This window comes from Camellia sinensis, chromosome 1 (genome assembly GCF_055761805.1).
Source record: "Camellia sinensis isolate YWXY chromosome 1, ASM5576180v1, whole genome shotgun sequence".
Classification (NCBI taxonomy): domain Eukaryota; kingdom Viridiplantae; phylum Streptophyta; class Magnoliopsida; order Ericales; family Theaceae; genus Camellia; species Camellia sinensis.
Window position 1 is genome coordinate 27,369,719 of NC_138961.1, and position 123,842 is coordinate 27,493,560.

General features: G+C 36.7%; 3 protein-coding genes, 3 non-coding genes and 1 pseudogene across 17 annotated transcripts; 4 read left to right on the forward strand and 3 right to left on the reverse strand.

Moving 5' to 3' along the window:
• The first annotated feature begins 1,128 nt into the window (after positions 1-1,128).
• On the forward strand, positions 1,129-9,835 carry LOC145789019 (plasma membrane ATPase 2-like; annotated as a pseudogene). The gene is made up of 12 exons (XR_014365959.1): positions 1,129-1,221; positions 2,447-2,653; positions 4,072-4,137; positions 4,257-4,401; positions 4,784-4,948; positions 5,266-5,504; positions 5,817-5,849; positions 6,003-6,083; positions 6,225-6,385; positions 7,254-7,479; positions 8,912-9,039; positions 9,632-9,835. The product of XR_014365959.1 is annotated as a plasma membrane ATPase 2-like (transcript).
• Positions 9,836-14,108: 4,273 nt separating this feature from the next.
• On the forward strand, positions 14,109-23,045 carry LOC114292240 (protein SUPPRESSOR OF PPI1 LOCUS 2, chloroplastic-like). The gene is made up of 7 exons (XM_082874966.1): positions 14,109-14,660; positions 17,077-17,135; positions 17,331-17,421; positions 17,659-17,729; positions 17,812-17,890; positions 17,998-18,113; positions 22,711-23,045. Exons 2-7 carry the CDS (start codon positions 17,077-17,079, stop codon positions 22,751-22,753), a joined length of 459 nt encoding a protein of 152 aa, XP_082731092.1. The 5' UTR covers positions 14,109-14,660; the 3' UTR covers positions 22,754-23,045.
• Positions 23,046-24,062: 1,017 nt separating this feature from the next.
• On the reverse strand, positions 24,063-32,891 carry LOC145789395 (sucrose nonfermenting 4-like protein). 11 transcript variants are annotated; one of them, XM_082874992.1, is made up of 7 exons: positions 32,428-32,695; positions 31,807-31,895; positions 27,704-27,901; positions 26,457-26,546; positions 25,987-26,124; positions 24,582-24,662; positions 24,063-24,333 (listed from the first exon to the last, which is right to left on the reverse strand). In XM_082874992.1, exons 4-7 carry the CDS (start codon positions 26,493-26,495, stop codon positions 24,295-24,297), a joined length of 297 nt encoding a protein of 98 aa, XP_082731118.1. In that variant the 5' UTR covers positions 26,496-26,546; positions 27,704-27,901; positions 31,807-31,895; positions 32,428-32,695; the 3' UTR covers positions 24,063-24,294. The 11 variants fall into 11 exon arrangements, with proteins under 11 accessions (XP_082731118.1, XP_082731125.1, XP_082731135.1 ...); XM_082874999.1 differs by having other exon boundaries at positions 27,704-27,897; positions 32,428-32,691; XM_082874973.1 differs by lacking the exons at positions 24,063-24,333; positions 24,582-24,662 and adding exons at positions 25,168-25,469; positions 25,572-25,713.
• Positions 32,892-44,296: 11,405 nt separating this feature from the next.
• Positions 44,297-44,368, forward strand: TRNAH-GUG (transfer RNA histidin (anticodon GUG)). The gene has a single exon. It is a non-coding gene; the product is annotated as a tRNA-His (tRNA).
• A 419-nt stretch (positions 44,369-44,787) lies between these two features.
• LOC114262194 (uncharacterized) lies at positions 44,788-47,038 on the forward strand. The gene is made up of 2 exons (XR_014333272.1): positions 44,788-44,988; positions 46,644-47,038. It is a non-coding gene; the product is annotated as an uncharacterized LOC114262194 (transcript).
• A 773-nt stretch (positions 47,039-47,811) lies between these two features.
• Positions 47,812-58,774, reverse strand: LOC114262195 (uncharacterized). Its single transcript, XR_014333271.1, has 7 exons — positions 58,571-58,774; positions 57,560-58,030; positions 56,953-57,107; positions 56,001-56,096; positions 55,472-55,728; positions 49,474-49,694; positions 47,812-48,383 (listed from the first exon to the last, which is right to left on the reverse strand). It is a non-coding gene; the product is annotated as an uncharacterized LOC114262195 (transcript).
• A 4,202-nt stretch (positions 58,775-62,976) lies between these two features.
• LOC114262196 (CASP-like protein 4C1) lies at positions 62,977-64,934 on the reverse strand. Its single transcript, XM_028202552.2, has 3 exons — positions 64,016-64,934; positions 63,667-63,802; positions 62,977-63,557 (listed from the first exon to the last, which is right to left on the reverse strand). Exons 1-3 carry the CDS (start codon positions 64,255-64,257, stop codon positions 63,336-63,338), a joined length of 600 nt encoding a protein of 199 aa, XP_028058353.1. The 5' UTR covers positions 64,258-64,934; the 3' UTR covers positions 62,977-63,335.
• Positions 64,935-123,842: the final 58,908 nt, after the last annotated feature.

Genomic DNA, 123,842 nt, shown 5'->3' on the forward strand with positions numbered 1-123,842 from the left:
GCTCAAAATGTAAAGTCTTTGGGCATATGGAAGATAAATACATCAAAACTCGAGTGGAGAATTTGTCCAAAGAAAGTATTTCACTAAAGGTGTAAACTTTTGGTGACTAAAAAAAGTTAGTCATTTTATGTTCAATTTTTGCCGACGGCAAAAAAAATTAGTAGCGAAATTATGCTTTTGACTACAAAAGATTAGTCATTATTAATTAATATTTGTTGACAAATAATAATTTAGTCGCTAAAGGGTGAGAAATTTTATTACCGCGTGCCCCTCTTCTCTGTTTCACACAAACACTTTCTTCTCTGTTCTCTCTTACACACATAGAACAATCACCACCAAACCTCACCTCAAGCCGCTGTGCTCGATTATCCGCTTTTACAAAGTAGAAGTCATATAGCGCAATGTCCTCAACTTGCTATCTCAAAAACTCTTTCTTCCATGTAGCCAGAATGCCTCTTGGCAACACCACTAGTGGTCTAGCATGGGGATACTTGGCCAGAAAACTCTGCATAAAACTAATTGTCATGAAAGCTTTACCAGAGCTTGGAGCGTGGGCCATGATGTAGCCACCTGGATTCTCTGTAACCAAGTTACTCAGTAGAAAATTGAAGCCCTCAACTTGATGGGGTTTCATCTGCTTTTTGTGCCTGGGATGAGTAGCAATTTCAGTGACATCAAAATCCTGTCCACATAATTTAACCCCATCATGAAATATTTCAGTTGCTTCCTTGTCCTTATAGTCCAGCCTCCATAAAAGTATGTACATGTAGACCTTGTGCCCTAAATCAAAAAGAAAATGAAGCAAATTAGTCAAAGAAAATCCAATAGGGAGAAAATCAGTAGCTTCATACCTACAAAAAAAAAGTTACGAAGAAAATTAAGAAACTAGTAAATTAGCAACATTGTAAAGCTACTAAACATATAAAGAAAATTGGTAGCTCCATACCTACTTTACTTATTCTGTCCTATGCACTACAAGTTTCTCTTTCAGTTGTATGATTTATTTTCTTGGAGCTGTTTGCTTAATCAAGAGTTCTTGTTTGCATGGTAGGATTTACAGCTACGCTAGGGCTTATGTTGTATTTGTTGTCACTGTATAGGTCCAAACTTACTCAGAATGGGTAATAGATGGAGAGTATGATTGGCCTCCTAAATGCTGCCTATGTCATCCTGCGATTGAAGAGGGGACCAATCCTCAAACTATTTGATTTGGTTGCTTGCGTATGTGATCCTGCACATTGTTAAACCTCATGCATGCAATTTTTATCTTGAATGAGAGCTGGATGAATTATACCAAATTACTTACATTTTTTTGGGTTCATATTAGATATTATACATACAAGTTGCTTGGATTCACATATTAAGGTTTTTCCTCCACACACTACTCCAGCTGGATATACTTGTCCTGCCTGTCCCAACCCGGCATGACTTTTTATTTTTATTTTTATGGAAGCTGACCAAAGTTTTATTTATTTCCATTCATTTCTTTTGTTTTTTAATGAACTTATCATGGTTGCATTCCTTTATTACTCTCTTGTCATGTACCTTCAAACAGTTAGGTTCATTACTACTTTTTGTTGAAATTTCCTAAGACAAGTATGCATGTATCGTATTTGTGTTTTGTTTTTATTGTATCAGAAGCTTCAGATAAGAAGGGATTCATGCTAGTAGTGAACCAGTGATACTTGTTGATTTACATGTAAGAAAGTATAATCACTGTGAATCTTGAAAAATTGACAATCATATCTGAAAGTAATCACGAGGGAGTATACAATTGTAGATTAACTATGCTCCAGAATCTAAAAAGCCTTGTCTGAGGCAACCCAAGGTATCAGCCCCAAGCCTCATTTTGAGGCTGAATTTAAACCACTCACTGCAATAAATAGTAGCAGATAATCAGATCAATTGTGATGGCTCCATTGCTGTCAATTATTTTTTCATTTACTACGAAGTTTTGAGTTTTTTTGATATATATGACTCAAAATACTTCTTTTTTATGTCTATTTTTTCCCTTTTATTGCTTTAGATTCATACAATTGATGAAAATCAATTTTCATCGTAGATTTCCTTCTTAAATTTATCATATAGCTTTAATTGAGTTGTGAATATTTTTTTAAGCTTTTTACAAAATTTCAGAAAAGTAAAAGATGAGGAATGCCAATTTTCTGTTGACCAAAGTTGATCTGTTGAATAGAAGATGATGCCTTTATTTATGTTTTGGGCAAAAACTTTAAAGCCAGCTCCACCACCCCCTAGTTTTATATAACAGTCTATATTAGAGAATGTGTACAACACTCAGCAAATGGTTGTTACACTTATTTGACATATTTCACTCTGATTAATATCTCAAATATGTAGTAGATATCTGAATGAGACAGTTTTGTGTGTCTTTGATGGTTATGCCTCTTACTTAATGGCTCATATGCTTATTTCTTGAGCTCAACAGGTGCAAGAGAAGAAAGTGAAGAAAATTTCTGACATGAACATTGACCCTTTTAAGGCTGTTGGAAATGGCGGTGTTACCAGTTCAAGTGGCTCTTCTACCCCTACACCATATCTTGCAAATGGAGAAAACGCAGATAAATCTTACCATTCTTTGAGCAATGACTTCTCATTCCCACCAAGGGGCATTTCGTCGCTATATTTACCTGCGGTAGTTGTACTCATCTTTTTTTGGTTATTTTCCTGCAATAATAATAGTTTTCAAAATAAATAACGTAGTATCAGTGTCTTAGATTATGCCGTCATTTCAATATTTTTTTTTTGGGGTGAATAAGACATAAATAAAATTAGAAAATATACAAATTTACAAGGGGTATGCCCCAGGCCCTACCATAACTATACAAAGCCACACATCAAGGAACTACTCCTCACTTAAAGCCCTCAAAAAAAAACAAACGTGCCTACAGCCATACATAGTTCATATATATCTAAGATGTTCAACAGCAACCATATCCTAATAGAATAGGGGTCCTGTACATCTTTAGACCAAAAATGGGAAGCATCATATGGGATATAAAGAAATCGCCCCCCCTGAAAACAAGAGCTATAGTGATTAGGCATGGAGAGCTCCACAGTAGTCACCGTAGCTTCATCTAGTAAGACTATACCAAGATGGCAGCAGTTTAACCATAATGTAAATACATTCAGCACACACAAGCTGCTAGCTAATTCCCAAAATATAATAATTCTCCTACACAACCGGTAGGAGTAGGCCACAAACCTCAAAATATGATAGTCTATACCAGTCAACAAAGGTTTATATAAAACATAATTACAACTGTAGAATAAACTAAAACTAAAAGCATGACTAGGCGCAAGCTGCTGCCACCACCAAGCTTTAGTTCCTTTGGATAGGCACAGATTGCAGCCACCTCCAATCCACCAGACCAGGACTTCAGTTATCCAAAAGGTCTCCATATAACTAGCAAAACACAGCTGCAGGATTACATGGAAGAAGTACCCATCTCCTGGATGCATATGTAATATGGAATCAATCAACATAACCTGCCAGTAATGAAGAATGAAATAATTATTAGCAAAAATGGGGTAGTATAGATTACATAATAGCATTAGGCTACAACACACAATATATGGTCTCACAACACTCAACCCACACTTTAGAATCTCAGTACTCTCTGTGATAGCTTCCTTAACCTGCAAATAAAGATGTACTTGATAAATAGAGATTAGTGAACCACTCATATATTGGCTGACTGCACTCAATCCACAGTATATACACTCAAATCTTTGGAGATATTTCATTTTAAGTATGTTTCTTACAACACTCAACCCTCAAAATCTGCTATAGAGCTCCTCAAGCTGCTGCACAAGTTAGCAAACAATTAGAATAACACACATTTTTGCTGACCTTCACTCAACTCTCATTTAGAAAATTCACATCACTCGACAGTCTCCATAACTGATCATATGGGCTTTAAAACAGTCACAGGTTGGTTCTAATGAGCAAGAAACCAGCCATCACCTGTGGATCTAGGCAGATTGTTAATAGACAAAAGTCTCCCTCTTATCATATGAATAATAGATTTAATGACCAGGTACTAGATTTAAAGAGTTCATGCTGTGATTGATAAGTTTGCAGAGCGAGGGTTACGATCTCTTGCAGTAGCTTACCAGGTACTATACTATTGTCATTATTTGCTGGCCATTCTCTCTACTACTCTACTCAACACAGATGTCTTTTTGAATTAGCTATTACTCAGTAGGTAATGGGCTATTTTTAACATTTTCAACAGGAAGTTCCTGATGGATGGAAGGAGAGTTCAGGAAGTGCATGGCAATTCATAGGCCTCATGCCTCTCTTTGGCCCACCTCGACATGACAGTGCAGAGACAATTACAAGGGCTTTGAATGTGGGGGTAAATGTTAAAATGATCACTGGTGTGTATATTCTTTTTCTTTTTCATTCTTTTTGATAAATATTTCTTTCTGTTTTGCTGTTGAATAGTCCCGGTCAGTGCTTTTAATCGGATCTGTTTAATCATTACAAAAAAAAAAAATTATGAGATGAAAAGATAGATATTACTCCTACCAGATATTTGTGGCTGCAGAGTTCAAGTTATTGTTAGTGTGGGCGCTTATTATTTTAGTTCATGGCATTATGCCATTAAAAAAGTCTTGTTGCATCTTTTTCTTTTTTTTTTCCAGAATTCTGTTTCTTAAAAATTTCATCTCTTTCTCACTATCTCCAATTATGGGAAATTGGCCTTTTTCATTTATTTTGTTTTTCCCCATTGGCATTGCCCTTTTCAATCTCCACTAGGTGATCAACTGGCAATAGCAAAGGAAACAGGACGGCGATTGGGAATGGGAACCAATATGTATCCTTCATCTGCCTTGTTAGGACAGCACAAGGATGAGTCAATTGCAGCTTTGCCAGTTGACGAGCTGATTGAAAAAGCTGATGGTTTTGCTGGTGTTTTCCCTGGTAATGTTTATTTAATTTTTTTTATCTTTCATTCCTCCTGTAAGTCAAAGATATTTTTTCTACTTTTTGGTTAACTATATCTAAACCTAGACCCTAGGCATAGCTTCCAAGTGAGAAAGGTTTGATACCTTAACTCCTTTAAGGAGGAAGCTAGACCACTTGGCCTAAAGACCAATCTGTTGGTAGTTTTTTTTTTTATGTAATACGTTTCAATTGTTGCATACACAACAGAATACTGAATTACCAGCACTGAATGTTCACCGAGATCTTCTTCTGTGATTCTTGTTTGATTGGCCATGTTTTATTTGTTGGTATAGAGCACAAATATGAGATTGTAAAACGTCTGCAAGCTAGAAAACATATATGCGGAATGACCGGTGATGGAGTTAATGATGCTCCTGCCCTTAAAAAGGCTGACATTGGCATAGCTGTTGCTGATGCAACTGATGCTGCTCGCAGTGCTTCTGACATAGTCCTGACTGAACCTGGACTTAGTGTTATCATCAGCGCCGTACTAACTAGTCGAGCTATCTTCCAGAGGATGAAAAATTACACGGTAAGTAGAGCTGGCTCTAGGCCTAGACAAGGAGGCAGCCATTTGAGAGTCCTGTACATTTTCAAATGGTGAAATGGTAGAGCTTTTATTATCTAGGAGATGTGTGTCTTATTTGTTAACTTTATTTTCTTTTGAAAAAAAAGGAAAAGAAGGGAAATGTTATTCCTACTCCATTTCTTTATAAACGCACTCTAAAATTTGTCTTTTAGTGTGCATTGAGCCATAGGTATCAAACATATCTTTGTTAGCCAACTGTTGCTCGGACTATTCAAGTTACTAATTTTATTTATATCTTGGGTGTTATTGGTACAGATATATGTTGTTTCTATTACAATCCGTATTGTGGTAAGTATTTTAATTTGGGATGACCATTGAAAAACCTCTTTTAAATTTTAATTTTCACTTTAATATTATTATTATGAAGTATTTGATGGATCCTCTTGTTCATGGCTTGTAGTTTTCCTTTTACTTACTTCCCTTTTATCTTTGCTTTGACAGCTTGGTTTTATGTTACTCACCCTCATATGGAAGTTCGATTTCCCACCCTTATGGTGCTGATCATTGCCATTCTTAATGATGGTTTGTATTTTGTTACACTAAATACACATTCCCTTTTCCAGTTACCACATGCATGCATATTTCTTCTCATTTTCTTCATTATCTTGAAATACTGCTTTTGTGTGTGGTTCTCAATACTTAACTCCCTTTATGGCATGCCAGGTACCATTATGACAATATCAAAAGATAGGGTGAAACCGTCTCCTCAGCCAGACAGCTGGAAGCTGTTAGAGATTTTTGCTACTGGAATCATTCTTGGCAGTTACTTGGCCATGATGACTGTCATTTTCTTTTGGGCGGCATACGATACAGACATTTTTCCTGTAAGATAAACTTATAACTAGATTAGATATCAAATGAATTTCACATTTTTTCTTCCTTCTAATTCATAATAAGTAAGCCCATTTCTAGTTCCTTTGTTTTTTGTCATCATCATACAATTGGTTTTGTGATCTGCCATTGTGGGATCATCTGCATTGGTTTGCCCTGAGGTGTTTTCTCCACAATTCACTATTAAGTTTGTTGTTTCTTTATGTTAGAAGCCCATATCATGTTTACCTAGGCAGATTATGTTGATTGATATAATCCTTTCCTGGTTGGAGAAAAATCTCCGTAGGAATTTATCTAGTTTACTTGATTTAAGGTGATTTTACCTTTTTGGTTGATTGATAAAGAAGTTGGTTGAACTCTTTAATTTGCCTATGTGGTTAGAAGGTAGTACTTGGTCTTTTGCATGCTTCTATATCCCAACTCTGGAGGTCATGTCGTTAAATTCTTCCAAACCATTATGAAGGAAATTTGTACGACAATGTTTACTGCTATCATGCTTTGCGGACTTATTAATCTGGCCTGACAAAGTTACCTTATTTTATTGAACCAATGTGATTTTTTTGGGTAGCTGTAACCCTTGGTTTTCGTCCTTCTATTCTGTCCGAGTCTCTTAATTTTTTAATTTTTTTTTGTGAATCATTGACATGTTTGATTATCTCAGTTTGTATTTTATCATGATTAGCTGACATGTTGTGTTTTGTGAGGTTTAGATACGAGAGAAGAAATTCAGCTCGGCATATATGCACTTTAAAGAGTTTTTGATTTCCTTCCTTCTGTAGATACATGCTTTGTAAGTTATAATTGTATTTTTGTCTCATATGTTCTGGCAAACTTATTGTGAGTCCTTGGGTGATACTGCAGGTATATTGAATTTTATGATGCAATGTCCATGCCAATGCCTATAGCTCTCTCTGGCCACCTACTTTTCGGACAACCTGTAATGGTTAAACCATCAAAAGCTGAAAAGAACCTTGTTCAAACTAATGCTTCTGGTGGTGGTTCAGTCGTGGGATCCTATGGTGCAGTTGATAGAAAACTGTATGTGGGAAATTTACACTTCAGCATTACAGTATTTCAGCTTAAACAGGTAATATGACTTCCACTACTGAATGTTTTCCATTTTAGCTTGTTTAAATATTACCATTGCTGTTAAAGGAGGAAGAAGGTGTAAGATTTGCTGGAAAATGCCATGTGTGGTGGATGGGAAATTAAATAAATAAACCTCAAAAATGAAAGAAAAAAATGAGCTCTTAGAAGCATCACTAATGGTGAGTGCTTATTAACAGATGATGTAAAAATATAGTAATATGCTGTATTTCCGCGGTAAAACAGAGTATCTTCAAAGACCAGGGGAATACCATCTATGTTCTCGAAGACAACAATAGTCAAGCAAGCTGCTTTATAAAGATAACACAGGTTGAGTTGTGATGGTTGTACTAGATGATGTGTGATGTCTCAGAGGGAGCTGTAGATGGGTCAGTGTTCCAGACATTCTGGTGGCCTGTAATGGACAGCAGATGCATCATTTGTCGAAACCTTGTCAGTAATGTTAGGAAAATATTTGGAAGTGGCCATTTATTGAGAAAGGGAGGTAGAGTTTGCTTAAGAATCCAGAGATGTAGGTGGAGGTGGTTGGCTTGTGGTGGGGGAAATGCTCAAGGAGTTCAGTGGGGAGGTTAGAAGCTGAAGGATGGGCTGCCAAAAATCTTTTTGGGAGGGTGAAGAAAGGGCAGCAAAGGACAGAATATGAGTGAAGGTGGATGAGGGATCTTGTAGGTGTACAATGTCTTTCATATGGAATGGTCAAGTGGGTAGGTTTGGCAGAATGGGTTTGCCGTTGCTGAAGAAGGTAGAGCTTTAAAAATGGGTAAATAATGTATGGAGGGTACCATAAGGAGCTAGGGCAACGATGCTCAGTGCTGCATGCCTTTTTTTTGAGTTACCATCACTGTTAGCTAAGAAGCATGAGCATGAACATGGACATGGGCCATATTATAATATTTAATGAGTTTTTTGGTTTGGGTTGACACTGCCCCTACCAGCCCCTTTGTCGGTCCATTTCTGCCCACCACCAAGGTGAGAGGTCTTTTGTCCTCTATGATGCTTGCTTGGTACTATTTGGCCTCCAATTTCCCTAGCCATAGAAGGCAAGTTTCCATGCCTCGGTTTCATGCAGACTTGACACATAGAATGATTGAACAAAACTATTCTCGAAGGTAAATTGAGCTTGTCATGCTGAGGGTGATAGGAGTACTTGCCAAGTGCTGGTAATAAATCAATGGCGTTGGTGGCTGGGGAGAGAACTGCCATCTGTCTATGATGTGCATGAGATACTGCAGGATTGGTAGGAAACCGTTGTCGGAGTTGTAGTATGCTTGTGGGGAACTGTCTGGGTAGTATGATACCAGTATGGTACTGCCCTTATAATACATGCTCTTTGCTTGGTACTTTATAAACCCTATTTACTTGGTACTTATTCTGGATCTTATTATATACTTGTTTGGCCATGTGAGATGCAGGTTCTTGGAGGTTCATACATTTCACAAATAGCTCCTCTAGGTTTCCAGATTTCAAGAAATCCAATGGAAATTCCATCTTTGAGTTAGTTACTACACCAACAAAAATTAATGGTGTACATTATCTTTAGGTGAGTCATTCCACTGGTTGTTTATTGCCATGTAAGCCTTTTTTTTTAATTATTATTTTTATAATAATATGTCACATGAATAATATTTTAAGTGAAGAAAATATCTTAATACTACCACTACTAGAAAAAGGAGCTTTAGACACGGAATTTTTTGTGACAGTTTAAAAATCGTCGTAAAAACCAAGTATAACTTTTTGCGACACCTTGATTTTCGTCGCAAAAGCTACACATTTGAGATGGATAAAATAATTCATCGCTAATAGTATTTGTTGGGACAGAAAATGACTGTTGCTATAAATGAGCAAAAAGGCGTTATCATTAGCAACATAAACAAATTATCCGTCGCAAAAGGATCCATCAGTTGTAACAAATACTAAACCGTGGCCAAAATTGCCTTAAACTTAACTGAAAAATTGCATTTCGGGAGGGGAAAACTTGGTAGAAACTTTTTTGGACATGCAACATATGATTACGGCTATAATTATATAATTTTGAAAAGATAATATACATTCGAGTTTTATATAATTTTCTTTTATAATTTGAAATGATGATGTTATCCAATCAATACTAATGGTTAATTTTATTTTTACAGATGGTTTTTGGCGTGAAAAAGTGGATATTCTTTATTTTTGTACAGAGGACATTGTTTTTTTTATAATCCGTTATTATGTTGTCCTTTGTTTTTTTTTTTTTGGATTACTATTGTTCATACAGATAACTATTGGCATGGTACAAATTGCTTTTGGCATAGAATATATTACTTTTGGCATGGTATAGATTATCATTTGACATGGTATTGTGGATTTTTTTTTTTTTTTTGTGTACGGTAGATATGATTTTTGTATGATCCTCTGTTTTGTATAAAATTATTATTTTAGGTTGGATTATGCTTGATTCGTATGGAATTTCTATTATATTTCGAATTTGATGCTAAAAGTTAAATTTTCTTGGATTGTTATTATTTTCTTTATATACAAGGTACAAGTTGCACAAAATAAATACAGGTTGTGGCGAAATAAATATATATATGTGTATAAAGATAAAAATAAAAATAAAAAAAGTAAAGAAAGTTTTTGATGAATAAACATTTAGTAGCTAAAAAGAAGTGAAGTTGGTGACTAACCAATTCGTAGCCAAAAAGAAATAAAGGCTTTTTCACGATTAAATATTTGGTAGCCAAAAGAAAGAAAATATTTTTAGTGTCTAAATAATTTGTAGTAAAAAAAAGAAAAAGACGAAAAATAAATTTCTTTTTGTGACTAAATATTTAGTAGCCCAAAAAATTTGAAGTTTTTGCCTACTAAAAATTTAGTCGTAAAAAAATTGTCGATATTTTTTATGACTAAAAATTTAGTCACCAAAAAAGTTACAATTTTGTTGCCTACACAAAAGCTTGGTTGCTAGCTAAAGGAGTCAATTAGATGTTTGGCTACAAAATTAATTTGTCGCTGATAATGGAAAAAAGAATTGGCGACTATATATTTTAATCACTAAATAAAACATAGTAGTGATAAAATTTATCTACGACTAACAATTTAGTCGATTAAAGTTCAAATTAAATTTATAAAAAAAATTATGGCGACTAAATTATTAGTCGACGAATGGTATTCTTTGGCTACTAAAATAATTTTAGTCACCAATATTTTTCCCGACAATTAGTCAATGACCAATTGGGTGATAATTTAATTGGGAATTACATTCGTCAACTAAAAATGATTTTTAACAATTAAAAAATTAATTTTCAAATGTGCAATTTCTTATAGTGTGTAACTACTTTGAAGATAATTCATAGTGTCAAGAAAATTCTAAATGATAATTTTTATATTTTTTTGTAAAGTATATATTATTTAAAATTTATTATCATAACTTTGCGGTGTTGGCGTAAGAGGCGGTACCCTTTGTCCAATCCATTTGAATCCAATTATAATTGAGTTTGTAAGATAAAAGTCATTTAAATTATGACAAATTTCTCACATAAAATTACATAATTATTTAATGCTAATTGAATTTGTAAATATTTATACACAAGCATCAACGTACGTCATTAGAACCTCACAATTGCTACAATCATCACTAATGTTGCTGCAACCATCATCAGCATCACTGTCACTGTTAGCACCACCACCACCACCACCACCACCACCATTATGAAGCCACCATTGTTATTTTTATTTATTTATGTATTTTGATTCATAAGAAAAAGAGATAACAGACAAAACAGAGAAATAGGCAAAGCTGCCTTACATAGTAGAAGGAGAAGAAGAAGCCCCAATGACGTCTGCAACAAGCAGATTTGCAATCTCAGTTGGGGGGATCATTAAGAAACACAAAAGGGACTTGGTGATTTACACCCATATTTGCCAAACCATCCGCACTCTTGATTCCCACTCTACGTATATGAGCTATTGTGCAGTTGCATCTTTGTATTAGAAACTTAGCATCTTCAAGCAGAGCCCTATACTGAAAGTGCTGAGATGGTGAATCCTTGATGAGTTTAACAACTTGTTTTGAGTCTGTCTCAATGCATGTGTCCTTCATTCCCTTCTCAAGCATTATTGTGAGGCCTCGATAAACTGCCCAGAGCTCAACCTCCATGCTAGTTGCTTCCTCCAATTTTCCATGATATCCATGAAGCCAAGCTCCTCTTTCATCCCTGAAAAGGCCTCCATATCCAGCTGGCCCCGGATGGCCTTTTGAACAACCGTCAACGTTGAGTTTAATTTCCCCTGCAAAAAGCAAAACCCAATTAGTTATGTGATTTAGAGGTTGGTCTGTAAAGTGATCAGTTTGGAATGCCTCATATGTCTCTGTGGCTCGGTGTTGAATGGATCTAATAATTTCGTAGACATTTTCATCCTCTTGTCTGAAGACCACATTGTTTCTATATTTCTAGATTGCCCAAATAGTGTATAAGAACACAATGCTCCAAGGCATGTGGTAGGTCTTCCTTTCCTGATTCTTCAAATTTAGTTGTAGCCATTAAGCCACCATTGTTATTACCACTACCTTTATAATCCTTGTCATCGTTATCGTAAAACATACCGTCATTTCAAGTAATGAAATTTCATTATCTTTAAATAGTGAAATTTAACCTTATTATTTAGGTGAAATTATTGAAAAAGTGAAATTTCTACTAAAGAAATAAAAATTACAAAATTAAAGGTAAAGATGAACTAGTGAGTAAATGGAAAACTTATGAGTTAAAGAGAGATGTCATCAATGGATTCGTTGGAAAACAAGTGATTGTCACTATCATTTAAATTAGCTAATGATAATTTAATTTTCTTAATTAATTTGTTGTCTAATTAATCCTATAATGTGTGTAATTACCAAAATTTTACTTTAATTTGAAATTCCCTTTCAAAATTTAAGACCCTCCAAGTTTTGCCCCTAAGCCCTCCTACGTTTCTCATGTCTCTTTCTCTTCCTCTCTCACACACGACTACTTCTTCTCATTCTTCCTCCCTCACGGACGATTTTGTTGCTCCCATTCCACCGTTGTACCGCCCGAAATCCAAAGTCGACACTGCCGATTCACGAACTCAGAGTATTTTATTCTGACCAGGTAAGTTGATTTATGTTTCTTTCTTTAGATCATATTATTTGCCCATAATTTCTCACAAATCAACTCCCTCTCTGACCAATCTCTACCTCACACACCTTCATCGCCCTGTAATCACTACGGCACCATGCCACCGTTGGCACCGTCTCTCTGAATACAGCGGAACCCCCTCAATCGCCACAATCCCCACATTCGCACGACCCATCATTACCACCAGACAATCCTACCAGTAAGCCCGTTTTCCATTGCTTTTGTTGTCCCTCTTCATCCTCTCTTGCTTCCTGCCATCGTGCTGTAATATATTTCTCTCTCTCTCTTAGCCACCATATTTCGTTCTGGGCATATGTTAATTTCCAGATTTGGTAATTCGAATAGTATTTTGTGTTGGTACTTCATATTTATGTTTGTTTGATCAATTGCAAATATATGTTCGTTTATTCGCCTTGCTCACTTTCTTCCTTCATTCTTTAAGGTTTTTACCAAGCTCCCTCTGGACTTATCTATCCAATACAAGAAAATGCACTTTTAGCGACCACTTTGTCTCTCTCGCTTATCACTCTGTCTCTGTCTCTGTCTCTTTCTCTGTTTATCTTCTCTATCTGTCTCTCATTTATCTCTCTCTCTCACCACACATCTCGTCTACCACTTTCACCACTACTGCAAATGTCATTCCACTACCACCACTACTACCACTGTTGCCACTCCACCTCTACGACTATCATTACTACCACAATCACCACCACTCCACCGCCACCACCGCCACTACTGCCACTACTACTACCATTACCTCTCCTCCACTATCGCTACTCCATCTCCTCTACCACTACCACAACTTCTATTTACATATCACAAATTTGTCAACGGAGGACTTCATCGAAGGACTAGTGATCGGAGGAACAACAATGAGGACTAGTGCTCTACTTCATATAAATCTTGCTGTATAAAGCACTATCAGGAATCTTCATATAAATCGATGATCTTCATCGGCAAAGCTTTATAAATGTTGCTTATGCGAATTCCTCCATCGTAGTCAATGCTAATGAAGCTCTGAACAATGTTGTGAACGAAGAGTAAAGAGAGAGGAGTTGTTTGGTGCAAGAAAAGATAGGAGAGGGAATGAGAGAGTGTGTTATATATATGGGTGTGAGTGAGGGACCTTAGACTACAAAAAAAAAAATATATATTGTGGACCTCTCCCATTACTAAAAGTTAGAGAGGGATGTTAGATCAAATTTTCCTATAAAAAAATCTATGAATACAAAAAATTAAAAAATAAATGTTTTCTTTTTATATTTTTATATTTGGTGTAATTTTATTTTTTTAATGAGATTTATACTTTTAAATGTATCTAAATTTTATACTTTTAAATGTATCTAGATTTATACTTTTACCCCTACTTCTACCAAATAAAAAAAATAATAAATTTTTTTAAGTAAAATAAAAATGAAACAAATAAATTTTCAACCTTAGTAACCTAAAAAAAATTAAAATAAAAATCATTAACCACAAAAATAAAATAAAATAAAATAACAAAAAAAATTTGTTTTTGTTTTCCCGCGCATGAATTCTTCCCCCCCCCCTCTTTGTTTGTCACCATCCCAAATCCCCAATCCCTAACCTAACACTCCCTCTCACTCTCCTCTCTCTTTTATCTCTTCCGCCTCCTACGTCGTCGCCTCTGGTACCGCCACTGGCGACCACCACCGCCGCCGCCACACCTCCTCCCTCACCGCCCTCTCTCTCTTCTCCTATTCTCTTCACCGGTCGTCTACTTCGTCTTCTCCACTCTCGTCGTCGGATCCAAAACCCTAACCCTACCTTCGATCTTCTCCAATCCCTCCACAAGCCATATGTTCAAATCCAGACCCTACACTCCCCTCAACTGTCTTAGAACCTTTGTCACAAAGGACTATCGTCGGACTCGTCAGAACGGCGATCTCAAACGGGCTGATTGAGATGAGAAAGACCAGGTGGCGAGGCACATTAACGCGTCAGAAACGAAATCAGAAGATGGACAGTTCATCTTTGCCCTAAATTTTCTCTCCATTTCTGCTCAAATGTAAGTATGATATAGTCGTCCTCAATGTCGGTTTCTTGGGTTACTGGTACTAGTCTTGACTGTGCACTTTATGTGTTTGTTTAATTGACTGAATAGTGTGTTTGTTGGAATTACAAAATAAATTTGTCATGTACTGGTTTAAATGTATTATAATATATATTTAGCAAGAAATGCCTGCTTAAAATTAATTATCCAATGCATTGCATAGTCCAACACTAGTTTTTAAGGCTCTGCAAAATGTTTTGTTGATAAAATCTTTTGGCGTGTTCCATAGATTTGTGATCAAATTAGGGGAAAAAGAACATCTTTACACGTTTGTTTTGCATTTCTTAGTGGACCACCATGTGCAGCAGCATAACAATATTTGACCATAGCCGAAGATACTATAACCTCTCTATATGCAGCAGCATAATAATTTTCAGCATAGTACAATGAATTTGAAAAGCATATACTACATGCCACATTATCTGCCGACATACCTTCCTAAAAAAAACATTGTTTATTTTAATTGTTGTTAAAATTATTATAATTTTATTTGGTAAGGTGATTGTTTTGTTGGAAACAACATGCCTATGAGTTCTGCTCACATGGAACCCAACTTGCCTTTTTCTCCAGTTTTTGAGGCCTACGGGATTTCATACTAATTATGTGATACAAAGAATGCTCCAAGCTTTTGCAATGTGAATACGAAAAGAAAAAAGAAAGTCCTTTGCATGGAACTTAAAAACTATAGAAAAGTAATAAATAATAATAATCATAGAAAACACAAACAGAGAAAAAAAACTTGGGTTTTGGTTAAAGGCAAAAGAGGCTTTTGGAACATATTATCGAATTTAACTTGAATTGAAATGGATGCACATGGCTGATATTAGATAATGATATCCCTAACATTTCCACCCCAGTAATTACAAGGCCCCCTTTTCGCTCCTCCTCTCTATTCCTTTTATAATTTTCATTATCTATATAATTTTGAGTTCAAAATGGAACAGTTTGTTAATATCATTTGGTCGTAATCGTTCCCATCTGCTAGCCATTCAGATATTAATTTTAATTTCTTCATTCGTGTATGAACAATTTCTTCAAGTACTTGTAGTTGTGAATATGCATGACACATAAACCTCAAACAATTGAAAGTTATATGATTTACATTCACCCACAAATTCATCGTTTTCTGACTACTATTACTTTTAATAAAATTCCCCACAATTACTTCTGCATCTATGGACCATTAGTAACAACTTTTCCCATAGGACTGGGCCACATTTGTTGTGTACAAGGTTGGGAATTGGCATCCTGTTGAATTTCCCACAGGACTGGGCCACATTTGTTGTGTACAAAGATGGTAATCCTTTTCTTAGGGAATAGGATAGAAAAACATTCAAGAAATTTCTATCCCAACCAGTTTTTTCTTGGTTTTTTATTTTTTATTTTTAGGGAGGGGGGGGGGGAGCATGGCATGGGGTTAATTTCAAAAGTGTTGTTCTCTCTGTAACTTTGCGGGATTACCATGAAGTGATTTGTTATAGACCTATAAAGGATGATCATTTCCATATATTATTCCCTACCTTGCCGTGGTTCCATTGGTGGTAATAGTTCCACATTAGACTCTTATATTGCTGCTATTGTGAGTTGAGAAAAGTTCACATCTATGTTTGAGATTTACAGGCGTGGTGTGAGCACTTTGAGGTTGATGAATGAGTTATAGCTATAAAAGGCAAATTTATTAGTTGACTATGGCTGCATTTTTTTATTTTGTTTTTACGAACCAGTAACTAAGTTTAGTGATAACATCTTTTATGGTACGAACTAGTAACTAAGTTTTGTCATAACATCTTTTATGGTATTGATTTTTTGATTTAAAAAAAAAAAGGAGTTTGACTATAACTTTTGTTTTTTCTCTATAAAGGAGTGCCTGTGCATGACTACATTGCCGGGGCAGCCTCCTTATGGTCAGCTGGTGCCATAGCACCATTATGTATTGTGAAGAAGTCACACTAATGTGATTGTTCCAATGTTAAAAGTCTGACGTATGAATTTGAGTATTTTGTTCGGACAAAAAAAAGCAGTCTTTTGCTAAAGTCTTTGAATTTTGAATACTTTGTTTGTTTGAAAACTCTAACTACTAACGTTTATGTTGCTGAAAGAAAGGTCACAATATTACTATATATGTTGGTTGGCACATGCTATTGTGTTGGTTATATGATACTTTTTGTAGTTTCTTCTTCCTTTTTATTTTTTTTCTAGCTCAATCTTTGATAATATGTAATGGGCATTCTGGTTGAGACCACACAGCCCCCCCCCCTCACACACACACACACACACACACACACACCAAAAGAAAGATACACATTTTGTTGCCTTCTTTTCTTCTATTAGTAAACCTTGATCTAATGTGTTCTGATTTTGTTATTTGCAGATGCTGGAAGGGCTTCTTAAATTGCCAGAGAACAGGGAGTGCGCTGACTGCAAATGCAAGTATGTTATCTGGAAATTGTCAATGTTGATGACATTGATTGAAATTGTGAAAAAATAATGACATGGATAGAGTCACAGAACCAGATTCGAAAGCAATGGATCTTTGTGCATTATACCATAAAGTAGCTACATGTTATTAGTTATTAATAATTTTTATTTATTTAAGTTGCTGGTAGTGACTCATTTTTCATGCAGAGGTCCTCGATGGGCTAGTGTGAATCTGGGCATCTTTATATGCATGCAATGTTCTGGAATCCACAGAAGTCTTGGAGTGCACATATCAAAGGTGATATTTTGTTCATTGGTTATTGTAAATCAACAATAGAAATTGAAATATACATGATGTATTTATTTATTTTATAAATGTTTCAAAACATATTTAAAGTGCATAAGTTGTATTTCGAATAATGCATAACATTGATACTACGAAGAGATTCTTCGCATGGTCTGTTTACATGTTTTCAGATCCAGACCTGACTTAGAAATTGGATTAGGAGAGAAATTAATTATTGTCTTCATGCAGCATGTTCGTACAATTAATGATGATGGCCGCTCTATAAGCAGAGACCTTGACGGGTTTCCAGTGACCTGCAGGTAATTGAGGCTTTTAGTGATCCTATCTTCAAATTAACTGACAAACTGATTCAAACTTCTCTGTGAATTACCTGTTGTACAGTGGCAGTTATGAGGACAATATGGTAGTACTGAAGCAGGAGTCTCAATTTGCAAAGGCAAATGATTGTAGTTTCAGTCGAGTAATATATCTTTAATTACCAAACTAAATCTAAATATTGTTATTGCCAATGTGATTCAAAAACTTAAAAGTGCTATATTTTTTACTTTGAATTTGTTTTATTTGCAGTTTAGTCTGCAAATAGAACAACGAATTCCCGTTCTATCCAGGTGGCTGATCTTCAACCGATTCAAATTTACTGCATCACAGGGAGTTAAACTTGGGCCAGCATTTCTCTTGACAAGGTGAGCATAATAAGAAGAATCATGCAGGAAGTAAGGAAGCATAAAAAACACTCTTTAGAATTCTTTTGATTAAACTTTATAACCGAGGTATACTAGCTACTAGCTACTAGCTAGGGACTTGGAAGTTAAGAAGTAAAAGAAAAGAAAGGATTATGCCATGAGAAACACAACTAAAGTGGAAGATATTGTTATTCTCAAAATAGGATTCAATATCAAACTAAACAATTTTCTTTTGCAATAGATAAATTTGCTAAAAAGAGAAAGCACAAGTTAACTGCTGGGGTATGCTTTTGAAGGGTGATTCCTGACCCTTTTTCGAACTTCACTGAGCCCGTTATGAAACATAGTGCTTTACTTGCATTTCCAATATGTTTCCTGTAATTAGTAAATGATCTGAAAAGTGTTTTTTTTTTTTGGTGCAAAATTTACATCTTTTCCTTTGACAGCTTGACAGGTGGCTTAATGATGAAGCAAACAAAATCTCCACCTTTTCCTTCTATTTACTTTATTGTTTTGGGTGATCTAAGAAGCACAAATACATCTAAAAAAGTGCTGTGCCTGTGTTGAATACATGTTGGACACGTGTCCAAACATGTTATATTATTATTATTATTTAAATTTTTTTAGATACAGATAGTTGGACACGCTTTCGACACTTGGGGAACACGCTCATCCATCACTATGAAACACCTTACAAGTTTGATGAAAGTAACTTGGGATTTAATGATAAAGAAAAACAACAGAGATTTATACATATTAATCCTTACTCCTTTAGATTTTAAGAAGTGATGTTAAATCTCTGAATGAAATATTCATATATAACATATGATAAATATATAAAACTATATATTTTTTGGGCTTGCCCGTGTCATGTCGTGTCGTGTCGTGTCGTGTCGTGTGTCTATGCTTCTTAGTGGCTAATAATGAGGCTTTTCTTCACGGAACAAGGAGAAAGGACAATTTCCTGTGCAGCATCCTTGGTGGGTGCATGCTTTACTTTGTTTCTAGTTGAAATTTATGCTGAAAATCTTCTTACATGGATTAGATTTCTGACAAGAATTTTCGATGTCTTCGTTTGGGCATTACTGCACCTCCTTCAGTGAGAAAGCGACATTCTTTATTTGTTAAAGTCCTCTATGAACTAAAAAAAATCAATGTTAAATAGTTTCTTGTAGAATGTATGCTAAATTTTGTTTCTTCTTGTTTGTGATGTGTAATTTTAAATTTTGAATGAGGCAAGTTGAAGTGAATGTATGTGGATGCATGTGGCTGTTATTACCAAAAATATAATTACAAAATAGTTAGGAACACTCTTATAAAATTTCACGTCACTCAACTCTTAACTTTTGTTTAATTGGTTGTTGAGTTTTTGAATATGGGTTAAATTTATCTAGCGAATATTGCTCCAATAGTGTACTAACATGCCATCTCAACTTAATGTTTCTTGGATGATTTCTTACCAAGAATGTCAACCCCTTGGAACATATATTTAAATTTCTCTTCAGGTGAGTTGTGTTCCTTTTATACGATGACTTTGAGAAGCCTTTGAATCTTTGAACCTAATCCTGACATGTGCAAGGTATATGAGTTTAATTGACAAAAATAGAATGATTGTTGCTATATGATAATTCAGCACATCAACTGGTATTTATTTTCTATATATTTTTTTGTAGCTGTTGAAGCCAGCTCATCTATGGCTATATATTGTATATTGTATAAGATTCAAAGTGTTGTGATTGCTGTCAATATGTAGTTGAAAAATAGTTTAATGTAGTTTTATTTCTGTTGGGAGCTCTTCAAATGGCTCGTGTGTGTTGCTTACCATTGTCTGATTAGTTTGTATGCTGATACATCCAATTTAGACGAGGTCCATCGAGTTTGGAACTCCCTGAAGTCGGGTTTTCCAAAGACGACTAATGTGAGTTATCATGTTATGCTTCATGCTCTTGACAGATTGAACGATATCGATGGCCCAAAGAGATGCTTTGAGGAATGGGAGTCGAGTTACTCCAGCTATGATATCAGGTTAGCAAATACCTAAAAAATGACATGATCGTAGAAGCTGAATCGGTCCTTGATGAGGCCATCAAGAGATCAGAAGGACCTTTTTTTAAGGCTTGGGATATGTTCATGATGTTTTTCTTGAAGCAACATGGATTCCGCTTTGAAGTACATGGAGGCAGCTTTGGGGCATCCAAAATCTGAAAGTGTTGATAAAGTTCTGAAGTATTTTGAGGAAGAGAAAAATGTTGATGGTGCTGAAGAGTTATGCAAGATGTTGAAGAAGGTTAATCGTCTTGATTCCAAGGCCTATGATTCTTTGCTTCGAACATATATTGCTGCTGGAAAACCAGCACCTGATATGCGGATGAGGATAAAGGCAGATGGTATTGAAGTGAACAGCGAGTTTGAGAATTTGCTTGAAACGGTTTGCCCCAAATGAGTTGGGGAGTCCTCTAGTATCCTTGACAAAGCAAACAGTTTTTAGTAGTTTCATTCAATGCGGATGCTAAAAGTTTCTGTCATGTATAACAGTTACATTGTGATACATTATTTTTTCAAAAATGCTTCGGACCCTAGAGCAGCAGCTCTAGAGCGGCACTAATGACGTGGCTCAGAGCTGGCAACCACGTTCGCTAACTCGCTTTTCTCTCTTTCTCATTCTTGATTTCAAAATTTCAAACTTATTTTCCAAATTTCTCTCTCTATATTCAAAACCTATTCTTATCTCTCTCTGTATTTGCGATCTTCCCCGACGGAGCACGGCTCTACTCCAACCCTCGCTGGACGATCGACTCTGTCCCTCAATCCCAAAGGCGACCGACTGCGTCTCTGTCTCCCTCGATTCTCTCGTTTCTCGCTGTCTTCGACTTCTCACTCCTCGACGGAGCGTAGTTCCACTCTAACCCCGCCAATGATCGACTCGCACAGCGAGGAGTTTCTGTCTTCTGTGGACTCTCTGTCAGTCTGTCTTCTCTCGACTCTCTGTTTGATCAGCGACTCCAATCTACAGGTATATAACTTACAAATTGGTTTAGGGTTAGGGCATGTATATATAACAGTATAACTTAGAGGTTTGATTTAGGATTTGTAATATAGAAATTAATTAGGGTTTGTATATATAACAGTATAACTTATATGTAATTTAGAAATCGATTTAGGGTTTGTGTGTATATATGACTTAGAGATTGATTTAGGGATTCTATTTAATTTTCTTTTGAAGCAAAAATAATAATAATAATAATAATAATATGTTGTTGTTGTTGTTGTTGTTGATATATATTGAAAAGGGTATGAGCATTCTGAAAACCTTCTTCTTCTTGTTGAGGTTGAGGTCCAGTCTAAGCATTATTAATAGTACAAATGAAAATCAGTTTCGGATCAAACTGTAGTTAGGTTATATAAGCTACTTCATTAAAGATGGAAACAAAATGTTACTTTTTTGAACTCCTGAGCCCACCTGATCCATAACATAGAAGTGCTGAAAAAGAAATTGTAATCCAGCTGATCCATAACATATGCCATTGCAAGAGACCGAGAAATGTTTATGGCATTTAATCTCTTCTCAGCAGTGAACCTGTACATGTCCAATTGGTTATCCTTGAATGCTTGAACTTCCCATGATTTCATATCCATATATGGAGGCAAAGCATAAGATTCCTCAGGCAAAGGGCAGTGTTTTATATCATGCTCTTCTCTTTCAAATTCCATCTTTGGAAGTTCAGCAACCAAAAAACCACCACAAATGGATGTTTCACCATAGGAAAAACCACGGCTCTGCACTCGGGAATAAATTCTGCCTACAATTCAAATCAACATCGTCCCTAAATTTAAATTAATGAAGAGTGATCAGGAACGACAAAGAATGGAGGTTCAACTTATATAGGCACAGAGTCAGAAAAATATCATGCTTGTTGATTTGAAATGGCAGCTTCTGCCACTCTTAACCCTGTTGGAACACTAAAATTACTGATTAATATCACAATATCAGTTGCATTAACTCTTTCCGTAGACAATCTTTGGCCTCCCATGAGAATTGAACTTAGTCCATTTCATATATTTCCTTCTCTTAGTATTGTTCCAATTCCAAGCTGCTAGTTCTACTAATTTATTTATTAGAGCTCAGTAATTGCTTAGATATTTGTAAAATATTTGTAAACAAAAGTCTACGTGTCTGTATGTATATTAGATACAGAAAGAACTTCACCATGGTGAAACCTTAGACAATTGAGTGTCCCTATGCTTTAGGTGCCTTTTCCTGGATTAGAGTTGTACACTGTTTTTTTTTTTTTTTTTGATAGAATTATATGGCCGTGCTTTTTAGACTGGGTATGCTTGTTCAAACTTCATTAGTCAGGCTGCTAGTTATCATGATGGTATAATATCAGATGTTCAATATTCTGCTATTTGAACTGAGTTATTTTGCTTTTGTTGATGTTGGTATAATATCATAAACCATTTGTTGTTCATGTTGGGATGGTATAATACCAAAGTGTAGCTCTTGTTTGCTTCCATTTAATTCATACCTTTCCTACTTTTTAAACAGTTTTGAGACTAATACACTAACTGATTGAGATTTGACTTCATATTTTTGTAGATGTCAACTTCAAATGCTAGCGGCAGTACCTCAGATCATTTGAAGAACAAAGTGTAAATGGAAAACATACCAACCGTCACCGAACAACTTCGAAGTATGGGTGAACACTTGTAATTTCAAAGCGAACAACTTCAAATTCAAAGCACGCAGATGCAAAAATTTTAGACAGACTTAAGTCGAAGTTGGTGTTGCATTTATGAGATCTTTTTCTTCCTTGTAATTATTGTTGTATTAGTTACGAATATGTAATAATTTAAATAACAGTTACAAGTTGAAATAGATGATATGTATGAAAATTTATGATATATGACAGTTATTTTGGAGGAGTATAAACATGTAATCTGTTATCTGTTTGTTTGTTTGAAGAATGTTTGAACACAGGTTGTTAAAATTATGTTTGTTTGTTTGTTTGAGGAATGCTTGAACACGGGTTGTTATATGTTTGTTTGTTTGAGGAATGCTTCAACACAGGTTGTTACATGTTTAATGAATGCTTGTTTGTTTGAAAAATATTTTGACACAGGTTGTTATACGTGTGTTTGTTTGAAGAATGATTGCATAGGTTTTTTGTTTGAAGAATGATTGCACAGGTTTTCTAACACAGTTTTCTGCACAGATATTTTAAACACAGAATTTGAACACTAGTTTTTCAACACAGATTTTGAAGAGATATTTTGAACATAGCTTGTTCAAGACAGATTTTTTCACACAGGTTTTTGAAGACAGATTTTTTCACACAGGTTTTTTAGCACAGTTTTGAAGACAGATTTTTTTACACAGGTTTTTAGAGACAGATTTGAAGACTGATTTTTTTAACACAATTTTGAAGACAGATTTTTTCACACAGGTTTTTGAAGACTGATTTTTTTTCACAGGTTTTTGATAACAGTTTTGAAGACAGATTTTATGACACAGGTTTTTGCAGACGGATTTGAAGACAGATTTTTTCAACACAGTTTTGAAGATAGATTTTTTCAGAGAGGTTTTTTAACACAGTTTTTTGCAACAGGTGTTTTGACACAGGTTTTGAAGACAGATTTTTTTGCACAGGTTTTTGAAGACTGGTATTTTTGCACAGGTTTTGAACACAGTTTTTATCACAGGTTTTTGCAGACAGATTTTTTCACACAGGTTTTTTAACACAATTTTCTGCAGCAGATTTTTTCACAGGTTTTTGCAGACAGATTTAAAGACAGATTTTTTGAACACAGTTTTGAGGACAGTTTTTTTAACACAGATTTTTCAACACAGCTTTTTGAAGACAGATTTTTTCACACAGATATTGAAAAAGTTTTTGGAGCACAGATTTTGTAACACATTAAATCCATTTCTGTATAGAGCAAGATAGCATATAACAACAAAACAATATCAAATTTTTATAAATTTCATAAATTATGCTCCATCAAATATAACAACAAAGCAACATTAAATTACTCCAACCACAAAATAAACTCCAACTTAAAATTACAAGTTTCCAACTAATGAAAACGAGACTCATTTCCGTCCATTTGTACATTGAAGTCAACAAAAGAAGACGGTTGCACTCCATAAATTTGATTCAAACCAATCTCCATTTCTGCTCATTCAAAAAGAAGTCACCACTATTCGAACCAATCTCCATTTCTGCTCATTCAAAAATACCATATGAAATCAATGATTTAATAGATTAATAGAATAACCTGTTTCATTACAATAGAATAACCTGTTTAATAGAATAATAGAATAAAAGAATAACCTATTTCATTACCAGTTACCCTTTCAATGATGCAAGCTCTTGTATGTTTCATTACAATAGATTATTCAAAAATTAACAATAGATTATAACATATGCCATTGAAAGAAGCTTTAAACTGATAAAACCTCCTTCAAACCTTCTCTTTCAGAGTCACGTTGATGATTCCTATTGGAGATTTAGGTCGATAATGTTCATCCGTATCCACCTCTTCAATTTCCTGGTAAGCACATTGCAGGACATGCGTTCAAACATCAATAAGGAATATGATTTAATGACTTGAAAACTAAAAGCATGACATATCTTTTCCCCCATTAACTTAACATGATCCAACTGGCTTGATATAGTGCCATTTGACTATATTAACGACGAATGCAAGCATCTTCTTTTTTTTTTTTTTTTTTGGCCCAATGTAATGGGCTAAGACGATTGGGGAGCCACCACCACACCACCAAAAAAAACTTTACTAGTTTATCGAGATAACCCATCTAGATATAATGTTTGACTAATTAGCAGTCAAACTAATAGATGGTAACACCAATTCAACTGAAGAATGATGATATTGGATCATTAAATGTTTTTAAAATATGACAATGCATAAAGTAGCAGCCTAAAAGGAACATTTTGCAGAACCAGCAATTTCATGTAAAAAAAATGAATTGAGTGAAAAAATGTGTTCGTTCAATAACAGAAATCGATTATACTGCAATGTCACACTAAGAGAGAGAGAGAGAGAGAGAGAGAGAGAGCATGCAGGCACTTTTTTTATTATAGGAATTGTTCGTGTGTGGGGTGCAAGTCAGGTATACATAAAGGTAAAACTTTAGGCTGAAATATTAGAAAAGTTGATGAGCACCTTCTATCAATATATTAAGAGCATAACTAAGAGTTTTACTGGGACGTAATGCTAACAAATGACCATGTGCTTCTCCAACTTCACTTTTCCATGTACCTAAAGGGAGGCTACCGACCGGTTGTCGTAGAATAGGTAGACAACCAGGATGGTTTTTAAAGTGCCTGCATATATCTAAGTTTTACGAGAAAAAGAGAGAAGAGAAGGTAAGCTATTAACAACATACACAATATTACTAGAGAATGGATCTTTAAATAACTTGACAAAGCCACCCACATTTTAGTATTCCACCGAGGCATGCTATGTGTAACAACAGTGGGCAAGATTCCTCTATTGTTGAGTATATAATGGGAACAGTTGATATCTTATTTTGCAAAATCATCAGAGCCATATCTTTTAGAGACTCATCGGGACCAGCCTGTGGGTTACAGTAAAAGGGCAAAGAACTACAATATTAAAATCTATGAAACGCTACCATATGAGAATATAACCATATATCTCATCAATCGAAAAAATGAAAAATTGAAACATTTATTAAGAAATCTACCACCAAGAAATTCAAGTTTCCTTTACGAAGTTTCATGTGTGTGTTTTGCAAAAAGATGGGGGGAGGGGAGATTAGATGATGGGAACATGAATAAAAGCAAAAAGGCCCAAATCCCCTGAATATTCTGTGGGCAAGAGCACTCACCCATATTAAAGGCCTACCAAACATCAGCTGTGCAGCCCTAAACGCTTCTCCATATTGTTGGGATTTCCCTTCTTTGCAGGCAGATATTGTATGCACTTCCAGTTGTTCATCAGTCAGTGTTGCACGATTTCTATGAAGCTGCAGAAATTAACAAGCAAACATAAATTGATTATCCAAAAAACAAATATCTCAAGAAGAGAGCATGACATACATTGAATTACAAGGGATGCAAACAACAACATAATAATGAAGTCATATCTCCAAAAGATAAGCAATGAGTTGCTAGTAACTGATTGTAGAAGTCAAATTGTCAAAATTGAACTATTGACCAGCTAACCAAATGCATGCACCATCAAGAAAGATGGGAGCCCACAGAAAGAATGTGCAGTGTAAAAGCTGTCTGCAACTTACAGGTTTATGCTAGAATAAGCACCTAATTCTGGCTAGCAGATAAGAACATGCATTAATACCTCCATCAATATCAAAATGAAATCAGAAGCAGTCAGCATCCCCGAAATTTGTCTACGATTGCTATCCTAGATTGGCACAACAGCAAGTCCCTGGGAAAAAAAGAAAAAAAAAAAAAGAAAGAAGAAATAATCAACATGGTTAACATAAAAGAAAAATGAAAGCATTGATGCAAACAAGTTGAATTCCTTGAGGGAGAAGAAAAAAGAAAAGGAAAGAGAGCATATATATAACCTTATATACCCTATAGTTGGGTCAAATATTGTTGGGTCAAATATTGTACTAAATTCAGTAACTGCCAAACATATTTCAAATCGAGGATAATGAGCATTCTGACACCTCCGGGTGGATTTGCTTGCCAGTGGCCATCCATCGATTACTAGAACATAGATAATTATAGACACGTTGCATGTACAATATCTCATTAGCTGTTTGGTGACTCCTCTTGTATTAAATGCCTCTATTCTTGGATTAAGTTGGGTGTTGCAGAGATCAGCAGATAATTTCGAAAGGATAGTAGTTGAAGGTCTGTAATCGTCCCTTTTCACAAGCTTCAGAAGCAATACTTTTTTTCTTTTCTAATGTACCTGAGGAGAAGAATCTAAAAACTTTGAAGACAACAAGATCTGTACAGTCTTAAAATTGCATTTTCCAGATATCGTCTCTCTTAGATCTAAGTCCTTTGTCTGTGATTTTGAATCAATTTGGTAATGGTATGGGTGGAACCATGAAGCGAGAGGCATGCCTAGCTTGATCTCTAGCCAATCCAGTGTTGTTTCTTTCTAATCAATACATTTTCCACCATAAATTATCAAATGATCAAGTTCTCTACATTTTGGACAACACAAACTTCATCTAAATAACAATGGTCTCCTGCTTAGATTCTTGAAGTAGCTAATTTTGATCCCTTCCTTTGTGGTTGGTGTGAAGACTAAATAAAAGGTATGCCGAAGAGAAAAACCATTTTCCACTGCACAGATCTAACATACAGGGGCATGCTGGGTACAGAGTGTCAGGACCTTCAAGTCGTATGTATTCAAGATATACAAAATTCAAAAGCAACAGACTTCTAGGACAAAGTAGGCATGCTCAAAGAAGATCAACAAGCTTCCACATAATATGGCCCCCAAAATGATATCTTAGAATCTACTAAATGGGATTGGGAAAAAAATAATGATTCATATTGGTAGCAAAAGAAATATGTAACCATATTATAGAGTAACTAGCAATAACTATTTTAAATACCCACCTAAGAAGGAGCGGATAACAAGACAGCTTCCAATGAGGCATTTCCCTTCTTTACACTGCTCAAATCATGCATAAAACCCCTAGCGATGCCTATGCAAATTCTGATATTTGAGAATGAATCCTCGGGTATTCTGAAAGAGATGTAATCAACAAGCCTTTGTTCACGTGTTTTATAAGTTGTGACAGCCTCAGAAGCTTCCTATAGAGGAAAAGAAAACTGTTAAGAGTAATTTACTTGTAGGGGCTAAACATAAATTACTAGGCAGGCATCACCAAGGCACAATTATGATAAAATCTAATCTCGTACCATATCGCAAATTGAACATATGGACATGCCTCTGTCATTCGAAAACTATTCATCATCACACAAAAAAAGGGTATTGGACCAAAAGTTTCTTCTCAGATAGCATAAACAGGCAGTAACACAATTTCAATGAATTTGCACTCTTATTAGTTATTAGTGTTTGTGCAGAGAACATATGAAAGACTCATAAAACATATCGAGAAACCATCATAAAAAATGAACCAAAGATGTAAATTAGCAACCAATCCAAATATGGTTCCCCTTTCTCCAAGTTAATATCCTGTCCTTCAGAGAAAATGTTCCAGTTATGAGATTCTCCTGTATTAAGTGGTGGTCAACTAAAATGTGCTTGAAGCTGCTACAATTGCGATAATAAAGAAGCCGGATCATCACGCTCTATATTAATGATTTAAATTTACTAATCGTCATGCCAATCAACATCTCATAAACATAAATGGCAAAATGGGTGGATTGGGGCCCACACCAATTGAGGATGTGAGCCCCACTCCCATTGTTATGCATTAATCTCTACATTAATGTGACCAGGCCAGGAGTTCTCCAATGGACTTAACTCCATATTTGCTAAAAAAGACCAGTGCCTTTTAGTTGTCAATAGCCAGTACTACCTATGAAGAAGGGTTCGACCAACTAACCTCTTCTAAACAACAAGAAGTCGACCAATTATTCCTACTGCTTAGCCATTTTTTTGAAGATCTTGCCCTCACCAGGGTTGAAGAATTTTCTGGCAGCTTTCAAAGTTTTCTACCACTAGCAGCAAGAATTTTAGATCTTGACCAGCTTCAAATCCTCCAAGACTTCATGGGTCAACTTCTCCAATACCTTTCTTTCATGACATAATTTAAAGTTCAGATTGAGGTTGCTAATGCACAAATGGCCTTTGTAAGGCAAGTTTCTCACACATTGGCCAGTGCTGCTGCTTTGCAAAGAAAGTGCCTTCATCAATGAGAAGAAGGCTTCCAATATTGTACAAATACAACAGTTGCAAGCAGAACTTACTGTAGCTGATACCTAGCAAACTCTCTTAATGAAGGAGCAGAGTAATATTAATCAACAAATGGACCAGTTGTTGGCAAAAGATGGCCCCATTGCCCTTAGAGATGTCCAAGTGAAGGCCAAAAGAAGGGCTAGCTTTGTAATTGTTCTTCAAAGGGACTGAGATTTTTGTATTTATTTTTTCTCTTTTTTAGAATAGACATTAGAACTTTTTTTGTGTTTAAATTTTATAACGAAAAGAAAAAATTTTTATGCATGTCTTCTTACTTTATGCTTGTCTAACATTTTCCTACATGGTTGGTTAATATTTATTTAAATATTTACTATTTATAACTTTCCTATGTGGGACCCCTTCCAAGGATGCAAGGTGATAGGCTCCTCCTCTAAGGACCTTAAACACCTTAAATGGTCTTTCCCAATTTGGGGACCACTTTCCAAATTTTGGATCCTTACTGCCTATAGGTAAGATAGTCTTCCACACCAAATCCCCCTCTGAAAGTATCTTAACTTTTATCCTCATATTGTAGACTCTCTCCACTCTTCTTTTTTGGGCAACAAGATAGCTATAAGCCATAACTCTTTTTCCTCTAAATCTTGTAACTCAACCATCATGGCCTCAGTATATTCATCAATTGGAATATCATAGTGTAAGGCCACTCAACTAGATTGGACAATCACCTCTCAAGGCAACATTGCATCATGGCCATATACCAATTCATAAGGTGTAGTACCAGTACTGTTTCTCTTGGAATTTCAATAGGCCCACAATACATTAGACAATAAATTGTGCCAATATCTAGGGTTCTCCTCAATCACCCTTTCCAAATTATTCTTTATTATTCTATTACTCAGCTTGCCCATTAGGCTGAGCATAATAAGGTGATGAATTGAGGATTGAAATGTCATATTCCTTGGCAGATTCACTAATCTCTTCCCCATTAAACATAGTTTCCTGATCAACAGTAATCGATTGGAGTAGACCAAATGTATGGATTATATGCTTTTTCACCAAGTCAATTACATGCCCTTGGGTTGCTACCATCAACGGCACTGCTTCCACCTACTTGGTGAAGTAATTAGCTACCACCAAAAGGTAAGAATGCTGTTTTGAAGAAGGAGAAAAAATTTGCCCAATCAAGTCCATTGCCCATCCTTTGAAAGGCTATGGCTTTATCACTGAATGCAAACCAATTGCAAGGACTCTTTGAAGGCTATCATGCTTTTGGCATGCCTGACATCTCTTAGCATAGGCCATACAACCCTTCCTTACTGTAGGCCAAAATAAACCGTACCTGTTGATCATTCACCTCATTTTTTCTCTAGCTTGATAGGCACCACATATGCTTTCATACACTTCATCCATTACTTTCATCTGTTCATTTTGGCTAATGTATAATAAGGTCATACCATCATGGGCTCTATTGAATAAGTCATATCCCATGATGACATAATTCAAGGTTTGATACTTAATCTGCCTACTAACCTTCTCATTGGCATTTATAAAATATTTGATCAAAGGATGTCTCCAATCCTCTTTTGCCACTTCCAAATTCATTACTGTCACGAAATTTCTCTTTTGGATCCTAATTATTCTTTATTGGAATCCTTTAGGAATCTTTAAACAAGAAGCCACTTGAGCCATTTCATTAGCCTCATTATTCTCCAATCGAAACATGTGCTAAAATGTCACATGGCTGAAGAAACTCACCAACCATTTAACCTCAACTAAATACTCTTCTAAGGCCTTGTTAGTGCACTTGTATTCACCTTTAACTTGCTTGATAACCAAATGTGAATCACCAAAAACTTGCAAACTAGTGATTATGAATTCTATAGCCAATTCTAAACCTATAATCAAGGCCTCATACCTAGCTTGATTATTTGATAAGACATGTCGTTCATCTAACTAGTAAGAAAATTGATGTACTTGCTCATTAGTGGCAACAAACACAACACCAGCTCCAACCCCTTCCTTAGTTCTAGAGTCATCAAACATTAGTCTACAAGGGGTGTTTTCTATACAATTAATTTCAAATAAGTCCTCATTCATAGATGAACAAGGGTGTTTAGCTAAGAAATCAACCAAAGTTTGGCCTTTTACGACTTTTTGAGGGACATACTTGAAACAATACTCTATTAGAGCCAACAACCATTTGTCTTGTCTTCCCCTCATTATGGGTTTAGACAACATGTACTTGATCACATTAGTTTGTGCCACCACAAATACTTCTAAGGGGAACATGTAATGCCTTAACTTAATGGCAGCAAAGTATAATGGCAAGCATAATTTCTCCATTGACTTGCTAATTCAAATGATAGAGCAAGCAACAACGAGGTGGAAAAAAGGCATGATTCCAATCATATGCAAAGAAAAATACTGCAAATGGCTACCAGTTATGCTCTTGTCTCTTAGAAACATCAACAAATTATAGAGAAGGAAACAAGGAAAGTAAAAAAGAAAAAATGTTAGTGGTAAATTCTACTTACAATTTTTTTTTTTTTTTCTTTTCAAACTTGTTCCAGTTTTTCTTTTTAAATTTTTAGGATGTAGACCTAGAAAGCAAACTATTTTTACTCAAAATTGGAAAAAATTTAAAATAAAATAACGTATTCAGGGTTGGTTTGAGTAAAGTGTAGAAAATTCATATTTGAGAAAACAAAAAGAGAACAAGAGCATAGCTGCGAAGCAAAGAACAAGAGAGAAGGGCATTGAAATTGATTTCTGTCCGACTGTCTCTGTATCAATAGAATTTGGGTAAAGTAGATAGAGAGATAGAGAGAGATACCCAGCGAGAACATCGAAGTTGTTAGCAACGACCTTGAGGAAGCTTCCAGCTCCAGATCCCATCTCCACCACTCCACGATCTCACTCTTTCTGAATCAGAAGAAGACGATAGAAACTGTTAAGAGTGAGTGAGGGTTTCGATCGTCGGTTTGTGAAAGTGGTTCTTTTCTGATTAATTATGAGAAAAGAAAATGATCTTCCAGGAATTTTAACATTTGGATTGGCGAAATGTTAGTGGTAAATTGCTATAAGATTTTAGGGGTTTGTAATGGCAGTAAGACAGCCTTGGATTAACCAATCCAAGTCCAAATCCAACCAGGTATCACAAGGTAAAAGAGGACCTGTTTTTAATATAGAGGAAGGGAGAGAGAGAGACCGAGATCGACAGAGACGGAGAGACCGAGATAGACGGATCGACAGAGAGATCGGCAGAGAGAGAGAGACCGAAATCGACGGAGATCGACAGAGAGAGACCGAGGTCGACGGAGATCGACAGAGAGACACCGAGATCGACAGAGAAGAGACAGATCGACAGAGATAGACCGAGATCGACGGAGATCGACAGAGAAGTGACACAGATCGACAGAGAGAGACCAAGATCGAGAGAGAGAGAGAAAAAAACCTGCAACAGCGGCAGTGGTGATTTGCGGCGGTGGCGTGCGACGGTGGCCAGCGATGGTTGGGTGGTGAGCGGGAGTGAGGTTTGGTGGTAACTGTTCTGTGTGTGTGGGTGAGAGACAGAACAGAGAAACCGTTGGTGGTAACTGTTAAGTGGTTGTCCAAAATGTTTACTCCTTCTGTGTTTATGAACCTTGAAACGAAGGCTTACTCCTTTTTATGGTTATGTTGTTCAGTGGTTGTTCCAAAATATTTACTCCTTTTGTGTTTATGAACCTTGAAATGAAGACTTACTTTTTTTTATGGTTATGTTGGTGGTAACTGTTCAGTGGTTGTCCCAAAATGTTTACTCTTTTTGTGTTTATGAACCTTGAAATGAAGACTTACTCCTTTTATGGTTATGTTGGTGGTAACTGTTCAGTGGTTGTCCCAAAATGTTTACTCCTTTTGTGTTTATGAATCTTGAAATAAAGACTTACTCCTTTTATGGTTAGTGAAATTTATACGTTTTATAAAAATAAAACTTACACATTTTGTGAAGTTATTTACATCTTTTTTGAAATAACTTACACTATTTTTGAAAAGTTACTCATTTTGTATAAGAATTTTTGACATAACATTTATACTTTTTCTTCGAACTTACACCTTTTATGGAAGCCCAACTTAAAACTTTTTCGGAAGTCACTTATACCTTTTGTGAAAAAATAAATTCATCAAATTTATACCTTTTGCTTAAGCTTATACATTTTCGTGGAAGTGCTTATATTTTTTTTGAAAAGTTACTCCTTTTGTGTAAGAATTTTTGGCATAACATTTATACTTTTTCTTCGAACTTACACCTTTTGTGGAAGCTCAACTTAAAACTTTTTCGGAAGTCACTTATACCTTTTGTGAAAAAATAAATTCATCAAATTTATACCTTTTGCTTAAGCTTATACATTTTCGTGGAAGTGCTTATATTTTTTTTGAAAAGTTACTCCTTTTGTGTAAGAATTTTTGGCATAACATTTATACTTTTTCTTCGAACTTATACCTTTTGTGGAAGCCCAACTTAAAACTTTTTCGGAAGTCACTTATACCTTTTGTGAAAAAATAAATTCATCAAATTTATACATTTTTCTTAAGCTTATACATTTTCGTGGAAGTGCTTATATTTTTTTTTGAAAAGTTACTCCTTTTGTGTAAGAATTTTTGGCATAACATTTATACTTTTTCTTTGAACTTACACCTTTTGTGGAAGCCCAACTTAAAACTTTTTCGGAAGTCACTTATACCTTTTGTGAAAAAATAAATTTATCAAATTTACACCTTTTGCTTAAGCTTATACCTTTTCGTGAAAGTACTTATATTTTTTTTGAAAAGTTACTCCTTTTGTGTAAGAATTTTTGGCATAACATTTATACTTTTTCTTTGAACTTACACCTTTTGTGGAAGCCCAACTTAAAACTTTTTCGGAAGTCACTTATACCTTTTGTGAAAAAATAAATTCATCAAATTTATATCTTTTGCTTAAGCTTATACCTTTTTGTGGAAGTGCTTATATTTTTTTTGAAAAGTTACTCCTTTTGTGTAAGAATTTTTGGCATAACATTTATATTTTTTCTTTGAACTTACACCTTTTGTGGAAGCCCAACTTCCGAAAAAACTTTAAGTTGAGCTTCCACAAAAGGTGTAAGTTCGAAGAAAAAGTATAAATGTTATGCCAAAAATTCTTACACAAAATGAATAACTTTTCAAAAAAAATATAAGCACTTCCACGAAAAGGTATAAGCTTAAGCAAAAGGTGTAAATTTGATGAATTTATTTTTTCACAAAAGGTATAAGTGACTTCCGAAAAAGTTTTAAGTTGGGCTTCCACAAAAGGTGTAAATTTGAAGAAAAAGTATAAATGTTATGCCAAAAATTCTTACACAAAAGGAGTAATTTTTCAAAAAAAATATAAGCACTTCCACGAAAAGGTATAAGCTTAACCAAAAGGTGTAAATTTGATGAATTTATTTTTTCACAAAAGGTATAAGTGACTTCCGAAAAAGCTTTAAGTTGGGCTTCCACAAAAGGTGTAAGTTCGAAAAAAAAGTATAAATGTTATGCCAAAAATTCTTACACAAAAGAAGTAACTTTTCAAAAATGGTGTAAGTATTTTCACGAAAAGGTGTAAGCTTAAGCAAAATGTGTAAGTTTTCGTTTGTTTACACCTTTGGTAAGTCAACTCACAAAAGGAGTAAGTGTTCATAAAAGGTGTAAATAATTTCACAGAAGGCGTAAGTTTTCAGAAAAAGGTGTAAGTTTTCAGAAAAGGTATAAGTTTTTACAAAAGGCGTAAGTTTTCACAAAAAATGTAAGTTTTCATAAATCAGTTACGCCTTTTTCTGAAATTACTTATGCCTTTCGTGAAAATATATGCCTTTTGTGAAAATTTATACATTTTTTGTGACCATCTACACCTTTAGTTATATAATATATTATTTTATTAATTTACCTGGAAAGTGACCTGCTTAGCAGGTCACCAATGTGTAAGTTTTCAAATATTTTGATATAACCTAATACATATAAATGTGTAAATATAAAATAAAAGAGTGTAAGTGCCTTGCATACCATATGCAAGGCACACATGAGAAAAGTCCTTGTGTTTATCATGATTTAAATAATGTCATTGAGACTTCATTTGTCAACTATATATTTTAGTCAAAAAATTAAAAAAAATTATTATAAATTATCATATCACTCCCTCTATTTTTCTATATGTATTTTCATAAAAAATTAAAAAATTATTAAAATAACATATTTATAAATTAGGCTAGAGTTAAATCCATTGAAAGAGGGAAAAAAAAGAGAATGAGGCCCCGTTTGTTTTGGGGTATGAGAGGAGGATTGTGATTAGGATAGCTGTGCGCCCCATTTAATGTGTTGTTTGTTTACAGAGTTGAGGAAGAGACTAATAAGCCGAAGGGCTTAAGATAGGCCTTGCAGATGGGATTCGGATGGGTCTCCAGGACTTGGTATTAGAAAAATAGTCCGGCGGACCAGAAATTTTTTATTTTTATTTATTTTTTATATTATTTTTTACATGTCGGACATTTTTTTTAACATTAATGTTAAATTTTTTATATTTGTTGTTAAGTAAAAATTATTATTTTATTTATTTTGTTTTTTTCTGAATTTTTTTTATTTTATTTTTATTTTTTTAAATTTTTTTACATATTGGGGATTTTTTTTAAAACATTAATATTTAATATTTTTTTATTTATTTTATTATTTTATATAAAAATAATTTAACAATTATCATTAAAATAAATACAATTTTACTTAATTTATTCACTATCAATCCCTTCACTATTAATCCTCTTACTATCAATCTCCACTATTCTAGGTAGGAAAACAAACGGAAGGGAAAGAAGAGAGGGGTCAGTCGGAGTGGAGGGCACACCAATTTATAGGGTCCTTGAGAAGTTATTAAATGCTGCAAGGACACAACTATGTTGTGTATCAACTCGAATATATGTTGGAAATTAGCCGAAAAACAGGAAGTTTGGCAATTTGTGATTGGCTAGTGATATGATTTCGGGGTGTCCACAGAGCACCAAATAATTTTCCTGTCTGATCTGTCGTTTTCTCAAGCCGGAAGATGATGAGCGGGGGTGTGGCTCACGTGGTCAGTCAATGGCACATTTTGAAAAGATGATAAAAAATAATTTTTTGACTTTTAATTAAACTTTAGATTTTTTTAGATAAATAATTTGGGAAGTTGATATAAAATGACTTTTGGCTATTTTCATTAATAATTGTTTATAATGTCAAATCATAATAAAATGATCAAATTATCTCATTTAGTTTAAAATATTTATAACTTCACCCATATAACACATTTTAATCCATGATGAGTAGAATTGTAATTTTATAATTGGCTAAAAATCAACTTCTCAAATGAAAAAAAATCAAAAAAACTAATTTTTAACTTTTATTACAAACCAAAAAAACAATTAAAAGTCAACTTTCCAAAATAAGCCAATGTACTGAATCCGGCTCACCAAACCGGAAGGAAAAACCAAAGCAAAAATGCTTAGAGACCTAAAAAAATCTACTAAAAGGTATACCAAATATCTGTGACCCATATTGTGCGGATGTTATACCCATACGAAACCTTCGGTAAAATTTTAAAATTTTTTAGCATTATTCAAACCAAAAAGGTACGGTGTGTGGACCAAGGATTCTCTAGAGTAAAATTTTTCTAAAGTTTTTACATTGTGCGGTTGAGATTTACTGGCAAGTCTCATCAAATTTTTTTTTATGTGACTTACCAGTAAATCTTAACCGCACAATGTAACACTCTAGGAAACTTTAGGAAAATTTCACTCTAGAGGATCTTTGGTGCGGTGTGTGAGGTTTTCTTCAGCCACGTCAGATACAACTCACGGGGAGGTAGGGAACAGTGGAATTAATGGGAAAGTTATGTGGCGTTTTAAAAAGTTGGTAAAAAATAATTTTTTTTTTGATTTTTTTTGTGTGTAAAAATTAAAAAGTTAAAAAGTTAGTTTTTTTTAATAAGTTTTCAAATTGTCCCTATATATTGGCTTATTTTAGCAATTAGAAAAAAAAAATTATTTTTTTAATTTTTTCTTTTTTTTAAAATATATATAAAAAAAGAAAAATGATGTGATTTAAATAAATCAATAAAATGATTTTTTTCTTAGTTGCCAAAATAGTGGGGGGTGTAGAATTTTTTATTTTTTTTATTTTTACAAAAGAGTAAAAAAGTTCATGATTTTAATTATTAATTAGTAGGTAACCCATGCGATACATGGGAATTTATTTTTAAATTAATTTTGATTCTTGATACTTTATGTTTAGAAAATTTTAATAATTGAAAGTCAAATACAAACAAATTTATTGACGACTAATGAATTTGTTTGTATGTGACTCTATGTAAAAAACTCATAAAAATAATTTATTTCAAAATTATTAAAAAAGAATGTACTCTCAACCTGAAATCAAATTTACCAAAAACTCGTGAATTTCACTCGTATCAAAATATTTAAAAATAAAAATTAAGAAAAATTTTATAATATATAAATTATGACTTAGTTATAACTCATAGTGTATTATATTATGATATGTGTTACAGAAGAATAATATTAATTTTAATTTAAAATAAAATAAAATTTAATTTTAATTATTTATTTTAATAATCTTAACCTTATCATTCTATAAAAGTATTACTTGAATACTTATATATAATAAATTTAGTTAAATTATTTATTTATTTTGATAATTTTAGTTCTATTATGCTATAAGAGTGTAATTATTATATAATTATTTTATATGATTTATATTAAATTATAAGATAATAAAATAAATACCCATTTTGATATTAAAAATAATATTTAAATTAGAAAGATAATTAGTAATATAAAACTAAAGGTGATTCTAATTATTTATTTTAATTTCTTTTATATTTATTTGAAAAATAAAATATATAGAAATAGAACTATACAAAATTTATTTATTTGTATATTGAGACAGTTTTTATTTCAAATATCATAATAATAATATCAACTATATAAAAAATATTTGATGAAATATATGAAAAATAAGAATTTCTCAAATAGAATCCATATAAAATTAGTTATTATAATTGAAATTGAATTTGTATAGAACTTTGTATATAAATAGAAAATGCATATTGATGTGACTTTTTTTAAAAAAAGTAAGCCTTTAGAATGTGCCACATAAGAAAGTGAAAAACACTAAAGAAAATTAGTAATATAAAATTGAAGGTGATTCTAATTATTTAATTTTATTTTTATTTGAAAAATAAAAATATTTAGAAATAAAACTACACAAAATTTATTTAAAAGATTAAATATAAATATTTGTGATTGGACAAAATACATAAATTAATTATGTAGAGAATTGATTTTTTCTTTAATATTTTTTTGAATTATTCATATATATTGTACATAGGTATATAAAATTTAAATTAAATATAAATATTTTGTAATAAATAATTTCATGTTAAATAAAAAATTAAATATAAATTAATATTAAGATATCAATAAGCACATTATGTCTTATTTATTTGTTTATTTGTATATCATGATAATTTTTTTTTTCAAATGTCATAATAATAATATCAACTATATAAAAAGAAGTCTAATGAAAAATATATAAAAAATAAGTATTTCTAAAATAGAATCCATATAAATTTGATTGTTATAATTGAAATTGAGTTTGTGTAGAATTTTATATGTAAATAGAAAATGCATGTTGTTGTGATTTTTTTAGAAAAAAAAAAAAAACTTTTAGAATATGCCACACAAGAAAGGAAAAACACTATAAAATTGGTTATTATAATTGAAATTGAGTTTGTGTAAGACTTTATATGTAAATAGAAAAAACGTGTTGATGTGATTTTTTTAGGGAAAAATAAGTATAGAATGTGCCACATAAGAAAATGAAAAATACAACTTATATATATATATATATTTATTTATTTATTTATTTGTAAGAAAAATTTAAGGTAAAGTACCAATAAATTCCAAATTTAGATGTGTTAAACCATTTAGTCATGCCTTTTATTTTGTAGACTTAAAACTCTCATTCCAATATTAATTACATAGAACCCCATGAAATCAGCACGCGAGATGTATGTGTGAGGGGGATAAATGTAGTTTTTTAGTGATGTTGTAGTTACGAAAATGTTCAAAAGCATATTATAGCATTTTTTTGCTTTTTCTCCATCTCGAACAAAATGGATGATCAATAATGGAAACTTCTGGGTTTCTATCCCAGTGTTACAACGTTAATCCTCATCTTGTTTGATTGCAAGACATGATTTGGCAACGTTAAACCTAGAATCTACATTCCCTAATTAACATTATACATCCCCTCAAATCCGCAGAAAATCAAAAATCCCCTTGTAGGTTTCCATCCCAATGTTCTAACGTTGATCCTCATCCTGTTTGAGTGCAAGGCCTACTTTGGTAATGTTAGACCTAGATTCTACATTGCCTAATTAACATTGTACATCCCCTCAAACCCTAGCAAAGATGAAAACCCCGTTGCGGCACATTTATAGAGTCGAATCAACATGGACACTAAGACATCTGGATTTACGATTAACGGTGAGGACGTAACGTCGGTGAGAAACACCCTAATTAAAATTTACCAAAAAAATAGGAATAATTAATCCATAAGAAAACACTTAAGACTGATTTAACTCCATATAAGATTTATGAGTAATTTTTTCAAAATTTAAGCACCACACTGATGTGTAATTTCTCTTCGAAATTTAGAGATTGTTTGAAATGATCTAAAACTTATTTTGAGAAATAGACAAAAAAAAGAGTCAATTTTTAAGGTATTTTTTTAAAAAAATATATGTAAAAAAAGTAGAGAGGTGATATGACTCAAATAAGTTAATAAATTGACTTTTTTTCTAGTTGCTAAAATAGATTTACATAAGTATATATTTTGATTTTTTATAAAATGATATGAAAAAATAAAAATAATTTTATTCAAAAAATAAAAAAATAAAAAATATACTATTTTAAGAGATGCCAAATAATTCCCAATTCATAGCCAGCGAGGAAGTGTTTTGAAATTTTGCGACACTACTATTGATTAAACCTATCTGCCACGTCATATACACATACACTCTATTCAATTTCAATCCTAAATATTTGAAATTTTAGGACACTACTATTGACGAAACTTATCTACCACGTCATGTACACCTACACTATATTCAATTTCAATCCTAAATATTTATGAAAAATTATTAAGTATTTTTAGAATATTAGGTGATCATACTTTCTTATTAATCACCATTCATTATATCCCCTCATATTTATTACTTTTTTTTTTTTAGAGAGACTCATATTTATTACTTACTCAACATAAAAATTAATATTTTACATTTTCCACCAATCATACTATCATGAAACACTACGTGACCACACTCCCAAATTATCAAATAATCATCAATTATTTATTTGTCCTTCTCACTCTTACCCAAAAATCTCAACCATATTTCGGTTTCATTTTTTTAGTTAAAAAAATAATTTATTAAATATAAATAAAATTACAAAAAAAAAAATGTTAATTTGATTGGTACATGCTTTTCTATCCGATGAGCTGGTGTGGCGTTCCTTTTCCTGATCTGACGTCTATCATAGATTTGTATAATTTTTTACCATGGCTGTCTATGTTGTAACTCTTAATTCGAGTTTAATATTTTTCTACTCACTTCAATAAACTAGGTCAACTTTGAAACAATAATGTTAGATACACCACATGAGTGTAAATTTTGCATTTATGTGAATAATTTGATAAATTTATTGATAATTTTGTTAGTACCATTTTACATTTTGAAATATCTCATTTTTATAAGTTAGTGGGTCTTTTCATCATATTATGGGCGTGTTTGATTGGGGGATTGGAGGGGGACTATCCACTATTTGGATTACAATCCAAATAGTGTTCTTTATCCGCCGTTTGATTTTTTTTTAGTCCGCCGGACATGGAGTCCGCCCGGACTCCATGTCCCTCATATGGGGGACTATTGTGTCCTAGGGGGGGTGGGATAGAATGTGGGGACTATTCATTGTTGGGATTAGATGCGAACATGACCATTTTGACCCTCTATTATTTAATTATGTATTATATTTAATAAAATTCAATAAAATTTAAATGTCTCAATTTAAAAATAAAATAATTTTATTTAACTTTTTATTGATGCTTTATTTATTTAAAATTTTAAAATAATTTTTTATAGATATATTATTGATGTTTTATTTTAAAATTTTGTTTATAATTTATTTAATTTCATTATTTAAATTTTAATATGTGTTTTATTTAAAATTTATTTAAAATTTTAATTAAAAAAATAATATAAATTTTTTATACAGGTTATACAGTATTTTATTAAATCAAATTTAGTGGTTATTTATTTATTTAATTGTGTAAAAAAATAAATTTATTTAATTGTGTAAATAAACAAACACAGTAAAGTTTTGCATGTAAAAAAAATAATAATTTGTTATACAGTAATGATTTAAAACAAATTTTATTGATATTTTATTTATTTATTTATTTAATTTAAAAAAAACGAATTTATTTAATTAAAAATAATTAAAATATTAAAGATATGTTTAATATTGCTATTACTTAGTAAACAATTGAAAAAGGGTAAAATAGTCTTTTGTTCATTTATCCTATCCAGTCCGTCCAACCAAACGTTGGATTCACATAGTCCTATCCAGACATCTAATCCCATGAAAAAACAAACACAGGATACATATCCAATCCGACCAAATAGTCCGGGGGATTCACAGTCCCAGGACTCAAGTCCGATGGATTCTAATCCCCCATTTTCCAATCCGTCCAATCAAACACACCCTATATATTTCTTTGAACATACGTTTTGAGTATTATTATACTCCTTTTATTTATTTATTTATTATTACTGGGAAAATAAACGCTGAAAAAAACAATAAAAAACTTCTTAAAGAGTGACGATGATGAAACTGCACTCACGAATACCAATTTTAGCTTCTTGCTTGGGATGACGATTATTGGAGTAATTAAAATAGTCAACAAAAATATCAAAAATTTAAATAATTAATAAAATAAAATAAAATATCACATTTAAATTATAATTATTTTATTTTTTTCTTTTACAATAACTAATTTAACTATAAAAAAAAAAAAAAAAATTATCCCAAACAACATTTTTTCCGTCATGTTAAAATAACTAAAAATACCCATCTTAAACTAGCACTTCTATAATTTAGTTGAGAAATATGGTATCAAAGATTTGATGACATTTTAAGAATTCAATCATAGCGGTCTCAGTACTTTTAATTTTCAGAAAAATAGCTTTTTCTATTGAACTATCAACATTTATTTTTTTGGATAAATTACACTGACACCTTCTGAGATTTATATTTATTACATTTTTTCCCTCATCTTTTGAAAATTATATTTTTTTCTTGAGATTTAAAGTTTCATTACAGATTCCTCACTCAGCAATTTAATTTTTTTAAATACCAATTTTGTCCTCATTGGGTAAATTACATTGACATTCCTCACATTTTTAAAATTACAATCCCCTCCCTAAGGTTTAAAGTAGCATTACCAATTACCCAATTTGTTAGTATTAGTTGGAAAAAAATTCATTGAAAAAAAAAATTAGTTGGAAAAAAAATTAATTGAAATTTTTTTGTTGTTAATAAAATTTTTAAAACTTTGTTTAAAAACCAACGTAAACTCATTTTTTAAATTTACGTTTTTTCTTCAAATTTATAAACTGAGACAATAATTTATAAACCAAAAAAATTATCAAACAAGTTTTTATAACAGTTTTTAAAATTTTTGTAAATATAAATTGAAAACTGAAAACGAAATGGTTTACCAAACAGGTCTTAAATGGTAAAAATGTCGTAAAATTAACAAATAACTAAATAAGTTACCAACGTAAGAAATGACTTATCAAAAAATTCCTAGGCCATGTATGGTTTGATTTTTAGAATTTTTTTTTAAAATTAAAAATTAATTTGGTTAAAAAATAAAAAATAAAAATAATTATCATTTAAGGGTAAAAAATAATTATCATTTTAACTTTTGGGTATGTTATATACATACGTGTGGCTGTTTCAATTTAATTTGTAGAAAATTATTTCTAACCACTCGAAAGATAAAAATTATATAAAAATGATAATTATTTTTTTATTTTTTATTTCTTAACCAAATAAATTTTTAATTTAAAAAAAAATTCTAAAAATCAAACCATACATAGCTTAAGAATCTTTTGATAAATCATTTTTTATGTTGGTAACTTATTTAATTATTTGTTAATTTTACGACATTTTTACCATCTGAAGCCTGTTTGGTAACCATTTCGTTTTCAGTTTTTAATTTATATTTACAAAAATTTTAAAAACTTCCATAAAAACTTGTTTGATAATTTTTTTGGTTTATAAATGGTTGTCTCAGTTTGTAAATTTGAGAAAAAAACGTAAATTCAAAAAATGAGCTTATGCTGGTTTTTAAACAAAAATTTAAAAATTTTACTAACAAAATTTTTTTTCAATGAATTTTTTTTCTCAACTAATACTAACCGAGGAGGCGCAATTGGTAACGCTACTTTAAACCTTAGGAAGGGGATTGTAATCTCTAAAATGTGAGGGGTGTTAATGTAATTTACGTAGTGAGAGCAAAATTGATATTTAAAAAAATTAAATTGTTGAGGGGGGAATCTGTAATGAAACTTTAAACCTCAGGGGGAGATGTAATTTTCAAAAGGTGAGGAAGGAACTGTAATAAATATAAATCTCAAGAGGTGGCAGTGTAATTTACCCTTATTTTTTTTTACCAACGTGACTATAGGTATGGATTTATCTTGTTAATAAAAAATTGGGTCATTTGTTTCGTATATATAACAAAGTTGATTGATTTTGGGTAATATGTATATATATGTACATATATTATATAAAACATACAAATTCAACAAATTATTTTTACTCATATGTATATGCAATAATAAAAATTGAAAATAAATTTTATTACAATAATTTGATAGCTAGCATCAACTTATTTATTTTTTGATATAAAAAAAATATATATATACTCCATATATCTGTTAGAGAGTATTGTTTCTCAACATCACATAGCAATTTACTAGAGACCTCACCATACATTTGTTAAGGTCGAAACTAAGGTGTCACCGTGTGCTCTGGACGGTGAAGAGTTATAGTAGCTAAATAATTAGGAGATTTGAACCCAAGAATTGAGCAAGGAGATCTGAGTATTTATCCTCTAAACCAACCACATTATTAAGTCAAATAAATTTTAAATTTAAGAATGAGAAACAAGAAGTGGCTGTAGTTTAGTGGTAAGAATTCCACGTTGTGGCCGTGGAGACCTGGGCTCGAATCCCAGCAGCCACAGCGGATTATACTTTTTCAATATTTTTTTGGCATATTTTCTTTTGGGTAAATTATACTTACACCCCTTAAAGTTTGAGTTTAATACATATCACTCCTAACGTTTGGAAAATTATACTAACTCCTATCATTGTAATTATTTACATGAAATAAAGATATTGAACTTATGCATTTTTTTTTAATTTTTTTTATTTTGCTATATTTTCTTTTTTTTTTCCTTTCCTTTATTTTGTTTTTTTTAATGTAATTTTTTTTGTTTTTTTATTGAGTTGTTACCTTTTATATAAACAAATGTTTGTGAAATTAGACTGTTAACTGCAGGGGTGAAAATGTAATTTTCAAAACGTTAGGAGTGGGTAGTAATTGAACCAAACCTCAAGGGGTGTCAATGTAATTTATCCTTTTCTTTTTAAATTTTGTTTGCAGAGTTGCCCTTATTGTTTTCTTTATTACATTGGTATCCTTTGCCATAAAAGCCCTTCAAACCCTAATCCCCTGGATCTGAAAACAACTCGATGCGCTACGGTACAGAAGAGTTTGATCGCAATCCGCATCAACTTTCACTTTCTCTTGGATCGCCATCTTCATTGATCTCTCGTATCTGAGATTTGATCAGCAAAAAGGTACGTAATTCTCTTTCTTTCTCTGTTTCTTACCATGTAATGTGTCCTTAATATGCTCTAGAGAAGAGCAAAAAATGAAATAAAATGGAGAAGTGGAGGAGAAGATTTTGTTGCATAAATCACTCTGATAAGCTTGAATTTTTGACTTGAATAAAGGAACAAAAATTTAATACTACTTTGTTGGATTTCAAGTTGTTTTAGTGCCAGTGTTCTAACTATCTCAAGGTTTGATCACTCTACTTGGTAATCTTTTAAGCACTGATATTATATGTTGGTATTGAATCAATTGAGGAACATTGTTTCTAGTATGCTTTTGCATTTGGGTAATGCAGTGCTTGTACTCTATTCAACTTGAAGAAAAAGGAAACTGTTTGAAACCAACGAGATTAGGATGAAAGGGCTTTCTTTCATTAACATTTAGTTTAGTGAAGGTGCATAGCTTCTTTGAATTCCCCATTGATTGACTATTACATTTAGGGATGGGACTGATCCCAAAAGAAAGATCTTTCTTTTTGGTTATGAAATTGCTTAGATTGAAAAGCAAAGCAAGTCAATGATGTATTGATGCCTCATTGAGTCGAGGATATTAGCATCTTAATTTGTATGTTAGAAATTGGTCATACATAACTAGCAGAATCGATACACTTTGACACTTCATACTTGGTTGTTATGGTGATTATTGACTCATATACTTTTGTGGCGATCGTCTTTATTTGATCTCATGAAATTGTTTGGAGAACATGGAGGTCTTAGGAAAGAAAATTTATTTTGCAAAATTAGTTAATAAGAGAAGCTTGTATCTAGGTAGAAAGGAGGAACAAGTTACATGAGTTTATTTGTATGGGTTTTTATTTTCCTTGTCTGGCAATTTTTTTTTTTTTTTAAATTGCACTGTCGAAATATGTCTGTACTGATTGAATATGAATCCTGGAGCATTGAGTAACAGAGATAAAAGTGCTTCTGACATTATCAATTCTAGACATTGAGGATTTTCTTAGGTTGGGGAAACTTGCAAGGTGAAGAGTGCCACCGTCAAGTAGAATTTTTTAATGCATCTACTATGGGAAATCGAAAATGTCAGCTTCAAGAGTTACTGATTCTGTAGGGGGAGGGTTATGTGTTGTCCTGCTTGAATGAGATTTAAGGTGTTGCTGATATGTGAGGATAAAAAATGGGTGATTTGAGCCGATGTTATAGCGGAAAAAATTCAGAATATGAAGGAAGCTGCTGGTTGTCCCTCATTTTATGAGGGATGAATAAGTAATCTGTAGTAAGATGCTAAATCCACCGTCTGTCAAGGACCATCAGTTGAACAAAATCCACCTTCACTGAGTCGGGTATCGATCAATTTGTGCAGGAATGGAACTTAAGTATCCCTGTGGAAGACAATTTTTTACCATATATTCCTATGTTAAATTTCCAATTGCTAATCTTGTTAGATCCTTTGTTTTTGCTGTGGAAAGTACAATTCCTGCAAGCCTTTGTTTTGTTCCTCTTCTATCTCTTGTTACAGTTGCTATAATTTTAGTTAATCTGATAATTTTACTTTTGGTATTTGATAGAGTTATTTTGGACCATGGTATTTTCCTTCCTTTTTTTTTTTTTTTGGGTGATAATTGGGTGCTTAATATGACGAATTCTTTGTGCTTTGACAGATGATTGATGATCAAGACTTGGGATTCTTTGCCAACTTTCTTGGCATATTCATATTTGTCTTGGTGATTGCTTACCACTATGTGATGGCTGATCCCAAATATGAAGGGAACTGAAAAGGGCTCGCAGTGTTCCCAATACTTTTTCATTTCATGTGAACATTCTTATGTTAGAATTTTAATACAGTGATGACCTCTGATTTGGAATTTCACATTTGCAGCTGTCTTCGATCCCCCGATCTCCTTTATTTTTAATTATTTTTAATTTACTTATAATGTCAGGGAGCTTAGTGGGTTGTGGATGAAGCCACATGTGTTCCTTTCTTATTATGAATAAAGTTATTACAAACCAAAAAAAAAGAAGAAAAAGAAAAGAAAAAGAAGATACGTTTCCCTAATTATTCTGTTGCGGCTCCATTTATGCAGCTTTTGAAAATCATTCCTAGGTCAGTGCTGTGAAGCGAGAGCAAGTATTTGGTGTAACTGGTATTATCACAGTGATGTAACCTTTATCTCACATATTTATAGGCCCGTTTGTTTTCCGCTATTACGGCCCACTCCGGACTGTGACCGTCTATTACGGCCCACTCCGGACTGTGACTGATGAGCAGTGAAGATGGCTCATGTTTGTTTTGGTTTTGGAACTCTGAATTCGTAATCTCTTCGGACTACGATAGGCCTTAGTGAGGGGTATTAGTAGTCTGAGCTGAGAGATGGTATTAGCAAAATAATCCGTTCGGATTGGGTGTTACCGGACATCCGTCCGAAGTCCAGCCAGTCAACTGTAATTTTTTTTTTACTTGTTGGGCATTTTTTTGTTCAAACATTTTCTTGTATTTTTTGTTAAGTAAAAATTATAATTTTATTTTTATTTTTTTATTTTATATAAAAATAATTTAACAATTTTCACCCTAACAACTATCATCAAAACAAATACAATTTTATTAATTCTCTCATTAACAATTTTTTCACTATTAATTCTACCTCTCAAACCAAACGGGGCATAATGTAAGCTCTACTATTATAATAAGTTCCTCTTTATAGGAGAATGGTGTGTTTGCCGATTGAATTAAATATCACCTCATGAGGCTAAGAAGATGTTTTGAAATTCTCACCGCAAATGCATCCAGGATCACATGGTGCAGTTAAAAATAACCACAAAATATAAAGCTGATGCTATCACCATTAAACCTTTTATTCTTCTCTCCGTGATCATGAAAAAGACCACAATTTGTTTCAGTTGTCAACAGAAAAAAGTTAAAACAGGCTTACTGGAGGAAAGACCCAAACCGATTCAGCTATACAAAGTCAACCACCAGTCTGGGTCGCGAACAACTAGCCTCCACATAAACAAAGAGAACTCGCTCATGGACCACTGTGCCATTTCAACAAAGAGAGATAATCTGGGTATTGCTTTGCCAAAACAAAAGCGATAAATATCCACATCATGAGGATGCTGATAATCACAATCCTCATTATTTGATCGCTGCCCTGATTCACCCTGTTCCCAGTAAGATGACGTGATGCCGGTGAAGGCACATTCTCATTATTTGCAAGACACCCACTTGCTCTCATCAGAACGATCTCTTCATTCATATTGTGCGCGGCAACTTGGTCTGAACATTTTAGGCAATAATACTTACAGCCAAGAAAGGAAGGGAGTGACTGAAGGTACTCCGAGAGAACCTTCCGGTAGTTTTCTCCAACAACCCAAAATTTTTGCTGTGTGGTGGGTCACATAACCTGCACGATCCATATTTCAAAAAGTAAGTCCTCATAGTCCCAGTAAGGTTCCTATTGCGTCCCCTATGGAAGAATGGTGTGAAATTTCTAATTCTTGTTGTACTAGGTTTTTTCTTCTATAGAGAGCGATGGAATTCTTGAAAGATTATGAGCCAGAGTTAGCAAGTCACCACCCAACAGGCAAAGACCTATGGCTATGTTTGGATGACAAGACTGGAACAGCAGGAATGCAAATTCTATTACCAGGAATTCCATTACTAGTAACAATATATACGTATCAATGCAATTCTAGTGTTTAGTTTGGTTAGGAATCTTCTATAATGAATAAGATATAATTTAAATTTTGTGGGCCTATTTATTGTTTTATTCTTAAATGAGTCACATTCCTGTTCCCACGGGTGGAATTGGATTCCCACAAGTGTGGTAATCTCATTCTGCCTTGGGAATTGAACTAAAAATCACATTTTCATTCTTGGATGTATCCAAACAACGAAATGAAAGACACTTGGAATGCAATTCCCACTACGCCTCTCTATTCCTGCCATCCAAACATGTTAGGAGTCCACTGAGGGAGGGTGTGATATCATGATATCACCACATGCACTCGTGTGTTCTTTTTTCTCCCTCTAATTTTTGCCATTGTTTGGTTTCATCTCATGATTGAAGGGAAGGACGATACCTCTAGTGTTAAATGTAAAGAAAGATGGCCAGCTTGTTAAGCTAAGTAACAGTCTAATAGAAATCATAAGATTACGATAAATTTTTGCCATTGTTTGGTTTCATCTCATGATTGAAGGGAAGGACGATACCTCTAGTGTTAAATGTAAAGAAAGATGGCCAGCTTGTTAAGCTAAGTAACAGTCTAATTGAAATCATAAGATTACGATACAAACACTATAAAGAGGAGTGATATTTGTCTTTTTCTAGAGTAGGTTACTTGTTGGATAAAGCTGCCAAAATCAAATATGATGATGATTTCTTCATTCAAACATCATCTTTTCAACGTCAAGGTGCAGCAGAAATTGGAAAGTCACACAACATAACAAGTCCTTCAAAAAAAAAAACTGAGGCTTGAAGAGATGGAGCTTACTTGAAACAAAGTTTGTGTAATCACTTGGGCAACTGTAGGAAGCTGTATGACAATCAAATAGCCAAGACGGTTTGGGTAATGATCTTGCAAAAGGAGAGCACAAGATCTCAACATTTGCATGGGGAATCCAGAAGGAGATAATCCTTCACAATCCATCAAAACTGTAATTTGAGGATTTTCGACATTAACCAAGTGCATTACCCCATGCTCTACCTGGGAAACTGAAGAAGAAACATATAGCGATGTCAACAATTGTGTCAGAATAATCAAACAATGAAAGTGAGAAACAAATTAACTAATGACAGAGAAGCAGCATTGGTATAGAAGTATGGAGACAATCAAGGTTTATATAAACATACAAGTATTAGTGTATTCAATCAGCTTAGTGAATACACTAACAATGGTGAAGGATGATTCCATTTGCAATGTATTTTTCATCATTTTTTAGTGAACCAAATGTGAGATTGGAAATTCTAATGGAATGATCATTCCATTCCACCTTCATTCCAATGAACCAAACACTACCTAAAATTTAACCTTTTTTTTTTTGGCCTCGTATCCAAAATGAAATTTCATATTAAAGACAAACAAAATGTAACTGCCTTCAGTCACCATCTGCAAGTACTACCTCTCCAATTGGGCCTTTGTGCATTGGTACCTATACTGATAGTAACAAAACTTATTGTTGGAAATTTGTGTTAATGTATATAATATGATAGTGGTGTTGGTGAAGGATAGTGGCATGTATAGAATATGATAGTGGTGTTGGTGGTAGATAGTGGCATGTATATAATATGATAGTGGTAGATAGTGGTAATATATAATATGTAAGTGGCATATAATGGGTTATAATGATGTTTGTAATATCTCCTATATAAGGAGTGTCATTTGGTCTTGTAAGATAAGAAGTTTTGAATATAACAAAAAATATATTCCTTCTTCCTCATATTTTCGGAGTTCTTCTTCCTCATATTTTCTAAGTTGGTATCAGAGCAACAAAAAACACAGCAGCCCTAAAACCGTCATAGCCATGTCGGAAGTCACGTCCGAAACCACTTCAACCCCTGCCGCTGCCATTCCGGTGAAAACGTCCAACTCTCACTCTGTCCAAATCACCACCATCCGCCTAAATGGTGATAATTTTCTTCGTTGGTCACAATCTGTCCGGATGTATATCCGTGGGCAAGGAAAGATCGGTTACATCACTGGTGACAAGAAGGCTCCTGCTGTTAATGATCCGCTGTTCGACAGTTGGGACGCTGAAAACTCCATGGTTATGACATGGTTGGTCAATTCCATGGAGGAGGATATAAGCTCTAATTACATGTGCTATACTACTGCACAAGAATTGTGGAATAATGTTAGTCAGATGTATTCTGACCTAGGAAATCAATCTCAAGTCTTCGAATTAACTTTGAAGTTGGGAGAGATTCGTCAAGGAGATGATTCCGTCACCAAATATTTCAATTCGTTGAAAAGGTTGTGGCAGGATCTTGACATCTTCAACACATACGAATGGAAATCGGTTGACGACTGCAACCACCACAAGAAAACTGTGGAAGACAGCCGTATTTACAAGTTTCTTGCCGGCCTCAACATTGAGTTCGATGAAGTGCGAGGAAGAATTATTGGCAGACCTCCTCTCCCATCCATTGGCGAAGTATTTGCCGAAGTCAGAAGGGAAGAGAGCCGAAGGAGCGTCATGCTTAAGAAAAAAGGTACTGGTGAATCAATTGAAATTTCTGCTTTAATTAGCGATGCTGCGGCCAACAAGGCTGCAAATTACCAGCGCAGGTTTGATGATAAGCCACGGGTCTGGTGTGATTTTTGCAACAAGCCTCGCCATACACGCGAAACGTGTTGGAAGATCCATGGCAAACCTGTCAACTGGAAAAGCAGCAAACAAGGAGAGAAGAATCGTGGCTTTCCTACCACTAATGAAGCCGATTCAGGTCCCTTCAACAAAGAGCAGATTGATCAACTCTTAAAGCTGATAAAATCCAACTCCTCATCTGGTACTCCTAGTGTTTTGTTGGCACAAACAGGTAGAAATCCTAAAGCCTTCTCTTGCCTAAACTTCTCTCTGTGGATCATAGATTCCGGTGCCTCTGATCACATGACTAGTTTTTCTCATTTATTTAGTACCTATTTCCCTTGTTCTGGTCATGACAAAATCAGAATAGCCGATGGTAGTTTTTCACCTATTGCAGGAAAAGGATTTATTAAACTAACTGAGAAAATTAATCTCAATGCTGTTCTTCACGTCCCCAACTTAGCCTGTAACCTTTTGTCTGTCAGTAAACTATCTAAGGATTCTAATTGTCGTGTTACATTTTTTGAATCCCATTGTGAATTTCAGGACCAGAACTCGGGGATGATGATTGGGCGTGCTAGGATGCTTGAAGGTCTTTACTACTTTGATGAAGTACCTGTTAGTAATAAAAAAGCTCAGAGCTTTAATAGTACTAGTTCAATCTCTGTTCAAGAAAAAATAATGCTATGGCACTATAGGCTAGGACATCCTAGTTTTCTTTATCTGAAACATTTATTTCCAGAATTATTTAAAGGGATTGATTGTTCTTCTTTTCATTGTGAAAGTTGCATTTTTGCAAAATTTCATCGCTCTACTTATTTGCCAAAACCTTACCAGGCTTCCAAACCTTTTTATTTGATTCATAGTGATGTTTGGGGCCCTTCTAAAATCCCTACTCTTTCTGGTAAAAAATGGTTTGTTACATTTATTGATGACCATACCCGCTTATGTTGGATTTATTTGATGAATAAAAAATCTGACGTGAAAAATTTATTCACAAATTTTTACAATATGATTGAAAACCAATTTCAAACCAAAATTGGTATTTTACATTCTGATAATGGAACAGAATATTTCAATGAGCAGTTGGGTGAGTTTTTAGAAAAAAAGGGAATTTTTTATCAATCTACATGTCGGGATACCCCTCAACAAAATGGCATTGCAGAACGAAAAAATAAACATCTACTTGAAGTAGCACGTGCTATAATGTTTTACATGCATGTTCCTAAATATTTATGGGGTGAAGCAATTTTAACAGCCTCGTATTTGATAAACAGGATGCCTACAAAGGTGTTAACATACAAAACACCTTTTGATTGTCTCAAGACTTTTTTTCCTGACACGAGGTTGGTTTCTGATTTACCCGCCAAAGTTTTTGGATGTACTGCCTATGTTCATGTTCCCAGTCAATTTCGTTCAAAACTTGACCCCCGTGCTATAAAATGTGTTTTTTTGGGTTATTCCTCAAACAAAAAGGGGTATAAGTGTTTCGATCCTCAAACCAAGAAATTTCATGTGAGTATGGATGTATCATTTGTGGAAACAAAATCCTATTTCCCCAACACTTCTCTTCAGGGGGAGACAAGTGGAGTAGAAGACCGTTTTTGGGATATTTCTATCCCGCTCCCCAATGTCATTTATCCTACACAAAAACCACATCTGTCTGATAATGATCACTTAGGAGAACCAAGTTCTATGGTGCCTAGTCAAGAAGATTCTTGTTTAGGGGGAGAAGTACTACAAAATGATCTAAATCCTGAGCTTCAGGTTTATACTAGGAAGCGATTTCATCTGAGGAATAATGACCCGAATGTCCATCCTAATGACCCGAATGTCCACCCGAGTTCTGACATCGAAATTTTAGGTAATCCTATTCCTTCTATTTCCGACCTTGATGTTCCTATAGCAATTAGGAAAGGTGTCCGAAATTGCATTAAACATCCTATTGCAAATTACCTCTCCTATCAAAGACTGTCTAAAAACCATAGAGCTTTCACATCTAGGATTTCACACTTGTTTGTTCCAAGGAATATACAGGAAGCATTGGATGATCCGAATTGGAAATTAGCAGTCATGGAGGAGATGAATGCTTTAAGGAGAAGTGGTACTTGGGAGATAGTTGATCTACCCAAAGACAAGAAAACAGTTGGGTGTAAATGGGTGTTTACGATAAAATGTAACGCAGACGGAAGCGTTGAGAGATACAAGGCGAGACTGGTGGCTAAAGGCTTCACTCAAACTTATGGGATCGACTATCAGGAGACGTTTGCTCCTGTTGCTAAAATAAATTCCATCAGAGTACTGTTATCTCTTGCAGTAAATTCAGATTGGCCTCTACATCAACTTGACATTAAAAATGCATTTCTCAATGGTGATCTTGAAGAGGAGGTGTTCATGAGCCTACCGCCGGGATTTGAGCGGAGACTTGGAAGCGACAGAGTATGCAGATTGAACAAGTCATTATACGGACTCAAACAATCACCAAGAGCGTGGTTTGAACGCTTTGGGAAGGCAGTTATCAGTTGTGGCTTCTCGCAGAGTTAAGCAGATCACACAATATTTTATAAACATTCAAAAAACAGTAAAATTGCAATTTTGATTGTTTATGTTGATGACATCATTTTAACTGGTAATGATGAAGCAGAGTTAGCAGCCCTCAAAGAGAAACTCGCAAAAGAATTTCACATTAAGGATCTGGGAGCCCTCAAGTATTTCCTCGGAATGGAATTTGCAAGATCCAAGGAAGGTATATTCGTTAATCAGAGAAAATATGTTCTTGATCTCCTTGGAGAAACAGGTATGCTTGGTTGTAAGATGATGGAGACTCCGATCGAGCCTAACTTGAAGTTACAAGCTGCTAAGGCTGAAGAAGTCAAAGAGAGGGAACAATATCAGCGACTTGTAGGGAAATTGATTTACTTGTCTCATACGCGGCCTGATATTGCCTTTGCAGTCAGCATGGTAAGTCAGTTCATGCACTCACCAGGGGCAGAGCACTTTGAGGCCGTTTATAAGATCTTAAGATATTTGAAAGGAACTCCAGGGAGAGGCTTACTGTTCAAGAAACATGGGCATCTTCAAGTTGAAGTATACACAGATGCAGACTGGGCAGGAAGTGTTACAGACAGGAGATCAACATCCGGATACTGCTCCTTTGTAGGTGGGAACCTAGTTACATGGCGGAGTAAAAAACAGAATGTGGTAGCTAGAAGTAGTGCAGAAGCAGAGTTCAGAGCTGTTGCCCATGGAATCTGTGAAGTAATGTGGATTAAAAGAATTCTTGAAGAATTAAAGCTTTCTCACCCGACACCTATGAAGGTCTATTGTGACAACAAAGCAGCTATATCTATAGCTCATAATCCAGTTCTACATGATCGCACAAAACATATAGAAGTGGATAAACATTTCATCAAGGAGAAAATCAATGCTGGCATAATCTGTATGACCTACCTTCCAACAGGTGAACAATTAGCTGATGTGCTAACGAAGGGACTACACAAGAAGCAATTTGATAAGCTGACTAGCAAGCTGGCTATGGAAGATATCTTCAAACCAGCTTGAGGGGGAGTGCTGGAAATTTGTGTTAATGTATATAATATGATAGTGGTGTTGGTGAAGGATAGTGGCATGTATAGAATATGATAGTGGTGTTGGTGGTAGATAGTGGCATGTATATAATATGATAGTGGTAGATAGTGGTAATATATAATATGTAAGTGGCATATAATGGGTTATAATGATGTTTGTAATATCTCCTATATAAGGAGTGTCATTTGGTCTTGTAAGATAAGAAGTTTTGAATATAACAAAAAATATATTCCTTCTTCCTCATATTTTCGGAGTTCTTCTTCCTCATATTTTCTAAGTCTTATATTACCTCTAGATTGGAGAAGTGATGGAGAGGTAACCCAAATCAAATCAAATCAAACCAAAATTAAGCCTCGTGTCTCAATCAAGTGACTAAGAATAAAAAAAAAAAACTACACCCAATTTAGTCATTTGATGGAGCTTCTGTAGGGATAGATTGGGTATAGATCTAACCTTTGGCTTAATTTTCACAAAGTGGTTTGCCTTCAGGTTTGAACCCACAACCTCAAAGTTAGTAGGCCAAGTTTTAACAACTGAACTAGTGCCCCCTTGTTTAAGAGGTACATAGACATAAATTTAACAGAAACAAATGTGAACCAACTGCTTTAGCGAAGATAGGTCTGTTGTTGGATCTCAAGCTAGAGCAAGCAAGACCTAGTCGAATAATGAGGCAAGGCCGTAGCTGCACGTCATATCCATGCCAAAAGACCAAATGCGACCAAGACTCAAGCTCTTTTGGTGGAAGAAAAGTAAAAGTCTGCCTCCAATGAATTGTCTTCTTGATTGATGATAGCAACCTTGAAAACTCACCATTTGCAGCAGTGTAAAATCTATGAAGCTCATCATCATTAAGCCTGTAGAGATATTTCAATATCATATTTCACTAAATTTACCTCAAAGGCAAGATAAAATTTCCAATTAAATGAGGATTCAGTAATTACAAAAATGAGTATCCTGAGACCTTGATTTTTTTTGTTGTTGTTTACTATTAGAATTATATAGGCATACATAAAGAACTAGTACAACAGAATTCCTAAGAATAAAGATGTACAAATGTGAAGAAAATAAAAAAAAGTTCTGATTCAAATTTTCCAGGAAGGCATGGCCAGAACATGGTAATGGTTACCTTTCTGGTAAAGTAACACCCAGCTTCTCAAGCTCTTTGTGGAGTTGTTGCAACCAATTTTCGGTAGATAAACTTTCAGGGACTGCATCACAAGACCTGAAAATAAAAATAATTGAATTATGACTTAAGCATAAAAGAATAAGCACAAGGCTAACCAGGACAAAATGGCAACGCAAGATAAGAAATGGAGCATTAACAAAAATGTTAAACCCATATTTATACGATCATAATGGTAATCAGTAAAGTGGGCTGTAAAGATGCCTAGCAAACCTGAAACATAAGCTACAGGATGTTTGTGTTAACCAAATAAGTGGATTAGTACCGGTTCATTCCACTGTAACAAGTTAGCAAAATATGAAGTACCCAAAAAAAAAAAAAAGTAATAAAATGAAAGTTTCATAGATTGACACAATTTGCAATTTCCAACCTGGCTCACACTAACCATTATACTATTTCAGAAGGAAGAAACATTAGCCTGTCCCTGGCACCATCTTCCAGCGTTCTTTATTGGACAGCATTTTATATGTGAGGACTGCCATGACTTTAGATAAAAATAAAAATGTGGCTGGTATGTAGGGAAATTCCATGAAAATATAAATTGCCAGTCTCTAACAACTAGGCAGAAGGAGAAAGGCAGATGATTTTTTACAGAATAAAATTTAAGGGCTAACATGTTGGTTGAAATGGGTTAAGAACCTTCTGGACCAATGTCTAACCATTGACGTTAAGTCAAGTCTTGGACAGAGTCACACAGCAATACGAAAGATTTTTTACAGCTGAAATTATTAACTCGATGAACATTAAATATCTATGTTGGATATGCATATAATACAGATTAGCTTCATAAAACAATGAACCCAAATGTTAAGTCTGTAATAGTAATGCTTTCCATAATTAAACATAAGAAAACTTGTATAAATCAATGAACAGAAAAGAAGCAACTAAGAATCACCTTGAGTCTGAAGTTGGCAATTGTGAAGATGTCTCCTGTTGTGATTCAGAATATGCTTGAGAATCATGTGAACTATCCATTTTTTTTGTCGTACACGCCGATTGATCAGAGAAAACTGTTGCAATTGTGAGGACTAGTAATGGCTTCGACAAACTCTAGCGGGAATAAACAAATTATCAATACTATGAAAATCCCATGACTAAACATTGTTAAATGGGAAACAGAAGAAAGAGAAAAACCCAAAGAAAAGAAGAAGAAGAAGAAAGAATATGACTAAATGACTAACACAATGCTGTATATCATGAACAAGCCAAGGATCTTTAAATCTTGAAAGCAGTTAAGAATTAGCATTTCTCTCACATACTTCTATGACAAAAAAAAGAGGTTTTGCAGTGTTAATAATGCTTGATGTGTGTTCATGTCACATTTTGTGGGGCCAAGTGTGCGTAGATCCTCACATTTTAGAGTTTTTCATGTCTGAATTAGGCAATGATTCCCAGATCAGTTTCCTTGCCATATAGTCTAAATTAAAATTACATGGAAATCACAAGATATAATAACACATCCAACATAGATATGTTCATATAAATGTGTCTATAAAACCAACCTGCATGTATTTAACCAAAGCTTTAAAGGGTGTCCATCTTTCGATCCACTTAAATGGTGGATAGCAGAGAACTTGCAATGCCTGAAGGCGACGCCAAACAACAGGACACTTGGCGCTTGTGTACCTCCGTACAATCTCAAGGGCTGCAGTTTTTACTATAAAGAGTCCTATATCACCAACAACCCCATTTCCAATTATCCCATGTTTCATTGAAGTCACACATTGTAAAGTCTTGTGAGAGAAACCCTTTGATAAAGAATCCGCAGGCTGATTTTTAGTAGTGATAATGACCTTTGGCTCCAACTTCTTTCTTGAACAAAATAGACATAAGGAGTCTCCCATTGGGGCTGATTGGAAAGCTTTCAATCAGTCAATAACGTATGTAGCAGTGTATCACATCATTCCAACATTGAATTTTTCATTCTGAATTACACTAAACAAAAACCTGTGATTTTACTGAAATTGCTCAACCTGCAAAGACCATTCGAAAAACACAAGCACAAGGCCAACTTCAGTGTAACATTCCAGTTAAAAAGGAAAATTTATTCAAAATTTGAAATGCATAAGCAATGTGTAAAAGAAAATTACTTAGATACTCCCGGAATACCACGTGTCATTGTCTATATAGTACTTGAAAAATTGCAACATACATGTCTCATCCATTAAATTTTTCGCTATGTGATTGGTTGGTTTGACTACTGAATAATTATTCTCTGAAAAATTATGTTAAAAAAAAAAAAAAAAAAACCTAACGAAAGACAGAAATTGCTTGGCTTAAGCTTTGGTTATATGAATATACATACAAAACCAAAACCAAAAATAAAAATAAAAAATCAAAATACGAGCTCCAAAAGATCGAAAAAATCAATTAACAAATTGGCATTTATTTGAAGCTAAATCAAAAGGTTAAACAAAATTCCATATTCAACACGAAATTATGACATTGATTTGAGCTGTTCAAAATCAAAATTTCAAATCAATAAAACGAACGCAGTAAATGCGAGTTATTACCTTAATTGCGGCATAAAATCTGCAAAAACATTTGACCAATTTCAATGTTTAAACTTCAACGCCATCGTTTCCTACAGGATGAATCGAGAACGAGGGTGGAGGGTTAGGGTTAAAGATTGAGGTTGACAAGAGAACACTCTCCAACAGAGTCTCCGTTTGGAGAGAGAGAAAAACAGAGACAGAAAGAGAAACAGTTGTGAGAGGGACAGGAAGAGGAGGGAACTGCCACGTAACAAAACCATCCTCCTGTCACTCTGAAACGGGCCAATCCGTTAAATATTTCGGGTCGGATCTCCCAACCCGCTTCATTAGTATACGTCTATATTTTTTTTTATAAGTTGAAGATTAATTCCACCGTTCACTTACAAAGTCTTGAGTAAAATCAAGACAAAAATACCGTATAACTTGATATCCGGCCCGTTTTATTTATATATACTTACAAAATGTTGATTAAAATCAAGACAAAAATACCGTATAACTTGATATCCAACCCGTTTCATTTATATATGTTGTGGAATTAGACAAAAAAATAAAATATTAAACTCTCTAAATTTGTTTTTGATGATATATTAGAAATAATGCCATGGAAATATGGACGTAATTTATTAGTTTTAAGATACATGTATAAAAAAGGGGAGTGAAAATAAAAATGCTTTAAGAAAAAGGTAAGAGAGATAGGACAAAAAAGAAAAGAAAAGAAAAGAAAAGCAAAGAAAAGAAAAGAAATGAGTGTGACATATTTTATTTTTGAATTTTTTCATTATTAGATAGCTGAAGATAAGTAATTTTCTGAATTTTATTAAAAATTATAAAAATAAACATATATATTTTTATGTTAGACAACTTCATCGTATTCTTTCATCCTCATATTAAAATAATAGCGTTAAATTGTATAGTTTAAGTTTTGAAATGACACTTCTACTCATTAAATTAAATTTTAACAAATAATGATTTGGCACATCATTTTTAAGTAGACCACATTCATTGAAATTGAAAATTTTAGTGACTAAATCAATAAATTTGACAAATATGACATTAATTGAAGGCATAAAAGTGAAATTAACTCTAAGAAATATGGTTACTAGCTTTTCTATTCTTATTTATCATCTTCATCCTATTTTTTCTTTTATTTACTTTTCAATTTTATGAAAATGAATTTTTAAACAAGTTTATCACAATCAAAATGGTTCGCTACCTTGATATTCAAACATGTTATTGGCCTTGTTTTGGTATAACTTATTGAGGTTCTTTTGTTTGTTTTTAACATTTTTTTTCAAATTGTACAAGTGTGTTTGGTGTAACTTTTAATTATAATTACGAAATATAAATAATTTAAAAAAATTATAAAAAAATGAATTATCAAAACGACAGAACTTGAGAAAAAATATTTTTAATTTATATTTTTTATTATTAATTTTTAACTTTAAAAAAATTAAAATATTAAAAATTAAAAATAATTATAAAAAATTTTACACAACACTAAAAATTTAAGGATACAACCAGGGCCCATTGTTCTAAAAAAAAAAAAAATAGGGCCCATAAATCCAGTGTCATACTAATTTCTTGAGCTATGACTCTTTTTGAATACCCAAAATGATTAAAAAAAAAAAATGATTTTTTTTCATCATGCTTACGTGCTTATTAATCATTAAGATAGAAGAGTGAGTATTAATATTACGAATTGATGTATTTCAGTTAAAAGACCAGCTTTAAACTTTTTCAATTGTCGTTATGATTAATATTTTAACATGATATCCAGACATGTCACGTGAAGCATATGAAGTCTCAAGTCCAATGGCAAAGAAATTTAATGCAAGACTAATGCCATCCCATCCCATCCCATCCCACCAGGGAAGGGAGGTGAAAGAAGAAAGTCGGCACAATAAAGTCAATAAAAACCAAAGAAAATTTATTATCCATTCCACCAATGTGATTCATACAAGTGTGCCTTTTCGAATTAGACTATCCAATAAAAAGTGAGTCCAATTCCAAAGAAAATCAGAATCCGCAAGTCAAATTTATAATTTATACATTTTAATTAAAAAAAATTAAAAAATCATTATAAATTATCGTATTACTCTTTTTTATTTTTTTATATATTTTTTCGTAAAAAATTAAAAAATTATTAAAATAATATATTCTTAAACGAGACCTAAAGATTGTTTTGATAAATAAGTTAAAAGTTAAATTTTTGACTTCTTTTATTATTTTTTTTAAAAAAAAAATGTAAAAAAATAAAAAAAATAATATGATCCAAAAAAAATTAAAAATCAAAAATCAAAAAAATAACTTTTAATCTTTTTGCTAAAAGGGGCCTAAGCTATCTTAATCGTGCGCATATCAAGTTTAATAATCTTTGACACAATTTGAAAGTTTCACTCCAGTAAAGACATCTCCAATGGTGCATTACTTTTTTCATCAAATTTGAATAAAAAATTGAGTAAAAACTTTGTTTTATATTGCCTGCTCCAACGAAGGGATTTGACTTTTCATCAAACCATCGATCAACCGGCATCCCTCAGCCCAGGCCTGCAGATCTTGACCTCATCAACCAAAGTGGTCATCAAGTAAATCAATGAAAAGGAACCTAATCCTCACCACCACAAACACACACACACACACACACACACACACCCCAAAAAAAAAAAACCAAACAAGTTTAGAATTGGCATTTTTCTTGATTTTTTTTTCTTGATTTGGTGATGTTGATTTCTTTGAAATAATATTTTTTGTTTTTTTGGTTAATTTGGGAGGTAATAAGCATGAAATAGCTTATGTTGAAGGAGACAAGTACTATGGAGCAAAAACAACCTTAAATGTGTGGGAACCCAACCCAAAATACAACAGTCTAATGAGTTCAACTTGTCTCAAATTTGGATATTGGGTGGTTCTTTTGGTGAAGATCTTAACAACATTGAAGCTGGTTGGCAGGTGTATTTTTCTAACTCAAATTCTGAATTTACTTACCACCTTAAAATGAAAATGCATTCTTTTGATTTGATTGCATTTTTTGTTCCCCAATTGAATTAGAGTCTGATTGTAGAGTAAATATGATTTCAGGTCAGCCCAGATCTTTATGGTGATAACAACACAAGATTGTTCACTTACTGGATTGTAAGCTTTCAAAAAATTCCCACTATGGTTTTGGGTTTTTGTCACAAATTCCCTCATCTGTCACTTTTAATTTTAGTGTAAATTCCCTCATCAGCTCTACGTAATGTGAAATCTTTTATTACTATATATTGTTGTTTCATATAATTGAATCTTCATTAGAATACTTTGGAGTTTGTAGACGAAACTAGAGACGAATTGAATTTGAATTCGTTCAACTATCGTATTGTCGAAGCCTTTTTCGGAGTCAATTTTGCATTCACTCGAAAAATGGTTTGAATAACTAATAGGAGTGTAAAAATGGCCCGTGGCCTATGGGCTGCTCGGGATGGGCTTGGGCTTGAGCCTGAGCCCGAGCCCGAGCCCGAGCCATCATTTTAAAGCCCGGCCCAACCCATGGCCCGACCCATCGGCCCACGTAAGGCCTGGCTCGACTCGAGGCCAAGTGTCTTTTTTAGTGAAAAATAATAAAATTTTGGTAAAAAAAATTTTAAAAACAAAAAAAATTGGTTAGACCCACCTAAGCTGGCCAAAGCTCGAGGCCTGAATACCCTTGGGCTTGGGCCTAATTTTTCGATGGTGGGAGCCAGTGAGGCCCGACATGGGCCCAGTTCAGCCCGAGCCCAAATGGGCCGGGCCAGGCTGGGTCAGATTTACACCCCTAATAACCAAATATACGAAGTGAATCACCACTCGACAAAGAACGCGTTTCTACCCGGACACACCTCAATCGATGTCTGGAGCCCATTTGAATTTAGGGCTATTTTAAGAAGATGGTTATAATCAATTTTTTGTAAAAGAGAAAAGTGGGTTATAGTCTGGGAAGTGAATTATAACTCACTTCCCAAAACACCCCTTAGCCTCAAAGTTAGCCAAAAGTCATGGTTGCATAAACCATTTTTCCAACACTCTATGTTACCTATTTCTGTGAGAATTGTTCACTGAAGAGGATGATCAGGGAACATTTGGCCGAATGTCTCGTCCGGTGGATCCCATCCTCAACGATTATACATAGTAAAATGGTAAAAAGTAGTCTAGATGTTCAGTTTGGTGAAACATTTGCTATATTCTTAATTTGATATAAATTTAATAAAACTACTGACGTATAAAAATAAAGATTTTTTTATTAAATTTAAATTTAATAATAAATTTAATGTAGCGTTAAAAATGACCTATTAGTCACTTTAGAACCAATATGGAGTAAATGACAAATACTCCATCACCAAATAGTGCAAATCCTCTATCACCGAATAGTTGTAACAATTAGTTCAAAAATTAAAAAAAATAAAAAAAAATTGTAACAATCTCTTTGATTTATTCATCAAAAAAGAAAAAAAACAATCTTTTTGATCAGGGGAAAAAACCAAGAAAAAAAATTACACGAAAAAATCAGTCTTGGTCACAGCTCTCCCAATAGCATATGCACAACATTAAAGTGAAGACAACACAACAGCCTGGAATGAACTTACTTTTAACAAACCCAACCCAACCCAAATCAAATCAAATCAATCAAGCTTACACAGTACGGTGCACAGCCAAAAACGAATACTCTCACACATCCAAATAAATACTCTCCCTCTCTCAAACAAATCAAAACCGTTCATTATAAATAAATAAAGGGCTCAGATTCACTGATTGTCTAGTCTAGTCTAGTCTAGAGATGAAAACGAGTTCCGTTGATAATGAAACAGACGACCCGAAATCCCGAAAGCAGCGAGGAAAGCCCCAAAAACAGAAAGCCGGCGTATCCCAAGGCGATGGATATGTCGGACTGTACGCAAAACGCGTTGCTGGCCGTACACGTGTCCCCCGCCTTCAGCGTCCGAGCAAACTCCGTCCCCGCTGAGCTCGCCGACAGTAACAGGTACGCGAAAACCTAGGAGAGACATTCATTCCATTCAGACCATAAAAGCAAAGAATGATCCAGAGAGAGAGAGGGAAATTGTTTCAAAATTTGAATGAAAGACGGAGAGAGAGAGAGTGACCTGATCATGGCCGTAGTCGAACCAGACCTGAAGGATCTCAGGGAGCAAAGTGACGCCTCTGGAAATCTCCCAAACAGAAGCTCCCATTTCGAACAATGAATACACAGCGACTATGGCATTGGCAGCCAAAACGAATCTGCAAAGATATCCTACTTCAATCTGATTTCCCCCATATTACGATGCCAAACCTAGCCCTCTGTTTGGTCACCGAGAAAATAAACCAAAATAAAAAGAAATTCCTTTCTGATCCTTCAAATTAGAAACCAATTTTAGCTCAAATTTAAACATTTTCTCGGCAACCAAACACGGTTAAATAAAATTACAGCAACATGAAGATATTTATGTGTACCTGAAGGCGGAGAAATTGTACCAGCGAGGCGAATCGGAGCTTCTAGGGTTAACGAGCATGAAAACGGAAGCAGCGGTGGAGAAGCAAAAAGTGCAAAATCGGAAGACGAAAATGAGGGTGTTGAGGCGGCGGAGCTTCTGTACGGAGACGGTGGAGTGGAAGTGAGGAGATTGGGCTTGGATTCGAGGGCGAGGAGAGGGAGTCTCGCCGCCGCCGTTGATGAGCGGCTGAGGGGACCGCATCTTCCGCCGCCGAAGTCAGAGAGAGAGAAAGTGATTGCGAGGAGGAGAGAGAAAGTGAGGAGAAGCCATGGGTGAAGAAGAAAGTAAGAAAGTTAGGAATTTAGGATATCTTTATTGTGGAAAATTCGATTTGATTTTGGTTTGAGTTTGGAGTACGGGACTTGGGATGAATTCCACGAGAGACAGAGATAAGTCTGTGTCCGTATATATACATACATATATATATATAGACAGATACACAGGAGAGAGAGAGAGAGAGAGAGAGAGAGAGAGAGAGAAAAGGGTTTTAGAGAGAGGGAGAGTGAGGGGGAGAGAAATTAGATGGAAGGTAAGAAAAGGGTTTTAGACGCCTTGTTTGGCCATGGCTATTTTTTTTTTGTTTTTTGAACTAAAATTTATAAAAATAAAATATATTAAAATAGTTAATAAAGTAAAATATCATATTAAATCTATTATTATTTTATTATTTTTCTCATAAATATCATATATAATTATAAAAAAATTTAATTATCTTTTTAAATATAAATATTTTAATTTATTAAAACCGTCAAAAATTAAAATAACTTACGAAAATAAATCCCTTTCAAAACGAGGCGAGAGACATAAACAAGTAAGAATAGTAAACAGCAGCCAGACAAGAGAGAGAGAGAGAGAGAGAGGGGCTTTATTTTGCTTTTCTTTGTTCTTTGCAATCTCTTTACCATTTTATTTGTTTATTTTTTTGTCAAAAGATAGAATCTTACATGTTAAAGTTAATTTATAACTAAAAAGAGTTGTTACTGTTATATTAATTTAAATTCTAAATTTTTCATTCACTGTCACTTAAGGCGCAACTATATGTCACTCGACTGTCGTAAAAATTATGTAATTAATTAAATTAAATAGATTTATATTTAAGAATTTGAATTTCAAAACAAGAAACATGCTGAAATTACAAGTAGATTGAATAGGAATACTCAATAAATTAAAATGGCAAAAGGAAAGTAAACCGAAACCTGCATTAGATAATTTCTTTAAAACAGATTCGCCGCCTCACTAGTTGGGTGCTGGAGGTTCTTCGATATCTGTCTCCCAAGATACGACAATTAAACCAGCTACAATAATGCACTTACTGTGTAGATTTGGTGAACAGAATTACGGCAACATTCTCTCACTAGGAATAATATAAAATTGGAGGAAAACTTTGGAACAAAAAAGCAAATTTTCTTAGTAGAAAATTGAAGGAAAATGGTCTCTTTTTATACACATGGAAGGGGACAGAGGAAAAGCTTCCTGCAACAAATGCAAAAATAAATCTCTGCAAAACTACCCAACAAATGTAGCAAAACTGATGGGATTTTAAGTGTGTGAGTTTTACACTTCATATCTGCAACCTTCAACCTGGCTTGGCCCAAAAAGATTAGGTTGGTGGCCCACCAACTCGGCTCAGCCCAAACCTAACCTATTCCAACAAGCCTGAAGCCTAAGATCCCAGATCCACGATCCACGACCCACGGACCCAAACCAGGCCCGATTTGGTCCGAACGGGTGGGCGACGAGCACGCGTGACAATTTTTGCATAACCAATTTGGACCATAGTTTTGGTCTAAGTCAATCCTTGAAGCATCTATAACTCTCTTCTTCAAAAAATTTGGATGCTCCAAAGGGCTCACACCCTTAGGCAAAAAATGGGATTTAAATACCCATCAATGCACTCATCTACAATTAATGTGGGATAGAAGGTTACACACCTTTCCCAACACCTCTTTCATGAGGAACTTAATGAGTCAATTTCTCATTCAAATCTTAATGATTTTTTGTCATTCTTTTTGTGATGTAAAGATCTCATTACAAAGAATCTAAACATACTCTAATCCACCTCAATTGAGAATTGACACTCATTTTAATATCGCATTAAAGTCACCAAAAAATCATTATTTTCCAACAATCTCCCACATGAATAACAAAGACTCGAAGAGAGAGTGCAACGAAATAACCCCTGCATCGGAAAAAGGTAGCTTTTGACTTTGAACCCCTCCTAGTGAAATCTATCAGATTTACTGGCTGCCCAATGAACAAGAAGTCTTGAACTGTTCTCCCGTTTATGTAAACCAAGACAATAGACCTCACACAGGTATTACTTCAACCATTGTTCTGTTCTCATTGTTATGTCCGGTTTGGTCCTGAAACACTAGCCTGGTTCAATGAGTGGTTTAAAGAATTCGGCCTTCTCAATTCTTATAGAAGCGACCCTACTTCATATTCACATAGGTGACTCTGCTTGAGTATCCTGCTATACTTAGCTCAATAGCTTAACATGCTAGAGTCATTAAAAGCTCAGCTTAACTTCTATACTTGCAGGTATCACCGATAAAAGGAATGGCTGGAGGTTTAACCTCCTCAATGACATGCCACCGTTACACGCAATTAGGTTATCCCATTGAACCTAAATCTTGGAATCTCCAGTTAACTAGGTTAGGTTTCTATTTCGGTAACACCTTACACTAAAGGCCTTAAACCCATTCCTTCTTATGACTTCTCTACTAACAATCAATTTAACCCTTTGGTTAGCGAATTCGTAATGTTGTCTTTATACTTCACATAGTTTAAAGTGACAACTCCGTTAGAGAGTAGTTGTCTTATAGAATTATGTCTACGACAGATATGTCTAGGCTTTCTATTATACATATTACTCTGTGCCCGTACAATAACTGACTGGCTATCACAATGAATACAAATGGCTGGCATAGGTTTTGACCAATGTGGAATATCTTCAACGAAATGGTGAAGCCATTCTGCCTTTTCTGTTGCTTTATCCAATGCTATAAACTCTAATTCATCATTGATCGTGAGATACACTTCTGCTTGGAAGATTTTCAAGGCATGACTGCCCCTCCAAGGGTGAACACATAACCACTAGTGGATTTCGAATTCCTAACATCAGATATCCAATTCGTATCGCTATAGCCTTCTATTGTTGTTGGATATCTGGTGTAATGCAGCCCATAATCTTAGGTGAAACAAAGATACCTTAACACCCGAACGATACCCTTCTAGTGAGTGGCATCAGGATTGCTCGTGTATCTACTAAGCGTGCTAACTGAGTAGGCTATATTCGGCCTTGTACAACTCATCAAAAACATCCAACTCCCAATGATTCGAGAATATTCTAGCTGAGATACACTCTCACCATTGTTCTTGGTCAAATGTAGACTCAAGTCTACTGGTATCATAGACACACTTGTATCTGATTTACTAAAATTCTCAAGTATCTTCTCAACAAAGTGAGATTGAAAAAGTACAATGCCATCAGATGTTTTGGTAATCTTAGCACCCAAAATTATATCTGCAAGGCCTATATTTTTCATGTCAAACTCAGAGTTTAATAATCTTGTAGTAGTTCTAATCACCTTATCATTACTACTAACAATGAGTACGTCATCAATGCATAGACACAAAATGACATAATCTTTTTCAGTGTGTTTGACATATACGCATTTGTCACACTCATTAATTTTGAACCCAGTTGATAACATAGTGTTATCAAACTTCTCATACCATTGTTTAGGAGCTTGCTTCAAATTATACAATGATTTGATAAGCTTACAGACTTTCTTATTTTGTCCTGGAACTGAAAACCCCTCGGGTTGCTCCATGTAGATTTCTTCCTCTAAATCTCCATTTAAGAAAGTTGTATTTACATTTATCTGATATATCTCTAGACCACGTAAAGCTGCTATTGCAATCACCATATGAATGGATGTAATTCTTGTCACAGGTGAATACGTATTAACGTAATCTAAGCCTTCTCACTACCTGCCTAGCTGTATACTTATCAATTGATCCATCCGCTTTCATCTTCCTTCTAAAGATCAACTTACTCCTCAAGGCCTTACTGCCTGGGGGTAGATCAACCAACCCCTATAAGATGGAGTCAATTTCACTCTTAATTGTTTCTTTCCACAAAGAACTTTCAGGTGAAATCACAGCTTCATAGAAAGTTCGAGGTTCTCCCTTTAACATATAAGCCAAGAAGTCTGGACCAGAGGACTTAGCAGTTCTAGCCCTTTCACTACTTCTTGACTCGTTTACTTCCTCAGCTTGATTATCGACTTGATCATCTATGTGATCATTGTCACTTTCAACTTCTTTCATGGAACTCAAGAATCCCTTCTTGGAAACGACAAGGAAATACATCTTCAAAGAAAGATGCATTTATTGATTCCATGATAGTATTATTGTATATATCTGGAATAGCAGACCTATACACAAGAAATCGATATGTACTGCTATTATGTGCATAGCGAATAAATATACAATCCATTGACTTCGGGCCTATTCGATCTGCTTAGGTGTAGGCACCGCCACTTTTACAAGTGTAATAACTCGATCCATAATTAGCCACTAATCGGTAGTTAAGGATGTTAATTAAGTGAATAAAATAAATTATGGGCTTATTATGTGATTTGCATGATATTTGGCTTACTATCTGTTACTTGTAGAAATATCTGTCTGGAATTCTGCTTTAATATGTGAATTGAAAGCCTTATCGGCATCTGAAACTGAAATTGACTCCACCAATATGTTATTTGGAATTTTTAGAACCATATAGCAGGTTTTATTAAAAATTGATTCAGAACGATTCATTAAGTTGCGTTTGGCAAGCCTTATGTTTTAATTAATGTATTTTAGCATCATAACTATTTATATGAGCCTTTAAGCTCATTTGTGCTCATTCCTCTCATTCTTGAGTGCAAAATTCGGAGATTCATCTTGGAGAGAGAGAGGGAGTGCAATTCTAGAGAGAGAAAGGGAGAGATTAAAGAGAAATTGAAGGCTATAGCTTGAATTGATCAAAGATTGTGCAAGTATAGCTAATTGAAGACTCTAGGTAAGATTACAACCTCTAGATTGTGCAACTAAGTCATTTAACATGAAATTTCTTCAAGATTATGAGTTTGAATGTGTATATTGAGCTTAGAATAAGATTTGAGTTGCAATTCATGCATGCATGTACATTTTCTTACAATTGAGCATAATTTCCATGAATCTTCTCTTGCATGTTTGAAATTTATCTTCATTTGGGGAAATCATCAAGTTTCAAGTTGTTTTGTGGTGCTTGATCATGTTTTGAGAAGTTTGATACAAGAAAAATTCATGCATGTTGTGTTCATGAACATTCATCATGTTTTAAGTTGAAATTGTGAGTTTTTAACAAATCCTTGGGCCATGATTTTATGAAATGATCCTAAATTCTTTATGTTTTACAAGTTTACTATGTTATCTCAAGTTTTGGGGCCCAAGAGATGTGTTTTGAAGGTTGGAATTCGAGTTTTGAGCTTGAAGGTGCAATCTAGAAATTCCAGAATTTGTATCTATGCTCGAGCGTGGGAGTTCACGCTTGAGCGACCAATCTGAGTGGGTGCACTCCGCTCGAGCGACCAAAAGTCTGCTCGAGCGTGAATTGCAAGCTCCTAGAAGTTTCATGTCTTTTACAGATCGCTCGAGCGAAGGAATGTGCGCTCGAGCAACCATTCACATTTTGCATGTCTGCTTGAGCGAGGAAAGCTACGCTCGAGTGTGGACCTTATTTTCAGAAAATTTAACTAAGTGTTCCACGACATGTTTTGGCATCCTCATTGCATCTTAGGCATTCCTAAGCCTTAATTAAGCCATAGTAATGAGATTATGGATTAGAAACACACTAAGACAAGAATGTACTAAGTCAAGGAATTGCAAGTGTGTGTGTGTTAGACAATGTGATAAGAAAGAACAAGAACCAACGTAACAAAAGTTAAGCCGTGTTGGCCACATGAATGTGTAATAATAAGACATGCTTGTGTTATGTATTTTGTGATTGTAGGTCAAGACTCGAGGATTGATTGACCATTTATGGGAACCACTGTGAGTAACATTTCTGTAAAGATATGTTGATATGAATTATGTTCCAAATGAAACATGATAAGCTATGATTTCTGAAATGATATCTGTTTACGTGAACGAACATCCCAAGTTTGAAATTTATTATGGCATCCATAGATAGTCCTAAGTCATGGGGGACGGTATGAAAATGCGGGTCCATGACATATAAGTTTACGAGATCTCGTTAGTCACTTCATTGTGGTGATATGTGTTTAATCGGTATTCGGAACTGATTACTCTAGTCGGAAGACGTTCTGTGATGTATTCTATGGGATGTACCATTATTATGTTCTGATATGACGATGATTATGTTATGATATTTTTTCCGCTTATGATATGTTCGGATTTCGTTCACTAACCCCTTTACGTTAATGTTATTCATTTGGTTTTAGCTCATTGTGTGTATATATATGTATAGGTGAGCATTCTGGAGCTTGAGTCTGAAGGCTTTTGTCTGGATCTGTGTTCTGTTGTTAGCCAACCATTGTGCCTCACGTGGAGGTTCCCGAAGCGTCTTGTGTTTAAGTTCTGTGGTTTCTGTTTATTTAAGACTTGATTTGATGCCGTTGGCTGTACCTTAAATACTACAATGTGTGTGGGTATAATGTATGGTTAACTACCGGTTATGTATATAAAGTTTTAAATATTTTATTTCATGTAAGTCAGCACAGCTCATTCGACAACTATATTTATGTATTTGTTTCTGTTAGCCCCTTAATCTTGTTAATCTGTTCAGAGGCCTTCGGTAATCCAAGGATTACTGGCCGGTTATGATGTTAAACCTATAGGGACGGGTTTGGGTCGTGACAGCAAGACACCCTCACATTCGTAGGTATTTATATGAAGGCTTGTGGCCTTTCCACAACTCATATGGAGTCTTGTCCACTTTCTTCTGAGGTATTCTATTAAGAATGTAATTCGCGAAGAGAATTGCTTCCTCACAAGTTCTGTGGCAACCTAGAACTTATTAACATTGCATTCATCATTTATTTTAACGTCCTATTTTTTCGCTCAGCAACACCATTTGATTGAGAGAAATAAGGAGCTGTGGTTTGGTGGATAATCCCAAATTAAGTACAAATCTCAGCAAATGGGGATTCATACTCACCACCATGATCACTTCTTAAAGCCTTGATCTTACGGCTTAGTTGATTCTCAATTTCATTCTTAAAAATAAAAATTTTATCAATTGCTCCATCTTTGCTTTTAAGAAAATATACATAACAATATCTAGTGCAATCAGCAATAAAAGTGATCAACTACTTGTTGCCACCACATGATTGTATGACTTTCAAGTAACACATATTGCTATGCACTAAATCTAAAGGTTCGTTACTTCTTTCAATAGAATGAAACGAAATCCTTGTCAATTTTGCTTTTACACAAGTTTCACACTTGTGATTTGGATTAATCTTGAAAGATGATATGTGATCTAACTTGATTGATTTACGCAAAGAGTCAAAATTTACATGATCTAGTCTACTATGCCATAAATAAGGGGACTCAAGCATATAAGTAGAAGAAGAAGCTTTCTCATTAATTTTAGGAATAATAGTCATTACATTTAGCTTAAACATACCACCCGACATATACCCTTTCCCCACATAGACCCCCACTCTTGGTCAACACAACCTTATTAGACTCAAATACCATGCAGAAGCCATGCTTACTTAAGAACGACCCCAAGACAACATTCTTACGAATGTCCTACACATATAGGACATCATTCAGAGTTAACTCTTTTCCTGAAGTCATCTTCAGGACAACTTTGCCTTTACTCTCAACAGTTAAGGTCGCAGAATTTCCCATGAACAACTTCTCACCATTTGAAATCGGTTCGAAAGTTGTGAGCATCTTCTTCTCAGCACAGATGTAGCGAGTAAACTCGGTGTCCATCCACCATTCCTTCCAGTTGGACCCTATCATGTTTACTTCAGAGACGAAAACCAATGTTTTAAAAACCAGACCGGTAAGCGAACCGGAAAAGGGATTAGGTGGATGGGTCACCGGTTCAACCGGAAAAGGGATCATGTTTACTTCAGAGACAAAAACCAATGTTTTAAAAACTAGACCGGTAAACGAACCGGAAAAGGGATTAGGTGGATGGGTCACCGGTTGAACCGGAATCGAACCGTGGCGCAATAAATATATTAAAATTATATTTAAATAAAAATATAAGTAACAAAATTAAAAATTAAAAATATTAAATTATCTTAAATATTTGCCCTAATATTTTTTTACTGAAAAATATAATAATATATTTTAAAATATTATTAATTTTAATTTTAGAAGAGGAAATCAAATATTTAATATTCCCTCCATATGATTTAATTCAAATAATTTGATTGAAAGAAGAGCAAAAATTTTGGAGGGATATCAAAATTTCAAAATTCCTTTCAATACATTTGATTGAATCCCACATGAATTTCTAGAGTTTTTTTGAAAGAATTTTTTTCTTATAAATAGGTGGAGACTTTCACAATAATTTCAAGCTCCTAATGGGATTCCTCACAAGAGGAGACCCTTGAAAGAGAGTTTCTAATTAAAATTTTCTTATATTCTTATTTTATATATATATATATATATATGTTGTCTTCTGTTACTCACTGAATAATTATTTATGTGTCTACTCATTCTCCTGTATTGAAATTGTTTACTGTTTACTGTTTACTGTTTACTGTTTACCGTCTTAATCTGTCTAATTTATCTCCGTGTCTTTCCACGTTACTATTAGCCACCCATCCTTCGTCCCAAGTCCTAGGTAAGTCCTTTGGTTAGGCAGTGTTGGATTTTAGGGGTTCTCTAAACTGGGTATGTGTGAAAACATGATAAAAATTAGACAATGAATTGAGCTCACCGTAAACTATTTCAAGATAAAATGAGTCGATTATTTAGAAGTAATTCTTTGGTTAGTTCTAGGTCAACAACTTTGCCTTCTATACTTAATCAAGGTTTAGTAATCAATGAAGAAGATGTCGAAATACAAAATGATAAAATTGATTTAAGTTGGAATATATCACGTTTACCAATTAAAGAAATTTATAAAACTACTTTTATACAAAATACATTTAATGTTAATCTTCATGTTAAAACTTTAGAACAAGTCTATGCTTTAGAAAAACCTAGAGAAACATGTCAATTATTTGATGCTAATACTATTAAACGTTATTTAAAAACTGGTCACAATTTTATTTATTTGGGATTAATTCAGGCTGGAATCAAACCATTAACACAACAAGGTAAAAATACTTCTGTTTTACTATGCTTAAGAGATACTCGTTTTCTTGATTATAATTTACCTAGTTAATCTTTAGATCAACATTCAAGATTGCTTAAATTAAGCAAAGGTTGATCTAAAGATTGTTTAGTAGCAGTATGATTAACTAATTAATCATCTAAATTAGTTTCTATCTCATCTAATTGTTTACCAAAAGGTTTTAAATATTGATTAGTATAATTATTTTGTTCAATAACTTTTTTGATTTCAGGGTCAGTGCCGGCTAACTTAAAAGGAGAGGCCCAGACTTCAGATCCTTGATGTTCAATAATTATAATAGATAAATGAGGATGACTAGAGCTTACAGTAGTATTGAGTGAAGTTTTCCATTTATGTTTTATAATTGTTTGAACCTTTGTATGATGGTCTTCTAAATATTCAAAGAAAGGAATTTCAATTTTATGTTCAATCATATATTTGTACCATTGACGAGTAATTTTAGATTGTTAAGTCAAATCCTTTTCAGTACAATATGCATAACGTTTAGTCTTATTATCTTTAGATTTAAATTCAATATGTAATTTATCAAGATCAGGAGTAAAGAGTTTACTAATAGTCATTAACTGAGGATTTATTGGAGGTATAACCTCGAAATCAGTTTGAGTTGGAGAGTCTTGAGACTCAGTATCTTCTTCATGTAAATGTGTGCGAGTTGAATAAACAGGTTTACTAATTTGGAAAGTTGTTGAATTATCAATTCCTTTCATTTTACTATGGGAAAATTGACCTAGATAAATTTGACTATTTTTTCTGAATAAAGGTGTATTAAATATTTCATCTTCAGTTTCAACATCAGTAGGTATACTAGAAGTACTATGACGAGAAGATTGAGATTGATTAAATTTAATCCTAATAGATCCATCAATAAATTGTTGAATATCTTGAAAAGTAGATTGTCGTTGATTACGTTTGTAATTTTCATTAACTGTAATCCATTGGTTGGGGAGAGTAATATTTTTCCATTCAATCATTTGAGGAATATTTATATTAGTATCATTATTACTACTTTGGATTAATAAGGTTTTGTTTTTAGAACTTTTATGTAAGGCTTGAACATTCAAATTGGTTTTTATACATTTGTAATGAACACGATAAATTAAAGCAATATTATGAACCTTTTCTTTCATGTTTGTAAATGAGCCATGTAATTGAATATTTAGAGTTAAAGCATCTAATATATGGGGATCTCTAAGACTAAGAGTAAAATCAGGAAAATAATTAAAATGGATGGGTCCTTTGTGAAGACTAGTTTCCATTATACCCATTAAGCTATCATTATAATCAAGAAAACGAGTATCTCTTAAGTATAGTAAAACAGAAGTATTTTTACCTTGTTGTGTTAATGGTTTGATTCCAACCTGAATTAATCCCAAATGAATAAAATTGTGACCAGTTTTTAAATGACGTTTAATAGTATTAGCATCAAATAATTGACATGTTTCTCTAGGTTTTTCTAAAGCATAAACTTGTTCTAAAGTTTTAACATGAAGATTAACATTATTTTGCATAAAACTAGTTTTATAAATTTCTTTAATTGGTAAACGTGATATATTCCAACTTAAATCAATTTTATCATTTTGTATTTCGATATCTTCTTTATTGATTACTAAACCTTGATTGGGTATAGAAGGCAAAGTTGTTGACCTAGAACTAACCGAAAAATTACTTCTAAATAATCGACTCATTTTATCTTGAAATAGTTTACAGTGAGCTCAATTCATTGTCTAATTTTTATCATGTTTTCACATACGATGTTTTCACACATACCCCAGTTTGGAGAACCCCTAAAATCCAACACTGCTTAACTAAAGGACTTACCTAGGACTTGGGACGAAGGATGGGTGGCTAATAGCAACGTAGAAAGACACAGAGATAAATTAGATAGATTAAGACGGTAAACAGTAAACAATTTCAATACAGGAGAATGAGTAGACACATAAATAATTATTCAGTGAGTAACAGAAGACAACATAACTGGCTCTAATACCAAAAGGGACGGAAGCAAGGAAGGAGGAAACAACACTAAAAGGGACGGAAGCAAGGAAAGAGGAAACAACACTAAAATAACAATATTCAATTGAAGCAAGGAAGAAGAAAACAACACTAAAATAACAACATTCAATATTAATAATAATAGAATAAAACAGTTTAAATAAACATAAATAATAAAACTTACAATTGTTTATTGGAATGAAACAAACAATTCTTCAAAATACATAACTTGAAAACGAACTTGAAAATAAAATTACAGAGCTATTTTTCTTGAGGAATAAGCACTCTCATTTTTTTCTAACTCTACCTTATTCTTGACTGAAGATGTTCTTTTATAATCAAAAGAGACTACTGTTAGCCTTGTGAGCGAATACTGTTAACCTTGTGAGTGAATAATCTTGACTTGAAAGGAGCATCAGGAGCACATGGGAGCTGTCTGCTGCTTTCGGTGAGTGACTAAAGTTGATGGCTGCTTTTTACTGTGTTGAATTTGTCAGTTGGATGAATCATGATGAATGAGGAATAGTAATGTTGACTTTTTGATGAATAGTGAATAGTAAAGTTGACTTTTTTCACTATTCATTGCTTGGAGGCATGTGAATGAGAAAATCAATATAGATATATATATCAGCAGCTTTTCTAAAAAATGAGTATTAATTGAAGCTGATAATTATAGTTATATAGAATCCAATGACTGAATTAGGCACTCATATTGGAGATCTGGGGAAGTCGGTCGTGAATACCAATTTTTGGTAAGAGTAGTAGGAGTAGGTTTAGGATAATGAATTTTATTAAGAGTAGAGGATTGAAATTATTAGGCTAATTGATTAATTTCATTATCAGTTGTATTAGCTTCTGTTTGAATAGAGACTGACTCATGGGTAGGTTGTTGGTTTAATACAGTAAGACCTTTTTCACTAGATGGAGAAGCTTTTTCAGAAGTGATTAACTTATTAAATAATTGTTCTATAGCTTTAACAGTGATTTTCTTAATAATCAATTTTCTGTATCTGCTAAAAAGTTATACGAATGGAATATTGATGGTCTTAGTGAAGATCAAATCCTTCAAAAATTAAATCATTTATCCATGGTTGCAAATGGCTATCTTAGTAACTACCTTGATTATATTCAACCTGAAATTGTGTCCTTAATTACTTCTGGCTTTACTGGTATGCTCAAATCTTGGTGGGAAAAATATCTTAATGAAGATTAAAGAGAATCAATTTTACATGCAAATCAAAAAGATGAACATGATTTATCTATCTTTGATGAAACTATTAGCTATTATAAACCTGATGGTATAAATACATTAATCTACACCATAGTCAGACATTTTATAGGTACCCTACTAATATATATTCTCGCATACATGATCAACTTAGTAACCTTACTTGCCCTGCATTAAGTAATTTTAGATGGTATAAAGATGTATTTACCTCTAGAGTTATGCTTAGGGAAGACTTTACTAAATCTTTTTGGAAAGAAAAATTTATTAATGGATTACCCAGTATTTTTGCTCATAAGATTAGAGATGTACTTAGTCACCCTACTGGTGCAATTGAATATGATAAATTAACTTATGGTGATATAATTAGCACTATTAAAAAAGAAGGATTAAGAATGTGTATTGATCTTAAACTTAGTCAAAAAGCTGCTAAAGATAAACATATGGCTAAATATGAATTAGGTAACTTCTATGAACAATATGATTTACCTCCTGTAGCACCCTCTCGCCGCAAAAAACATAAATACACTAAACATAAGTCATCCTACAAATATTCTAATAAATATAAAAAGAATTATACACCTTCTAAATCCATTGATAAAATCTATACTAAACCCAAAAAGAAATATTATAAGAAATCACATCCAAAATTTAAATCTAATAAAGATGTTACCTGTTATAATTGTGGTCAAAAAGGTCATTATTCTAATAAATGTAAAGAAAAATAAAAATTAAAAGATAAAGTTAATCAACTTCAAATTAATGATGGCTGCAAAAATCAATTATTTGAAAGCTTCCAATTAAATCAATCTGTTAGTAATTCCTCTTCGGATAATCCTAATACTTCATCTAATTACCATTCACCTAGTGATGATTCTGATAATAATATTGAATTAGGATGTAATGATATTTGTTGTAAAGCAGTTAAACAAATCACTATTCTTACTAAACAAAATCAAGAAGAAACTGCCCTAATTGAATTAATTAGCAAATTAGAAGATCCAGAATTAAAACACAAATATACTGATAAATTGAAATCTTTATTAACCAATCATGACAAGAAACCTAGGTTTGATAAACCTATTATTAGTCTATCCAAAACTTTAGAAAGATTTAAAAATAAACAAAAAGAAATTACATTACAGGATTTACAACATGAAATTAATCAGATTAAACAAACCATTAAAGATTTACAAAGTAAAGATAGGGCTTTAGAAGATGAAATTATTACATTAAAACTTAATAAAAGTTTAGATAATTTTCAAACCAATGATGAATCACCTAATGAATCAGAACATGAATCTGAACATACTAATCCTGATAATCTTTTGTTTGATAATCGATCACACCAATCCAATCATGAAGATAAAAGATTAAATCTTATTAATAAAATTCATATCCAAAAATGGTATTCAAAAGTCAAAATAGTAATCAATGGTTTTGAATTAAATATTATTGCTTTAATTGATACTGATGCTGATCTTAATTGTATTCAAGAAAGCTTATTACCTACAAAATATTATGAGAAAACTAGTGAACAATTAACTTCTGTGAATGGTAGTAAAATGCATATTAAATATAAATTACTCAAAGTTTATATTTGTCAAAATAATATTTGTTTTAAAACCTCATTTGTTTTAGTTAGAAATATGACCGATAAAGTTATTTTAGGAACACCATTTATATTCTTATTATATCCATTTACTACATCTAGTGAAGGAATAACAACTCAAGTTTTTGGACAAACAGTTACTTTTAAATTCTTATCACCACCTGAAGTATTGGAATTAAATCAATTAAAAGACTGTTCTATTTCTCAATATATTAATTGATTAACTCGTCAATTACGTTTTCTCAAAAAAGAAGTCAATTATAAACGCATTGAACAACAATTAACTGATCCTGTTGTTATATCTCAAATTGACGAATTTAAATTAAAATTAGAAACAACTGTTTGTTCTACTTTACCAACTGCCTTTTGGAATAGGAAAAAACATGAAGTCACATTACCATATATTAAGAATTTTAATGAAAGGCAAATTCCTATTAAATCTCGACCAATTCAGATGAATCATGAATCACTTGAAATGTGTAAAAAAGAAATTAATGAATTATTAAAAAATAGAATTATTAGTCCTAATAAATCACCTTAGTCATGTCCTGCTTTTTATGCTAATAAAAATGCTGAATTAGAAAGAGGTGTCCCTCGCTTAGTTATTAATTATAAACCATTAAATAAAGTTTTAGAATGGATTCGATATCCTATTCCTAATAAAAAAGACTTAATCAAAAGATTTAGCCAAGCTACTATTTTTAGTAAATTTGATTTAAAAAGTGATTTTTGGCAAATACAAATTCATCCTAAAGATAGATATAAAACTGCATTCACTACACCTTTTGGCCACTATGAATGGAATGTCATGCCGTTTGGATTAAAAAATACTTCTAGTGAATTTCAAATATAATGAATGATATTTTTAATCCATTTAGTCATTTTTCCATAGTTTGTATTGATGATATACTTATTTTTTCTAAATCCATTAATGAACACTGGAAACATCTTACTGCATTCTTTTATACCATTAAGAGTCATGGTCTAGTCATTTATGCTCCTAAGATTAAATTGTTTCAAACCAAAGTCAGATTTTTAGGTTATGATATTCACCAGAATACTATTTTACCTATTAGTCGTTCCATTGAGTTTGCGTCTAAATTTCCTGATGAAATCTACCTTGTCATTGGATTCTATATAGCTAGGAAGTAGATTATCCAATATGCCATTAGATTGTTGAGTCAAATCATATTTGGTACGATATGCATAACGTTTAGTCCTATTATCTTTAGATTTAAATTCAATATGTAATTTATCAAGATCAGGAGTAAAGAGTTTACTAATAGTCATTAACTAAGGATTTATTGGAGGTATAACCTCGAAATCAGTTTGAGTTGGAGAGTCTTGAGATATATATATAAAATAAGAAAGAAAGAAAGAAAAGAAAGTAAAAAAAAAGTTAGCAAAAATCAAACAAATTTTTTTTTTCCAAATCAATGGTGAATCGGCTCCGGGTCGATCGGTTTGCCGGTTCAACCGCCGATTTTCCCAGTTCTCTTTAAATAGGTCGGTTTTTAACTTCGAACAGTTTAGAGGGTATATCTGGACCGGAACCCCCACTGGTTGATGGTTCAACCGATCGGTCCGGTCCGATTTTTAAAACCTTGACGACAACTGACAGATGCATGTCGTCCACATCTTGTGATAGATCCTCTATCTCTGTCATATAAGCTCGACTTTTGTTTTGTGGCAGGTTTCTCTTGTAGGGTTTCTTCTTCTTGCGGCAATCAACCACTCGATGCCCATCACTTCCACAGTTGAAGCACTTTCCATTAAACCTAAAGGTAGGTTCATGCGGCTTGTAGACTAGCCTTTTGGAGACACCGCCTCTAGCCCCCACCTTCGAGATTTTGCCTGTCGGTGGCTTCTTCTTCACCCCCGAAGACTGGCCATGCTCAACCACATTTACTTTCACAGTGGAGGTACTCCCTTTTTTCTTTCTGTTGTCTTCCTCAATATGGAGCTTGGCAATGAGCTCTTCGACCGTCATCTCCTTTCACATGTGCTTCAAGTAGTTCTTGAAGTCTTTCCAGCCATTAGGCAACTTCTCAATTAGAGTAGCGACTTGGAATGATTCACTTAGAAACATTCCCTCTACATGAATCTCGTATAAAATTACTTGGAACTCTTGGACTTTACTAATGACGATTTTTGAGTCCACCATTTTGAAATCCAAAAACCGGCCAAAAAAAATTTCTTTGTCCCAGCATCTTCGGTCTTGTACTTCTTGTCCAAAGCGTCCCATAGCTCCTTTGCCGACTTCTTGGCATGAAACCCATTGAAAATTGACTCTGTCAAGTCATTCAGAACATAGTTCCGACAAAGAAAGTCTGACTACTTCCAAGCATCTAGAGCTATGAGCTCCTGCTTGTCTTGCTCATTCTCTTTCATGGCTGGTGGATCTTCACTCAAAAACCTCGCAAGGTTTAGAGTAGTCAGGTAGAATAGTATCTTCTGCTGCCACCTCTTGAAATTCACTCCCGTGAACTTCTCTGGCCGCTTATGATGGTTGAGCGGGCCTTCCGAAACAGTAGGAGTGACAACAGGGTTGATCACAGAGGTCACAGCAACCGGGTTGACCACATAGGTCACAACAACAGGGATTGGCAAGCCAGTTGCCCCGGGTTCTGATCCCCACCAACATTAGAAGCAATATCAGTGATAGTTGCCATTCCTGAAAAATACAACAAAATTTCACTATTCTGTATTTCTAAAAATTAAACTTAACACTAGAAAATTCCACAGTTGGAAATTTAATTCAAAACTAGTCTCATCATTTAACCTAGAATCGAACATGGTCGGGAAAGTTCCCTGGAAGATTGGAGGGGTCACACCAGTCTCACTTAAAACTCAGTTTACGTTGGACATAACTCTCAAGAGTATGTTGACTCCTAGTCTATGGGAAACAATTTTTAGAATTAAGTTTTCCAGAGGATGAACTAGGTTAAAACAAACCAAGTTCCAGACTTACATGCAATTTAAAAATTGCTACCCAAAATTACAAGCAATTAAAACATTGCTACAATAATTAAAAGCAAATACAATGCTACAACATATTGGTAAATAACAACAGTTAAAATTCAAGCAAACAATTGCTTCAAATTTAGTCCAAAAAATTCGTTTGCACGCTTAGGTATTCCTATTCAACACAAAGGTTAGTAGTCCAAAATTTTTGTTTTTACATCCCAAATACTATTCATTTGGTTTGGTATTTGTTTTTCCTATCCCTTTCGCATAGGTATTCCTCTAAAGAAAGTTAGCAAAAAAATACAAGAAGATACAAACCAAACAATCTAAAGAAACTATAAATATAATAAATTACTTAAAACCATCTAGCAAACTATTTAATAATAAAATTAACTAATGAATTAAGATGCTAGATGAGTAATAAAAAATAAACCTACAACTCTAAAAATTATCAAAATTTCAATAGCCATAAGTTATGTATGATAATATTACCCAATAAACATGTACATAAATATAGATAATTAACATACACTTACTTCTAGGCAATTAACATGTAAATAAATCATGTAAATAATTCTAGAAATAATAAGCATGTAACAAAAGATTAAAATCTAATGAACATGCAAATTATCCTACAATTCTAGAATCTAAAACACATGTGAATTAGACTAGGAAAATTGAACACATGTAGCATGTCAATTTTAACTAAACAACTAGAGACTCATAAGTATACAAATTATATTATGAAATTATAAAATAAAATAAAAAAAACATACAAACCATGGTGGGAAATAGAAAACCATGCTCATAAATTAAACTTCACGGAAAAACACTACTAGGACCAAACATCTTAAGACAAATATTTAATTTCTTAAACAAAATTAGAACATAACCCTTTGTTTTATTTGATAAAATAGTGGTCTTTTCGAAAAAAATAGTACCAGGTTTTCCGGACATAACCGTAGCAATTTTTCCCTTAATAAACTAAATTGTATATCATGTATTCTAGAAACCCACGGCAGCCTGCATATCATATTAATTTACAATCATGTACAGTGATATAAAAGAAGCAGTAACGTTAGGCCCCGTTTGTTTGTTTGGGTTATAGGGAGGGGATTGCGTTCGGTAGTGAGGAAGGGATTGAGAATGGGGTGTTTGTTTTGAGAGGTAGAGAAGGGATTAATAAGGAAGAGGAAAGGGAATTGGTAAGGAGGAAGTAGAGATGATATTAGAAAAATAGTGAGGGGATTAAATTTATATTTATTTTTTTATATATTAGGAATTTTTTTTAAATATAATGTTTAATTTTTTATATTTATTTATTTATTTTATATAAAAATAATTTAACAATTCCTCACTATTAATCTCCTCATTATCAATCCCTTTACTATAAATCCCTCTCATTCTATCTTTGAAAACAAACGGACCTTAATAAATAAATCAAAATGAATCTGTGCAAGTTAAGAGTAGCAGATTATTGGGACAGTGCACTGTTTAGTTACTGCTCACACGAAGAGACGCACTTAAGGACAATTAGAATTTCTACGCATAAATTACATATTTGTCTAATTACATATGAATTCATTTAATCAATTTTATAAAAAAGTATATATAATTTACGGCCAATTACACTAACAGTTCTTATAGTTTGAGACTTGTGTCACTTTAGTCCCTGACTTTTCAATTGTGACATATTAGACCTTGAATTTTGAATTTTGTTCCAAATAAGGACAATTGAAAATAGCATTACTCAATTTCAAGGGCAAAGTCGCCAATTTGATAAAATATCAACTAATTTGACAAAAATAAATGTCAAAAAAATATTTTTGAATTTTTAAAAATAATTTTTACCCACCAAAGATAAAATTATGTAAAATTGATAAATCTTTAGACATCTATTTATTTATTTATTTTACCAAATTAATTTTTATTATATGTATGGATGATGATTATGTAATATGTGGTTGTTAAATTTTTAATGTATAATCGATATATTTAATATATGAAATATTTTTAGTTTTAGATTTTTTGATTTAATAGGTTGGTTTAATAATGATATCAAAGTTATTGACACATTTGACTTTTGAAAAAAATAGAAACTAATTTGATGAAATAAAAACCACCATCAACGACATTTGAGTGTTGATTCTGAAGCATACATAATATAAGAACTTTAAACTTTAAACTCTGATCATGTACCATGTAAATTATCAAGAAATCAAAACAAAACATAAGTACCCGAATCCATTGTTATAGTTGAACGGAAGCGTGATTGTCAATACATCATTTGATTTTGCCTTTGTTATTGCCTTCCAATCCTTTCCTTATTAGTGCCTTAAATTTCTTCTTGAGAGGATATAGAAGGAATTGCCAGTTATTCCCTTTAGGCAGGATTAAGGACCATAACAACTTAAGGTTAAATAGGTTTTTAAAAGAACAAACCGTGTGGCAGTTTCTTAAGAGAATGAAAACCAACTTAACCAATTTTGTTTTAATTTCTATTTCTGCCCCTCATAAAAATAGAAATTACTCAACTAGTATTTACACATTAGGTCCATGACACATATACCCTTAAGCCTATTAACTAAATTGAATCACTTAAATTGTAGGCTTCTTATAAATAATAACACCACATTTAAATATGTGGTCCCATTGAGACATTATCTAACAATCTCCCATTGGACCACATATGTAACCTGACAAATGTGCTTAACTTTAGTGAGCTCAGAAATTTGTTATCATGACCTGAGGGTATCCAAACAATCTTGTCCATTAACTATATTAATATAGGATCAAAGCGGTCTTCGTTACATTAATCGGAACTCGACCCACCAATGGTCACGTATACCAATACCGCGAAATGACATAGATCAATCATGGATGCGTAGCATGGAAATTACATGTAATGTGATCCATACATGCCTATTTCCAACTGGTCCTACTTAACTTTATTGAGATCAATACTTCACAATACGTAACAGAGTGTAATAAACTGAATACTTCATTTCTGCAGAAATTAATCTAATTACATAGATAAAACTCAAGGCTGACATAAAGCAGTAATATAAATACAAACTCCCACTAAACCAAAATGTTCTCAAATAGAACAACACCTATATGAGCAGTGTGCTCATGAAAGACCTTGGGTGGTAGTCCCTTCGTAAGTGGATCCGCTATCATGGAGTTTGTCCCAATGTGCTCTATGGAAATCTGTCCACTCTGCACTCTTTCTTTTACAACTAGGAACTTGATATCAATATGCTTTGATTTTGTCGAGCTCCTGTTGTTATTGGAATATAAAACTGCAAACTTATTGTCACAGTATAACTTAAGTGGTCTTTCAATGCCTTCCAAAATACGCAACCCTGTGACAAAATTCCGCAGCCATATCCCTTGGTTTGATGCCTCATAACATGCTACAAACTCTGCGGCCATGGTGGATGAAGCTATGAGCGTCTGCTTTGCAGACCTCCAAGAAATTGCTCCGCCAGCTAACAGATAAATATAGCCTGATGTGGATTTCCTACTGTCTTGGCATCCAGCAAAATCAGAGTCGGAATATCCAATGATCTCTAACTTATCCGATCTCCTATATGTGAGCATATATTCCTTTGTTCTCTATAAATATCGCATAACACGCTTGACTGCTTTCCAATGATCCATGCCAGGATTACTTAAATATCTGCCTAACATGCCAACTATGAACGCAATATCCGGACGCGTACATACTTGGGCATACATTAGACTCCCTACAGCCGAGGCATAAGGAATCTTTTGCATTTCTTGAATTTCAAGACTGTTCTTCGGGCATTGGCTGAGACTAAACTTGTCTCCCTTAGCAACCGGGGTTTCACCTGATTTACAATTTTGCATGCCAAATCTATTGAGTACTTTTTCGATATAGCTCCTTTGTGATAATCCCAGAAAACCCCAAGAACGATCTCGGTGTATTTCGATTCCTAATACAAAGGAAGCATCACCAAGATCTTTCATTTCAAAATTCTTTGATAGAAATCTCTTAGTGTCATGCAACAAGTTTATATTGTTTGTGGCAAGCAATATATCATCAACATATAAAACCAAAAATATGTGTTTACTCCTACTGAACTTGTGATACACACATTCATCAACAACATTAGTTTCAAAACCATACGAAGTGAGAACTTGATGAAATTTGAAGTACCACTGACGAGAAGCTTGTTTGAGTCCATAAATGGATTTAGTCAATTTGCAAACCATATTCTTTGGGTCTCCCGACACAAAGTTTTCTGGCTGCACCATATAAATTGTTTCTTTAATGTCACCATTAAAAAATGCTGTTTTAACATCCATCTGATGCAACTCAAGATCAAAATATGCAACAAGCGTCATGATTGTCCTAAAAGAATCTTTTGTAGAAACCGGAGAAAAAGTTTCTTTAATGTCAATTCCTTCCTTTTGAGTAAAGCCTTTGGCTACAAGACGTGCCTTATACCTCTCCACATTACCATTTGAATCCCTTTTGGTTTTAAATATCCATTTACAACCTACGGGCTTTGCACCAACTGGTAATGGGACAAGTTCCCAAACTTTATTGTCTTGCATAGACTTATATTCTTCTTTCATGGCTTCTATCCATTTATGAGAGTTGGAACTTTCCATGGCTTGACGAAAGTTGATTGGATCATCTTTCGACATTCCATTTTCTACCTCATGTTCCTGGAGATATATAAGATAATCATCCGAAATTGCAAATCTCCTTTCTCTTGTGGATCGCCTTAGTGGCACAGGTTCTTGAGGTTGAGGTTGTAGAGTTTGTTCCTCAGGAATAATTACCTCATCTTGAATGAGGGTTTGAACTATATTGTCTTGAACAACATTGTCTGGTTGAGGATCCGAAGTTACTTCTCGAGCAATGACAGGTATAGGAACCTGTAATTGGTCAAAAGTAGTAATAGGAAGTGGGATTACTCCTGCTTCCTCCTCAAAGACAATGTCTCTTATTGGATTTCTCCCCTTAAACTCAACATCCTCGAAAAATGTTGCAATTTCCGTCTCAAATATTGACCTATTTGTGGGATCATAAAACTTGTAACCCCGTGATCGTTCGGCATAGCCAATAAAGTAGCTGCTAACAGTTTTAGAGTCCAATTTTCTTTCATGAGGTTTATAAGGCCTCGCCTCAGCAAGACACCCCCACACATGCAAGTGTTTTAGACTAGGCTTTTGCCCAACCCAAAGCTCATAAGGTGTTTTTGCAGCTGCTTTAGTTGGCACCCGATTTAAGATATAAGTTGCTGTCTTTAGAGCCTCACCCCAGAGGGACTCTGGTAAAGTAGAATGACTAATCATACTTCTTACCATATCCTTAAGAGTCCGGTTTCGTCTCTCAGATACACCATTCATGCTAGGTGATCCTGGCATGGTGTATTATGGGACGATTCCACATTCCTCCAGGTATTTTGCAAACGGTCCTAAACGTTGTTCACCTGATCCATCATATCTGCCATAGTATTCACCACCACGGTCAGACCTGACACTTTTTATCCGTTTGTTGAGTTGTAACTCAACTTCGGCCTTAAATTTTTTGAATACGTCCAAAGACTATGATTTCTCATGGATAAGAAATATATACCCATATCTGGAATAGTCGTCTATGAATGTGATAAAATATTGTTGACCATTCCAAGACGCCATAGGGAATGGCCCACAGATGTCCGTATGAGTTAATTGTAAGACATCTGTAGTCCTATGGGCACCATATTTCTTCATTTTGGTCTGTTTTCCCTTGATACACTCAACACAGACATCAAAATCTGAAAAATCAAGAGATTCCAAAATTCCATCAGACACAAGGCGCTCAACTCTAGATTTAGAGATGTGACCTAGGCGTTTGTGCCATAATGAGGCTGAATTTTCCTTAGTTATTTTGTACCTCGTGATTCCACGTGCAAGGTTTCATTATAAGATGCAATAATTTCTAGCAAATATAGATTATCAATCACATTAAGTAAACCAGTACCAACAACATTTGAATTAATAGACATACTAAACTTCATATTTCCAAAAGAACAACAATATCCCAATTTGTCCAATACAGAAACAGAAATTAAATTTCGTCTAAAGGACGGTACAACAAAAGTGTCTATTAAATCCAAACAATAACCAGTTTTTAGCAGTAATCTAAAGTGCCCTATTGCCTGCACTTCTATTGGCTTGCTATCACCCACAAAGATGTGTTTTTCAGCATCAGTTGGCTTTCGGTAGTTCAGGCAACCCTGCATAGAAACACATATGTGAGTAGTAGCACCAGAATCTACCCACCATGTGTTTCTTGGTACTGAAGCTAAATTTATTTCAGAACAGACCAAAACATAAAATGTACCTTTCTTTACACGCCAGGCGACGTATTTGGCACAATCTTTCTTTCTGTGTCCGGGCTTGCCACAAAAGAAACAAGCATCCTGCACTTTCTGTTTTTTTGGTTCCGGACCCTTAGGAGCAGCAACTTCCGTTCCCTTATGCTTTCTTTTGCCCATATGCTTGGAGGTGCTTGCCAGATGAGCACTCTCAGTCCTTTCTTGCTTCAATCGCTCTTCCTCTTGCACACAAAATGAGCTCATTGAGAGTCCATTTCTCCTTCTGGCAGTTATAACTGACCATAAATTGGTTAAATTGTGCAGGAAGAGAGATGAGAACTAAATGCACAAGCAAATCATCAGATAGGTCGAGCTTTAGTGCCTTAAGTTTTGAAGCGAGATGAGACATCTCCATGATGTACTCTCGAACATTACCTTTGCCCTTATACTTCATTGAAATCAAGCTTGCTAGAAGCGTACTTGTTTCAGCCTTATCATTTTTAGCAAAACGTTTCTAAATTTCCAAAAGAAATTAACTAGCAATGGTAACATCCTCTGTTATTGCACCCCGAAACACTTCTGGAATCCCGCGCTTCATGATCATAAGACTTAGCCTGTTAGAACGATCCCATTTTTCAAAATACGCAATTTCCTCAGAAGTACTTTGTTCAATGAGATCATTCAGTTTCGGCATTCTTAATACTAAGTCTATGTCCATGCAGCCAAGAACAATCAATATGTTCTCTTTCCAGTTCTTAAAGTTTGTTCCATTTAACATTGGAACATTGTTCATGTTGGCAGATATTGAAGTAGTAGACATTAAAGCTGAATTAAGAATAAAATAAAACGAATAAATAATCATGCTCACATCAAATAATCAAATACATAATCTCTAAATCAAATAATTTTAAGACAACATCTCAAGATACCTAGCACAACATTAATACCAAGCCTTTAGGCAGTGAGATTAATTGTAAGCGGTAATCTTGATGTAATGATCTAACACTGACAATAAGTTATGTCAAATAACAAATCTATCTTTTGATTGATTTATTATGCACCATTAGAGCATCTGCATAATTGTCACATGTTGACCACCACAAATGTGGGTGCAAATCTGCTAAGTATTAACCCTGTCTTTGGACCGTTTAATACCTGCATGATGTACACAGACATTAACATCCAAACATTCCATAAAAATTAATCCAAACAAGATAGGTCACTTTGGTGACATCTTGTTTTAATCGATTTATATTCCGAATGTTAGACAATTGCATAACCGTATAGACTATGTATATATAATTGTAATCAAAATGTTGCCGTTACAATATCTCTAAAAACAAGTAATTTTATGCAGGTCGCTTGTGCGCCCAATTGGGCTGCACCGTTAGCAAATCTTCACTGTGCTGTGTGAAATTTTCAGCGCTGTGTAACAGTTTCCAACACTGTTTACAAGATGTCCAACACTGTTCTAGGCATCAAAAAGTTCTTAAAACCAGTGTTTAAAAAATTTCAAGATTCAAAACTGTTAACTGAACTATAAATTAAATTTTCCAGAATGAAACAGTGCCGACAAATTGTAACAGTTTAACAGAAACAAGAAATAAAACTGATTTAAAACCAAAATAAAACAAACTTTAAAGGCACAAAACATGAATTTTCTAGAAACGTTTTCATGTAAACCCATTAAAACCAAAATCAATATTCTTTCATGCAACTTGTAATAAAGTTTGGCAAACACAAGCACTAATTTAAACAACTATAGAAGAACACGATGATAGGTTGCAATCCGAAATACATACCGTTAACCAGAAAACAGTTTAACACAATATATATATATATATATTTTAAGAACCTCAGTGTGTTAAAAACAGAGCATGTTCCAGCCGTATACAATGTTTCATAAAGAAATAATCCGTAAATAAACCAACAATGTCCAGAACCCAAACCAAAGAAAAAAAATATATATATATATATATATATTTAAAAACACAATGACACATAATTGCATGATTTCTAATAATGAACATGATACAACCATGCTCTGATACCAACTGAAGCATACATAATATAAGAACTTTAAACTCTGATCATGTATCATGTAAATTATCAAGAAATCAAAACAAAACATAAGTACCCGAATCCATTGTTATAGTTGAACGGAAGCGTGATTGTCAATACATCTTTTGATTTTGCCTTTGTTATTGCCTTCCAATCCTTTCCTTATTAGTGCCTTAAATTTCTTCTTGAGAGGATATAGAAGAAATTGGCAGTTATTCCCTTTAGGTAGGATTAGGGACCATAACAACTTAGGGTTAAATAGGTTTTCAAAAGAAAAAACCGTGTGGCAGTTTCTTAAGAGAATGAAAACCAACTTAACAAATTTTGTTTTAATTTCTATTTCTGCCCCTCATAGAAATAGAAACTACTCAACTAATATCTACACATTAGGTCCATGACACATATACCCTTAAGCCTATTAACTAAATTGAATCACTTAAATTGTAGGCTTCTTATAAATGATAACACCACATTTAAATATGTGGTCCCATTGAGACATTATCTAACAGATTCATCCTGTCGTATTTGTCTACACCATGTTGAGACTACACATCATGCACTTCGAGATTGCCAACGATCGAAACGTTTTTGGTCTGAGCTTATCCCTCCTTCTCATTGGTTGCAGTTCTTTTCTCTTCTGTTAGCTGTTTGGATTGATGTGAATATGGGCAAACCCCCTTGGACTGATGTTACCAGCCGTAATTGGGCCCTAATTTTCATGGCTGCTATCTCATCCCTATGGTTTTGGCGTAACCAACAACTTCATGATCGTGATTTTCAGGAGCCCTGTCAACCAGTGGAACTTATCCATGGCCGGGTTCAGGAATTTCAGCTTTATTTTGATAAGACTTTGCACAGGAAGGATGCAACTACCATCCACGTGGTATGGCAGCACCCCCCGTTGGGATGGGTAAAGCTCAACGTTGATGGTGCAGTCTGTCGGCGCACTGGTAAGGCTGCGTGTGGTGGTATGCTTCGCAATGCTCAAGGACAGTGGTTATGTGGTTTTAAGCAGCGAGTGGGCCACTCCTCAATTGCGTCTGCTGAATTATGGGATATCTGGCACGGTTTGCAGTTAGCTTGGCACGAAGGACATCATCGGGTCATCCTTGAGTCGGACTCAGCGGAAGTAGTTTCGGCCTTGAGAAAAACCAACCCACTGCACCCTCAGTTTAATTTATTACATGAAATTTGGGAGCTTATGGTAAGGAGTTGGGAGTGCGACCTCTAACAAATTTGGCTGGAAGCTAATGTCTGTGCTGATTTGCTTGGGAAAGGGCCCTCAGTATGGCTGTTACCAGGGAAGATTTATTAGATGAGCCCCCTGTTTTGGCTCCTGCTTTAGATAGAGATATATGGGGGCTTGGTTCCTCTCGTAGTGTTCTTCCTTAGTTTTGGCTTCGGCCCGGAGCTTACCGAAAAAAAAAAAGAAATAAAAACCACCATCTATTATATGATTATCATCTAAATACATAATAAAAATTAATTTGGTAAAAAAATAAATAAATGCCTAAAAAATTTATCAATTTTACATAATTTTATCTTTGGTGGGTAGAAATAAATTTTAAAAATTCAAAAATATTTTATTGACATTTATTTTTGTCAAATTAGTTGATATTTTATCAAATTGACGACTTTGCCCTTGAAATTGAGCAATGATATCTTCAATTATCTTTATTTGAAACAAGATTCAAAATTCAGGGTCAAATGTGTTACAATTGAAAAGTTAGGAACCAAAGTGACACAAGACCCAAATTATAGGGACCATTAGCGTAATTCGCCCTACAATCTATATTAAGATTGTCATAAAAATTGTGTGATTAATTAAAACAAATAGATTCATATTTAACAAATTGAATTTTAAAATAAGAAACAAGTTAAAATTATAAGTAGATTGAATAGAAATATACAATAAATTAAAATGACAAAAAGAAAACAAACCGAAACATACACTAGACAGTTTCCTTAAAACAGATTCGCCGCCTCACCGGTTAGGTGTTGGAGGTTCTTCGACATCTGTCTCCCAGAATACGACGGTTAGGTTAGTTACAGTAATGCACCTACTGTGAACTACGACAACACTCTCTCACTAGGAAGAATATAAAACTGAAGGAAAACTTTGGAACACAAAGAGAGCAAATTTTCTGGATAGAAAACTGAAGGAGAGAGGTCTCCTTTTATACACATGGAGGGGGAGAGAAGAAGAGCTTCCTGCAACAAATGCAGAAATAAATCTCTACAAAATTGATGGGACTTTTAAGTGTATGAGTTATACACTTCATGTCTGCAGCCACCAACTTGGTTTGGCCCAAAAAGATTAGGTTGGTGAACCACCAACTCGGCCTATACCAAACCTAACCTACTCAAGCCTCAGCCCAAACCCAAGATGCACGACCTACGGACCCGGCCCCGGCCTAGGCATGGGGCGTGCACGCCTGTGGCAATTTTTGCATAACCAACTTGGATCATAATTTTGGCCTAAACCCATCATTGAAACATCCATAAACTTCATTTCTTCGGAAAATTTGGATGTCCCAAAGGGTTCACACCCTTAGAAAAAAAATCAGATTTAAATACCCATCAATGTTCTCCTCTACAATCAATGTGGGATAGAAGGTTACACACTTTTCCCAACAACTCTTTCATGAGGCCAACTTAGTGAGTCAATTTCTCATTTAAATCTTAATAGTTTTTGTCATTTTTTTGGAGTGTAAATATCTCATTATAAAGAATCTAAATACACTTTAATCCACCTCAATTGTGGATTGACACTCACTTTAATATCGCATTAAAATTTTCAAAAAACTATTATTTTCCAACATCGGCTACAAGGTCCTCAACCCTTCATACCATTTCAAAATATAAATTTTTAAAAATTATTAAATATTTTTGAAAAAAATTCATTTAAAAGAGAGCAAGATGATTATGTACGAGTTTTGATATTCTTGTAAAAGTATAGCTCGACAATTTATGAGAAACACTGTGATACACACTTATGCATATTGTAATTGAAAATGAAAGTGTGAATCATAATTTAAAAAAATATAAAAAAATTATAATTAAATATAATATGAGGTATTACCAAAGATCTCATAAGTTATAATTAAAATAATATTATAATTAAAAAAAAAATAATTATAACTAAAAAAATAACATAATTAAAAATGTATATAATAAACAACCAGAGATGTATACATCAGAATTTTTCATAATTTAGATTTGTTTGACAGATAGTTTCAGTTGGAAGAAGCTAAAGTCAGTAACATATGTTTAATTTTTTAAAATGAAGTAATAATTTGTTTTGATGTTAAAATTACTCAAATTTACCTCCGTCTTTTCTATTGTTTTAGTTGTGTGTCATTATTTACACGTTGTCTCTCATAAAATATTTTTTAAAAAATGATTTAGCTATTATTTTGGAGTTTGCAGATCTCTGTGTTCAGCGACATGACAAGTGTTTTACTGATCTCGTCATACTTCATCATACCCCCAATACATTTGGCCTGTTTGATTAACAGGATTAGAATATAAATTTGAGATTATTAATCTGTAAATTTAATAATTTTATGTTTGTTTTGAAATTTTATTTTAAGATTATTAATTTAATGAATAATTAATCTAATAAATTTGTAAAATTACTAGTAATACGGTAGAGGCGGGATTATATATCCTGCGGTGGGAAATAAAATAAAAAGATTCTTTCGCCCATAATTAAAAATTAAAACATTTACTATTTTTATATAATTTTATATTTCAAAATGCTAAAAATAATTTTTTAAAATTTAAAATATTTTTTGATATTTATTTTATCAAATAAGTTGTTTATTTTGCTTTTATTAATTTATTTATAATTTTTTTCAAAACCACGTTTTTGAAAAATTTTGATAAAGTAAAGATTGTGAAAAAATATTGATAGAAAGTAAGATTAGAAAAGAAGATAAATCTAGTTATAATTCTACATTCATATGTTTTCTTATTCAATGCAAATCAAATAATAGATAAGGAGATAATTTATCATACTAATCTAATTAAATAGTGAATACCATACTAATTTAATAAAATTATTAATACTTTTTGATAATACAGTTTGTCCCAGTGGATGGACCGGACTGGTCTAAGCTCCTCAAGCCCAAGTCCAAATGATCAAGCCCACCAGATAACCTGCAAGCAAGTTCAACGGGGAACGGGGTAGTCTCCCAGTGAACCCTCCGATGAGCAAGTTAGAAAGAGAAGTAGAGTATAGAGGGAGAGATTAGAGATAGAAAACTTAACCTCCTTCTTGTCTTCAACGTTTGCTTATATCCTTTGGTAATCATTTCGCTGTCCCTTCCGACCTGCCCTCCTCACCGAAAGCCTATGCTGTAGCTTACCTTGTTCAGGGTAAGGGGGTCCTGTTCTGACGGAGAGGTGTTGTCGTAATAAATGCTGTGATGGGCTGCATTAATGGTGATGTGCAGTGGCAATAACTTTGCAGATCTTTTGTCTGCTGATGTGGCTCGTCCTTCTTTTGCCGTGTGTCTGAATGTCATTGGCTCTTTATGCCATGTTGGACTCCAGCTGTCCTGGACCTCACTAGCTGGGTTATGCATTGGGCTCCAAGTGATGGGCTTGGGTTCTCTATAATGATTCATGGCCTTTGTGGACTTGTACACGTCAGTAGTCCTCCATTCCTGAGTGCAGCTTTAGTCTAGCGAAGGGAATAGTAATGAAGAAGGTGAGGGTGTTAGGGAGTGGTAGTATGGAGGTCGACCGATGGGGGTAACCGAGCGGGTGAACCGGCCGGGAGGTGGTCCGACCGTGCAGGGCGACCGAATGGGAGGGCCGACTGCGAAGGGGGTCGACCGTGAAGGTTGGCCGAGTGGGAAGGTCGACCACGAGGAGGGGCGACCATGAAGGTTGGTCGAGCGGGAGGGCCGACCATTGGGAAGGGCCGACTGCGAAGGGTGAGGTGGAGGGGCGTGGGGTTCAAGAGGCGGCGTGTCACGTGGTAATTTGAAGTGGAAAAGATAGGGTAAGGGGAGGAGACAGTGGATCGTGGTTGTACACGTGGCAACATCCCGTAGCGGGGAAAGATTAGGCGTTGGATCAAAAATGAAACGTTAGGTCATTATGGGTGTTGAAGAGACAGTTTTGGCGGATGATTTTGAAAAGTTTTCCAACTGGGGAAAACGAGTTGGGATCCTTAGAATACGGGCAAACCGTGGGCTTTTGACATTATTCGATTCACCTACTTGTTTACGAAAAATCAAAATATTCCAAGTGTGAATTCCTTTGTTGTGCACGATACACCTCTGCAACACTTTTTCGATTTCCTTGCTCCTACCTCCGAAGCGATACGCAGACATACCACAGAAATGGCCCAAGAAGGAACTGCGATTGTCAGGGTGGACCCACTTGCAGATGATGATGCGGTGGAGTTAGCGCAGCAATACAGGATAGAGAGAGTGGGGGAGTCGATTGTACGATCCCACGGTTCCACCATGATAGCAGCTCCAAAGCCAATCAACCAGGCAGAACCTGATCACTGGCACACAAAGGCAGATAAATCAACGGTCACTACAGCGGATTTGGAGGCTATTCGCGAAAAATACCAGGTGCCTGCCGAAATAGAGTTGTCATTGCCGACGTCGACGGAGAGGCCATCCGATGCCAGGCTAGGGCAATTTGCCCTTTATGAGGAGGCATTGAAAGGAGGACTGAGGCTGCCCCTGCCGCAGGTGGTAGTAGATGTCCTAAAGCGTTTGGAGGTGGCACCGAGTCAACTAATGCCCAACATGTGGAAGATCTTGCTGTCCTGTGCAAGTGCCTGGCCGAAGGCGAACGAAGGGGTGGCCATGACAGTGGACGAATTCTTCGCGTGCTACAAGGTCTCAGGTCAGCAAGAGACTTGGGTCACTCTGCAGGCAGCAGTAGGGAAAGGCTGGTGGTGGGCTTGCCCGATCAAGGGGTGGAGACCACGGTGGTTTTATGTGTCTGCCAGTGGAGGAGTTGGAGTGCGTACCATTTGGAAGGTGCCCACCAAGTCGATGGAGCCAAAGTTGGGGGCAGCAGCAGAGGAGAGGGTGAAGAGGGTAAAGGAGTGGAGGGAGAAAGAAGGGGCCAAATGGGACGAGCTCGTTCAGCAGTCTGCATTGTTTGAGGCAAGGTTGGGTCCACAGCCGAGCGGTGGGTACCTCGACCGAGCGGAGTTGGAAGCGAGGAGGAGGGCTCAAGAAGCAGAGGATCAGAGCATCCTTGCGAAAGCTCAAAAATTCAAAGAGTCCCAGGCCGACCGACCAGCAAAACCGGCTGCAAGGGAGCGGATTCGACCTCACCCCAAACCCTTAGGAGAGAAAGACTTAGGCGAATTTGTGCCGCGACCACCCCCAATAGACCCTTTGAAGGAGAGATCTTTGAAGGAGATGGAGGTGTTGGGCATGGTGAAGAAGAAGAAGAGGGTGAGGCGGAGTGAATAGGAGCCTGTCCAGAAGAGGAGGAGGGAGACGAGGGTAAAGGAGACCAGTGTTGCCAAGGAGGCAGAGGGAGGGGAAGTGAGGGGGACCCTAGGGAGAGTGATTGCCTCAGAAGTGGTGGACATCGCCTCAGAGGGCATGGAGGTGGTACCAGTGGTGGCGGCGATCGTCGCAGGGGTCACAAGGGCCGTCCCTGAAGGGCAAGTAGAAGATGGGGCAACTGGCCCTGGGCCAAGGAGAGAAGAACAACCCCGGGGGGGCCTACACCTCAAGGAGGGGGAGTCAGTCTGACCACAGCGATCTATCATGCACGTGCGGTGGCGGAGCGGCTGGAGGGAGAAGAAGGCCCAGCCAGGGCAGGGGCAGACCGCCTGGTAGGGATTGTAGAAGAGGCAGCCTTGCGCTCGGCATCTAGATTCAACGACGCTGAATTGCTAAGGGGGTTATGCTCCGCTCAAATGGAGGTAACCACCTTAGCAGGGGCTCTGCTGAGGAAGGTGGGGGCTGCCAAACTCAAGGCAGATGAGGCCAAGGCTCAGCTTGCCAAGTTGAAGAAGAAGAGTGCAAGTTGGGAGAGTGCCCACACTGATCTACAAGCGGTTAGGGTGGAGAGTGCCCACACTGATCTGCAAGCGGTTAGGGTGGAGCTGGAGAACACACGCCACCAGGTTGTGTCGCTCGAGTTCCAACTGGCTGGCGAGCAGAAGAAGTTAGATGAGGCCCAAAAAGCTTGCGCAGTCGCGGTCGAACGCCATGAAGAGGCAATGAGCAGTAATGAAGAGCTGGTCAGGTAGAAAGATGAGACAGATGTAAGGATTGGCGATCTGTAGAAGGAGCTGGAGAGCGAGCGGGCTAAGGCAGTGGAGGAGAGGAGGAGCCTTCAAAAGGAGTTGGAAGCAGAGAGAGCCAAGGCGACGGCGGAAAGGGAGAGCCTGAAAAGGGAGTTGGAGAAGGAGAGGGCTAAGGCTGCGTCTGATAGGGCGACCCTGCAGAAGGAGCTGGACGAAGAGAGGGCGAAGGCAGCCTCTGAGAGGGCGGCCTACCCCGACTTGTGCGTCGCAGCGGTGGAGCAATTCAAAAGGTCTGCTGAATTTCAGATGGCAGTTGATGCCGCAGTCGCCAGCAGCTTGGCTAGGCAAGAATCTGGGGGGGCGGGCCCATCAAGAACGACTGTGGGAGGCAGAACCGAAGCAGAAGTTATTGAGAGCTTCCAGCAGTCGGATTTCTATAAACACGAAATGACTGAGTTCTGGGACAGTGACTGGAAGATGTTCAAACGCAGGGTTAAAGAACTGTTCCCAGACTTAGACCTCAGAAGTGTAACAATTGGTGAAGATGATGTGGCCCAGACCCCCTTGGATGAGGGTATTGAAGAAGAAGACCTTATGTCCAGCGAAGAGGAGTGATTGAAGAAGAAGAAGAAGACGTTGCCCAGACATTGTGTGGTTGTTTTTGTTGTTGTTGTTGTTGTTGTTGTTTTTTTTTTTTTTTTTTGAATTGCTGTAATAAACTTATGTACACAGTTGTGAATAAATAAAATTTCAGTTGTGTTTGGCATTTGATTGTTTTTACTTGTGTATCTGAAATGAATGAGGCGTGGGTGAAGCGGGTGTATGACTCATTGTGAAGTGCAAAGTGAAGTTAAACTTGTAATAAGAACTAAATTTAAGAACTCCTCAGTGTAGAGTGAAATTGAAGTTGTAATGAAAACTCAATGCAGAGTAAAGTTAGGAACTCCTCAATGCAGAGTGAAATTTAAAATGTAATAAAGACTCAATGCAGAGTAAAGTTAGGAACTCCTCAATGCAGAGTAAGATTTAAAATGTAATAAAGACTCAATGCAGAGTAAAGTTAGGAACTCCTCAATGCGGAGTAAAATTTAAAATGTAATAAAGACTCAATGCAGAGTAAAGTTAGGAACTCCTCAATGTAGAGTAAGATTTAAAATGTAATAAGATTATAAGTTTGTGTTTGCCACACTGCTGAAGTAGATTAGTGGTTTATTGGAGTGAGGCTTGGCTTGTGAGTTTGATTGAGAAAAGAATAACCTGACTTTTGTAAGAACGGCTTTGGAATTCGACTGAGCGAAGAGTGCTGTAGAGATTCAGAGCTGGAATTTGCATGGGTGGCCTTGACCGAGTCCTGCATACGTGCTCATTTGGGGCAAGACATTGTAGGTAACTGAGTCTGACCCTGAAACTGTGGCACTCGGTCTGTCTGAGACTTGTCAGGCAAGCCGAGTGCTTCATGTTCGGTCTGGCAGAGGCTGTTAGTGCTCGGTTTGGCCGAGGCTTTTTAGTGCTCAGTCTGGCTGAGGCTTTTGGTGCTCAGTCTGGCTGAGGCTTTTGGTGTTCAGTCTGGCCGAGGCTTTTTAGTGCTCAGTCTGGCTGAGGCTTTTGGTGCTTAGTCTGGCTGAGGCTTTTAGTGCTCAGTCTGGCTGAAGCTTTGTCGTGCTCAGTCTGGCTGAGGCTTTTAATGCTCAGTCTGGCTGAGGCTTTATTGTGCTCAGTCTGGCTGAGGCTTTTGGTGCTCAGTCTGGCTGAGGCTTTTTTAGTGCTCAGTTTGGCTGAGGCTGTTGACGGTCGGACTGGCCGAGGCTTATGGTGTGATGCTCGGTCTGGCTGAGACTTGTAATAAGTGCTGCAAATGAGAATGTTATTGAGACAACACATAGATAGCCAAGGTATAGAATTGTTGTCATGATCAGTGTAATCCAGTCGATACAAGTTTACATTAGGTAACAAAACAAAAAGAAAATACAACAATTGAGCAATACAACAGTAGGAACTTATTGAAAGTAGCGTTTTAGGTGTTCAGCGTTCCATGGGTGGGGGAGGTCTCGACCTTTCATGTCCTGAAGTCGGTAGGTGCCCAGACGTGGTCGGGCTTTCACAACATAAGGTCCTGTAGACACCCCATTTTTGACCGGCCTTAAGACTCAGACGTCACCAATTGAGTGCTTGGTGATGTTGCATATCGCGCTCGTTTAGAAGTCTCAGAGTCGCGGCCATGAGCCCTGCCTCCGGATTTCCGAACCCTCTTCTGTGCCTTGCCTCGGTTTGTGAACCAGGCTCGGTTTTCTCTGTTTCTTTTCCTGAGGGGAGGGAGAGGTCCCGTGGACCATCTCTCAGTGGCCGTGGTCTACGTTTTATGGTCGTAGGCCATTTTGCCCATTTCGGAGCTCGGTTCCCGGTTTTTAGAGCCGTCAGGCCATGTTCCTCGGTTCGGGACCACTCAACCATCTCCATTCGCTCTGAATTTTGGCATACTTCCTTTTTACTCCCTTTTGAGGGACACTGAGGTCTGAGAGACCCACTTCGGGGTCGAATGCCACTTTCGGTGTTTAACAGGCAATTTTCGGGACCCCGAACTGCGTGTTTTGGCCCCCGAGCATTCGTTTTGCATCGGTTTTCGTTCATTTTTGGCAGGTACCTCTGTTTTATCACCGGGAAGGTCACTGGAGGGTGGGAGGCCAGCAATTATCTTAGCAACCAGTTATATTCCATTTTCGCCCTCCGACGCCCGTTTTTCTCACTTCCGAGCCAATGTTGAACACCTTGGGGCCACTTTCTTCAACCCCAAACCACATATTTGTGTTGTACACACATGGGAGGACCCTAAAAGTTTATGGCCGGCCAGAAACTCCAATTGAACCTTTTGAACCCCTCCTAGAAATGGCTTGTTCTCTCTCCTGTTTTAGAGTTTCCAAATTCGAACCACAGGGTTGTGATGAGGGGACCTGGGAGGCCATCTTTTTGTGGTGGCCGGCCACTATTTCAACTTGACCTTTTTGACCCCTAGCCGGCCGGCTAGGGGAGGTGGCCGGCCGGCCACCTGCAAGTCCAAAAGGTGGCCGGCCATGATCCTCTCAATTGGCACTTTACAGCTGTATAGCTGTTGTTCCCCAGAAACATCTGTATCCGGGGGATATTTTGTGGGGGAAAGCCTTGATCCTTTTCCCCCACCCTTTCCTTCCATGCTCCCCCTCCTTTTGGTCCTTATGACCAGCTGCAAGCATTGGTATTGGAGGTTAGAAAAATTGGTCTTCAAGCCTTGATACACAAACTCCCTCCATCTCTCTTATTTCCTTGAAAAACCTCCAAATCCTACACCACCATTTCTTCTACACCACCAACCCCCACCCTTCCATCCTCCATTCCAGAAGTTTGAAGGTGTTCTCCAAGGCCTAAGGAGCCACAAACTCAAGCCAAGAGGCAACCAAAGTCAAGCCTTCAAGGGTAAGTAGTATTTTTCCCTTTTTGAGCTTATTTTGGTATCTTTTCTTAGCCATACGTGCTTACTGATTTGAGCTCCGACCAAAACTGAAAAGGTTTTTTGAGCTCATTTTCTTGTTTCATTAAGGGCTCAACCCTGTTTGAGCCCCCCATCTTGCACTTGCTTCAATATCTTCCTTGAATACTATTTTCTTGCATGCTTTGGCAGCCCATTATGCTTCCATTTTTGGTCATTTTTCAGAACTGAATATAGTCTTATTTTGGCCCATTATTCATGTTTCATTAAGGGCCTTTGGCTGTTTGATGGATATTTAGCATACTTTGTGCTTTGGCCATCTTTTGGCCCATTTCTTGCGTAAGAGCTTAGCCATATCTTTGGTTGTTTTTGAGGTTTTTACAGTTCTGTAAAGTGGCTTATTTTTGGTCCCTCTTCAATATTGTTGAAGGGCCCTAACCTATTTGGAGTCAGCAGCTGTGAGTTGCTTCATAATCTCATATTTAGGGCCATTTTTGCATACTAGTTTTGCCCTATTTATGCTTGCTGTTTGGCCATGATTTGTACTGGTAAAATGCTTATTTTGGGGCTGCCTTGCTTCTGTCTTTTCATTCCATGTACCAATTATGCATGCTTTGTATAGCTGTAGTTCATTCTATGTGCCTAATGTTGCATTTCGGGAGAGATTCCATGCATCGGGTGTACTTTCGCCTCATTTCGGGGCTGTTTTCCCCCACATTTCACTGCTGAAATTCCATTAGCATGTTTGCATATCATATTTTCATGTCATTTGCATTGCGTATGCCATTGCCTCGGTTTGCGTGCCCGTGTGCACGCACTTCGAGGCACTTCATTTTCATCCATCGGCATCCTATGTGAGTGTGGCTGAGGCTCTCTCATGTTGGTATAAGCCCATATCATATTTTCATGTTATTTGCATTGCGTATGCCGTTGCCTCGGTTTGCGTGCCCGTGTGCACGCACTTTGAGGCATTTCATTTTCATCTATCGGCATCCTATGTGAGTGTGGCTGAGGCTTTCTCATGTTAGTATAAGTCCATGTTGCATTCTATATGCCATTTTAGCCATATTGCATTGCATATGCCATTGCCTCGGTTTGCGTGCCCGTGTGCACGCATTTCGAGGCACTTCATTTTCATCCATCGGCCTCTTATGTGAGTGTGGCTGAGGCTCTCTCATGTTAGTATAAGTCCATGTTGCATTCTATATGCCATTTTAGCCATATTGCATTGCATATGCCATTGCCTCGGTTTGCGTGCCCGTGTGCACGCATTTCGAGGCACTTCATTTTCATCCATCGGCTTTTTATGTGAGTGCGGCTGAGGCTCTCTCATGTTAGTGTAAGTCCATGTTGCATTCTATATGCCATTTTAGCCATATTGCATTGCATATGCCATTGCCTCGGTTTGCGTGCCCGTGTGCACGCATTTTGAGGCACTTCATTTTTTATCCATCGGCATCCTATGTGAGTGGGGCTGAGGCTCTCTCATGTTAGTGTAAGCCCATATCACATTTCCATGTCATTTGCATTGCGTCTGTCATTTTCTCAGTTTGCGTGCCCGTGTGCACGCATTTCGAGACATCTCATATTCATAGCATTGTGCATACTAGGCTGTATCTTAGTTGCATTCATGCATATCATGCATATTGCATCGTGTTCGGAATAGGAGTTAGCCCGGGCACGGGAAACGAGGTGCATTTCGTACTCCGAGTGACGGAATGTGTCTCAATTCCCCAGTCACCGACACTCCGGATCATCTATGATGGAGTTAGGTCTTGTTGTGTTTTCATGTGCATTCATTCTATATTGAGTTGTGCAATTCGACTCCTCGGCCATCATGCCTCGGTATGCGTGATTGGTGGCACGAGGATCGAGGCATGCATATATTTGTGAAAATACATTGCTATGCCCCTTTCCTGCTCTCTGTTGTAGCAAAATGAAGAATCAGCAACTTTTCGGGACTTGGCATGCGTTTCAAGAATAACTACTAAACAGACGCTAATTGGGGCATCCCGGTGGATTTCCGCGCAAGACAACCCGGACATGCATCATCCATCAGAAGCAAGGCAGTCCCTGGCTTGCATGCCAGTTTTATTTATTTTCTTAGTTGATTTGTTAATTAATTAGGAATTTGTATATTATTTGGACTGTATTATTTGGACTGTAATATTCTTTTATTCGGGACTGTATTATTCGGACCCTCTGCGCGAGGGCACAACTGTAATAAGTGTGCGTGTGTGTGTTGTATGTCTTCCAACCCCACGTCTTTCTCCCTTTTATTTATCCGCTTATGATGGTTAGATTAGGGCATTTTTTCAATTAGCATACAGTATGATAGCATGTTTGCATTCATTCATCTGTTTTGCATGCACCGGGCTCGGCACATCATACTAACTGCATTGTATTTTCAATTCCAAATTGAATACATGATAGTTGTAGCATCTCATATACCATGTTTTGAATAGCCGAGCCTGCTATAGTTTGCATTTTTGCATGTGTTGCATTAGGCATTTCTGTATACTTAGGGTCATGCATGATTTCTAATACAGTTTTTGTTTTGGCTTGGAGTACTCGGTAAGTTTTATGCTTTATCATCCTTGCATGCGTGTGAGTGACTGCCATGAATAGCATGCTTACCATGAGGCTATGCGCTTATATGATATAACTGCCTGAATGCCTGTGGGTGAAGGTTGGGTTACTTGAATTGGAATAAATCATCAACTATTTGTTTTAAGCCCACTAGATAGTGGCAAAACCATCTTTTCTAAGCCCACCCGAGGGTGGCAAAATCTGCATTTTTAGCCTACTTGCGAGTAGCAAACCACCTTTCAAACAAGCAAACATGAGATGTTTTGTTCCAATCTAGGCGACCTAGTCTATACTTGTATGCTGTGCGCATCACATAGTAACCTAGGCTAATAACCGGAATAAGAACATACAATGTTTTCAAAAATAGATATCATGGTTAGTAGAGGCCGGTCTATGACCGGGCGAGCGGGGGTGCTCACGAAGTGACCTTCCCCAATCGTACCCAAGTTTCTAAGCCGAGGCAACTTTGGTGATGACGGACACGTGGCCTTTGGCAACGAGTCAGGGTTTCCTAAATTTTCCAAAATAAAATATTTAGGTGGCGACTCTGTATCTGGCAAAGCAGTCCATGTTTGGCACTTCTTTCAAAAATCTGTTTTCTCAAAACGATTTGTCGGATTTGGACTCTTTGGTTCAGATTTAGAATCGTGACTACAAATCGAGTCCGAGCTGTAGCGAGGTCCCCCGCGGGCTTGTTACAGGTCCCTCCCATTTGGCTGCCAGTTTACCCTCAGTCGGATTTTTGGTGGCAAGAGTTGCTTCTCTTAAGACAAGGTCCCCTACGGCGAACTCCCTTGGTCGGACCTTCCGGTTATAGTGTGTTCTCATTTTCTGTTGGTATGAGGCCAGTCTGACCGCGGTGGTCTCTTTGAGTTCTTCGATTAGGTCCAGGTCTGCCTGACGGAGCTCTTCCGTTTGTGCTGGATCCGGATGCAAAACCCTGGGAGTAGGCAGACCGACTTCTACTGGAATAACCGCCTCAACGCCGTATGTTAAGCGAAAAGGGGTTTCTCCAGTGGGAGTCTGAGCTGTAGTTCGGTAAGCCCAGAGTACATTTGGTAGTTCCTCAGCCCAAAGCCCCTTTGCAGCCTCGAGCTTAGTTCTGATGATCTTTAGGAGAGAACGGTTGGTGACCTCGACTTGGCTATTGGCCTGGGGATGACCGGGGGAAGAGAAACATGGTTGAATCTGGAGGTCGGTGCAGAATTTCCTGTACTTAGCGTTGTCAAATTGTTTGCCATTGTCGGAGACGATGGCCTGAGGGATGCCAAATCTACAAACGATCGACTGCCAGATGAACTTGGTTGTGTTCCGTTCGGTAATGGTGGCAAGGGGTTCTGCCTCTACCCACTTGGTGAAGTAATCAATGGCGACGATCGCGAACTTGGTCTGACCTCGGCTGGTGAAAAGTGGACCGACCAAGTCGATCCCCCATTTGGCGAACGGATAAGGGCTGCAAAGTATGATCAACTCTGAAGGAGGAGCATGGGGGATGTTGGCAAAACGCTGACACTTATCACATTTGAGCATGAAGTCAGTCGCGTCTTGGTTGAGGGTAGGCCAGAAATATCCAGTGCGAAGTATCTTGTGGGCCAAGGACCTGCCGCCCGAGTGATTGCCGCAGATACCCTCATGAATTTCTTGCATCACATAAGTTGCTTGAGTCAGATTGAGGCATCGCAGATAAGGGCGTGAGAAGCCACGTTTGTACAAAATGCCGTTGACGAGGATGTAATTGGATGACCGGGCTCTGACTTTGGCGGCTTGCTATTGGTCGTCTAGAAGTTCCCCCGTTGTCAGAAATAGAAAGATGTTCGATGCCCAAGGGATGGGCTCATTTTGGAGGAATTGTATTTCATGCTGGTCGGGGGAAATGCAGGGGTGGGATAGGTATTCGAGGCAGACACCACTACTGAGGTCGGACTGGTCTGCGGAAGCCAACTGGGCCATCTCATCTGCCTTAGAGTTCTCCGCCCGAGGAATGTGCTTGATGTGGAAGGTATTGAAAAGGCGAACAAGGGGAAGTGCAAGATTCCTGTAAGCCCGCATTGTGTCCTCCTTGGCATCGAATTCTCCCATGATCTGTCCGACGATGAGCTGGGAGTCGCTGAGCACTCGGATGTGGCTGACACCAATGTCCCTGGCTAGGCGAAGGCCTGCTATCAGTGCCTCATATTCGACCTCATTGTTACTGGCCTCAAACAAGAAACGGAGTGCACATTTGAAATAACCACCCTCAGGGGCGGTGAGGATGAGGCCAGCCCCACTACCTTGCCTGCGGGATGATCCGTCGACATTGAGAGTCCAAGAGTGAGGGTTTTCTGGCTCGACGGGAGCTGGTGGGGGTGGAGAGGCAATGGTTGGGGTAGGATTAGTGAATTTCAAGATGAAGTCGGCGATAGCCTGCCTCTTAATTGCTGTTCGAGGCCGGTAAAAGATGTCAAACTGGCTGAGTTCCACTGACCACTGCATGAGTCTGTCGGAAAGTTTTGGTTGCTGCATGACTTTCTTCAAGGGTTGGTCGGTGAGGACCACTATGAAATGGGCCTGGAAGTAAGGACGGAGTCGTTTGGAGGCGGTGACCAAGGCCAAGGACAATTTTTCTAATAGTGGGTAGTTCTGCTCCGTTCCCCTGAGGGCCCGACTGATGTAGTAGACTAGTCGTTGGACAGAGCCGTCTTCCCTGATAAGTACTACACTGACAGCGGTGCTTGATACGGCTAAGTAGAGGAAGAGGGGCTCGCCCGTGATTGCCTATGAAAGGAGGGGAGGGTTAGCCATGCACTGTTTCAACTGTTGAAAAGCCTCTTCGGATTCAGCCGTCCATTCAAAAGTTTGCTAAAGAACTTTGAAGAACGGTAGGCACTTGTCTGTTGCGTGGGAAATGAAGCGGTTGAGGGCTGCAACTCGGCTAATGAGTATTTGGACCTCCTTAACCATTCTGGGTGACTGCATCTCGACCAAGGCCTTGATCTTTTCAGGGTTAGCTTTAATGCCCCGCTAACTGACCATAAAACCCAGAAACTTCCCAGATCCTACGCCGAAGGCGCACTTCTCTGGATTGAGCTTCATTTGGTACTTGCGTAGGGTGGCGAAGGTCTCCCGCAGGTCGGTCAGATGATCAGTGGCGAGTTTGTACTTGACTAGCATGTCGTCGACATATACTTCCATATTCCGACCTATCTGGTGTTGGAAGACGGCATTGACTAATCGTTGGTAGGTGGCTCCAGCGTTCTTCAATCCGAATGGCATTACCCGGTAATGGTAGGTACCTCGGTCGATGATGAAGGATGTATGTTCCTGATTGGACGGGTGCATCAGGATTTGGTTGTAACCAGAGAAAGCATCCATGAAGCTGAGCATTTGATGGCCGGCCGTAGCGTCGACCAGCAGATCTATGCGGGGAAGAAGATAGCTGTCTTTGGGGCAAGCTCGGTTCAGGTCAGAGTAATCGATACAGAGTCGCCATTTGCCATTGTTCTTGCGGACTAGGACCACGTTTGACAACCATTTAGGGTAGTCGACGTTTTTGATGAATTGGGCCTCAAGGAGCTTGTCGACCTCTGCGGCTATGAGAGTATTGCGCTCCGGATAACAGATGCACTGCTTCTGGCTGTAAGGTCGAAAATGAGGTTCAATACTGAGGCGGTGAGTTATGAAAGAAGGGTCAATGCCTGGCATATCTGAATGAGTCCAAGCGAATACATCATTGTGCTCGGTTAGAAGGGCAGTAAGGTCGGCCTTAGCTTGGGGGGGATAGTTGGCTACCGATCTTGGCAGTTTTCATTGGGTTGGTGGGATCGATGAGAATCTCAATGAGCTCCTCCACCGGTTCGCCTCTAACCAGCTCATCCTTATCTCGAGCGTCAAGTCCTTTAATGATCATGGTCTACTTCAGCTTGACTTCCTTGAGTGAGGTGACATAATATTCCCTGGCTATGGTCTGCTCTCCCCGTACTATCCTGACCCCCTGGTCGGTAGAAAACTTTATGGCGAGGTGGTAGGTTAAAGTGATAGCTTGGAAAGCGTTGAGGGCAGTGCGACCCAGGATGATGTTGTAAGCGGAGGGACAGTCGACCACAAGGAAGGTGAGCAACTTGGTGGTCTGCCGTGGGTATTCGCCAATGGTAATGGGGAGATTGATGGAGCCGATGGAGGTCACCCGGTCGCCAGTGAAACCGACCAAAAGGTTTTGGAAGGGAGACAGGCTTTCCTTCCCAATTTTGAGCTGGTGGAAGCAGCTGAGGAATATGATGTTTGAAGAACTGCCGTTGTCGATGAGAACCCGTCTGACCTTACAGTTGGCGAGGAGGGCAGAAATGACGAGAGGGTCATCATGAGGATAACGGATGCTAGTACAGTCGGCGTCCGTGACGGTGATGGGCTCTGTCCACTGCCTTGGCTGTTTGGAGGGTCGGTCTACCATGGCAACCACTTTGTCTGAGCCTTGCCTTATCTTTCTGAGTTCTGCCCTCTGAGCCGAGTGGGATGGTCCCCCACAAGCAGGGCCACCTGAAATGACTCGGATTTCACCGACTGGCGGAGGGGGATTGCCTGGCGGCCGAGGATGTTGTAGAGGGCGATCATGGCCTTAGTTAGGTTGGGCTGGCGGCCGGGGTGGGGTGCGCCGGCGGTTGTTTTTGAGGGGCTCGGTTCTTTACCTCTGCTGTGGGCGGGTGTCGGTGAACCAGCTGAGACGCCCTTGACGTATTAGGGTCTCGACCTGATCTTTGAGGTTGATGCAGTCATCAATGTTGTGGCCATGGTCCTGGTGGAAACGGCAATATTTGGACTGGTCTTTCTGGTTGGAAGGGATCCATGAGGGTAGGGGCCATTTGACGGGGTAGTCCCGTTGGATCTGGTGGAGGACTTGTTTCATGGGAGAATTAAGAGGCGTGTACCGCTCGAACCGACCGGACGGTCAGGCTGGTGCCGACCGGTCAGCGCGAGGAGGTCAGTCGGTATAGTGGGGTGTTTGGCTGTTATACTGGGTGTTTCTGGGTTCTGAGTCTGTTCTCTTTTCTCTGGGGGTCAGGTTTTTAGATATTGGATCCTGCTAAGCGGCTAGTGAATCTTCGGCATTCATGTATTTCTGGGCTTTGGAGAGTAGGGCTACCATGGAGGTCGGGGGGTTTTTGGAGAGGGAGAAGAGGAAATCGGACGATCGTAGCTCGGCCATGAAAGCCGTGAGGATGACCTTGTCGTCATTCTCCGCTACTTGCAGGGCTTTGGTGTTGAAGCGAGTAATAAAGCTGCGCAGCGACTCCCCATCGGTCTGACGGATGTTGAGGAGTTGGGTTGCAGGGCGGTGTTGGCGCTGGGCTCTAATAAAATGGCTGAGGAAAGAGTCGCTGAGATGTTGGAAAGTGGAGACAGAGTCCGCTAGTAACTGGTTGAACCACAGTCGAGTTGACCCCTTCAGTGTCACGGGAAAAGCCCGACGCACGATCTCGTCAGGGAAGGCATAGAGGATCATGAGGGTACGGTAGGTCTCCAGATGGTCGACTGGGTCCGCTATACCGTCAAAAGAGTCAATGGTGGGCATTTTGAACTTGGCGGGCAGAGGTTTGTCCCGGATGGAGGCAACAAATGGTGAGTTTGCCGTGGTAGAGGGTTTATGCTGAATGTTCTGCGTGACACCTTGGAGCTGGAGTTTCATTGCTCGGAGTTCAGCGTCCTAGAGGGGAATGTGGTCACCATGGTCAGTCAATGGGAGCTGGACGCTGCTAGCCTCCCCTTCAGGGGCTGATGCCACGACTGAAGAGTATGGGGGTGGAGGTGGTAGATTTACATGGGAAGGGGAGGTTGCAAACCTTCCAAGTTGGGTGGATAGGGTTGCGGAACAGTATGACTTGGGGCTCTTTCTTGGTTGGGTGGGATATCTGGAGGTGGTGGAGGGGGCATTGGAGGGTTTCTTTGGAGTAAAGCATTTATCAGGGCCTGATTTTGTTCGGCCATGCGGTTAATGCTGTTGGTAAGCTCAATGATATACTGTGGTGGGTTGTTTGGATTGGGAGGGTCGGTTTGATGGTCGGCTGCATTATGGTGAGAAGCCATGGATCTAGTCGTGACCATGCACTTGGATGGGTAAGATGAAAAGGTTGGTAGGACAGGGTCTCCGGCGACAATGAGCACAACTAGCGTCCGGATAAGAACCAGTTCCCACAGACGGCGCCAACTGATAATACAGTTTGTCCCAGTGGATGGATCGGACTGGTCCAAGCTCCTCAAGCCCAAGTCCAAATGATCAAGCCCACCAGATAACCTGCAAGCAAGTTCAACGGGGAACGGGGTAGTCCCCCAGTGAACCCTCCGATGAGCAAGTTAGGAAGAGAAGTAGAGTATAGAGGGAGAGATTAGAGATAGAAAGCTTAACCTCCTTCTTGTCTTCAACGTTTGCTTATATCCTTTAGTAATCATTTCGTTGTCCCTTCCGACCTGCCCTCCTCGCCGAAAGCCTATGCTGTAGCTTACCTTGTTCAGGGTAAGGGGGTCATGTTCTGACGGAGAGGTGTTGTAGTAATAAATGCTGTGATGGGCTGCATTAATGGTGATGTGCAGTGGCAATAACTTTGCAGATCTTTTGTCTGCTGATGTGGCTCGTCCTTCTCTTGCCGTGTGTCTGAATGTCATTGGCTCTTTATGCCATGTTGGACTCCAGCTGTCCTGGACCTCACCAGCTGGGTTATGCATTGGGCTCCAAGTGATGGGCTTGGGTAGTCTATAATGATTCATGGCCTTTGTGGACTTGTACACGTCACTTTTATTATTAATCTTGTAAACCAAACATTACTCTAAGTTTTGTTATTCTTACCGCCAACCAATTTAGTTGGCACATTCTTCTCAAAAATCAATTTGTTCCACTTGGCTTGTTTATCAGCTGGCTCCTGTCATGGTTTTGCCCATTACTTTTCATAAAAAAAATAAAGACCTGATATTTTTTACAAATAAAAACTCACAATACAAAAATAAATGAGGCATTTGTTATCTCTCAATTACAGAATAAAGATAACCTAATCTGTAATAACTCACAATATAAAAACTTTCATTGATATTATTATAATTATATTTGACTAGTAGTTGACCAGTGCGATGCACAAGTTAATTTTTTTAGATAATATTTTATAAACTTAAGTTAAATTATTTATGTATGTTTATATATAAATTATTTTTAGAAATATTTTACAATCTATGCATTACAAAAGAATATTAGTTTTATCATAATATAAAATATAACATTAATAAATATATATAATAATTTTAGTTAATTATTTATATATATATATATATGTGTGTGTGTGTGTGTGTATATGTATATAACTATTAATATGTAGTGCAATTTTCGCTTGGTTGGACTATGAAAGTGTATTTTAAATATATATATATATATATGTACGAGCACGAAATAATGTTCTCATATAATCCTGTTGATTAAGTCTGCGCTCCTCCAAACGTTGTCACTTTACTCCCTGAAAACACAAACGTGAGCTAGCCGGCGGGTGTGTGCCGGATACCTCTCCGATGTCTAAGTCAGCAAAATAGACAACTAGACAAAAGCTCTGTGTATTCGAGAATCAAAGTTGTGTTACCTGTACATAGCTTATGTTGTGAGCTTTTGTAGGTTCCGCGTGGCACAATCCTAGTATGATTCTTATTCCTCCATGTAGAGTCCTCCTAGGAATCACACTCCTGAAAGATAATGTTTATCCTTCAACACCCCCCTCACTGCTTAAACCAAGTAAGATGGTTTTACCACGGTTGGATGACAGTATGACCGAGCTAACACTAGCCCTTTCTCATACTTAATCCAATGTCTTCACATGCAACACATAGCTCGGCTCTCCTTTCACTTGTACCTCGATTTTGGCCTGTTGAGACCGAGCTAACTGTACCAAGCTTCAACCGAGCTATTAAGAGCAAGGTCCTCCGTAGGAAGCCTAAATACCTCATCTCCGAATACTATGACTGAGCTAATCACCACTCCGACCGTGGTGACTGTAACCATATTGGGACCGAGCTAACTACAAGGTCCTTTCACTCAGCCCTTTTTACCGCGGCCCACAGAGCGGCCCATTATCACGCCTTGGCCTAGCTCGGCCCTAATGCACATAAAAACTCTCTTTCAATTGCCCCTTAATTCCATCTGCGTAGCATGATTGGGATTACCTGTGACCAACCGAGCTAAAACTTTAGACTTTCAACCGAGCTAAATTGTCACCGGGTTACCGATTGGTTCAGTTAAAAAACGTCTTTTCAGTCGCTGCAAAACTAAATTGCTTACTATTCCCAAAGACACGTGGCTGGCCCCTATTGGTTGAGTACAACTGTCAACGCCGACTTCGTACCTCGCGAATTTTGAACTGTCCCGCCTTTTTCACACGCTTTATACAAAAAACCCTACGTTTTGAATCAACCATTTCTACGAATCTCTTCCTTGCGATCTTCATCTTCATCTTCTCGTCTTCAAACTGTAAGTAACTCAACCCCATTTCCTTTTTGTTCGTCTAGTTTTTGTAGTATGTAGCATACTATTCATATGTTTCTCAAAACACACTATTTTAGCTTCCATTTTTCTAGGAAAAAACCATGTAATAGAACCACTAGATTCACGAACAATCTGAGAAACGACGCTTTTGATCCGAAATAATACTCCAACCGAACTTGGATCTTGTTTGTATTAGGTGCAAGCCTAGCCAAACTGGATAACTCTTCTAACAACCGGACTAAAACTTCATGCTATACCTGTAGTTTCAATCGGTCTAAGAACTTTCTGTTTCATTTACCCGAGCTAATGAACTGTATTAGGTTTGCGCACTACCGCACTAGAAAGCCTTAACCAACGACCGGGCTACCACTTGGGGCCAAACCTCCCTGACCTAATCAAAACCGAACCAAGAATGTCGTATCCTAAGCTTCAGCCGGGCTATGAACCCCTCGTTCCACTTAACTGAGCTAAAGTCCTTCGCTTCAACCGAGCTAAGGACGGATAGTATCCCATGTAGCTGAGCTAGGACTCCATTTATTTTGCCTTTGTTTCTTTTAGCACGGTCCAACGATCTGTGCTTAACACTTTTCCTTTTTACTTTGCAGACTGACTTAGGTTATCCAGGCACACCTTTGCACGCTTAACCGAGATACTGAAGGTCATCTCAACACCGAGCTAAATTATACATAATTTAAGGCCAGATGGGGAAGTATCGATTTTTAGTGAACTCTCCAGGGGCCATAGCTGAGTGCCGAAAGGATTACCAAATTCCAGATGACGTCCATCTTTCCCTGGCCGAGCTAAACACCATTCCCTAGGGAAAATCAGGCTTCGTCCCTTTCAACGTCATATCAATTGTAGAGGTTGGTCTCCATTTTCCCGTTCAGCCTTTTCTTTGTGAATTCCTTAGACAAACAAGACTTTGCCCTACCCAGTTTTCCACAAATTCATACAGAATAATAAATGGCATCGCCGAGCTAAATCGCTGGCTTGGCTTTAACCTCGGTTTAGCCGAGTTATTTCACCAATATTCACTTGGCCAGAACGAAGATGGATGGATTTACTATTTAAGAATAAAGAGGCATAGAGAGAAGATAATAAAAAACAACCCGAACAAAGATGTAAATGATGATGATTTTTTCTAGGTCTCGGGCAACTTCAAAGACCAAGAAGCCCAAATACCGGGAGATCGGATTAACTAGAATAAAGAAGTAGCCAGTATATATACCTCGGCTCAGTTTTGTGCGTTCTTTACTCTGTTGGTCTCATTTTGAACCGTACTAACCGTTGTCTCTTTCTTTTATGCAAACTTGAACCATCTAAAGTCACAATATAGTTACCCCAATCTAGACGCACTCCGCGCCGCATTACGATATCACGAACGAGGTTGGGCCGAGCTACTTAATTTTGAACCGACCTACAGATACAGTAGTAGAAGGAAGACCAGGGTAATAGATTTCCTTCTGGAACCCTCTCCAGAACCAGATCCAACACTACCTCAAATCAATATGATCCCATTAACCGTAGAATAAGAAATGGTTAAGAAGAGGGCCCTCATCACCGAAACAAATCAAGCCGAGGTACCACAAGCCAACCAAACACAAGAGGTCGTGGTGGCCCTTCCAACCACCCAGCCTTCATCATCTCGGCCAAGCAAGCGTGCTCGGACTTCCACAATCGAGCCACGCTTTGTTGACGAAGATGAAACCGTGCTTCCATAAATCACTTAGCCAAGCCCAAAGCCTGAGTGTTCTGACCGGGCTAGCTCCTTTGAGTGGGCCCCAAAATTATCATACCGGAACCGAGCCATAAGAGACACAGATTCAGTAGTGGCAGACAAACACCACACACTCGCTTTCAACCTAGCTAAGAGCGTGTGCTTGCCCCCTGACATGGAACACCATGACCATCTCACCGAACTGAAAGCCATCCGCTCGGCCACCAAATCGATGGTGCTGGTGAGTACTTTTTCCTTTGTTTTCCAATTTTGGACATCTGTTTGCTCGGTTTTCACTCAAAATTGCTTAACGCCCTCTTGCAGGCCATGTAGAAAAACCACATTACACATAAGCGTGTGTTGGAACTGTGCAAGACGACAAGGCTAGCCGTGGCTGAGGTCGATAGCAAGACGGCCGAGCTAAATGAAGCAAAACAAAAAATGGTTGAGCTTCAATCAGAAGTCACCCGACTCACCGAGCTACTAGATTTGGCGGAGGCGGACAAACAAAAGGCCTTGACCGAGCTAAAGGACCGCTATCTGCGTGAGCTGGCTAAGGTCGAGAAGAAGAAGAACGCCGAGATAACAGAGCTGGAGAAGAAGGTGGAAGACGCGGAAGACCGCGGTTATAAAAAAGGTGAAGCCACTTATATCCTGCAGTGCGAAGCTGCTAAGGATATATTTTTCAAATGTGGGTGGAAAGCAGCCGTGGCGCAGCTCGATCATGGCCAAGAGGCCGAGGTCTTCCAGAAGCCTCCTCCACATTTCATACCGAGCTACATGGCGGAGTATGCCAACGCCATTCAGCAAAAAATTCTTCAAGCTAAGGAAGAAGAGGAGTCCCCAGAACCCAACAATGCCCCGGTCGTCGCCAATGATCCCGTTGTTCATTCAGCTCGGGTGGAGCCACCAGTGGAAGACTTGGTTGAAAATGTCACCGAGCTACCTGCTGAAATCGGGCTTCGAGTTGATCTGGATGCGGATCTTGATGACCTTTTTGCTTGATCCTGTGTTTTCTACTTTTTACTTCTTGGAAAGAACATGTAACCGGGCTAAAGTCCCACTTCTTGTAGCTTTGACTTGAATTTTAAATGAAATCTTCTTTTGTTTTGATTTCCTCAACTGTTTGTTCGGTTTACTCTATGCTTGCACTTATTTCCTATTATGATTTGCGTGAAGTATAATATTTTCTGGCCGAGATACCTATCTCAGTTTTAACCTTGTAATCTGTTTGGTCATTCCTGCCAACCTCTTCAGCCTAGATCCTTATCTCGATTGAAGAGTACCAAAAGTTGGTTATTCCAGTCAACCATTTTTCAGCCTAGATCCTTATCTCGGCTGAAGAGAGATAAGTGTTGGTTTTTTCAGCCAACCTTTTCAGCCTAGATCCTGATCTCGACTAAAGAGAAGTAAGTGTCGGTTTTCCAGCCAACCTCTTCAGCCTAGATCATTATCTCGGTTGAAGAGTACCAAAAGTTGGTTATTCCAACCAACCACTCTTCAGCTTAGATTTTTATCTCGGTTGAAAAGTATCAAAAGTTAGTTATTCCAACCAACCACTCTTCAGCCTAGATTTTTATCTCGGCTGAAGAGTACTTAAAGTTGGTTATTCCAGCCAACCACTCTTCAGCCTAGATCCTTATCTCGGCTGAAGAGTACTTAAAGTTGGTTATTTCAGCCAACCACTCTTCAGCCTAGATCCTTATCTCGGTTGAAGACAGATAGGTGTTGGTTTTTCCAGCCAACCTCTTCAGTCTAGATCTTGATCTCGGCTGAAGAGAGCTCAGTGTTGGTTATTCCTGCCAACCTAGAGCTAAGTGTTTGGTTATTTTTACCAAACCTTTTCAGCCTAGATCCTGATCTCGGCTAAAGAGAAGTAAGTGTTGGTTTTTCCAGCCAACCTCTTCAGCCTAGATCCTGATCTCGGTTGAAGAGAGCTCAGTGTTGGTTATTCCTGCCAACCTAGAGCCAAGTGTTTGGTTATTCCTTCTAAACCTCTTCAACCTAGATCCTGATCTTGGCTGAAGAGAAATAAGTGTTGGTTTTTCCAGCCAACCTCTTCAGCCTAGATCCTGATCTTGGCTGAAGAGAGCTCAAAGTTGGTTATTCCGGCTAACTCTGATTTCATTGCCCCTAGCTCACTAAAACTACTAATACAGAAGAAAACAATTATGCTGAAAAGGAAACTACTTGTTTTATTGAAAAAAGAAAAACTACAAGTACGATAAAGAAAAGCTAAAAATAAAATAGTTTGAGATTGACAGTGTTCCATGGCCTGGGAATGGCCTTGCTGTCTCTATCTTCCAAGTGGTATGCCCATTTTCCTGCTAATCCAACCACTTTGTAAGGTCCTTCCCAATTAGGCCCTAACTTGCCGTCTCCGGCTACCAAGGTGTTTGCTATTACTTTGCGCAGCACCCAATCTCCAATCTTAAATTGCCTCGGATGTACCGTCTTGTTATATTTTCTGGATAACTTTTGCTGGTATGAGGCGATGTGAACTAGTGCTCTTTCTCTTCTCTTTTTCGCAAGGTCGAGTTCCAAGGCTATGTCTTCTCCATTTAAATCTGGGTCAAAATTTTCACTTCTAATAGTGGGAAGGCCAACTTCCAGTGGAATTACTGCTTCTATGCCATAGGCCAAGGAGAAAGGTGTTTCTCCAGTTAACCGCCGAGGTGTGGTACGGTAAGCCCATAAAACATGAGGGAGCTCCTCAGCCCACTTGCCTTTTGCTTTCTCCAGCCTTTTCTTCAATCCATCTAAGACGACTTTGTTTGATGCTTCCGCCTAGCCATTTGCTTGGGGGTATGCTAGTGTGGAGTTGTAGAATTCTATCTTAGACTCTTCACAAAGCCTTTAAAAATTTTGCCATCGAACTGAGTGTCGTTGTCTGATATTGGAGCCTTGGGTATGCCGAACCGAGTGATGATATTCTACCAGACGAACTTCTTCACATCTTTCTCTTTTATTGAGACGAGTGTTTCTGCTTCCACCCATTTTGAAAAGTAGTCTGTTGCTGCGAGAAAGAACTTTCTGTTGTCGGGCGCTGTTGGAAGTGGTCCTACTATGTCCAAGCCCCACATTGAGAAAGGCCATCGACTAGTTAATGGTAGAAGCTCTCTGGCTGGTTGATGTATTTGGTTTGCGAACTTCTGACATTTCTTGCACTTTTTGATATACTTCTTTGAATCTGCTTGCATGTAAGGCCACCAATATCCTTGCGAAATTACTCTGTAGGCCAATGATCTTCCCCCTTAGTGGCTTCCGCATACGCCTTCGTGTATCTCGAACAAGAATGCCTCGACCTTGCTGGGATTGACACATTTCAAGTAAGGTCCTGTGAAGGATTTTTTGTACAGGGCCATTGATGGGGAGAGCCAAAATCACTGTGACTTTGCTCTGATCTTGTTGGCTTCTTTCTTCTCTTCAGGTAAGACACCGTCTTTTAAGAATATTATAATGGGATCCATCCATGAAGGGCCTAGTTCGATGCAACATACCTCCGTTACTTCGGGTTCTTCAATGCTTGGTCTAGGTAGGAAGTTGATCAGTAACGGATGTGGGATGGATGTATCTGTCATCGAAGCAAAGCCTGCTAGTTCGTCTACTCTACTGTTTTCTTCCCGGTCGATCTGCTCTATTCGCACCACTTCGAATTTCATGATTTCCCTTCTGACTAACTCTTGATACTTTGCCATCCTCTCATCTTTTGCTTCGTAGTCACCTGAAATCTGGTTTACTACCAGCTGGGAGTCACTGTAAACCATTAGCTCGGTGGCCTGCATAAAGAGTGCTGATTTTAGCTCTGCTAAGAGTGCTTCATACTCCGCCTCATTGTTTGATGTTGGGAAGCCAAGGTTGACTGCTTGTTTCACTATTAAGCCATCTGGTGAGATGAGAACTATGCCAAGTCCTGCACCATGCCTATTGGATGCTCCATCCACGAAGAGCTTTCACATCTCTCCAACAAATAGCTTCCAGCAAGTGGAGGGGTCGAATAATGTCTTAGGGTCATGAGTATTGTTTTCTTCCAAGTCCCTAGCTGCTGTTGGGGTTTGCTTTTTATTATCTGACTGCCCCAAGTCTTCACTTGTCGAGGAGTCCTTACTGGGAATGGCATGGTTTGCCTCTTCCTCTCTTTCTTCAATCCGGCATGCCTTGGGATGTGGCTGGGCATCTTGTTTTTAGGGCTGCGTAATTCCTGCGGCACTTTCCATCCCCTTCTCTGTTGTACCAGTCAAATCAATTGGGCAGATGTGATGATTTCCTGGTGTGAACTTTGCTACAAAGTCGGCCAAAGCTTGGGCTTTTATTGCAGTTCTGGGTTGAAACTTGATATCAAATTGTCCCAATTCTATTGCCCACTTCAAGATTTACCCAGAAAAGTTCGCCCTCTCAAACAGAGCTTTTAATGGGAAAGCTATTTAGACAATTATGGTGTGGGCGTGGAAGTAATGCGACAGTTTTTTTGATGCCATCATCAAGGCTAAGGCCAGTTTTTCCAATGGTAGGTACCTGGTTTTTACGCCCAGCAAAGTTTTGCTAACATAAAAGATGGGCAAGTGTTGGATTCCTTCTGCTCTGACCAACACTGCGCTGACTGCGTGCTGTGAAACTGCTAGGTACAAGAAGAGTTCTTCTCCAGGTACTGGGGTTACTAAAAATGGGGGAGAAGACATGTACTCTTTCAGGCTTTCTAGGGCGCGATCGCATTCTTCATCCCACTCAAATTTAGCCTTCAAAGCTTGGAAGAATGGTCGATATCTGTCTGATGACCGACTTATGAACTGGTTGAGTGCGGCAACTAGGCCAGTGAGATGCTGCACCTCTTTTACTGTGCTGGGCCTCTCTAGATCCTAGATTGCTTTGATCTGAGAAGGGTCTACTTCTATACCTCGGTTGGTTACTAGAAAGCCTAGGAATTTGCCTGATCCCACGCCGAATGCACACTTGGATACATTTAGGCGTAACTTGTTCTTCTTCAGAATCTAGAACATTTCATCTAGGTCCCTGAGATGATCGTTCTCATTCTTGCTTTTGATCACCATGTCATCGATGTAGGCCTCCATTGTTCTACCTAACAATGGTTTAAACATCTTGGCGACCATCCGTTGGAATGTTGCCCTTGCGTTTTTTAGGCCAAAGGGCATGACCTTGTAACAGTACAATCCTCTGGGCATTGTAAATGATGTGACCTCCTGATCTGGTTCATACATAGTAATCTGATGGTAACCTCTGTACGCATCAAGGAAGCTATGTCGATTGTGTCCTGTCATCAGGTCTACCAGTTGGTCTATCCGTGGTAGGGGAAAACTATCCTTTGGGCATGCCTTGTTGACTGTTTTGTAGTCCACGCAGACACACCATTTTTCGTTCTTTTTTGGCACTACTACGGTATTGGAGATCCATTTGGGATAATGCACTTCTCTGATGGCTCCTGCCTCCAGTAAGTTCTCTACTTCTTCCGCCACTATCTCGGCATGGTGGAGTGCTGATCTGCGAGTTCGCTGTATAACTGGTCTGGCAGTTGGGTGGACGTTCAGGTGGTGACAGATGAAGTTTGGGTCAATGCCAGGCATGTCATACGGTGTCCAGGCGAACACTTCGATGTTAGAGGTTAAGAATTCCATGACCTCTATCCTCTCAGTGCTGGACCAGGATGAGCCGAGCAAAAAGAACTTTTTTGGATCTTTTTCATCTATCCTTACTTTTACTAAGTCTTCTACCGCCTTCTGTTCAGCTGCCTTGCCAACATCCGTAAACAGTTCATTGTTCTCAGGCTCTTCCACCATCTGTACATATCCTTTTGCAATGCGGCTGCCATTTACTGTGATGAAGCACTGTTTGGACATAATCTGGTCTCCAAAGACCTCTTCAATTACTCCGGCTTCATTGGGGAACCGCAATATTTGATGGTAGGATGACGCTACCGATCACATGGCGTGCAACCATGTCCTCCCTAAGATAATGTTGTAAGTGGAAAGGACTTTCAATACCCAGAATTCCACCTGTTTCGTCATGGTTCCTGCCTTGACTGGGAGGATTATCTTGCCCACTGGCCACTCTGGCATTGAGTTGAATCCAATTAGGGGACATGTTGCAGGTGCCAAGTCTCTATCCTCCAGTTTCAGTTGTTTGAAGGTTTCGTAATACAGTATCTCACGTGAGCTTCCTTGGTCGATCAAAATCCGTTTGATGTCGAAATTCTTGACGCGTAGAGTGACAACCAATGCATCATTGTGAGGGCAGTATATCCTTGCTAAATCTTTATCTGAAAAAGATATGACATTTGTAGGCTCTATTCTCCGCTTTTTGATTGCTGGCTGTGCACTTAATACCTCCCTCAAGTGCTCAGCCTTTTTTATCATCCCCCTGGGCTCACATACCCGCTCAGGTTCACATATCCCCTGTATTACGTTAATCATGCCTTGAGGTGGAGCATCGACCGGCATCCCGTTTGGGTTATTGTGGTTCTGGGGGGCTGGCTGTGTTCCTCCTTCTATGTACTGGTCCAGGAGCCAGCTGCCACTAACTCCTCCAAATGCTGCCTCAACGGTGTGCAATTTTCAGTGCGATGTCCCTTTTCATCATGGAAGGTGCACCGGGACCTCTCGTCATAATCTTTTTGTGCTTCTCCCAACTTAGTTGGCTATCGGACAAAAGGTTCGTTGCGTATCTCACTGAGAATTCGGTAGATTGGTTGGTTTTTTGAACACTGTGGTAATGGCAGTGCGAACTCTTAACTTCCTTTTGTCTGGGTCTTCTCTGTTAGCCCGCTTGCCCCGCCCATTCCTGCTTGGTTGTTCTATCGTGTTGACTTTTGCTGAAGTCTTTTTCTCTGGTGTTGCTGTTGTGCCAGATTTCGCTTTAGCACGGGCGTTGTCTTCCTCCACGCGAATATGTTGGTGCACTCTCTCCATTAAGGCCTCCATCGTGAGGGATGGCGTCATTATAATTGAGTCCCTCAATTTATTACCGACTGGCAGGCCCCGTTTGTATTGTGCTATGGCGAGGTTTGTAAGGCAATTCCCAATCTGGTTGAAGGTTTCCCAGTAGCGACTGTTGTAGGATCTTAACGTCTCCTTGTCGCCCATGTTAATGGAGAATAGTTGGTCGATCTCCACTGGTGTCTTGGTGTTCGTTCTAAACCTAGTCATGAACGCCTCTGCCAATTGTGCCCAGGAGGCGATGCTGCCTTCTGGTAGCCTTTCGAACCAGGTTAGACCTAGGTCGCCAAGGCTAGATGGGAACAGGATACACATCAAGGCCTCATTCTGCCGGTATACTGCAATAGCGAAAGTAGCGAAAGTGCATGTAGGGGTCCGTCTTTCCCTCATAAGTAGTAAATTTGGGCTGGTGGAAGCCTGAAGGTAACGGTGCGTTCTCTATTGCCGGAACGAACGGCGAGCTTTGTAACCTTGCTAATACTTTGTCCACTGGTTCGTAAGCAAGGCTTGGCATTGGCATTGGCATTCCTATCTCCACGCTTCCATGCGTCCAAGGGGCTAACCGCCAAAGGGCTGAAACTCTGCGCGGGTCACGTGCCCTGGTATCCTCCTTCTATCGGGCCCTTTCTTCAAGCACAGTTCGTAAGTCAGATGATCTAGGCAACTCTGTGCGCCTAGATGACGTCTGGTGCATGTGCGAGGGCCTATAGGTGCTTCCCTTAGTACACGACCTCTCAGTTCTCGTCCTCTTAGACCTGGAGTAACGAGTCTTGGAAGTTCGCGATTGAGTGTCGCCTGTTCTAAGACTCCTACTTTCTGCTTGCGATGGTGTGGTATACCTACCACGATCTTCCGAGTGGCGAGAAGGCATGTTGCCTTTGCTCCCCTCTCTTGTCGCCACCCATTTTCCTTTTATCTAGTGCTTCATTGACTCCATGTCTGCCGCCATCTTCCTTATTAACTCGTCATGTTCCTTCACGCGATCTTCCAGAACTTGAGGGTCCATCCTCCGCCTTTGTCTTTCAAAACTTTGAGAGCGACGGGGACTGTTAGCCCGCCTCCCCCTTGCATCCCTCCGGGGGTTCTGTCGCTGGGGTTCTAAATCCGCCATAGGAGGGATAGAAGGCAAACCTTCGCGCCTCCCCCCCTCTGGGGTTTGTCCGTCGATAGCGGATTGCGGCAAATCTTCATTGTGTGCCATTGCTTCCAATTAGAGAAGAAAAACTTGATCAAGAGGTTTTGTTCTTTCTAGAATTCCCACAGACGGCGCCAATTGTACAAGCACAAAATAATGTTCTCGTATAATCATGTTGATCAAGTCTGTTCTCCTCCAAACATCGTCGCTTTACTCCATGAAAACACAAACGTGAGCTAGCCAGCGGGTGTGTGCCGAATACCTCTTCGATGCCTAAGTCAGCAAAATAGACAACTAGACAAAAGCTCTGTGTATTCGAGAATCAAAGTTGTGTTACCTGTACATAGGTTATGTTGTGAGCTTTTGTAGGTTCCGCGTGGCACAATCCTAGTAGGATTCTTATTCCTCCATGTAGAGTCCTCCTAGGAATCACACTCCTGAAAGATAATGCTTATCCTTCAACACCCCCCTCACTGCTTAAACCAAGTAAGATGGTTTTACCACGGTTGGATGACAGTATGACTGAGCTAACACTAACCCTTTGTCATACTTAATCCAATGTCTTCACATGCAACACATAGCTCGGCTCTCCTTTCACTTGTACCTCGGTTTTGGCCTGTTGAGACTGAGCTAACTATACCAAGCTTCGACCGAGCTATCAAGAGCAAGGTCCTCCGCAGGAAGCCCAAATACCTTATCTCCGAATACTAGGACCGAGCTAATCACCACTTCGACCGTGATAACTGTAACCATATTGGGACCGAGCTAACTACAAGGTCTTTTCACTCAGCCCTTTTTACCGCGGCCCACAGAGTGGCCCATTATCACGCCTTGGCCTAGCTCGGCCCTAATGCACATAAAAACTCCCTCTCAATATATATATGTTAATAAAATAAATATTAATTTTAATACTAAGAATAGTAATTAAATTAGAGAAAAAAAGTTATTTAAAATTAAAGAATGATTTTAATTATTATTTTGATAATTTTAGCTATATCGTTCTATAAAAGTGTTACTTAAATATATATAATTTTATTTTAATTATATATATGTATTTTAATAATCTTATCCCTATCGTACTATATAACTAAAATAAATATATATAATAATTTTATATGATATTAAATTATAACATAATAAAATAAACATTCATTTTGACGTTAATAATAATAGTTAAATTGAAAGAAAAATTGATAACATAAAATTAAAAGTGATTCTAATTTTTTAAGTTTTCTAATTCATTTAGAAATAAAAATATGTAGAAATGAAAATTATATCAAATTTATTTTAAAAAATTAAATAAAAGTACATTGCGATTGGATTAAGAAAAAACAAATAGATTAATTAATTATGTCGGGTATTAACTTTTCTTTGTATATGATTATATATATAGTTATATAAAATTTAAATTAATTATAAATAGTTAAATATAAATCTTTCCTCATAAACGACTTCATGCTAAATGAGAAACTCAATATAAATTAATAATAAAATATGAATAAGATTGATGAAAAAATAAGAAATATATTTAATTTTAATATAAAATTTGAATACTTGAAAAAAAAGTGAGACAAATATAAAAATAATTTGTAAAATATTTTTTTAAATATAATTCTATTAACTTTTATTTATGTGTAGTTTAAATTAATTACAAGTCTTTTAAATATTAAATTTTAAAAATAATTAATACATTACACTTTTAAAAAAAAAAGAAAAAGAAACGAGAGATGCGCCATGGGAAAGAGAAAAATTTTAAGGGTCAACACTATATATATAATTTGTAATCATTGTATTGATAGTGGTTTTTTTTTTTTTCAAGAAAGTTATGTATTTAAAATTATTTTACAATAAAATATACGAAAAAAATTAAATTTAGAGTTTTGCTACATCTCCCATTTCATTACCTCTAATTGCACTTCTAATGAGGTGACAACAGGAGTGTAAAAATGGCCCGCAGTCCGTGGGTGGCCCAAAGCGCACCCGCACCTTGGGGTGGGCTTGACTCGGTTAGGCCCAGGCCCGAGCCTAGCCCGATACCCTGGGCTTAGGTAGTCATTTTGAAGCTTAGTCCAGCCTTTGGGCCCGCTCGAGGCCCATTCAAAACCCGGCATGAGGCCTGTCCTGCCTGAGGCCTGTCCTGCCTGAGGCCCAATGTCATGTTTAGTGGAAAATAATAAAATTTTGGTAGAAAAAATAAAAAAAAAAAGCAAAAAAAAAAATGTTCAGGCCCGCTCAAGTCCGGCCCAAGCCTCATCTCATACCTGCATGAACCCGATCCATCTATAGATGAAGTTCGAAACAAAAAACAAAAAAACAAAAAACAAAAAAAAAAACAAAAGGAACTGCTAACAAGTAACAAAATAGAGTAGAAATAATATATATTTTGTGAAAATGAAAAATAATATCTTAAAAATATGCATGCATGATGCCATGGTCTATTATAGACAAATAATACATATATATTTGAAATTACTAGGTATTGGAGATTATAAACTTTATGAATTATAATTTAAAAAAATGCCCAAAAATTATAAAAGTCCAAACTGGTAAACCAATCGTATCCATCCGTCAATTCACACGGTCCGCTCAATATGCATCTGCCAAATCAGTGGACGGATATAGATTAATTTTTTTTC

Coding starts and splice junctions, on each gene's coding strand:
- LOC114292240 (XM_082874966.1), top strand. CDS start 17,077: ATGCTGGAAGGGCTTCTTAAATTGCCAGAGAACAGGGAGTGCGCTGAC. Junction 17,422..17,658: donor TTGGAGTGCACATATCAAAG/GTGATATTTTGT, acceptor GTCTTCATGCAG/CATGTTCGTACAATTAATGA. Junction 17,891..17,997: donor ATGATTGTAGTTTCAGTCGA/GTAATATATCTT, acceptor TTTTATTTGCAG/TTTAGTCTGCAAATAGAACA.
- LOC145789395 (XM_082874973.1), bottom strand. CDS start 26,495: ATGCTGACTGCTTCTGATTTCATTTTGATATTGATGGAG. Junction 26,125..26,456: donor TCATTTTGATATTGATGGAG/GTATTAATGCAT, acceptor TAATTTCTGCAG/CTTCATAGAAATCGTGCAAC. Junction 25,470..25,571: donor CCTCGGTGGAATACTAAAAT/GTGGGTGGCTTT, acceptor CGTAAAACTTAG/ATATATGCAGGCACTTTAAA.
- LOC114262196 (XM_028202552.2), bottom strand. CDS start 64,257: ATGCGGTCCCCTCAGCCGCTCATCAACGGCGGCGGCGAGACTCCCTCT. Junction 63,803..64,015: donor TACAATTTCTCCGCCTTCAG/GTACACATAAAT, acceptor ATATCTTTGCAG/ATTCGTTTTGGCTGCCAATG. Junction 63,558..63,666: donor TCGACTACGGCCATGATCAG/GTCACTCTCTCT, acceptor TGTCTCTCCTAG/GTTTTCGCGTACCTGTTACT.